Source organism: Perognathus longimembris, chromosome 19 (genome assembly GCF_023159225.1).
Source record: "Perognathus longimembris pacificus isolate PPM17 chromosome 19, ASM2315922v1, whole genome shotgun sequence".
In the NCBI taxonomy this organism is placed as follows: domain Eukaryota; kingdom Metazoa; phylum Chordata; class Mammalia; order Rodentia; family Heteromyidae; genus Perognathus; species Perognathus longimembris.
Genome location: NC_063179.1, coordinates 23,342,297 through 23,475,848, shown reverse-complemented (window position 1 = coordinate 23,475,848; position 133,552 = coordinate 23,342,297). Strand labels below are relative to the sequence as shown.

Below are 133,552 nucleotides of genomic sequence, written 5' to 3'. Positions count from 1 at the left end.
TACCTTTTGATACTTGTCTTTTTAATCCTTAGATTTATTCTTTAGAATTTCACCACCAAGAGAAACATCATGTTTTGTTGTTGGTTTTTCTCCCTCCTAATATTTATATTACCTACTGACTCCCTAACTATAAAAAGAGGCTAGGGGCTGGGAATATGACCGAGTGGTAGAGTGCTTGCCTTGTATGCATGAAGCCCTGGGTTCAATTCCTCAGCACCACATATATAGAAAGAGCTGGCAGTGGCACTGTGGCTCAAGGAGTAGAGTACTAACTAGCCTTGAGCAAAAAGAAGCCAAAGACAGTGCTTAGGCCTGAGTCCAAGCCCCAAGGCTGGCAAACAAACAAAAGAGGCCAAAACTCATCACAGTTTGCCACATATTCACTTTACCTGAAGGGACCTTAGGAGTCCTTGCAATTTGAAGTAGCAAATATGTGGCATTTATGCCAAATGTGTGGCTTCCTTTCTTAAGGCAGACATTGATAATTAGTATGATGTTCTTTCATGCTGAACTTCAGATTCTTTTCCATGAAAATGACCCAAGCAACCATTACTATAATATTCATTGGAGTTAGCATTTCAGGTGAAGCCTGTTTGTTGTCTTTCTTAGTTCAAGGCCTAAGTTTTTTTCAGGCCTGCCTGCCTTGCCTCTTTTTTTTTTTTTTTTTTTTTTTTTTTTTTGGCCAGTCCTGGGGCTTGGACTCAGGGCCTGAGCACTGTCCCTGGCTTCTTTTTGCTCAAGGCTAGCACTCTGCCACTTGAGCCACAGCGCCACTTCTGGCCATTTTCCGTTATGTGGTGCTGGAGAATTGAACCCAGGGCCTCATGTATACGAGGCAAGCACTCTTGCCGCTAGGCCATATTCCCCAGCCCCCCTGCCTTGCCTCTTAATCATACTACAATCTTTGCAGTCCTCAGATTCAGTTTAACAAACATCTTCAGGGAAGAATCCTGGGCAAACTGAGGGTCTTTTACTCCTTTACCACTTTTATTTATTTTATTTTCCCATAATTCTTTTAATATTCCATTTATTTCAGTCTCCACTTCTTAGGGAGGGGGCAAGGTATAGTAACATGCATTATTTTCTTTAGTACTTGTACAAAGAGGTTACAAGTTCATAAATCAGATTATGAGTACAGTGCTTCTTGATCAACCTCATCCCTCCATTATTCTCCCCATTTCCCCTCTCTTATCCCTAAAGTAACATGAATTGTTTTTGGTTGTTTTTTTTTTTTTTGGCCAGTCCCGGGCCTTGGACTCATGGCCTGAGCACTGTCCCTGGCTTCTTCCCGCTCAAGGCTAGCACTCTGCCACTTGAGCCACAGCGCCGCTTCTGGCCGTTTTCTGTATATGTGGTGCTGGGGAATCGAACCTAGGGCCTCGTGTATCCGAGGCAGGCACTCTTGCCACTAGGCTATATCCCCAGCCCTGTTTTTGGTTTTTAGTTTATGACATCAAGTATCGCAGCTTAAGGACAGGGAGCAAATTTGTGCTTCTTCAAAGACATATAAACATCAAAGATGTGTTCTTTCTATGCCTACAGCTTTTAATAAAGTAGGCTTTATAAATGAAGTGAGACTTGAAACTTGGTAGGAAAACTTTTTTATTTGGGGGAAGAATGGAACTTTTTTAGATAAGAATTACATTCTCAGTACTGAAAACAATGTGAAACTCCCCTCTGTAGATAAAAATGACCCCAGGGTTGGAGGTATGGCTCAAGTGGTAGAGTGCTGGCCAGCGAGCAAAGCTGTCAGAAACTGAGTTCAAGTCCCAAGTCTTATACAACCTCCAGGTTGTATGTTTGAATGACTATGACATAATAAAACACAGTGGACTGTTCCTTCCAAGGCATAATTTGTATATTAGTTTTGTTAAATGAATATGTTGAATAGGAGCTCTGTTTCTAAGGAAACCTCAGCTACAGCTGCAATGACTATGTAGCTTTATTCAGGGTAGGTTAGAACCAGGGCCTCATACCTGTAATTGTCATAACTCAGGAGGCAGAGAACTAGAAGATCAGGTTTTAAAGCCAGCCAGAGCAGAGAAGTCTGAGAGACTCCATCTCCAATTAACTAACAGAATATCAGATTGGTAGTAGCTCAGATAGTACAGCACTGTCCATACCAAGAAAGCTGAGCCAGAGTGCAAGGCTCTGAGTTCAATTCCCAGTACCAAAAATAAACTAATTAAAAAATGAACTAATTAAAAATAAATTTTTTAAAGGTTACCTGACTGCTACCCTTTATCACAACTACCTGTGACAATAGTCAGGAGAAAATAATCAGGGGGTAATGATCAAAGTTGCAGGATCTAGATAGGTGATTTTTGTTTGAGTTCTCAATACTAGAAACTCACTAGAATAAGCATTAAAAACAAAAGGAAGATTATAGGTCACAACTCTACATTTAGTACAGGTAACAACTGCTTGAAGATCAAGATACTAGAGTTTGTAGTAGAATGTAATATAGTAGTTGATACAGGATATACTGTAATTTTTTTTAATTTTTTCTTGTTGTGATACTAGGGTTTGGCACAGGTGCTCTACCATTTGAATCTAGACCTTTATACTTTGTTATTTTCAAATAGATTCTTGCATTTATGCTCAGGCTAATCCAGACAGCAATCCTCCTATTTATATTTCCTGCCTAACTGGGATGACAGTTGGGTACCACCATACTCAGCTTTTGGTTGAGATGGCCTCACAAGATTTTTTTTAGGATGCTTGTCTGGAATTGTGATCCTGTCCACTGCCTCCTGAGTAGCTAGATTTATGGGCATGAGCCACTGTCTTCAGACTTTGTTTATTCATTTTTTTAAAAGAAAAGCTCTTACTGTATTGCCCAGGCTAGAGCCCCAAACTCTTAAGATTGGGCTCCAATGACTCTTGTCTCAGCCTTCTGGGTCGGTGAGAGTACAGGCACACACGACCATGCTCAGCTCTGCAATACAAATTGAAGTCAGATTTTTAAGTAAAACTGAACAAATTTAAAATAATTTGGGGCAACTTTTTAAATAGACAATTTAAACTCTGAATTCTAACATCTCTTTTTTTTTTCTCAGGGACAGTTTGTTATTTGCTACTTTTTCTCTTTGTATGGGCTATCTTTTATACGAGGCAAGCACTCTACCACTAGGCCATATTCCCATCCCAAACTTGGTTGTTTGTTTGTTTGTTTGTTTGGCTACTATTTCTTTTTGCTAGTCCTGGGGCTTGAACTCAGGGCCTGAGCACTCTCCTTGACTTCTTTTTGCTCAAGGCTAGCACTCTACCACTTGAGCCACAACACCACTTCCAGCTTTTTCTACATATGTGGTGCTAAGGAATCTAACCCAGGGCTGCACGTATACTAGGTGAGCACTTTACCCCAGGCCACATTCCCAGCCCTGTTGTTGTTGGATTTTTTTTTATCTAGCCCAGTCACATTGTCCTAGAAAGAAAAAAGACTTCTGAAAGTAAAATTAGGAAAATGTAATGAAAATGAAGGGAGATGGTGAGATTACATTAAACACACCCCATTAATAGACGTAACTTTGAACCAAACTGATCCTATTAGAAATTGCAATCTTAGTTTTCGTGCATAAGGTTTGAAGCAGAGACAGTAACTCTTGAAGGTTTAATAGTAACTTTTTCATGTAAATGATTAGTTCATTATTAATAGCTCTAGAGGAATCCAAAAATAGCTGGGCTAAGGATGTACCTCAGCAGTAGAGTGTTTGTCTGGTAAAGAAATCTAACACTGAAGTTTTAGATGAAACACATAAAAATACTAATTTAAAGTGTGTTTCTTTTTTGAATTGTTATGCCTAGATTTCTGGTCCCCAAAGACCACCAAGGAGCCAATACCAATGCAAACGCACGAGAGTCTTTATTGCAAGCTTGAGCCTGGACTCCCAACTGTCACCGACGCAGTGGATCTGGATTGAGTCCCGACCCTCAGATAGGCAGGGTTTTTATTGTGATTACAACAGGGGCAGGGTATTTCCAACTTGGCAGATACTTGATTGGATGGCATTTAGCAAGCAAGTCTTGTCCTATTTCTATTGGCTATCTACCCTTTCAGTTATCTATTTTGGCTTTGATATCAGGAACTGGCCTCAATAGCAGGAATTGACAATAGGTGGTCATGTAGCACTGATGCAGGGGGTTAGTACAGGGGGTAGAGCAAGTCACAAATGAGTTAAGCAAGCCATTTACAGAAGCAGAATATTGCAGTCAGGCTGACCTAGTACCAACTTTATCTGAATAATTGCGACCATGTTTTCCCATTACCACCAAGCAAGCTTGAGCAGGCTAAAACAATCCAGTACTCAGTCATAAGTAAACCAACCTGACAGTTACCATGGCATTTCTACCACTATTATGGTTATTTATATAGTCTATGATTATGATCATTTTTTACTGTTCGTTACCATGGTTGCTACCTAGGTACAGAGGGGAACAAGTGCTCCCTATATTTTTAAATGTCAAACTACAAGAAACTAGTCTCATGGGTGGGGGTGCAGCCCTCTAGCATGGAGTCATCACCAGGGTTTAGAAGCTGTTACAATTTTAACACTAAAACTTATATTTAGTTACTCCAGTTACTCAGGTCAGCCCTAACAGAATGTAATTTTTTTGCCAGTTCTGAGGCTTGAACTCAGGGGCTGGGCACTGTCCTTGAGCTTCTTTCACTCAAGGCTAGCACTCTACCACTTGAGCCACAGTGCCACTTCTGGCTTTTTCTGTTTCTGTGGTACTGAGGAATCAATCCAGGGCTTCCTGCATGCAAGGCAAGTAACTCTACTGCTAAGCCACATTCTCGGCCCTAAATTTTTTTTGTCATTGTTGTTATAAAAGTGATAAACAGAGGGTTACAGTTACATAAGTCAAGTAGTGAATACAGTTTTAGTGTGCATTTCTAAAACCAGCATTAATTATTAAAAAGTAATATATGTTTTCAGTTTTTCGAATTTAAGGCTTTATTGGTTGTGGATGGAGTGAGGAAAATTAAGAGATTAAGACAAGGACACTTTCCTTCTAATAAGAGTTATGGTTATCTGATTTTATTTATTTTCCTCAGTTCTGAGTCTTTGAACTCTGGGTGTGGGCGCTGTCCCTGAGCTCTTCAGATTGAGGCTAGTGCTCTACCACTTGAGTCACAGCACCACTTCTGGTTTTCTGGTGGTTAATTGGAGATAAGAGTTTCACAGACATTCCTTCCTGGGCTGGCTTTGAGCCACAATCCTCAGATCTCAGCCTCCTGAGTAGCTAGGATTACAGGTGTGAGCCACCAGCACCCCACCACATTTTAAAATAATGCCAACAGTAATTTAAAAGCAGGGTAACAGTGGCTTGAGCTGTAATCTTGCTATTCAGGAGACAAAAATCTACAGGAATGGCCAGCCGTCAAGATCCAGGTCACTTTCCTTTCCTGGCAGCATTTTTCTTCCCTCTTTTTTTATTTTTTAGATTACTTATTTATTTTCTAAATGATATAGAGAGGGGTTACAGTTAAATGTTAAGCTACCGGTACATTTCTTGTACTGTTTGTTACCTCCTCCTTCATCCCCCTTCCCCCTCCCCGCTTTCCCTCTCCCCACCATGAGTTGTTCAGTTGGTTTACACCAAATGGTTTTGCAAGTATTGCTTTTGGAGTCCTTTGTCTTTTTATCTTTTGTCTCTCGATTTTGATATTCCCTTGCACTTCCCTAGTTCTAATACCAATATATTTCTAGTGCCATCAGCTGCTTGCAAACACGTTTTCTTCCTTCTGTCCCACAGCCAGGACTTCAGAATGCAAAATCCTGCAATTGGATCATCCGTGGGAGGTCACATGGAATACTGAATGGGATTATCTTAAGTGCATAAGATATGTACTTATAGGCTGTTTCTACTCTCAGCTGGCAGCCTAATGAAAATATTTGTGCTTTACAAAGAGCTTGGCAAAATATTTGCATGTTGAAATGAAGAGGTGAAAACATTCCATATGGGTTAAACTTATCTGGAGTAGTAGGTAAATATATTCAAAGTGAAATAAAAATGATTTGGAACACATGTGACCAAAGCCAATGAGTGTATTCAAAGCACCTTTGAAGGGCATCTAATCCTAACAACGTTCATATGTATGAATGTCCTCTAGATCCTTTGTTATCTTCTGTTAATAAATTATTCTTATAAACCCCTCCCCCAAAAATCTATAGGCTTTGGGTTCAATGGTAGCTACCAGCCTGGCATTCTCAGATTTCAGCCTTCCTAGTAGCTAGGATAAAAGACATGAGCCACCAGCACCTGGCTAGGGGTATTATTTTTAATGTTCTTTATTCCAAATATTTGATTTGTACTAATCTAGAATTTTTTAGAAACTAAAGTTGTTTCAGACTTAAGTCGTTCATCATGTTGATGTATCTTATTTTAATATCTGATCTCATTTTCATTGATAGGCAAAAAGGTAGCTCATGAGCACACTTTGCAGATTTAGCAGTGTAATATTTTCTTCTGAATGTAATTGAGGATGAAAATGATTTTTCTTATATTAAACTTGATTAGAAACTCAAAATGCTAATAACTCATATCTTGAGATTAGACATGAAAAGGTATCATAGAAGCCTTCCTTCATTTAAACAAGCAATTAGTATACAACTGTAATTAAACTTGGATTTTTATATCTAACTTCCCTTTTTTTATAGTCTAGTGAGATGCTCAAATTAACTAAACAATTAGCTGGACCACTTTGTCAAAGGCAGGTAAGATAGTACAGTACAAAATAAATGTTTTGACAGTCTAATTATAGTACAGTTTAATTATCATCCTATAGAGAAAACTACAAGTGATGTGAGTCATGTCATTTAATGTTACTTTAATTTTTAAAAGTTTGTATTGATATTGACATTGAACTTGAAACTGTATTTCCTGAAGCAAGTGCTCTACCATGGTACCCTTACCTTCAGCCTTTCATTTAATGCTGTTTTATCACTATTTCCTTTGATCTTCATTTTAGTAATTAAAACTTCTTCATTATTGCAATGACTTGTGTGGAGTCCGTTGAGTGTCGCGTTAAAACCAAATAATATCGATAGACTACCTGACAATTTATTACTTGTATCATTTTCTTTAGTATTTAGAAATGGCATCCTGAGGCTGGGGATATGGCCTAGTGGCAAGAGTGCTTGCCTTGTATACATGAGGCCCTGGGTTCGATTCCCCAGCACCACATATACAGAAAATGGCCAGAAGTGGCGCTGTGGCTCAAGTGGCAGAGTGAGCAAAAAGAAGCCAGGGACAGTGCTCAGGCCCCGAGTTCAAGGCCTAGGACTGGCCAAAAAAAAAAAATTAGAAATGGCATCCTATAGACTAGATTTAGTTTAACTTTCTTGTACATTTTTACATTCTAGTTTGCAGCGGTTTTTCTCTTCTGATTTTAGTTAATGTATATTAATCCAAAGTGAGTTTTACTATGTTCTCATAAATGCGTATACTGTACTTTGGTCATATTCATCTATATATCCTCCATTCTAGTCTCTCTTGTTCCTCCAAGTGATCCACCTCTTCCCATTATTATGTTTTTGTTATTCTAGATTTTGTGTATGAAAGAAAACATGCAATATTTGTCTGATTTATTTTGTTTAACATGATGACATCCAGTTTCATGATAATATTCCATTTTGTATATGTGCCACATGTTTTTAATCCATTTTATCCTATTGGATAAGGATGTTGTACATGTTTTCCTTTGGGAATTGTCTGTTCATTTGCCCTATATTTTATTCTTCAATTATTTGAGCTCTTTATATATTCTAGATATTAATCTCCCACCCCACAAGTAGCTTGCAAAGAAAGATTTCTCCCATTCTGCAGGCTGTCTCTTCATTTTGTTAGTTGTTTCCTTTGCTGTGCAAAAATTTTATTTTTAATTTAATGTAGTGCCATTTGTCAGGTCGTAATATTTTTCTGAGCTATCAATTCTAGTCAGTGAGAAATTGCCTGTACCTTACCGAGAAATGGTTTACCTGTTTTCCTCTAGTAGCTTCAAAGTGCAAGGTCATTAAGGTGTTTGATCCACTTTGAATTGATTTTGCACAGGGTGAGAGATAGGAGTCTAGTTTCAGTCTTCTGCATATGAACATAGTTTTCTCATTGGTTGACTAGGCTGTCTTAAACGGTATGTTTTTTGCCCCTGTGTGAATAATCCAATGACTGGGAGTGTGGGCATATTTCGGCTTTGTTCCCCTGGCCCATGTGTCTACTTTTGTGTCAGTAACAGGCTTTTTCTTTTACTGTAGTTCTGCATTACGAAGTCGGAGACGAGATGCCTTGCTCAGGGTTGCCTTGCCTGTTCGTTGGTCTTTTGAACTATCATGTGAATATTAGGATTTTTTTCTTCTTCGTGAATTCTTGAGTGCAATTTTGATGGCGTTTGTTTGCAATAAAGTTTTAAAAATCAGTTTTATTAGATCGTATGTAAATCCTAACAGAAATAAAATTCCTGTCTTTCCTGTGAATGAACTGATTTTGGTCTGCCTTTTTCAGCAGTAAACAAGAAAATGGAAAGATGGGCTAAGTAAGGCCTTACACCAGAGGAAGAAAAATGAATCAGTGTTAACGGTTCATATCCCTTTAGTATTACTAAAATTTGAGAAAAGTAAATATTCATTTATTTTCATGAATTAGTGAAGAAATATTTTACTGTAGGATTTTTTCTCTATGTTTTATTCTTTGTTATTTTTAGTGAGAGAGCTGAAGATAAGTTAAATGCTATTCTTGAATACTTTTAATGAAGATTTCTATTTTTTTAAGTAGATATAACCTAAATTCATGCTTTTATTTTTCTCAGCCAATATGACTTTCAAAAACTTAGTTTAATATTTAACAGTGCAAGCACTGTGCTGCCTACTTAGAAAAGAATATCCAAATGACACCATAATATCTAAGATGAAACAGGGACTTTGTAGAAAACTAGCTTTGGAAACCTACAAAATAAAAGCTACATGGGCATTCATAAGTAAGGAATTTTAACTATGTCTTTTGTCTTTTAAATGAATGTGCTAAAAGAATTGCAAAAGTTTCAGCTGAAGCCAAATTGGAAATTGATGAGGAAAGTTATGTAAAGTCATTTGAACCTCACTTGATGGATGTGGTATATACCTGGGCAACCAGAACTACATTTGCTCATATCTGCAAAATGACAGGTGTCTTTGAAGGTATGGTTAAATTTTTCATTCATATATTTTTCCAGATATAAGAAATGCACTTAGGGCTAGGATTATTCCTCATTGGTAGAGTGCTTGTTGCCTACCATATATAGAGTCTTAGAATCTCTCCCTTTTACCATCCACACAAAAAAGAAGGAAAAGAGAAATATACTAAAGATCAAAGTAATAACTTAGCCCAGCCAATCTCTGGGCTAGCACTCTACTACTTGAGCCACAGCTCCACTTCCTGCTTTTTGTGGTTCATTGGAGGTAAAAGAGTTTCATGGACTTTCCTGACGGCTGGTATCAAATCGCGATCCTCAAATCTCAGCTTCCTGAGTAACTAGAATTACAGATGTGAGCCACCCGTGCCTGGCTTCTTTGTATTATTAAAAAAGCATAGTCTGTATGCTTTAAGTTCTAAAATACAGTTCTAGCATCCAAAAACAGAAGTAACAAGTAGAGCCAGCACTTATTGAGCTTCAGTTGTTTTGTTGACACTCATTAAACACTTTACATACATTCTCATTTCATAATAATCCCTTCTAGATTATATAATTAACATTATACATGTTAATTAACATTAGTTAACATTATATTATGTCATCATATATTAACATAATTAACATGTGTCAATTAACATTAGCGGGGTGTGTGTGTGTCTGTGTGTGTCTGTGTGTGTCTGTGTGTGTCTGTGTCTGTCTGTGTCTGTGTCTATCTGTGTGTGTTGTCTAGGGACTGAGGAAGATTAGGAGTTCAAGTCCCACCTTGTAAAAGTCTAGGATTGTTCCAAGAACTCTTAGGCCAAGATTGAATGGGAAGCCTTTGCTATATGTTGCTAATTATAGATATTCCACCTTTTCAGATGGGGGAGGAGTGGGGGAAAAGAATATCTTAATCTCTAATCATACATCTAAAATTACTAACCTGCACCTAAAAGGTACAAAGTACCTCTTGTGTTTCCTATCTATACCAAGGTTGAGGGTGGCTAAGCGACAGTCATATCTGGAAAGTGTTGGCTGTGAAATCAATCAGTGTTTAAAGGTAATTAAAAGAGACAGCAAACCTCTTCTATTTTCATCTGTTGTGCTGATTTTCCAAATCTTGAAATAATTTAAAGGTCAGAATGAGTTCCCTGAGTAGCAGCGTGAGTTGATGGCTATCACATAAGCACTTCACTGTTTCACGCCTGCTGTGGATAGGACACAGTCACTGTGCTTGGAGAAAATCCTCTGAGCCTCTCAGTAGATCCTCTGCAGTAGCCTCAAGAGTTAAGAGTAGGAAGTAATGGGGATCCCTCTGTCTTCTACCTTAGGTATCACCAACCCAGATCAATCTTTGACTAGAGAAAAAATTGAGTTGTATGGTCCTCAAAACCTTCCCCCATGCAGAATTCTCTCTGGGCCTCCTCTTCTGCTTTCCTTAATGGCAATTCCAGATCTTCCCTGCTCACAAGCATTTTTCCCACTTCAGCTCTGCTTTTTGGCTGCTCCCTCTCCCGAAGAAAGTTAACACCAGTAAGCATGTCTTCTTACCCAGAAATTCATCCATATATATCTTCAACCCTGGAGAAAAGACTTATGCTCCCTGTTGCTCTGAATCCCAGGGTCTTCCTCTTCCTCATTCTTGTTGATTCATATCATTTTTGCTATGTGCAACATATAGTGTTTAAGAGCTATATTCCTACCTGCTTGATAGATGAAAGATCCCGGGCAAGTTTTGCTTGACTGTACCTGCTACTAGTGCTGGTGTGCCACACTTTGCACTTTGTATTTAATAAACATTAACTGCTGATGCCCACTTGGGCATGGGAGTTATTTCCCTCATCCCCACTCTCATCCCTTTTACAGCTAGGCTCTTGAAAAAGAGTAGTCAGTACCCACTCCCCATTTCAGTCTGCTTGAACCACACCTCCACTTCTTTTTGCTGCATCTCTCAGACTTGTCTTCCCAGGCTGGCTCTAAATAGCTATTCTCAGATCTCAGCCTCCTGAATAGCTAGTTATAGGTGTAAGCCACCAGGACTGGCTTTATAATATTTAATTTTAGGGCTGGGAATATGGCCTAGTGGTAAAGTGCTCGTCTTGTATAAATGAAGCCCTGGGTTCGATTCCTCAGCACCACATATATAGAAAAAGCCAGAAGTGGCGCTGTGGCTCAAGTCTCCGAGTGCTAGCCTTGAGCAAAAAGAAGCCAGGGACAGTGCTCAGGCCCTGAGTTCAAGCCCCAGGACTGGCAAAAAAAAAAAAGACTAAAGTAAGTGGACTGTAATGCATTAATACCTTAAAGTTAATACCTTTAAACATAAAATAATATATATTATTGCAATTGTAATTTGTGATCCGAATAATTTACTAGATATCTGGCATTTCTACCCTTCAAATTATAAAGCCAGTGGTTGCTTTATGACTTTTAAGACAGGATTTCAATCCAGCTTCTCCCTTTTGCTGTTTGGGTTGTCAAATACAATGTTGTAATTAGTTCCTACTTTTGAGATAAATTGTTAGCATTCCCAGCACAGATTGCTCAGCTCATCAGGGACTGTTTTCTTAACTTACCAGTTTACTTGAAAGCTCTGCGAGCCTCAAACTATTTAAAGGAGCCACTGAGACTAAACACATTATTGGTGTAAATAAATAAACTAAAATTTGGCCCAAATAAGTAACACACATTGTAGCGTCCTTTTTTAGGTACTATCAGACCTGAAAATTTACCCTTTCTGATACCTGCCTTTTGATGTTGGATGTATTAGTATCTCAAGATTCTGTTGTTTTTGTGGAATTGAAGTCTAAACTTGGGGCCTCATGCTTGCTATGCAGGCACTGTACCCCTTGAGTTAATCTACTAGCCCATTATCTAAAAATTTTGATGCAAAGGAATTCTTGAGTGAAACTACTCACTTTTTTAAGCCTAATTTCTATCTACAAAGGATAACTTTCTACTAGTTCTTTTTTTTTTTTTTTTTTTTTTTTTGCCAGTCCTGGGCCTTGGACTCAGGGCCTGAGCGCTGTCCCTGGCTTCTTTTTGCTCAAGGCTAGCATTCTGCCACTTGAGCCACAGCGCCACTTTTGGCCATTTTCTATATATGTGGTGCTTGGGAACCCAGAGCTTCATGTATAGGAGACAAGCACTCTTGCCACTAGGCCATATTCCCAGCCCTCTACTAGTTCTAAGAATATAAAATTGCAGTATTATTATAGATAGAAATTAAGTTTATTTGGGTATGGTGGTATGCAACTGCAATTCCAGGACTCTATAGAGTCTGAGGCAGAGGATTACAAGTAAGACAGATAAATCTACATAGTAAGATCTATCAGTAAAAGAAGAGTATGATATTAGCATTCATGTAAAAGTTCTGTGCAAAAATTTACAATTCAGACAAATTAAGTGTAGTCTTCAGAAAACACTTTATAAGGCTCTGCCCATTAACATTGTCTATTTAAAATAGATGTGCAAATCCATTCCCAGTTGGGCATTGCTGTGGGTATTCTGGTCTCAGCAGCTGGCAAAGACCCAGAGGTTGTCTAATTTTATCAAGTACACAGCATAAACATCTAAAAGAGCATACCAGCTGTTTAACTGAATGTGACTCATTTTCTAGAATAAGTGCTACTGGAATTCTGTGGATTCCCCAACCCCAACCCTTGTTTTATGTTTGTTATTCAAATTATGACAATAGTAGCAAAAAAGAGACTTGTCTCAAGATTTGCTTGTTATTTCTGTCTTAATTGGAAACTATTAAGAAGAAAAGACTATAGCTCAAACCAAGCTTTGGATATTGCTGTCAGAAAGTTCAGCAATTACCAACAGGTTACTCAGACTATAAAAATATAAACCTGGAATTACAGGCTTCTGAATAGAGGTATCTTAAAGCCTACCACTTAAGGAAACTAGTGTCCATCTCTCCTTAGGAGGAAGAAAGAAAAAAGACTCTCAAATGGGACTTAATTAAGCTGCTTCCATTTTGTACCTCCACCCTAAGGGAAATTCACGACTCTTTCCTCGTGTAGGTCCGAAAATTCCCTTAGCAGTATTTTCCTTCCAAAGAGTCCTGACTTCAATTATAGGTATCAATTTTTTTTTGTTAATTGTAATTAAGTATTATTTTCCTCAAATTTCTTCTCTAACATCCTGAGGAAGGGAATTTATTCACTCTGGATTGGTAGTCAAAAGGTGCAGCACTTTCAGAGAAACCTTTGCCCTTGTAAGTAGCTGGTTTTCTCCATATACATCTGCCTATGTACATGCTTCTCCCATCAGTGAAACTCATTATAGATGCAGAAATCCTTTTAACTTGAAGGACTTCAGGGATCTGCTTTGTTCTGCATCTAACCTATGTTGTAAACTCTGGTTCCTCTGGGTGCCAATGGTCATGTTTGAGAAAACTTGCTAATTGGAGTATTTTGTATCTGTGTGTACAGTGTTTTCTTGGGGCAAGGGTACTCAGAGTTTTCCCTGTGAAAGGCATTTCTTAGAGATTTATTCTTCCCCATGAAGACTTCTCTATTTCAGTTGACCTCAAGAAAGTAAACACCACCAATTTCTTAGACTTCGATTCATGCCTAGAATTTCACTGTGACTTTTGTCCCAGGCTATTAATCGTGTGTGAGTAGGGTCAGAAAAGCACAACATGACTTCATGGTTCAGAAAAGCACAGCATGGGCTTCTTTCTCCCTCCATGCTTCTTTCAGCATAGCGCTGGGACTGCCTGGGAGTGAAAGCCTAGAGGAGCACTGCTTTGAATGATGGCGTCCCCGGAACCTCTGAACATTGAAGATGTAACTGTGAACTTCACCCCCAAAGAGTGGGACCTGATGAACGCAGCACAGAGGAAGCTGTGGAAAGATGTGATGTCAGAGGTTTCCTGCCTGCTGGAGTCCATCGGCATTTCCATTCCACACGGCAAAGATGGCCGTCTTTACATACAACAAGTCAGCAGTAAGATCCACGTGACCCCGTCAGTGAAATCTCTTTATCTGCAAGACTCACTTGACAGGAATGACTCGACAGAAACAAAGAGTCACAGCTCTTCATTGACACAGTTTGCTAAAGGATGCAGAAGACATCTCCTCTGTTAGCCTACACGGGGCGAGAACCACCATGGAAATTCACATACTCCTGAGCACCTGGAACACAAAGAAATTGATCAACTAAATGGCAATGGCATTATGAAGAATTCCTTAGACATTAGACAATGCAGTAAGTCTCTCAAGGAAAACAGACAGTGTAACTGTGGTCTATGTTCTAAAGTCTTTGTTGAGAGCAATAAATGCTGTAAACACAATGTAACTCACATTGGCGGGAAATCACATGGTTGTAGTTTTTGTAGGACAGCCTTTGTTCCTTCAAAGTCCAGTTACCATACGACTGCACACGGTGGAGTCAATGCGTGTGAGGATAGTGACCTGGGGCATGTACTGGGTCAACCCAGTGAGCTCAGTTGTCAGGATGGAGGAGACACTAGACAGGAAGTTAAGTACAGCCACCTGTGTACTACCCCCTCCATTCAGCCAAGTCACTTCCGGCAGCAGGGGGACATGCCCACTGGAGGAGGGGCAGATGAAGGTCCCCTCTCTGTGTGAGAAGTGGTCACTCAGCCATCTCAACCTGGAAATCAGGAAGGAGCACATGCCAGAGAGAAAGCACAGGTGTGTCCTCCCAGTGGGGAAGCCTCCCAAAGACCAAGTGACCTTAAGACACATAACAGAACCCACACTGAAGAGAAAGGGCATGAATGTCACACCTGTGGGAAAGCTTTCAAATGGCCAAGTCACCTTAAGGTACATAGCACAGTGCACACTGGAGAGAAAACCTATGAATGTCGCACATGTGGGAAAGCCTTTACTCTGCAATCTTCTCGTGCCACACATGAGAGAATACACACTGGAGAGAAGCCCTATGAGTGTCACTTCTGTGGGAAAGCCTTCACTCAGCTATCTAACCGTGCCACACATGAGAGAATACACACTGGAGAGAAACCCTATGAATGCCACACCTGTGGGAAAACCTTCACTGTGCAATCTTCTCTTGCTGCACATGAGAGAATACACACTGGAGAGAAGCCCTATGAGTGTCGCTCCTATGGGAAAGCCTTCGCTGCGTCATCTCACCGTGCCACACATGAGAGATTACACACAGGAGAGAAATTCTATGAATGTCACATCTGTGGGAAAGCCTTCATGAAGTCTGTCATCTCACCGTGCCAGACATGAGAGAATACACACTAGAGAGAAGGCCAGTTAGTGTCAGTTCTGTGAGAAAGTTTTCGGTTTGGGCTCCAGCCTTTTTCACCTAAGAAATTACACATTGTGTGTCATCAGTGAGTGAAATCATTCTGTATCTCATTTAAACTTTGCCAGGATGAGAAATGAGAGCAACCACACAAATGCAACCTGTGTGTGAAGGTTTTGGTACACCCTGTAACCTTAGAAAGTAAGAGCAATCCTCCTGGAGGGAGAAGTCAAGAGTCTCATCTGTGTGAGAAAGTCTTCAGTCAATCAACTCATCTACGGACGATAACAACAGAGGATGTATACTAGACAGAAACCACCGACAGAAACCATCTTTGTGAGAGGCTTTAGGCCTGACTATCCGCGGGTAAGAAAGACTATGAACATTGCAGCTCCTGGAAAGCCTTCAGTCATCATGGAGGGTTGGCTCCCTCAAAGAACAAACAGAGGAGAGAAACTGTGAGTGTCGCCCGAGTGAAAGCTGTGAACTGATCTACTCCTCTTATACAGAATCAAATGATGCACACTGATGAGAATCCACAAGAACATTTTTCAAGTGAGAAATCCTTCTGTCTATAGTCAGCCCTTCAAAGTCATGTGGGAATACAAAACGGAAAGAATATAGCTGTGTGGGGTGTTATATCCTACTTTGATGTTATGCACATAGAAACTATGACTATGACTCAACCTTTAGTGTAAATGTAAATATGATGAACTAGAACCAGAAAAGCCACCTAGAGACCCAAACTCAGTTTGGCTAGTCAGTCCCTATGCACAAACACATTTTAAGATGTATGTGTGTAATCTGCTTGGATTCTAGGGAATGTAGGAGTCTGTAGTTACAATGTTAGTTTCAAATACCCTAAGGGCCTTAGCAGGAAGGAAACTCCTAATCCATCCTTAATGGAGAAATCTTTCCATCTATGATGTTTTTGTATTTGTGTTTTGTTTCTTTGTTGGTCTTCAAGCTTGAACTTGGTGTGAGGGCTGACAACTATTCTTTAGCTCTTTTTTCTCTAGGCTAGCACCCTACCACTTTGAGCCACAGCCCCAATTCGGCTTTCTAGGTTAACTGGAGAAGTTACCTGGTCCGGCTGGCTTTCCATTTTGATCCTTAGATAATCAGCCTCCTGAGTTGCTAGGATTACAGGCATGAGCCACCAGCAATGGGATATAATGTATTTGTAAGTAATAGGAGAGCAGGTCATTTGACATACCTCATTTGTTTTTAATTTTGTGAACAAATATTCATCTAAGCATCAGGTATGGCATGCAAAAATCCCTCTAGTGACAAGTTCTAAAAACTCTAAGTATTCCATCTAAATGAATGATGAACTTTTATAATTGATGGCTTTTGTATCTAACCGCCAAGTTTGTGGTATATGTAATGTTCCATATTGTATATGTTTAGTGTCGCGAGTGATGAAAATCTCTGAGTGAATAACCATGTATTTTTCAACAGTAAGATTCACTGAGGAAGCTTAATCTTAAAAAGAAAGTGGAGTCATTTCTGCTTTATTGGATGTCAAAGTATCTTTAAACAATATATAGATATGTATGAGTATATATGTACAGTAGTGAGATTGCATAAAATTAATAAGGAATCATCACATGTAGATTTGAATGACATGCAATCCAAACTAATGGTCCACCAGACAGAACCTAATTTGTAGATAGAATTAGGAATACAGATATCAAATAATTGAGAGACTAGTTTGAGAATATCTGACATTTATTTTGTTCTATTTTTTTATCATGAATTTTAAACCAGAGCATTGGATCTGAACTCCTTGATAGGTGGGAAGATATTCAGCCCATAATTTGGGCCATCCCTTCCTTCAATATTCTTTCTACTGAGATAATTTCCAACTTCTTCACGTTAGCAGAAATCCCCAAATGTGCTGAGAAACACAGCACAGGGTTTTCTCTCCTTCCCAAGTGTCTAGGACTGCCATGACTATGTCAAAAGTGAGTGCCTGGGGCTGGGGATATAGCCTAGTGGCAAGAGTGCCTGCCTCGGATACACGAGGCCCTAGGTTCGATTCCCCAGCACCACATATACAGAAAATGGCCAGAAGCGGCGCTGTGGCTCAAGTGGCAGAGTGCTAGCCTTGAGCGGGAAGAAGCCAGGGACAGTGCTCAGGCCCTGAGTCCAAGGCCCAGGACTGGCCAAAAAAAAAAAAGTGAGTGCCTGGGTATGCAGTCTAAGGCATTTGGGGCTCCTCGGTCCTCCTCAGTACATGGGTGTTACCGTTTCTATTGGTCAGGCCCTCAGAATACTCCTGATGTTTGTCCTTAAACATCTCCTTTGTGCAGAGTAATGGTGGGAGCTCCTCTAAGTCAAATAATCATGATAGCCCTATATTCAGGTTACAGATGAACAAGTAACAGAAGGTGCTTAGAAAGTATATTAAATAGCATTACAGTTTGCTGTAAGATGCATGTATATTTTTAAAATTAGAAATAAATGACAAAATGTCAAGATACTGAGCATTTTTTTAATTTATTTTCAGGATGGGGGTGGAGGACAACTGTCACAATATTATGGAGTGTACAGAGGTCTAATGGCAGATGCCCACACAGGATCACTGATGTCTATACAGCAGTATCACTCTATTGAAACTTTCAAAATGGGTGACGAGTCATGAGTAAACTTGAGAAGCATTTCTTTTGATGTCAGAGGAGTAATACTTGACAAGCCATAACTGATATAAGTGGCCTTGACTTTATTACATAAAAACTCATAAGCCCATATTTAAGGTTTATTTTTCACATATAGCATATGCTCCCAAATCACGTAATAACTACTCAGTTACTTCATTTTTTTCATCCATATGTTTATGTGTTCCATGAGCATGTATCTTGTCTTTCCAAAGAGATGAAGTGTTTTTGTTTGATACTGCCCTTTAAATTGTGCACGGACGATGCTGAACCAGATGAATATTTCATTATTATAGTCTACAAACCTCTAAGCATCACCTTTACACCTAAAAATGACAGTGATTACATAACTTAATTTTATAGCACCACTAAAAAGAAAAACTAAAGCTAACACTGCAGATATAAGTTCTGCTTACACAGAATTAGCCACTGCTATGAGAAGCTGTGCATGTTAGTGGAGGGTGTGGAAAGCACCCAAGAAAAGCACTGGAATGTATCTTCTATTTTCTCCACATAAGAATATGAATACATATACTGTACTTACTATACTCTCTCTTACTCAAAAGGAATATACAGTAGATGTTGAATTCAGATAAGAGAAAAGGTTCATATCAAAAAGTATGTAAGTGGCACATAGTGGGTGGAAAAGTAAAGATTACTTAAATACATGTTGATGGCAGCTCTAGAAAAAAATTTAAACTAAGAATTTTGTCTTTTTGGAAGTCAGATATATTCTTCTAGTTTCCTGTGTCATCCAGAAATTATATAATTAAATATGATTATTTTGACTGTTATATGTTTTAAAGGAAAAAATCACTTTTTAGCCTGGCTACAGAGAATTGATCAAAACAAATCTCTATTTTAAATCAGATAATTACAGCAGAGTTCTGTGTATTTTATGGTTAATTTCAATAAACTATGCTGATGAACTGAAAGAACCAATTTCAGAGATTTTCAAACGTCATTGAGCCAACATAACCATGATCACAGAAATATTTTCGAAGTCAAGCCATTTAGTTTAATTCCTTCACCTTAAAATACAAAATCATAAACTCTAAACTAGTTTGTAACAGCTTTCAATCTAGTATAATTTAATCAAGTACAAACAAAATCAATTCTTTATTCTGAATACATAAACACATTTTATTCAATATAGAACTAGCCACCATAAGTCTTCATCCACAGTAACTTATCAAACAGATTGGGCAATATGGATTTTTACTTCTATTAAAAAGGAAATAGCCAGGCAGTGATGGTTCACACCTGTAATCCTAGTGATGGTTCAAAGCCAGCTGCGGCAGGAAAGTCCGTGAGACTCATCTCCAATTTAACTCCCAGAAAACCAGGAGTGGCACTGTGGCTCAAGTGCTAGAACACTAGCCTTGTGCTGAGGAGCTCAGGAATAGCGGGTCCAGAGTTCAAGCCCCACAACCAAAAAAAAAAAAAAAGGTTCTTCAAAACAATACTGCTGCATTAATTCTGGGGAATGGTCTGTTAAACAATAAGCAACTTTAAATAATGAAGTACATTAGCCTTAACTACATTACTGTGGATTTCTATTAAAATGGCAAACTGAATTAGCCAGGTGCCAGTGGCTCACACATATAATCCTAGCTACTCAAGAGGCTGAGATTTAAAGATTGCAATTCAAAGCCAGCCTGGGCAAGGAAAGTCCATGAGACTCATCTCCAATAAAATATTCAGAAAAAAATTAGAAGTGTCACTGTAGTTCAAATGGTAGAACACTAGCCTTCAGCACAAAGAGGCTCAGGGGTAGCTCTCAGGCCCTGAGTTCAAGGCCCAGGACCAGCATTTGTCGCATAGGATACCCTTTCTCCTAGGAAGGTGATTAAACTCAGCCTGAACCCCAGTATCACAGTCCTCAGAGAATCCATAAGCATTCACCCACTCCAAATCGTATTCCTTCTCTTCCTCCTCTTCAACATCTAATCCATGTTCAACCTACCTTATAAATTACAAAGACAACCGAGTCCACCAGTAATCAACTGATATAAAGCATTTCTTAGCATTTGAGGGCTTATAGGAAGATTATATTACAAGGAACCAGGCTGATCATCAATTTCCACAACCAAACTTTCTTTTACCCAGGCCTCTCCATTCTTAAAAGTTAAGGGGAAAAAAAAAATCACAAAACAGCTGTTGCCATTGGTTCAAGACTATAATCCTAGTTTCTCAGAAAGCTGAGATCTGAGAGATCACAGTATAAAGCCAACCCTGGCAGAAAAGTACAAGAGGGGCTTGGAATATGGCCTAGTGGCAAGAGTGCTGGAAAGAGTGCTTGCCTCCTATACATGAAGCCCTAGGTTCAATTCCCCATATATACAAAATGGCCAGAAGTGGCGGTGTGGCTCAAGTGGCAGAATGCTAGCCTTGAGCAAAAAGAAGCCAGGGATGGTGCTCAGGCCCTGAGTCCAAGGCCCAGGACTGGAAAGAAAGAAAAGTACAAGAGACTCCATCTTCAAATTAAGCAGAAAAAAGCCAGACTGGAGGTGTGGTTTAAAGTGGTAAAACACCAGCCAAGCAGGCTAAAGGTAAATTCAAAAACTAAGATGGAAGAGATGGCTTTCAAATAGTGTGTTTATGTAACCTGCAACTAGTCTGCCAACGTTTAACCTTCCTGCAGACCAGGAAATCATTAATTTCTAGTCACCAGAACCAAGAGAGAAAGGAAAGTATCTTTAGATACAAGTTAAAGCTGATAACAACAGTAACAAGATAAGAGGACAAAACCCAAACAGCTGTCAAATTACTAGAGTTCATTAGGAAGCTTACAAGAGAGGTCACTCTTGTCCCTTTCAGATATACCAGGTGACATCACTACAGCTCACAAAACCATGGGGACTAGCACCGTTCCTCAATATCTCCCTTAAGAGCACTCTACTCAGCGGACAAAAGCAGAGAAGCATCCCAATTCTTCTTGCTGTTAAAATAATTCCCATCATGCAATCTTTAAGGTTGCCATTCTTGTACATTTAGACTATAATTATGGAAAGGACAGCTAAATATGCTTGGCAAATATAAAAACAAAATGGGATCCTTTTGCTTGTGCGTCACGCCCTTCATTAGAACAAACTGCTGAGCACAGAGTAACAGACCTCTCTAAGCCCCGCCAACTTCTGCAGAGCCATCATCTGCTAAGAAATTAATTAGTTCCTGACATGCTCATGCTGTACTTGTTCATCATCTCTCCTAGACTAAGCTTCCCACATTCTTTCCATAAATAATATTCAAGAGTCAATTCAGCCACTGATTCCTCCATGAAATCTTTCCGTAAAAAAACAGACTATAGAGCCAGGTGCCAGGGGCTCATGCCTATAATCCTAGCTACTCAGGAGGCTGAGATCTGAAGATCATAGTTCAAAGCCAGCCTGGGCAGGAAAGTCAGTGAGACTCTTATCTCCAATTAACCACCAAAAAGCTGGAAGTAGAGCTGTGGTTCAAGTGACCAAATGCTAGCCTTCCACACAAAGCTCAGGGGTAGTGCCTCAAGGAATCCCTGCCCCCCCCCAACACACACACACACACACACACACACACACACACACACACACACACACACAGAAGTTATTCCAAGGGGAAAAGCCCTTACATTCAAATTTATCAACTATAGACCAAGTTCCTTAGGTTAAAATCATTTCCTACTGAATCTGCTCTTTCCATTATATCAAAAGTTGGAGCAAGAGGAACAAGACTTTTTAAAAGCCTTGGGTGTACTTTGTTAGTTACATCGTTTTTAAAATAAAAATCAATATACAGAGAAACAAAAGGAAAATCATTGGTAAATTCCTTAAATGAGATCACATCTAATACCCTAACACTTTTCCCAGTCATCACACATTCAGTAGGTGCTCAGCACATTTTTATTTGATTTTTACCCCTCAATCCCTGAAGCATTTTCTCCACATAGCTGTTAGAAATTTGGACTTTATCTTCAAAGCCCAGGAACAGAAACATTAGGAGGTATAATCAACATCCTGTCATGATCACCCTTCTCTCAGAAATCCCAGGCTAAAATAAAGAGAACTTAGTGCACTGTCTCAACACATCTGGGAAGGCAAACATTTTCAATAATGTGTACAAAATGCCCCCAAATCCTTTATACCTTGTACTTAAGGGCAGCCAGATTGGTTGAGCAAATAATGTCCATAATGACATTATTATGTTTCGTTGTAAATTTTTTCAAGTCTAAGTTATAAAAGCATTTCCAAAGTAAATAATTTATACAACAATGACAAGGAGAAATGGTTTAAGTGTCACCTGAATCCACTGCCTGTATGAAGATCTTCAATTTTTAAAGAAGCATTTTATCCCTCAAAAAACCAAATCTTTTTTTTTTTTTTTTTTTTTTTTTGGCCAGTCCTGGGCCTTGGACTCAGGGCCTGAGCACTATCCCTGGCTTCTTCCCGCTCAAGGCTAGCACTCTGCCACTTGAGCCACAGCGCCGCTTCTGGCCGTTTTCTGTATATGTGGTGCTGGGGAATCGAACCTAGGGCCTCGTGTATCCAAGGCAGGCACTCTTGCCACTAGGCTATATCCCCAGCCCGTAAAAAAAAAAAACCAAATCTTATTCATTAGTTTCCAAAACGTTACTTCAGATGCAAAGCGCTACCATTGCAATAGATTACATACCAAATTAATGGTTAATATAACACAAACAAAAAAGAAGCTAACGTTTCCTATAATCTTGCTTTCCAGTGTATATAAGTTTATTATATATAAGAACAGTAATCTTATTAAAATTTACTTTTTTCCAAACCTCAGCCTCCAAAAAAAGTAACATCAAAAATTCCATGAAAGTTTTGCTATTTGCCTGCTCAATAGAGAACATCATAGAAACTCAAATCAATATTCAGGCACTAGGGTTCAGGAAGCTTCTATTAAACTTCAGTTGGTCCAGGCAAGGCTGGTGGCATGTTGGTATGAGAAATTTCTGTACTCTTTAAAGCAGTAGAGTTACTGATTTCCTTACCTGCACTCTGCTCTTCGACAACAGCAGAATCTTACTCTCTAAAAGCAAGTTGCTGAGTTCTGTACCCCCTCAGCTATTCATTATCTCACACCTGGATTAGCACTATATTCTCCCAACTAGTCTTTTACACTTCAGTATCTACAGCATGAGCTCATGCTCCTTAGAATACTACTCCAAACTCCCAAATCTGAATACTCTAAACATCCAGCCTTTGATCATGTGGCTCCATGAACCACCTGATATTATTTCATTCCAATTCTACACACTTAAGTCTTTTTTTGTGTATATGCTGTTACTGAGACTCAGGGACTTGACACTGTTCCTTAACTATGTTCCTGGGGGAGGCAGGGTTGTTTCTTGTCAGTAGTGGGGCTTGAACTCTGGGCCTGGGTACTGTCCCTGAGCTATTCAACTCAAGGCTAGTGGTCTACCACGTGAACCACAGTACCACTTCTGGTTTTCTGGTGGCAATTGGAGATAAGAGTCTCACAAACTTTGCTGCTCAGGCTGGCTTTGAACCATAATCCTCAGATCTCAGTCTCCAGAGTAGCTAGAATTACAGACATGAGCCACTGGCACCTGGCTCCTTAACATTTTTACTCAAGGATATGCCTCTAACATTTCAGCCAGCTCCATTTCTGGCTTTTGGTGGTTAACTGGAGTTACTGCCCAGACTAGCTTTGAAACACAATGCTCCGCTGTCAGCTTCCTGAGTAGGTAGGATTAAAGTCTATAGTTGAAATCTTACTTATCCTTGAACTATCCAATTACTCATTCTTTGATTTCATGTGGAAATTTATCTTAAATCACTATCCATCAGCCACTTCATCCCTAAACATATCCATCTTCATCATAAGCACCATAAGAACAGCACAGATGTCTTGGCAGCTCCGACAGTGATCACATCATAAGAACTGTAACACAAGCCTAGCAGAGAAATTGAGAAGAGTCATTAATCTGTGTGTATGTGTATGTGTGTGTGTTTTTATGACCTTTAGTTGTACAAAGGAGGTGCTAGGTAACAAAACAGTTTACTAATACATCTTGATTAGTGTCACCCTTTTCAAAAAAGAAATTCTTACATGGGAGAGAGGGAAAGTGGGAGGGGGGAGGGGGGAAAGACAGAAGACGTAACAAACAGTACAAGAAATCTATCCAATGCCTAATGTATGAAACAGTAACCTCTCTGTACATCACTTTGACAATAAATAAGAAAAAAAATTAAAAATTTTTTTTTAATTTTTATTTATTTATTTATTTATTTATTTATTTATTTTATTAATTGGACATAAATTTTTTTACAAGGTGTTGTGCAAAGAGGGTGCAGTTACATAGTAGGGCAGTGTGTACATTTCTTATGATATCTTACGACCTGTTTTTCTATCCCTTGTCTAGGTCAGGTTGACATATATGCAATATACAATGTATCAAGAACATATACAGTATTCACAGACTTGGTCTCTACTGTCTCTCTGTCTCCCTTTGTTAACAGTCATATATCAGGGAGATCATGCCCCTTTGTTTTCTGTGTTCTAGGCTTGTCTCACTCAACATTATTTGTTCCTAACCAAAGCCCTAGCCCTAACCCTAGCCCAATCCCTAACCCTAAACCTACAGTTGAGAGCCAGGACCTGGGGTTAGGGCTAGGCCTAGGGTTAGGGTGACCATTGGGGCTAGGGTTAGGGCCAGGGCTAGGGCTAGGATTAGGGTTAGGGATATGGTTAGGGTTAGGGCTAGGGCTAGGTTTAGGGTTAGGGTATGGTTAGAGTTTGGGTTTGGGTTGGGTTTAGGTTTAGGGTTCAGGTTAGGGTAAATGTTAGGGTTAGTGTTAGGGATTTGGATTAGGGTTATTTTTAGGGTTCAGGTTCAGGTTCTGGTTAGGTTTAGAGCTAGGGTTATGTTTAAGTCTAAGGCTAGGGTTAGCTCTAGGGCTAGTGTTTTGGTTCGGGTTCTCTTTAGGGCTAGGCCTAGGGTTAGGGTTAGTGCTAGGTTTAGGTCTAGGGTTTTGGTTATGTTTGGGGTTAGGGTTACAATTTGGGAAAGGGTTACGATTTGTCCTAAGCATTAGGGGTAGGTTTGGGCTAGGGCTATCTCTAGTGTTAGAGTTAGGGCTAATGTTAGGGTTCTGTTTATGTTTAAGCTTAAGGCTCGGGTTAGGGTTATGGTTATAGAGCTAGGGTTAGTTTTAGGATTCAGATTTGCGTTTAAGTTTGGTTGGGGCTTAAAGTTATGGCTAGGGCTTGGGTTAAGTTTACCGTTAGGTCTAGGGTTAGGGTTTGGCCTATCTTTGTGTTTAGGGCAAGCTTTAGTGTTAGGGCTCTACTTAGGGTTATGGGTTAATGTTAGTTGTTATGGGTAGGGCTGGAGTTTTCCTTGGGTTACGATTAGCCCTAGGTTTAGTGGTAGCGGTAGGGCTAGGGGCTATATTTAGGCCTAGATTTTGGGTTAGAGTTACCATTAATCCTAGAGTTATCGCTAGGGCTAGGGTAGGGGTTAGCACTATAGTTAAGGTTATGGCTAGTGTTTGGTTTCAGGTTATGTTCAGGGGCTAGTGTTAGGGCTTGGGTTTGGGTTACCCCTAGGGCCAGTGTTAGGGCTAGGCCTATGGCTAGGTTTATGGTTAGGGCTAGGTGTAGGGTTTGGGTTTGGGTTGGTTTGGGCTAATAATGTTTAGGATTCAGGTTCAGGGTATCGTAAATATTAGTTTTAGTGTTAGTGGTTTGTATTAGGGTTAATTTAGGGTTCATGTTCAGGTTGGGGTTTATGTTAGAGTTTAGGCTAAGGATAGGTTTAAAGCTAAGGTTAGGTTTAGCACTAATGCTAGGGCTCGGATTCGCCTGTCTCTTTAGGGCTAGTCCTAGGGTTAGTGTTAGGTTTAGAGCGAAGGCTGGTGTTAGGGTTAGGGTAGGGTTTGGTCTAGGATTAGGATTAGGTCTATGATTAGGGGTAGGGGTAGGGTTAGTGCTAGGCCTAGGTCTAGGATTAGGGTTAATGTTAGGGCTAGGGCTAGGTTTAAGCTTAGCGTTAGGGTTAGGGCTAGGGATATAAGGCTAGGTTTAGTATTATGGTTAGGCTTCGGGTTAGTGTTAGGAGTTAGGGTTAGGGGTTAGGGTTTTGGTTAAGGCTAAGGTTAGCGTTAGGGCTAGGGTTAGTTCTAGGGTTATGTTAATGATTATAGTTCGTGTTCGGGTTAGTTTAGTGTTTGGATTAGCTTTAGGGTTTGGGTTTAGGTTATTTTTCAGGTTTGTGTCATGCTTATGGTCAGGGTTCAGGTTGGAGTTACAGTTAGTGTTAGGGTTCATGTTTTGGTTAGGGTTAGGGATCAGGCTGAGGTAAGGTTTTGTGTTAGGTCTGGGGTTAGGCTTAGGGCTAGGGTTGGGGCTAGGGTTAGCCTGAGTGCAAGATCTAGGATTAGGGTAGAGTTAAGTCTAGAGTTTCATTAAGGTTCAGTTTGGGTTTAGAGTTCAGATTCTGATTAGGATTCGTTTAAGTTAGGGCAATGGCTTTGTTTAGGCTTTAGCTAGGATTATGCTAAGGCTAGCATTAGGTTTAGGGTGAGCTTTAGGGTTCAGGGTCAGGTTAGATTTCTTGTTTTTGTGATGGTTAGGGTCAGAGTTCAGGTAGGGGTCATGGTTAGGGTAATTTTCGGTTTCTGGGTAGGGATCAGTTTGTTGTGAGGTTTCGTGTTTGGTTCTAGTGTTAGGCTTAGGCCTAGGGTTAGGGCTAATGTTAACCTGAAGGCTAAATCTAGGGCAAGGGGTAGGGCTAGGGCTAGGGTAAGGTTAAGGTTCAGGTTGGGGTTAGGTTTCAGATTTAGGTTCATTTTAGGTTGGGGCATGGGCTTGGTATAGGCTTAGCCTAGGATTATGCTAGTGTTATTGTTAGGTTCATGGTTAACTGTAGGGTTTGGGTTCTGGTTAGGTTTCAGGTTTACGTTATGGTTAAGGTCTGGGTTCAGGTTGGGGTCACGGTTAGTGTTAGGGTTAGTTTTCTAGTTAGGGTTATGAATCAGGTGTGGTTAGGTTTCGTGTTAGGTCTAGGTTAGGTTAGGGCTAGGGTTGGGACTAGGGTTAGGCTGAGTGCTAGATCTATGGTTAATGTTAGGGGTGGGCTAGGGTTAGGTCAATGTTCAGGTTGGAGTTAGGCTTCAGGTTCTGGTTAGGGTTAGGTTTTGTTTTATGTTAGGGCAAGAGTTTGGGCTAGGCATAGGGTTATTGTTATGTTTAGGGTTAGGGCTAGAATTTTGCTAGGGCTAGGGTTAAGGTTAGGGCTAGGGTTAGGACTAGAGTTTTGGTTAGAGGTTGGGCTGGGGTTAGTGTTAGGTTTCGGTTCGTGTTAGGTTTAGGTTAGAGCTCGGGGTTAGGGTTAGTTTTAGAGTTAGTTCTTTAGGTAGGTTTAGGGCCAGGGCTCTAGTTATCTCTACGACTTGGACTTGTTTTAGTTTTATTCTTAGGGCTTGAGCTAGGGTTATTTTTAGTGTTTGTGCTAGGTTGGAACTAGGCTATGGTTAGGCTTAGGGCTAAGTCTAGGTCTAGGGCTAGGCCTTCATTAGGGTTAGGGCTAGGGCTATGTCTAGGGCTATGGTTAACGCTGGGGCTTTGGCTAGGTTTAGGTCTAGGGCTTTGGTTAGGGTTAGGGCTAGGGCTTTGGTTAGGGTTAAGTCTAGGGCTAGGCATAGGCTTATGCTTAAGACTTGGTTTAGGCTAGGATTAGTCTTAGGGCCAGGGTTAGGGCTAGCAATAGGGTTAGATTTAGGGTTAGTGTTAGATTTAGGTGAAGTGTTAGGGTTCGGGTTCACCTTCAGGTTAAGTTTTAAATTTGGGTTGGTATTAGGCTTAGGTTTACAGTTAGCTTTAGGCCCAGGGTTAGTGGTATATTTAGTGGTAGGGTTTCAGCTAGGTTAGGGTTAGTAATAGGGTTGTTTAATGTTAGGGGTTAGGATCAAGGTGAAGGCTAGGACTAGTTTCAGCCCTATAGATAGTTTTCATGTTAGTGTTATGCATTTGGCTAGAGTTACATTGAACGTTATGATTAGGTTAGGACTAGTTTAGAGCTTCGGGTTACGGATAGGCTTAGGGCTAGATCTAAGTTTACGCGTAGGGTTCAGGCTAGGGTTAGGGCTAGGGCTTGGGATAGTGATAGCATTTGGGCTATGATTTGGACTAGGGCTAGGGTTATGGTTAGGGCACGGGCTAGGGCTAGGGGTAAGGTTGTGTTATGCTTTGCACTAGTGTTAGAGCAAGGGCTAGAGATAGGGTTAGGGTTTGGTTTCTGCATAGGGTTTGCTATGATTTGGGTTAGGCTTAGGGCTTGGGTTAAGACTAACACTAGGGTTATGGTTTAGGGCTAGGATTTGGCTCATGGCTAGAGTTAGTGCTAGGATTAGGGCTAGGGCTCAGGTTAGGTTTTGGTTTAGTGTTAGTGTTCGTGTATCTGTTAGGATCAATTCTTGGTATGGTTATGATTAGGGTACGGTTTGGGTTGGGTTGTGGTTAGGGATTTTGTTAGGGTTAGGGTTAGTTTTAGGGTTATGGCTAGGGATAGGGCTGGGCTTAGGGTTAGGGTTAGGGCTCTCGTTAGGTTTATTTTTGGGGTTTGTCTGGTTGTGGGTTCAAGGTAGGTCTCAGTTTGGGTTTCAGTTTCGTTGTTCATTTTTCTTTAGGTTTATGCTTTTCTTTGGGTTTAGGGTTACAGGTTCGTTTCGGGTTTGGATTCGTGTCCGGCTTTATATTATACTTATTGTTAAGGGTCGGATTTGGGTGTGTTTAGTGTTCAGTTTTGGTTTCAGGTAACGGTTTGCGTTTGGGTAAGTGTTAGTGTTCAGATTAGGAGTATGGTAGTGGTTTCTGTTAGGGTTATGGTTAGTGCTAGGGTTAGCGCTAGGATTGGGGCTTGGGTTAGGGCTAGATTTGGGTTAGGGTTAGGGTTCAGGCTAGGGTTAGTACTAGGGCTTGGGTTAGGGATAGCATTAGGGCTAGGATTAGGACTAGGGCTAGGGCAAGGGCTAAGGCTAGGTTTAGAGCCAGGGATAGAGATAGGATTAGGATTAGGCTTCAGTATAGGGTTAGGGCTAGGACTAGGGTTAGGCTTAGGGCTAGAGTTAAGGCTAGAGCTAGGGTTATGTTTAGAGTTAGGGTTAGGCTCTGGGCTATGGTTAGTGCTAGGTTTTGGGTTAGGTCTAGGCTTCAGGTTAGGTTTGGGGTTGCATTAGTGTTAGATTTCAGGTTGTTTTTTGGCTTTGAGTTTTATTTGGGATTGGTGTTTCAGTTTTGTTTGGTTTAGTGTTCGGATTGGGTTTAGGATATATGTTAGGTTTAATGTTAGGGGTTTGGATTAGGTTTATGTTTAGTGTTCAGTTTCAGGTTCGGGTAAGTTTTTTGGTTCTGATTAGGGTTAGTGTTCGGGTTCAGGTTAGGCGTAGGCCTAGGTTTAGTGTTAGGGTTATGGTTAGGCTTAGGGCTATGGTTAGACCTATATTAAAGCTCGGGTTATGGATAGGCTTAAGCCTAGAATTATGGTTAAGGTTCGTCCTTGCGTTCGGGCTAGGGCTCAGGTTAGGTCTAGCATTAGGGTTAGTGTTTGGACTAGCACTAAGGTTAGGGTTAGGGCAGGGGTTCGGGTTAGGGCTAGGACTAGTGCTAGAATTATGGCTAGTGTTGGGCTTAGCGCTAGGGTTAGGGCTAGTGATAGAAATAGGTTTATAGTTTTGTTTCAGTCTAGGGTTAGGGCTAGGGTTAGGTCTTGGTTTAGGTTTAGGTCTAGTTTTTGGCTCAGGGGTACGGTTAGGGTTTCAGCTAAAGTTAGGCTGGGATCAATCTTATGTCTGGGGTTGTGCTTAGGGTTAGAGTTAGGGCTAGAGTTAGCGTTAGGCATAAGGTTAGCGTTAGGGTTCAGGTTCATGTTACGGTTCGGGTTGGAGTTAGGTTTCTGGTGGGATTAGCTTTAGCTTTCGTTTTAGTGTTATGGTTAGTGTTAGGGGTAGGGTTAGTTTTCTGGCTAAGGCAGTGTTATGGCTTGTGTTAGGTTTATTGCTAGGATTAGGATTAGGGTTATGGCTGGGTTTAGGGCTAGCTTTTGTGTTAGTGCATATGTTAGGGTTAGGGTTATTGTTATGGTTATGCTATGATTTGTTTCAGGGCTAGGTTTCTTGTTTGGGTTCTGGCTAGGGCTAGGACTGGGGTTTGGGTTAGGCTAGGGCCTGGGTTAGGCTTAGACATAGGTATAGGGGTAGGTTAGGGCTAGCCTTTGGGTTTTTGCATGGGTTAGGATTAGGGTTATGGCTAGAGTCATGCTAGGATAAGGTTTAGGGCTCGGTTTCTGGTGTAGGGCATGGTTTAGAGTTAGTGTTCTATCTAGGGTTAGGCTAGAATTAGGTGTAGGTTTGGGTTAGGCTTAAGGCTAGGGTTGGTTTGGGCTTATGGTTAGGTTTAGGTCTGTGGATAGGTTAGCTTTTCAATTCGGGTTGGGTAGGGTTATGATTAGGGTTCAGGTTCAGGTACATCTTAGCGTTAGGATTTGGATTATCATTAATGTTAGTTTAGGGTTCAGGTTAGGTTTAGGGCTAGCCTTAAGCTAATGGCGAGGCTTAGGGCTAGAATTTGGGTTAGGGCTAGGTTTAGTGTACGTGTTCTCATTATTGGCTAGTGTTAATGTTAGGGTTTAGGATCATGGTCAGGGTTAGGGCTCATGTAGCCCTAGGACTAAAGCTTGGGTAGGGTTAGACTTAGAAGTAGAGGTAGGGTTATCGTTAGGGTTTGGTCTAGGGCTAGGGTTTGAGTTAGGGCTAGGTTTAGGGTTCAGGTTAGTGTAATGGTTCAGGTTCGTACTGTGTTGGGGTAAATTTTGGATTAGGGTTTTGGTTCCGGTTAGGTTTAGGGATCGGGTTGGTGTTGAGCTTAGGGTTACTGTTTGGTTTGGGGTTAGGGTTAGGCTTTGGGTTAGGGTATATGTTATGGATAATGTTTGGGGGTTGGATTAGGGTTATTTTGTTTTGTTTTGGCCAGTCCTGGGCCTTGGACTCAGGGCTGAGCTCTATCCCTGGCTGCCTTTTGCTCAAGCCTAGCACTCTGCCACTTGAGCCACAGCGCCACATCTGGCCGTTTTCTGTATATGTGGTGCTGGGGAATCGAACCCAGGGCCTCATGTATACGAGGCAAGCTCTCTTGGCAGTAGGCCATATTCTCAGCCCCAGATTAGGGTTATTTTAGGGTTCATATTTGAATTTGGGTTTGCATTAGGGTTTGTGTTAGGGTTAAGTTCAGGTTAGGGATAGGGATAGGTGTTAGGGTTAGGTTTAGGGCTAAGGCTAGCGTTAGCGCCAAGACTACGGCATGTTAAGGTTAGGCTTAGGGCTGAGCTTGGGTTAGAGTTAGGGTTCATCCTAGTGTTAGGGCTAGATTTAGACTTAGGACTTGGGTCAGGGTGAGGTTTAATGTTAAGTTTAGGTCAAGGGCAAGGGTTAGTGTTAGGGTAGAGTTAACGTTAGGGTTTCCTTTTAGGGTTAGAGGTAGGGCTGGCGTTAGTTTTAGGCCTTGGGTTATGGCTCGGGTTAGGGTAGGCTTAGGTTTGGGGCTAGGGTTATGGTCAGGGCTGCGTTTAGGGCTAGGTGTAATGTTAGTTTCAGTCAGGTTCTGGTTAGTCTTAGGGCTAGAGCTAGGGTTATGGCTCGAGTTATGGCTAGGGCTAGGGTTAGCGCTAGGGTTAGGCCTAGGGCAAAGTTTATGCCTATGGTTAGGGCTAGTGTTAGGACATGTGTTAGGCTTAGGTCTAGGGTTAGGGCTATGATTAAGATTAGCCTCCCCTTGGGTTAGGGTTTAGGTTGGTTTTAGTGTTCAGGGTCAGTTTTGGGTTTGGTTTAAGGTAAGGTTCAGTTTGTTGTCAGGGTAAGGGATGGGTTTGGGTTTGGTTTATGGTTTGGGTTATGGTAAGTGTTAGGGCCATGGTTAGGGGGTTAGCATTATGTTTGGAGCTATGGTTCGGATTAGGTTTAGGGTTCGGGTTAGGGTTACTGTTTGGTTTGGTGTTTCGGTTTGCGTTCTAGTTTGGTTTTGGGAAAGGGTTAGTTTTAGGAGTTTGGTAGGGATATTTTCAAGTTCCTTTTATTTAGTGAGTTTCTTGGCAAATTCTTCCAAGACAGCATATCTGGAGATTTTTCTAATGTATTTTAACTATTTCATGGTATTCGCTAGTGTAGATTGACAAAATTTAACCATTGATGATGGATGGTCATTTTAGATTTTCTAGTACTTCCTCTCTATTTGTCAAGTTTTCATATACAAAAATGGAAACCTTTTTATCTTTATTATATTAATATATGAGAAATTCTACATGTGGATACTGATTGCCTTAAGTTTCTTTCTAAATTATGAAGTTTACATGTCTATTAAAGTTTTCTATGGGCTGAGAATGTGGCCTTGGCAGTGTGCTTGCCTAGCATGCATGAAGCCCTGGGTTTAATTACTCAGCACCACATATACAGAAAAAGCCAGTGGTAGCACTGTGGTTCAAGTGGTAGAGTTCTAGCAAAAAGAAGCTAGGGACATTGCTTAGGCCCTGATCTCAAGCCCCTGGACTGGCAAAAAAAAATGTGCAGAAGATACTGTGAAGGAAGAGTACAGTGATGTTTCACAGGCTAACAAATGCTAAAGATTTTGAGTGAAGTTCCAGAAGCTAGAGACAGTTCTTCTGCATAGCCTTCAGGTGGAAGGCACCCTGCCAGTACCTAAGTCTTCGATATCTCACCTCAAAAACAATGAACCATGTGGAGGGAGGTACAAGGAATTTTTGAAGAGTAGATTTGCTACTGGTGTCTATGACATGTCCTTCCCTCTCCCCATCAACTTTGTTAATGTGTTTTGTTGGTTTTGTTTTTGTTGCCAATCCTGGGACTTGAACTCAGGGCCTGAGCACTGTCCCTGGCTTCTTTTTTTTTTTTTTTGGCCAGTCCTGGGCCTTGGATTCAGGGCCTGAGCACTGTCCCTGGCTTCTTCCCGCTCAAGGCTAGCACTCTGCCACTTGAGCCACAGCGCCGCTTCTGGCCGTTTTCTGTATATGTGGTGCTGGGGAATCGAACCTAGGGCCTCGTGTATCCGTGGCAGGCACTCTTGCCACTAGGCTATATCCCCAGCCCCCTGGCTTCTTTTTGCTCAAGGATAGCACTCTGCCACTTGAGCCACAATGCCACTTCTGGCCTTTTCTATGTATGTGGTACTGAGGAATCGAACCCAGGGCTTCATATATACGAGACGAGCACTTTACCACTAGGCCATATTCTCAGCCTTCAACTTTGTTAATCTGTTGATGAGATGTTGCCTCTCTAACTGTATATATCCTATCTACATATCTTCCATAACTTTCTCCTCCTCCTCCAGTGAAAGGCTGTTTTCTGAATCATCACAATGATCTTCTTCATCAGATGATCCCATGGCTTCTGAATACTTGGAGTCCTCTTCCCCTTCATACACAGTATGCTCTGCATCATCATAATCTTCTTCTTTCACAGTAGTGGCTGTGTCTTCAGGAAATCCAAGAGGTGCTTCATATTACTCTGCTCCTAAGTATAAAGAATCATCTGACTCCTCATATCTCTGCCCATCCCTTAAGAATGTAATAATCACTGAAACTTCAGAGTCAGCTTTTCCAATGGGACACAACAGTGTGACGTTTGATGTGTGGCATTCCTTCATGTTCTCTGTGAAAAACTCAGAGGTCTTCAAACTTGACTGTTCTTGCTCACTAGAGAGCACTGTGATCATGGGTGTCCCAGGTTCTTTCCTCTTGGAGGAAATGGTATTTTCTGAATTCTTGTTCGCCTCGATAAATTGAGGTGTTATATGCATATGCTGTAAAAATTCTGGAAAAAAACCCCAAGGCTTGTGATTCATTTTGTTCCTCCAATGTAAGAAATTACAAGAAAAAAATAGTTGAGTTTCTACTCCTCAAATAATCTTCTTGGTAGATAGACAGATAGACAGACAGACATACAGACAGATATTCTTTCTGCCGATCCCGAGGCTTGAACTGAGGGCCTGGGTGCTATTCCTGAGCTTTTGTGCTCAAGGTTAGCACTCTACCACTCCAGCCACAGCTCCACCTCCACTTTTCTGATAGTTATTTGTCGGGAGCCGAGCTAGCAGCTAAATTCTTCCTGACCTCTGGCTGTGTTTTCAAGGACGTGCAAGGACATGGCTTAATGGAAAATCGGAAATGCTTTACTGTGTCTGTCATGAGTCCATTCTTATGTTAACCAACCTCATCCTGTCTTAGCTATCATCGGGTATTGCTAACTCCAAGCCTTTTTGTGTTCTGGAATTTTAAGCCTATGCTGTTTCCTGGTTTTCAAACTGCATATAAGCTGGAAGTTAAGAATAAACATGGCTGCAGTCTTGAGTTTCGATCTCGAGATGCAGACCTCCCGTACCCCATCTTTGCCTCTTGTCTTTTTCCTCTTGTCTTGTATTTTTCCTTTTCCTTAATCCTTGCCGCCCTCAGTCAGGATTCCCGTTCACTGCCGGCTGGCTCGGCAGGTGTGGCGACTGGAACAGGGACCTGAAGCCTGGGATGATGGCAGAGGACCCCCGATCTATTGGGAAGGAGAGCGGGAGAGAGAGAGTATTGTCGGGAGTAAGAAATTATGGGATAAAGTATAGGCTGCATGCTATACGTGCAGGCCCCTAAAGGCATGCTTAATGGCCGGGCAGTGAAAGTTGGCCAAAGTCACTTAGAACGTTTCTTTTACTTTATTGAGGAAGCATGCCCCCAGTTCCTGGAGGAAGGAACCAATAACTTAGAAACTAAAAGAGAGAGAGAGAGAGAGAGAGAGAGAGAGAGAGAGAGAGAGAGAGAGAGAGAGAGATTCGGGAACGCTATTATTCTTTGGTATCTGGTCCAAGATTGCTTAGATCTTAGACATGAACAGATTAAATTCGATCAGTCGATTGGAGAAACTGAACAGCGACCTGATGAGTGTTGCCCAGCCTCGGGAGCGTATGCTGCTGCCCGGGAAGAGCTGAGAAAATTAACAAGACCTGAACCCACTGGGCTAGATATTAAGGAAGACTCAGATGGCTCAGACACTGAGGAGAAATTATGCAATGAGCCTACTAAAGATAGATTGACTCATGTTGAGAATATATTGAAATCAGTATAGCTCTATTGTCACAGCTTCATCCAGAACAACAAACTCCTTTATAGGGAGATACTGGTGAGCCCCCATGGACAGTCCTGGCAGACTTACAGCTCTCCTAGGTGCAGGCTGCTAGCAGGGGCAAGGGACCTGAGGCTAGGGAAATGCTAACACCACCGAGGTAACTTCTCCTGACCCAGCGCTTTATTTCCATCCACCACGACAGATTTGAAACCCCAACCAGGGTGAGTGACCATTAGCCTGGAGCTTACATTTTCCACAAATCCACTAGGCTAGGTCGAGATCAGCAATTGTGGGTGTTTGGAGACAACTGATCTCTAGTTCAGCTCAGCTAGTTGCTCGTCAAGTCTAAATTGCTTCAGGAAAGCTGCTCAAGTTTGAGCCCAATCTTATATATTTGGAATATTTTGCAGGACTTACCTAACTTCTATGAGCGCTCAGGCAGATGAAGTTCTCTCTGTCTCTTTCTCTGCCTCCCTCTAAACTGCCTGCCTGTGACATAGGATGGGTATCGATATTTGTTTAACATCTGCTTTAAAAGACTCAAAGAAAGGTTTTCTATTCTTGTTATTGATGTTAAGTTTGGAGACTCAGTTAAATTCTGCTTATTTGGCTAAATTTTAAGCTTTCTCTAGTATTGAGCACATGGTAGACAATAGGATTGGTTGGGGTGGAAGCCTGCCCATCCCCCAGGTGACAAGCATGCCAAATTCCTGGAGGCTGGGCAGGGACTTGGAGTCCTGTGGCCTTGCATTTCAAAGGTGCCTTACAATTCAAATGCTGGAAGATGAAGGTGTCTTACTGTGAGCTCACTGTCTGTGTTCATGTCCTGTCTCCCATAAGCTCCCCTTGGGAGCTAAACTGGTTTCTCAAAATGTAGCTTCTTGGATGATCTGAAAATTTTGGTTTGCTGAAAAGGTTTTTTTTTTTGTTTACTATCTAAACACGTGGTTCTAGAATATAGGCAAAATAATATCACTTGCCACTGGAATTCCAGAAAAACGTACATGGCCAATTAAAAAACAATTCTAAGCGCGCCCCAAAACGTGTGCACATTGTCTTTATGTGTATGTATGTATGTCTATGTCTATGTGTTGGTAAAACTTAAAATAAAAATAAAAAACAGGTTTTAAACCCAAACTGATATGTTTGGGTGCAAACAAATATGTCTAAGAAAAACTCCAAAAGGTTTTAATATACAGCACGTGATGTAAGTACAATGATGTACAACCAGTGTGTTATTCTTTATGTCTATCTATGCTAAGAGTCAAGTGTACATCTAATCCTGACAATTCTTTGGTATAGACTAAGATTTTGCTTCTCCATTTTTTTTTTCTTTTTTCGCTGTGCTCTCATAAACTCTTTAAGATCAAGGGACTAGAGTCATTTTGAAATAACTGCACAGATGTGACTATTAACCTAAATTTTCTGGACCCAAAATTAACATTTTGCTTTATAGGATACAGGTTGACATGTGTGCTAGCGGAGTGGACCGTGGCAGTCTGTGGCTACAGAAAGCTGCCTCCACAATCGGCTCCCAAACTGGGAGTTGTTTGTGACTCAGAAACTGCCCTGGCTGCTACAGAGAGCAGACTTAGTTGGCCTTCAATCTGTGTGGATTTTGTGACTAGAAAGATGGTTAAAGGCCTAAGCTTTCTAAAATCTGTTTAAAAATGCCCTTAACCAGTCTGTGTAGAAATTTACAGGCAACAAGCAGGAAATGTGACAGCCTATCCAGGGAACTCTACTACAGCCTTATCCAGATGCAAGCCATCTCTCCTGCTGGCCTGCTAATTTGGAATGGAAGACACAGCCACTTGAGATCCACTGAAGCTGAGACTTTTATTGTTACTCATTTGTTTTCTCTTTCACGTGCCAGTAAGGTAAGGTTAAATAATATGATTTGATTTAATGGCACATGGATCCCATTCAGTCTGCTGTTCTTTAAGTGTTACAGCAAAACTCTGGCAACTATTTGTTGGTCAATTATTAACAACTTACAGGTAAACTCTACTCCTTTTGTTCTCCTGTTGCTTTAATTGGAAATAAAAGGGCTTTTATGTCCAAGACTCCTTGGACAGTTCAAAGCCAGGCCAGGCAGAGAAAAATAAAAATCCCTCTTGCTCATACTTGAGGTCTTTATTATTTTACTAGTCAGAAATTACAAATTAAAACTTCTCATTTGCATACTTTACATGATTTTCAAAAATTTCTGGGAGATATTAATTGGCTTCACCCTTATCTTAAATTATCCACAGCTGAATTAAAACCCTTATTTGATCTGTTAAAGGGGAACCCTGACCCTACATCTCCCAGAGACATGACAACTGAAGCAGCTGAAGCTTTAAACATAGTAAATTCTGCTATCTCTTCCCAACATATAAATTATATTGATTACTCAGCCCCTTGGGAAGCTTATATTTTAACTACACCTCATTCTCCAACAGCGGTCCTCTGGCAGAAGGGACCCCTTTTGTGGCTTTCCTTGCCTGCTACTCCTTCAAAAGTGTTAACTCCTTATTATGAATTGGTAGCCACCTTAGTCCATATGTGCCGTGTGGAATCTTGTAAGTATCTTGGACGAGATCCACAGGTTATTTATATCCCCTATATTTTACAACAGCAAGAGTGGCTTTATATTCTTTGTGATTCCTTGGTCATTGCTTGGGCCAATTTTGTGGGCACAATTTCACATCATTATCCCTCCAACAAGTTACTTCACTTTGCCTCTTCTTACCATTAAGTGAGGGCAATGCTATTACGAATGAGGCTACCCAAATTCTTCTCACTCAAATTGACTTAGCAAAGCAATCACATGCTGCCCACCATCAAAACAGTTGTGCCTTACGTCAGCAATTTCATATCACACGTGAGGCGGCTGGTCAAATTGTAAAAACTTGTCCCAACTGTGCTACCTTCCTGCCTGTGCCCTCCAATGGCATTAACCCCCGAGGCTTAGTGGCCAACCATGTTTGGCAAATGGATGTTACCCACATTCCCTCTTTTGGACAGCTCCACTTTGTCCATGTTACAATAGACATTTACTCTAATTTTATTATGGCTACTCCTCTTAGCAGGGAAGCCGGCAAACATTGTATCTCCCATGCCTTACGCTGCTTTGCTACTATGGGACTTCCTAAACAAATTAAAACTGATAATGGTCCGGGATATGTTGGACGAGCTTTTCAAACTTTTTGCAAATCTTACCAAATTGTTCACTCTACAGGAATTCCCTATAATCCTCATGGTCAAGGAATTGTCAAATGGGCCAACGATTTGTTAAAACACCAAATTTCTAAATTAAAAGGGGGGAGAAATATACCCCTTCTCTCCTGTTAATATACTTTCTCATACTTTATTTGTACTAATTTTTTTTAATTTGGACTGCAATGGCCACTCCGCAGCACAGCGGTTCTGGGAAAAGAGAGAGCAAAGAGCTTTTGCCCAAGTTAAGTGGAAAGATCCTTTAACAAGTGCTTGGCACAGGCCCGATCCGGTACTGACATGGGGTCGAGGACATGTCTGTGTTTTTTCACAGGATGAAAATGATGCCCGCTGGCTACCTGAGCGTTGTGTTCGGATTGTGGAAACTCATCAGAACGGTACAAGCGCTGACCCACTGGGCTTACGTGCCAGATCCACCGATTGTGCACCCTGCGACCTGGGAGGGAGCTGAGGTGTTCGTCCATGTCAGCATATGGTACAGCTCCAGACCCTTTTGTCCAACACGTTAAGATGGGAGATTTTGCAGCTTCTGGCATTGGAACCCCTTTATGCTTTACAACTGACCCCAACAGTTATATTCCAGGCTGTACTGTAATGCAACCCATAAATCATAGAATTTGGATTCCTGATAATAGTCAAGTATATAATAGACAAATGACTTAATTGCCTACTGGGTTTCCTGTACATGCCAATTCTACCTCGTCCTTCATGATACCTCGCTGCATCAACTCCTCTCAAATTGTAGAATCCACGGGAGAACTGCACCCCATAAAGTGTAGACATGATCATCCTTTTATAACCAATATTTCAGGAACTAATTCTCAGCTGATAGACTGGTCCGGAGCGAATCTCACCAACAAGTACAACCCAGGTCTGTGGTGGATGAATGGACACCCTCAAGGTCAGGTCTGGATGTTAGTGGCTTCCCTGAATAATATCTCCTGGCCCACTTCTACTTCTTTAAAAAATATTATGATGGGCTGGGGATATGGCCTAGTGGCAAGAGTGCTTGCCTCGTATACTTGAGGCCCTGGGTTCAATTCCCCAGCACCACATATACAGAAAATGGCTAGAAGTGGCGCTGTGGCTCAAGTGGTAGAGTGCTAGCCTTGAGCAAGAAGAAGCCAGGGACAGTGCTCAGGCCCTGAGTCCAAGCCCCAGGACTGGCAAAAAAAAAATATTATGAGTTGTGTAACACCCCCTTATGCTATTATGTATGGACCTTTTAATATTTCTATAGGAGCCATGTATTTCAATGTTACTTGCACTAACTATTCTTTTACAAATTGCTTGTATAGTGGTCTTACTGATTCTGTAATTATTATTAAGCAACCACCATTCGTTATGCTTCCTATAAACTTATCTGAAGCTTGGTATGAAGAAACAGGTATTCAAGTGTTAAAACATTTAAAAGAGCTTATGCACCCTAGACGATTTGTAGGGCTATTAATAGCAGGCATTGTAGCCTTTATTTCCTTAGCTGCCTCTGCTGCAGCGGCTACTGTGGCTTTAACATAAAATGTGCAGACAGCTCACTATGTTAATCAGCTTGCTCATAATACCACGCAAGCCCTGCACTTTCAAGGCAGGATTGATGATAAGGTAGAACAAAAATTAGAAGCATTTTATGAATCTGTGTTGTCACTGGGAGAACAAATTTGTGCCTTACAAACTTTGCAACGGGTGCGCTGTCATGCTGGGTTTGACTTTATTTGTGTGACCCTCCATAAGTATAATGGGTCAAGCTGTCCTTGGGAACAAGTTGTAGCACATCTAAATGGTATTTGGCACCATAATAACTTGTCCTTAGATCTCTTTCAACTCCATAGACAAATAGCCAGACTAGAACAAGCTCCGCCTTTGGACTCTGAAGTGGCAGAAACAGCAAAAGAACTGTTTGAACTTCAACAGTATGCCTCTTCCTTAACTAATGTTAAGGGGCTGCTAATGACATTGCTTGGCCCAGGGATACTTTTGCTGATGGCTTTCCTATGCCTTCCTTGCATTGTACACATATTGCAAAACTCTTTCATGAGTTTAGCCAGCCAGCTGCATAAGATCAAGCTCCAAGTGAATGAACTTTCCCCCGAGAGGAACCGCAGCCAGAGACGGGTATGAGGCGGTACCAGCTTGACTGACCTAAGACACGGGGCTTCAGCACTGCTCTGAAGTTCTTCCCTAAGACGGGTAAGGCAGGCTGGGGTACCCACCCCACCTAAGACAGGCGGGTTCGCTTCTTTTAATAAAAAGATGGGGGATCTGTCGGGAGCCGAGCTAGCAGCTAAATCTTCCTGACCTCTGGCTGTGTTTTCAAGGACGTGCAAGGACATGGCTTAATGGAAAATCGGAAATGCTTTACTGTGTCTGCCATGAGTCCATTCTTATGTTAACCAACCTCATCCTGTCTTTGCTACCATCAGATATTGCTCTGGAGTCCATTCTTATGTTAACCAACCTCATCCTGTCTTAGCTATCATCGGGTATTGCTAACTCCAAGCCTTTTTGTGTTCTGGAATTTTAAGCCTATGCTGTTTCCTGGTTTTCAAACTGCATATAAGCTGGAAGTTAAGAATAAACATGGCTGCAGTCTTGAGTTTCGATCTCGAGATGCAGACCTCCCGTACCCCATCTTTGCCTCTTGTCTTTTTTCTCTTGTCTTGTATCTTTCCTTTTCCTTAATCCTCGCTGCCTTCAGTCAGGATTCCCGTTCACTGCCGGCTGGCTCGGCAGGGTTATTAGAGATAAGCATCTCATGGATTCCACTGCCTAGGATGACTTCAGACCTCAATTCTCAGTTCTCAGCCTCCAGAGTAGCTAGGATGATGGGTGTGAGCCACTGGAGCCTCACTTTTCTACTCTTTCTTTAGAGAAGAGTCTCACCAAGTTGCCCCAGCTTGTTTCCAACTCCTGGGCTTAAGTGATCCTAATGCCTCAGCCTCTTGAATAGCTAGTGCTCCAGGCATGCAAACCTATATTTCACTGGAAGATACAAGCACTTACTGCATACCATCTAATTTATAGTAACAAGCCAACTATAATAGTTTACTTCTTCCCATAGAAAAACTGGATCATGTTAAATTATACAAGACTCCAGGCATTTACACACCTTGAGACCAAAGGAGGAAAGTCTTAGCAGAGGAACACTAAAGCACAATGCCTATGTGCATCTGGTCATATAAAATAATACTTAACAAAATGAACTCAAAGAAATGGAAACAAGAGGTTTTTCCTTTGTTGCTGTTTTTGTTTTCTTTTCATTGTGTCTTGATTATTTGTTTATCTGTCTTTGGGAGGGTAAAAGCAGGACGCAGAAATGGAGGGACAAAGGTGAACAAATGCAGCAGTGGTACTCACTAGATACTATGTTGAAAATGAACTATAGAGGGAGGAGGTAACAAGTTTGACAAGAAATGTACTTACTACCTTATGAATGTAACTATAATCCCTCCTACATCACAATAAAAAAATTGACAATAAAAATTTTTTAAAGAAAAAGAACTATATAACTGATGGGTGGGACTGGAGGGAAAAATAGGGAGAAAGGGAAGGAAGGGGTAACATTGTCCAAAAAGAAATGTACTCTTTACCTGACTCATATAATTGTAACCCCTCTGTAATCACCTTTATAATAACAATAAAAACTAAATACTTCAGAAAAAGAATAACTGGATCACACTATAGCCTCAAATAAAAGTTTCAGCCAGAAGCTGGTGGCTCATGCCTATAATCCTAGCTACTCAGGAGGCTAAGCTCTGAAGATGGCAGTTTGAAGCCAGCCAGGCAGGAAAGTCCTTGAGACTCATCTCCAATTAGCCACCAGAAAACTGGAAGAGGCCCTGTAGCTCACAGTAATAGAGTACTAGCTTTCACCAAAACTGCTCAGAGACAGTATCCAGACCCCAAGTTCAAGCCCTACAACTGACACAAAAAAAATTAAGCCTCTCATAGCATTCACAGGGTAACTAATTAAAAGAGAAAATCCAAATGTTATGGACAGTGTTTATGTTAAATGTTTATTCTTATTGTCAAGGTGATGTACAGAGGGGTTACAGTTTCATATGTAAAATAATGAGTACATTTCCTATCAAACTTGTTATCTCCTCCCTCATTTTTCTCCCACCATCCCTGCTCCCCAAATTCCAGTCCACCCTCCCTGGAGTTGTACACTTGGTTTACAGCAGACAAGAGACTCATATCTAAAATATATTTAGGACTCAAAAAATTAAATTCCCCCAACACCAATCCTCAAAGAAACAATTGTCCCCTTAATAAGTGGGCTAAAGACTTAAAGAGAGACTTCTCTGAAGAGGAAATAACAATGGCCAAGGGGCACATGAAGAAGTGTTCCACAAGGTATTTTGGTAGATGTAAGTGACCCACAACTCCGATTTCCTCGGGCCATTGCTAAGGAAATTTAATCCTGGGAGTTCTTAAAGAAAGTCAGGCGTAGTGGCACAATTCAAGGCCATTCTGGGCAAAAAGTTTGAAAGACCTCATTTCAACCAAAAAGCTGCATGCTGTGTGTGGTGGTGCATACCTGTCACCACAGCAATGTAGGAGGAATAAACAGGATGGCTGGTCCAGGCCAGCCTATGCACAAATTCAAGACTCTCTGAAAAAGCAAATAAAAGGCAGGTACAGTGGCTCACGCCTGGAATCCTAGTTACTTGGAAGGTAAAGATCAGGAGGATCTCAGTTTAAGTCTAGCTCAGACAAAAGGTTCACAAGATCCCATATCAATCAATAATCCCAGGTACATGGGAAGTACTGAGAGGAGAAACACCATCCAAGTCACCCTGAATATAAATTTAGGTCTTTAGTTATTGAAACAAAGAGAAACTAAATCGAAATAGACCAGGAGCATAACTCAATGGTACTAAGCAGCAGCCCTGAGTTCAAACCCCAGTACCACCAAAAAATGAAAATTAAAAAATAATAGTAATTCCTAATGAGTAAACAGGTTGCAGAGTAACTGTTCTCTCATTTTCTCCTAGTTATTGTTACTGTAGTAAGACTTTTATCTCTTTTTTTAAGAAGATATAATTATTATTTTTGAGATAAAGTCAGGGTACCCTGGAACCCAGTACCATAGACCAAGTTGGCCTCATTCTCATGATCCTTCTGCCTCTTCTTCTCGAGAAATACAACTACATGTATGCCTTACCCTGTCCATAAAAGAAGCTATCTTTTTTTTTTTTTTGTCACTCATGGGGCTTGAACTCAACACTGTCTTTAATTCTTTTTGCTCAAGGCCAGTGCTCTACTACTTTGAACTACAGAACCACTTCATTTTCTGGTGATTAATTGGAGTTAAGTCTCATGGCCTTTCTGCCTGGGCTGGATTCAAACCAGGATCCTTAGATCTCAGCCTTCTGAATAGCTAGGATTCCAGGTATGAGGCACTGGCACTCCGTCTATCAATTTTTAGCACATATTATTTTACAGAACAATGGGCTTAATTTTCATGATAGCATGTATATAATGTGTTTTGATCATATTCACTCATCCCACTAGTCTCTTTTGCTCGCCAACTATTTTCCCACTCTTCTCTTTCCTCTTTTGAATAGTACCCTCTACTTTCATGCTTTGTTTTATTTTTCTGTAGCAGTGTTTGCACTCAGTGTCATGTACCTGCTAGGCAGTGCTCTACCACTTGAGTCACAACTCTAGCCCTTTTTTTGGTTTTTCTTGGATCTAATCTAGTGTTTTCTTATGAGGCTGGCCTCAGATCACTATCATCTTGTTACACTTCTCTGTAGCTGGGCCCACCAGTGCATTCCACCACACTTGGCTTGTTGGTTGAGATGGGTCTCACTGACTTTCTTCCCGAGGCTGGCACTGAACTGCCATCCTTCCACTCTTTGCCTCCCTAGTAGTTGGGATTACTAGTATTTGGGAGGCAAAACTCCTGGTTTCTACTTTGTTTTAAAGTCTAGATTCCACATAGGAGAAAACATGCATTTGTCTTTCTGCGTCTGCCTTAATTTGCTTATGGTGATGATGTCTACTTCCATTCATTTCCTGAAAAGATACAATTTATTTTCATGGCTAAATGATACTCTATTTTGTGTAGGTATGTATATGTGTGTGTCTATGTATATATATGTGTGTGTGTGTATATATATATATATACGTATATATGTACAGTGTACTTTTTCTACCTTCCTTGTTTTTTTGTTTTGTTTTGTTTTGTTTTGGTGCAGGTACTTGGCTTGAACTCATTCTCTCCTGTTCTCAAATTGGCATGGTTGTTCAAGGCTGATGTTCTACCATGCCACACAACTTCCACTTCTGGCTTCTTGCCGGTTAATCAGAGATAAGCGTTACATGGATTTTCAGCCTGGGCTGGCTTTCAATCTCATTCCTTACATCTCAGCCTCCTAAGTAACTAGAGTTACAGGAGTGAGCACTGGAGCTCAGCACTGCATATTTGCTCCGTTCATCTGCCGTTATCAACACCACGTAGGCTGATCCTATGTCTTATGAACTGTGCTAAAATAAACATGGGTAGGCAGGTATCCCTATTGTGATGATTTTGATTCCTTTGGGTCAGAAGTTATTTTTTAATCTAATTATTAGTATTTGTGTATATTTCAGAGTAGCTAGTAGACAGGATTTTTAAATGAAGTAGTAAGTATGCCAATGATCCCTATGCAATCATTAGTCCTTATATACATATATTACACTATCATACTGAAACTCATAAATTTGTATAATTATTATATATCCACTAAGAATGATATATATAACCCAGGCACTGGTGGCTCATGCCTATATTCCTAGCTACTCGAGGCTGAGATCTGAGGTTCATGATTCCCAAGCCAGCCTGGGCAGAAAAGTCCTGGTGAGACTCTTCTCCCCATTTAACCACCAGAAAACCAGAAGTGGAGCTGTGACTCAAAGTGGTAGAGCACCAGCCTTGAGCAAAAAACCTCAGGGACAGCATCAAGGTCCTGAGTTCAAGCCCCACAACCGACAACAATAATAATGATGATGATGATGATTATTATTATTATTATATATGAAATATGTAATCCTTCCCCCCAAAATAGCATCAATTCCATTGAAACAATTAAGCTTCAGAAAACTGAAGTTCTCCTGGCATTCTTAGCACAGTGAAAATGAAGTTTCTAATCTGCTATTTAGGTATATACTTTTTAATTCCTCTATTTTCCTACTGGCTATCCTGTGTGAAAGACACTCTGTGGTCTTGGAATTATTACCGCATATGAGGTAAATGGAAAAGGCAAGCCGCAGAGCTGCCCCTAGTAACAGTATTCCCTTTCCAGTCGTGAAATTCAGGCTAGCCCTGCCAAAACCATGAGTGCCTTACAGTAATACAAAAACAATGGAAAATTTTTGTAGAGTCTGAAGGACAAATCACCATCTTCTTGCAGGGAGCAAAAACAGCTGTCGGGATGTAACTTAAAGAAACTACAAAACTTAACTGATAAGGACATCTGGGTCTGGCTGTCAGGATGTAACATAAAGAAACTATAAAACTTAACTGATAAGAACACTTGATGCTTTTACAACCTTGCCTGTTAAGCCTAACATCTTGGCTAGCTTTAATTAACAACCTTGTGAACTTACCCAGTCCCTGTCCTGAGAAAGAGCATCCCACGGTTCTGTAACCTAGCAACCTAATGACCCAGGCTACATGAGTTACCCTTTGCTGATTACTATATAAGCTGCCCTGTGAAAATAAAGTTTGAGACCTTGATCAGAATCCTGTCTTGGTCTCCCTCCTTGTGTCAGGTTTGTCTCTCATTCAGGTCAATTCCCCCTCAGGCTCCTGTTGACAAAACTCCTCGGGCCCGGGCATCTTCTAAACCAACAAGATATATTGTTCCTTGCTTTTTAAAATCGGTACATTCCCCCTAGCTCATATTTCAGTGAAAATTATCTCTGGGAGAAAATAAAAACAGTCATTTTTATGAGAAAAATCTGATAAATAAAACATTTTCTTTTTAATCATAAACTCTTTGTATCATAAAGTCTGGCTCTTCTCTCCTAACCCCTAAGTATAAGACTTCAATTTACCAAGTTTTAAGTCCCAGGAAGGGAGCTGACTCTGGAAATGTATTAAATAACACCTGAGGAAATGCTGGCAGCTCATCTCTCCCTTCTTCTGAACCAAAATTAAGAGCTTCCGACTTTTCTTCAAGGGATCTGTAACTCTGTCCAGAGTCTCATACTCTTCCTCAGAAATCACCCACCGAGAGATTAATGTGTCTAACACAGAATCAGGATCTTGTTGGAGGATCACCAGCAACTTTTTCCATTGTCCTTCTATGAACGCTGAGGGAATTGTCTACATGGCCTCTGTTTCCACTTCCTCCAGTCCAGGAAGTGGGTTATAAAGTGGTTCAGATAGATAAACAAAGAGTTATTAATGAAGTAACAATAATCTTATTCTGGAAAGATAAACTATGTCAATGTCCTCCACAAAAACAAGCATGGGGCTGGGGAGTGGAGGTGGGGAAATGACAACTGTCCTCCTGAGCACAGGGCCTGAGTACTCAGTCCCAGACCTCCGGTGGATTACTTCCTACTATGTGGGTGTGGTACTGAGGAAAGCTCCAGGGCTTCTAAGTTTCACCCCTAGCCCCACCTATTCTTTTGATGGCCAGACTGCTTCATCCATACTCAGCCTAGGGTTAGTTAACTCTCAGCAGCGGCTCTTGAACTTCAGGCTAGAGTGCGCATTCCCTGCTCTGAGCACTATGATGGGATAAAAAGAACTGAAGAACAATCTGAGCAGATGCAGCATTAAGTAAGGGAGTGAGCTACACAGATAAAAAATAATGAAAGATGATACTGGCTGGGCTGGGGTTGTGGCTCCAGCGGAAGTGCACCTGCCTAGCAAGAGTCAGACCTGAATCCAAGCCCTAATGTTGAAAGAAAGAAAAGAAACCTCAATAGAGCAATTCCACTTTAGGAAATTATCTTAAAGAAAAAGCAGATGAATCCCAAACATGCATATACTAAAACTCTGCATTACAACTTTATTTGTAAAGATAGAAAAGATACCCTAAATTTCCATGCAGGAGAATTTGTGGAATATTACATGAACGGTGAAATACCAAAGAACTACTAAAAAGGATGAAACAAATCTCTTCAAAGTGACAAATAATGACACCCATATTGTTACAGAAAAACAGTAAGCTGATTTTTAAAAGTGTAACAGGCATATAGCATACATAAGTGCAAATGTATAATTAGAAAAATATTTCAAATTTTTAACAAGGTTATCTCTGAAGACACAATTACAAAAGAAGGGGCTGGGAATATGGCCTAGTGGCAAGAGTGCTTGCCTCATATACATGAAGCCCTGGGTTTGATTCCCCAGCACCACATATATAGAAAACGGCCAGAAGTGGCGCTGTGGCTCAAGTGGCAGAGTGCTAGCCTTGAGCAAGAAGCCAGGGACAGTGCTCAGGCCCTGAGTCCAAGGCCCAGGACTGGCAAAAAGAAAAAAAAAAAAAAAAAAAGGAATGGACCCATAATATAGAAAAATTGTAGCAATATTGAGGGAAAATTGTAAGTTTCCAAAAAGATGTTGTCAATGACATCCTTTTAAACACACACACACACACACACACACACACACACACACACACACCCCAATATAAAAGCATAGTAGTGGGTGGTGAAACTGTAGCCTCAGCAACTGAAGAGGCTGTGCATGAAGATTGATTGCATAAGCCCAGGAGTTGCAAACCAGTCTAGACAACAAAGCAGGCCGTCTTGGGAGAAACAACAATAACAACAACAACAAAAAAAAAAAACCTGAGGGGGAAAAATGAATGAATCAATGTGGAATTCAGACTAATGGTTATCTGAGGTAGAGTGAAGGTAGGGAAGAAGAAGGGATGGAATTAGCAGAAGGAAAGACTATAAAGGTAGATGTAAGATATGCTCAGGGAATGGATTTATAAGTGCATATTATTAAAGGTAGTTAACATATAAAGAAAGCTTGCCAGGTGCTGGTAGCTCACACCTGTAACCCTAACTACTCAGGAGGTTGAGGTATGAGGATCACATTTTGAAGCCAGCTCAGGCAGGAAAGTCTGTGAGACTCATCTCCAACTAACTCTAGAAAACCGGAAGTGGTGCTGTGGGTCAAAATAACACAGTGCTAGCCTTGAGCAAGGGGCTGGGAATATGGCCAAGTGATAGAGTGCTTGCTTAGCATGCATGAAGCCTTGGGTTTGATTCCTCAGTACCACACATACAGAAAAAGCCAGAAGTGGCACTGTGGCTCAAGTGATAGAGTGCTAGCCTTGAGCAAAAAGAAGCCAGGGACAGTGTGCTCAGGCCCTGAGTTCAAGCCTCATGACTGGCAAAAAATAATAATAAGTAAAAAGGGGACTATAACAGATTTGCTTCTAGATACTCCAACAAAGAAGGCTGTTCTGCCAAAATTTCCATTTATTTTTGTGGTACTGGGGAATTACACCCAGGGCCTCACGCACTCATACACTAACAGAAAGCAAGGAGTACCACAGAGGTACTCCTTTAGCCCTACTTTTTACTTGTAGCCCAGGAAGATCCTTTCTGTACATCTGATCAGGAGAATCTTTACAAATGTTTTTATTTATTTATTTTTAAAAATTTTATTATCAAAAGCCATATACAACAGACCAACTGCTAATATCATATTAAATGGAGAGAAACTTAAATCATTCCCCCTAAACTCAGGAACAAGACAAGGATGCCCACTCTCCCCACTTCTTTCCAACATAGTGCTGGAATCCCTAGCCATAGCAATAAGGCAAGAGGAGGACATCAAAGGGATCCACATCGGCAAGAAAGAAATCAAGTTATCCCAATTCGCAGACGACATGATCTTATATCTGAAGGACCCAAAAAACTCAGTACCCAAACTCCTACACCTAATAAACCAATTTGGCAAAGTAGCAGGATACAAAATCAATCCACAAAACTCAGCAGCTTTTCTGTACACCAGCAATATACAAACAGAAAAGGAAATTATGGAGACAATTCCATTTACAGTAGCCAAAAAAAGAATAAAGTACCTAGGGATCAACTTAACCAAGGACGTGACGGACCTATTTAATGAAAACTATAAAAATCTAATAAGGGAAATCAAAGAAGACACAAGGAGATGGAAAGACCTCCCATGTTCATGGGTAGGCAGAATCAATATAGTGAAAATGGCCATATTGCCCAAATTGTTAAACAAATTCAATGTAATACCTATCAAAATCCCAGCCACATTCTTCACTGAAATAGAGAAACCAATCCATAAATTCATATGGAACAGCAAAAAACCTAGAATAGCCAAAGTAATTCTAGGCAAAAAAAAGCAGTGCAGGCGGTATCACAATACCAGACTTCAAGCTCTACTACAAGGCCATCATAACAAAAACAGCATGGTATTGGTATAAAAACAGATCGGAAGACCAATGGATTAGAATTGAAGACCCAGAAATAAAACCGCACTCTTACAGCCAACTGATATTCGACCAAGGAGCTAAAGACATACAATGGAATAAACATAGCCTCTTCAACTACTGGTGCTGGGAGAACTGGCAGCCTTATGCAGAAAACTCAAAGTAGACCCAAGCCGATCACCATGCACCAAGATCAACTCAAAATGGATCAAGGACCTCAATATCAGACCTGAATCCTTGAAACTACGGAAGGACAGAGTAGGAAAGACACAAGAACTTATAGGCACAGGAAGGAACTTCCTGAATAGAGTCCCAGGGGCACAACAAATAGGGGAAAGACTCGACAAATGGGACTACTACAAATTAAAGTTTCTGCACAGCTAAGGACATAGCCACCAAAACAGAAAGACAGCCAATGATATGGGAAAGGATATTTACCAGCACAGCAACAGACAAAGGCCTGATATCTGTCATCTACAGAGAACTCAAAAAACTAAGCCCCTCCAAGCCCAATAAACCAATTAGGAAATGGGCAAAAGAGCTAAAGAGAGACTTCACAAGAGAAGATATAAAGATGGCAAAGAAACACATGAGGAAATGCTCAACATCCCTGGTAGTAAAGGAAATGCAGATAAAAACCCTGAGATACCACCTCACCCCAGTTAGAATGGCCCATACTCTGAACTCAGGAAACAACAAATGCTGGAGGGGGTGCGGGGAAAGAGGAACCCTTCTCCATTGTTGGTGGGAGTGCAAATTAGTACAACCACTTTGGAGAACAGTATGGAGGTTTCTCAAAAAGCTCAATATAGACCTACCCTATGACCCAGCCATACCACTCCTAGGCATCTATCCTAAACAGCAAAACCCAAGATATCAAAAAGACATTTGTACCTCCATGTTTATCGCGGCACAATTCACAATAACCAAAATATGGAAACAACCCAGATGCCCCTCCACAGACGAATGGATCCTAAAAATATGGTACTTATACACAATGGAATACTACATAGCGATTAGAAATGGTGAAATATTGTTATTCGCTGGGAAATGGTCAGAACTCGAACAAATAATGTTGAGCGAGACAAGCCTAGAACACAGAAAACAAAGGGGCATGATCTCCCTGATATATGACTGTTAACAAAGGGAGACGGAGAGACAGTAGAGACCAAGTCTGGGAAACCAAAAACTGCTTGTCAAATAGTATTCCCCACAGGATTGGGGCAGCGACCCAACAGTATGTAACTAAAACCAAACAATTACTCAACATACAAAGGTCAAAAATTGACCTCTCAGGAGAATACAATAGCTCAAAAGCTAGGTATGTACGTTCATATAAGACTACTGTCGACATATTGTCTAATATCGACATTACATTTAAAGCCCTAGGCGAACTTTCTTGGGAGTGGCCACGTGGCTACTGTATATGTTCGCGATACATTGTATATTGTATATTGTATATATGTCTACCTGACCTAGAGAAGAGATAGAAAAACAGGACCTAAGATATCACAAGAAATGTATACACTGCCCTACTATGTAACTGTACCCTTTTTGCACAACACCTTGTCAAAAAATTTGTGTTCAATTAATAAACAAATTAAAAAAATTTATTATCAACCTGATGTACAGAGAGGTTACAGTTTCATATGTTAGGCATTGGATACATTTCTTGTACTGTTTGTTACCTCATCCCTCATCCCCTCCTCCCCCCTCCCCTTTTCCCTTTCCCCCCTTAAGCTGTTCAGTTCATTTACACCAAACAGTTTTGCAAGTATTGCTTTTGTAGTTGTTTGTCTTTTTTTACCCTGTGTACAAATGTTTTTAAATTGTGGTAAAAATGCTAACCATTTGAGGAGGCTGAGATCTGAGGAACGTGGTTAGAAGCTAGTTAGAGCAAAATAAGTCTGTGTGACTCTATCATCAATTACTCAGCGAAAGAGCTGACCAGAGGTGTGCCTCAAGTGTTAGCTGTGAGATCCACAGCTTGAGGCCAGAGCTTGAAGTCACTCACATTCACACACACACACAGAATACTTACCATCAGATCCACTCACTCTCAACAGATTTTAAGTGTGCAATACAATTCTGTTGACTACAGGTATTGTAATGGAGTCACGCCCCCAAAACCCCAAAGGAGGGGATTTCTGGTTCCTTCAGGAGTCCACCACTCAGTCTCCAGCAAAAAGATGATAAAAGGATAGATTTATTGGGGAAGTAAAAAGCGAACCTGTGTGGCCTTTCAGGCCTGGTTATAAAGGCAAACATCACATAGTCAAACCTGACACACGCAGGTGGCCAATGGGGTTACAACAGTTACAGAGATGCTAGGTCACACACAGGTGGCCAATGGAGTTAAAGTCTGTCTCACAGTATCTGTTTGAACCAACCTATCATTATAGTTAGAATTGGCGCATGGGGGCTGGGGATATAGCCTAGTGGCAAGAGTGCCTGCCTCGGATACACGAGGCCCTAGGTTCGATTCCCCAGCACCACATATACAGAAAACGGCCAGAAGCGGCGCTGTGGCTCAAGTGGCAGAGTGCTAGCCTTGAGCGGGAAGAAGCCAGGGACAGTGCTCAGGCCCTGAGTCCAAGGCCCAGGACTGGCCAAAAAAAAAAAAAAAGAATTGGCGCATGGATTTGGTGGGGTTCACCTGATGCAGTGGATACACCTACTCATGGGAGGGCACAGGTTTAACCTTGAACGTTCCTTGAACCTTCCACGCCTCAGGTGGTCAAGCAGTTTACACGATCTCATCATAGAGTAGGGGAACTTCCCTGGGTTCTGAGCAGACAGGGCACACTCCCAACCTTGAGGCTCAGGGGCAGGGGAGAGCTTAGTGAAGATGGAGGCAGCCTCTACTCTCTTTAACTTAGATGGAGTCAATCTGACACCCCTCAACAGCCAGTGATGGCACTGGCCAGATGTGACCTCCATATTACAGGTATGATATTGTACTCTGGATATATACAACTTACTCAGTTTCGTAAGTGAAACTTTCTACTTTGGAACTAAATATATATTGTTTTAAGTAACCAAGTTTGTAGCAACTCGCCAAAGCAGATAGTAGAAAAATACAACAGTTAATCCAGTTGATTTACAGATTGGTCCAATCATTTAAATGTTCACTCGCTGTTTACTCTTCCTTCCTTCCTCCGCCGTTTCTCAATGTTCCCATACCTGTTTGTAAACCTGTCCCTAGAGAAGACCCTATTACGTGTCAGGCACTAATCAATTGTTAGTCCGGGAAAACTGAACCTCTGCTACCCATCACTTTACTAAAAGTTAGCTTGTGACTTTAGAAAGCAAGCAGATTATATAATTGGGACTATTTCCTCCTACTTTTAAATGTGTGGGGTTTTGAATGTGTGTGTTGGGAGTTTGGGTGTTTCCCCCCACACCCGCACGCAGATAAAAGCAATAGCATTAATCAAGATCTAAGAATTATCCATTTCAGCCTGCCCAGCCCTGCTGAATGGAGTTTGACAGCACTGGGGGGGGGGGGGGGAATGGGGGCGGGGGAGAGGAGGGGAACGACACGACGCAGATCCCCAAGTTCCACAGGACAGGACGAAGTCCCAGGTCAAGCGTCTGCCTCCCGGAGCCTAACATCAGCGGCGAGAACCCGACACGGCGAGGACCGCCAGCAGCTCCGCCCCGGAGGGAGGACGAACCTGGCCTGGAGTGGGATCCCAGTCCTAACCTGTAACTAGACCAATGCCCGGAGCGCCGAATCCACGGTGGGACACCCACCAGCCCTGACGGCGCAACACTGCCATAACCGGAAACAATAACTGAACCGTACCTACAGCCCCGGATCCCGCTGAACAGCGGCCGAGCCCAGAGAGGCAGAGAGGCACGCCCACCCCTCGGCCTATTAGCTGACAGCCCCGCCCCGGCCCGATTCTGAGACCTGATTGGCGAGGCCAGTCTCAGCCACCACCTCTTGGCCCCACCCACACTGGGGACGACGGACGTTTAAAGAGGTTGCACCGCGCCCACAGGAAGTAGTTCTCTGGACGGAAGCGCCTGCGCGGGATATAGCGGAAGTGCTTTCTCTTCCGGCCTCTTTGGTCTCGGCGGCAGTGGCGAGATGGTGAGTGTTTGGCCGGGGTCTTTCCTAATCCCTTTCCATCCTCTTTCCCTGGGCTTCGCAGCCCGCTCTCCGCGGGTGGCTAGCAGAGTTATGGATGAGGGGAACGAATGGGCTGGGAAAGGACGTGCAGCGTCTTGTAGGGGCCAAGAGAATGGCTCCTGATGGAGCCCTCAACCCAGGAGCTGGAACCGTTTTAGGACCCTTGCTATGGTTCTCCCCTCGGAGAGCTGTGAGGAGAAGAGGCCTGGTGTCGTTTCGCTCTAACAACGCATGGTGGTGCTTGGCATCACCCTCGGAACTTTGAGATAGGCACAGTTTTTGGTCTTCAGCCTTAGGTCGGTTTTGAGAGCCGGCGCCGGTGGCTCACGCCTGTAATACTAACTGCTAAGGAGGCTGGGGTCTGAGAGTCGCTGTTGGAAGCCAGCCGGGGCAGGAAAGGCCTTAAGACACTGTTACCTGCAGCTAAGCACCAAACAGCGGGAAGCGGAGTCACGGCTCAAGCGGTGGGGTCTACAAAGCTCAGAGTCTACATCCAGGCCCTGAGTTCAAGTCCCAAGACCAACACACACACACACACACACACACACAAACCCGTCGGTTTCAGAACAGTATGACTTGCGAAGAGGAGCTTTCGCTAATGTCAGTTACTAGTAGTGATTTCTGTTTGTCTTCAGACGAAGGGAACGTCATCCTTTGGAAAGCGTCGCAATAAGACTCACACGTTGTGCCGCCGCTGCGGTTCTAAGGCCTACCACCTTCAGAAGTCGACGTGTGGCAAATGTGGCTACCCTGCAAAACGCAAGAGAAAGTGTAAGTAATGCCTAGTTTATGCTTGCATTGCATCCAAATAAGGCGATTGGTTTGAACTTTTATTGGGGGAGAAATGAGAATTTTTTGTGCATTCGTATGCACACAGCTTCCTAAAGGGTACTTTCAAGAAAGTGGATGTAACAAGGTGTGTGGGGGGGGTGGGGCAGAGGAATTATTTGGAATCTTGTGTTTCAGATAACTGGAGTGCCAAGGCTAAGAGACGAAATACTACCGGAACTGGTCGGATGAGGCACCTAAAAATTGTCTACCGCAGGTTCAGGTATGATTTTTGTGCTTCAGTATAACTGGTTCTAAGGGCTTGGATAAGATCCTCACATTCACTTGGTAAGTAGTAAATGTGAGGGCCAGCTTAAATATCTACATTATTGTTTGGAAGCGGCTCCTCAGAATGTTTGTATTTGTTAGGGAAACTTAATATGTCATTAGGATTTATACCGACATTATTTGTCAAGTCTCCTTTATACATATGTTCCCTGGAGCCCAGAAATCTGCTTCCTTTCAAAACAGAAGAGTTCCTGGTTGGTACTTGGATTTGTATACAGAAAAATAGCTTCAGAGTTTTGTTCAGGTAAAGATTTACCTGAGAGCCTACCTTTTTAATGGCAGCCTTGGGGCTTGGGCACTGTCCCTGAGCCTCTTTGAGTTGAAGGCTCTACCACTTCGGCTGTGGCACCAGGCACCACTTCCAGTGTTTTTTGAGTAGTTCATTGGAGATAAGCATTTCAGGGACTTTATTGCTTGCCTGTCTTTGAACTGTGATCCTCAAATCTCAACCACCTGAGTAGCTAGGAGTATAGGTGCTTGCCACCAGCCAAGAATCTTTAACAATGCCTTCTAAGAAAGTTTAATCAAGGGTCTCTTAGATAAAAAGTGATACAGGCTTATCTCACCTGTTTTAGTTAGAATACTCTTATTTCAGCAGTTCTCAAATTGCATTTTAAGATGGAAAGTCATTTGTTATAAGGGTGTTGATGGATACATCTTTCCTATGCTTCTTTTAGAACACCACTGTAAAATTTCTCTCTTAGATGGCTTGAGTATTTAGTTAAAATGAATAGTTGGGCATTTGGCAGCTTTCTTCATAGCATAAGGAGCTCATGATAAACAGGAAAGTTAAGTCTCAATGGCCAATAAAGTGAAATTATTAGGCTCTAACTTAAAAATGGTATGCTTATCAGTGATGTCCCAAAAAAATGTCTGAACATATGAATTCGCTATTGATTTCAGCATCTGACTGAGATAAGCTCGTGAAAAATTGTCAAATAGAAATTAAAAGGCATGTATTGGTACTGCTAAAGTAACTTTTTTAAAATCTTAACATGACACAGGCATGGATTCCGTGAAGGAACAACACCTAAACCCAAGAGAGCAGCTGTTGCAGCATCCAGTTCGTCTTGAGATTTTCAAAGATTAGCCATGCAATAAATGTTTTGGTTTAAAAAAAAAAACACCATCTGTGTCCTATGGTTTGTTTGGTGGGTCCATGGTCTTGAATTCAGCGGGGTGCTGTCCCTGTGTTTTTGTGCTCAAGACTAGCATAAGAGTCACAGACTCCTGCCTGGGCTGGCTTTGAACCATGATCCTCAGATCTCAGCCTCCTGCTTACCTAAGGAATTTAACAGTCTGTACAAGTGAATTACTTTGGTTTGGTGAATGGTACAGTGAGCTTGGAGCTGACTGTCGATCATACATAAGGTCTAAAGTGACAGACTGAAGGGCATAGGTTGGGTGAATTAACTATAAAAAGGTAATTTTATCCTAGTTAGTATGAGTAATGTGATTTGCCCCTAGAATTACATGCTGTGTAGGAAGTGACTAAGTAAAACTTAAAGCAACTTGGCCAGCATGTAAGTGGGACTACAAAGTCTTTGTGATCAAACGGTTAGTAAGGGAATTCCAAATGTAATCCCTAGGACCTATATGCTTTTTTAAAACAGGCATCTGATCACATGGGGTTTGATGTTCTTGATAGTGGTGTGGGGTTTTTTTTGTTTGTTTTTTGCCCTGGGGCTTGAGCTCAGGGCCTGAGCACTGTCCCTGGCTTCTTTTTGCTCAAGGCTAGCACTCTGCAAACTTGAGCCACAGGGCCACTTCTGGCTTTTTCTACATATGTGGTGCTGAGGAATCAAACCTAGGGCTTCATGTGTATGAGGCAAGCACTCTTGCCACTAGGTCATATTCCCAGCCCCTAAGTTACAGCCTGTGTTTTGTCTTGGGTTTTTTTTGGTACTGGAGATGGAACCCAGGACGTTGCACTTGCTAGGGAAGTGCTTTTCCACTGAGCTACATCCCAGCCTCTAAGTTACAGCTTCTTAACGTTAACTTGCAGAAATCTCTATTGATGAGAATATAGGGCTTTATCCCAGTATGAGACCATGCTTTCCTTAAGGTATCACTACTTAAGAAGGCGTTATTGCTATCTGCCTGGGTTCACTTGGCAACATGAGCTAATAAAAGAACTTGTGAGCAATAGGTCTATAAATCATACTTTAACATTGGCTGCAGTCTTGGAGGGAAAACTTGAGTAATAGATTTGAACTTGGCTCTTATGTACAAATCCCTGCTAGGTAGTTATGAGTTCACATTTCCTGGGCATTAAGGCACATAAAAGATGGCTGCCATGGAGGAGTACCTGAGTTGTGACCCTAAGAACATAGTACTTAATATTTAATTGCAATCTTTCCCTGTCTCACATGTCGTTTATCATGTGTAAAATATATGGTTTATGTATCCCCCACCCAACCTTCCTGTGGCAGAATCAAACATTAAATCAGTATTAAATTCCTAGAAGATAGAATGAGAATGTTGCTCATCAATTTTTTAGATAACTTTCCCAGTTTTAGGTGGTAGTACTCAAGCTGTGGATCTCATATCCAGAATCTTGCGTGTTCTACATTGTTTTATGTTTGGGCAATATGACAACTTTTAAACATCTTGATTCACTGTAATCTAGTGTCTCTGTGTTTGTCTTTAGGAGCACTTGGTCCGTGAAGTTATTGTTCAGGTATCCATAATATTTTAAATGTTCAGCTTTTGGTGCTGGAATTTGAACTTGGCCTTAGTACATGTTAAGCATGCTGCACTGCCACCCAGCTATACCCCCATTACCTTTCTACTTTTTTTTTTTTTTTTTTTTTTTTGGCCAGTCCTGGGCCTTGGACTCAGGGCCTGAGCACTGTCCCTGGCTTCTTCCCGCTCAAGGCTAGCACTCCGCCACTTGAGCCACAGCACCGCTTCTGGCCGTTTTCTGTATATGTGGTGCTGGGGAATCGAACCTAGGGCCTCGAGTATCCGAGGCAGGCACTCTTGCCACTAGGCTATATCCCCAGCCCACCTTTCTACTTTTAATTATCATATTTAAAATAGCAGACAAGCTTGAGAAGGCGACCTCAAAGTCTGTCTCAGTCTCCTGACTAGCTGGGACTTAGGCATGTATTATCTGTTTTGCCTTGAAATGCCTTTCCAACTCACACACTTGATTGAAAGTCGCTTAATATGGTCCCAACCTTCAAATACAGCAGGATACCTTTTCTGATAGGAAGGTTGACATGTCACATAGTAACAGTGATCACTGCACTGCAATTAGTTGGAATACAGTGTCAGCTATGGTCATTTGGTTACCTTTATTGAGCTCCTGCTAAGATCGGGGCATAAAAAACCTAGTTGAAAAGTGCAGTATCTATCTTTAGGGACTTAGCAATTGAGACTGGTCAGCAATTAAAACAATGCCAGGATGTATTGAACGCACATGTTGCTATGACAGCATTCAGCTTGCAAACTTCAAGATTTTTTTTCTGCCTTAGCACATAGAGCCAACCAAACCATGGACCATGAGCTCTATGTGTGTGTGTGTGTGTGTGTGTGTTGTTTGGTTTTCCTTCTTCTTTACTTTGCTCCTGTTAGGTATTAGGTCATAGCAAAGATGAGATAATTAACACATTCCATATATATTGGGTGGACATCTAGGACTAGAAATCTACATTTAGAAGTAACGATCATACACTTCTTTAGGGGAGCTGATCTTAAAAATTTAGAATGGGCCATGGATGACATAATGAATGGTAAGATTTGGTTGGTATTTAAATAATGGTGAGGAAAGTAAATGATTCAGTTCATAGACGAACTTCAGAATCCAAACTAATCCCCAAAAGGAAAGATAATTTAGAGAGGCTTTTAAAATTTGGGTTGCTATCCATCACAGATGAAGAGAAAGAGTAAATATATAAATATATATATATATATATCACAATATGTGGAATGCACCTATGAACCATGTTAACCAGGCCATATTAAAACTTATGGGTGAGAAAAAAAAATGGTGAGAGCAACACCACACTCTGCACTCTTGCATCCCAGGAACCAAGAATGAAATCAATGAACAAAATTTCTTTATACAGTAACTAAAAGGGCTGGGAATATAGCCTAGTGGCAAGAGTGCTTGCCTCCTATACGTGCATGAAGCCCCTGGGTTCAATTCCCCAGCACCACATATGTAGAAAACGGCCAGAAGTGGCGCTGTGGCTCAAGTGGTAGAGTGCTAGCCTTGAGCAAAAAGAAGCCAGGGATAGTGCTCAGGCCCCGAGTTCAAGCCCCAGGACTGGCCAAAAAAAAAAAAGGAATTAAAAAAAGGGTACTATATGCATATATACATATATATGAGTGTGTGTGTGTGTATATATATATAGTGTGTGTGTGATGGGGTTTGAACTCAGGGCCTGGATACTGTCCCTGTTCTCTTTTACTCAAGTCTAGCAATCCACCACTTTGAACCACACCACGTTGAGCCACAGGCTTTTTCTGCCTTTCCTGCCTTTGAACATCTGTCCTCAGATCTCAGCCCCCTGAGTAGCTAGGATTACAGACCCAAGATTTTTTTGTTTGTTTGTTTTAGTGAGTTCTGGGGCTTGAACTCAGGTTCTGGGCACTGTCCCTGAGTTTTTGTGTTCAAGGCTAATGCTCTTATCACTTGAGCCATAGCTCCACTTCTCTAAGATTTTTTAGAATATAATTTTATTGTTATGAAGGTGTTATACAGGCAGGGTGTCTGTTTCCTGAGTCAGGTAATGAGCACATTGGCTTTTGGACAATGATGCCCCTTCCTTTACTTTCCCCCAGTTTCTTCTTCCCATCCCTGCCCACATAAAGAATTTTTTAAAAGGCACCTAAGTTACAAAATGGTAACCCCTCTGTATAACACTAATAATAATAAAATATTTTTAAAGGTACATTGGAAGATGGGCATTAGTGGCTCATGCCTGTAATCCTAGCTACTAAGGAAGCTGAGATCTAAGGACTGCTATTCAAAGCCAGCCCTGGGAAGGAAACTCCATGAGCCTCTTAATTCCAAATTAACTGCCCATAAGCTGGAAATGGAGCTGTGGCTTCAGTGGTAGAGCACTAGCTTTATGCTCAAAAGCTCAAGACATTGCCCAGGCCCTGAGTTCAGGTCTGAGGACCCATCTGCATGCATGAAATAACACAATGACATCCTTTGTACAATTAATGTCTCCTAATAAGAGAGAGAATCTGTCATGACAAGTTGAAAACAAGTTTTATTTCAATAAGTAAAATGTCAGTCCTTTGAAATAGCCATGACTTGAAGTTGACTAACTCATTTCTTTCCTTGGAGCCTGCTTTGAGCTACCTGCTGGCAGTGAGAGGGGCATGATCCTGATTGCAGCTTTCTCCCAGTTTACGTACTTTGGGGCTCCAAAGAATAAGGAGAGTTGGGGCTGGGAATATGGCCTAGTGGCAAGAGTGCTTGCCTCGTATACATGAAGCCCTGGGTTCAATTCCCCAGCACCACATATATAGGAAATGGCCAGAAGTGGTGCTGTAGCTCAAATGGCAGAGTGCTAGCCTTGAGCAAAAAGAAGCCAAGGACAGTGCTCAGGCCCTGAGTCCAAGGCCTACGACTGGCAAAAAAAATAAAAAATAAAAATAACGCGAGTTGGGCGCTGGTGCCTCACAGCTTTAATCCTAGCTACTCAGGAGGCAGAGATCTGAGGATCACAGTTCAAAGCCAGCCCAAGCAGGAAAGTCCATGAGACTCTTATCTCCAATTAATCGTCAGAAACACTGAAAGTGGTGCTATGGCTCACGTGCTAGAGCACTAGCCTTGAGCAGAAGAACTCAGGGACAGTGACCAATCAAAAAGAAAAAAAGAATAATGAGGTAGTAAAGAATAAGAAGATGGAGTAGTTCTTCCTTAGCAAGGTGACTTCATGATTGCTGGACTCAAAAGATTAAACTGTTTAATCTTTTCCTCTCCTGGTACTTCTAAGATATTGAGGTCCCCTGATGGGTTAGATCACCTGAACTTCCCCCCAAGTTTTGTGGATCCATCTCAATCCAAAATAGTCTTTTAGGAAGTGGAGGTTTGGCTCAAGTGATACTGTAACACCTTGAGTGAAAAGGCTAAGTGTGAGCCTGAGGCCCTGAGTGAGCTCATGTCCCAGTGCCACCATAAAATAGTCTTTATAAGTCCTTCCGAGCCCCATAATGCCTAGATTCTATATCCTGAGTTTCTCTTTACTTCTGGGGCCATATTGGCAGGACTGAAATTATTCCCTGCTGGTTCTCCCATGTGGCCTACATTTTTGGCCAGAACAAACTCACAAGTATAGGGAGATCTCATGGCAGTGACTCTCCTGGATCCTCACCAAAACAGTTGCAGAAAACACATTACAAAGCTCTCTGGATGCCTCCCTTGGTTCCAACTTCCTTTAGTGAAGTTGGACTGCTCACGTAAAATTTCCTCATGGACATTTCTTCATTGGCCTCTACCCTGGAATTCTACACTGGATCTAACCAGATCTTAACCTTAATCTGGATCTGGTTGAGGATTCTAAAAGCTGTGTCAAAGCCCTTAGATATATTTCATTTGCATGTATGTGTACACGTAACTATTTTTTCAGTGCCCTGAAGCAGAAAGACTCCTGTTGTGATGGAACCTAACAACTCCAGACTGGATGAGGAGAAGAGAGGGAGAATGCTTCCATGTATAGCCTACAAAATAAAGAATACTGAGGGGAAAGGTAGTGGGGGAGAGGTTAGTGAGAATGTTGAAAGGGGTGACACTTATCAAGATGCATTGTATTCATAAAGTTCTTTGCTTAATGGCAACTCTTGTGTACAAATACTTAAAAATAATAGCATTTTTTTAATTTTAAAAGGATGTTACACTTACACAGGTCTGCAAGCAATGCAAATATAAAATGTAGTTGTTTTATTAAGAGTAAAATATTTGGGCTGGGGATATAGCCTAGTGGCAAGAGTGCCTGCCTCATATACACGAGGCCCTAGGTTCGATTCCCCAGCACCACATATACAGAAAACGGCCAGAAGCGGCGCTGTGGCTCAAGTGGCAGAGTGCTAGCCTTGAGCGGGAAGAAGCCAGGGACAGTTCTCAGGCCCTGAGTCCAAGGCCCAGGACTGGCCAAAAAAAAAAAAAAAGAATAAAATATTTCAATTCTAGAATGTCATTAGGTGAATAAAATTGTTATTTAGGGGAAAGTTCTTATTTGAGATTTGAGCTCAAGACATGGTTCACACTTGCTAGGCAGGTGTTCTACCATTTGAGCCATGCCCCCCCCCCCTCGGCTAGTTTTTTGTTGTTTGTTAAAAGCCACTAGAAAGGAAAATGGTATAGGAGAAAGGTTCCGTTTCTACAAGTTAGGGCAGAGAGCAGAGGTAGGGAAGGAAGAAGCCTGATAGGAAATGGCATTCAGTGAACAAGTGAAAGGCAAAGCAGTACATGTTCTGCTGCTACCTGTGAGTAGAGAAGGCATAGTCAGAGCAGCATCCCTCAGTGGAGATGCAGCTCCCCAAGGGGGGAGAGAGAGGAAACAGGGAGCCTCAGAAGTACTGTGCTATTAGAGATGGCTCTAGAGAGAGGGCCCTCTGGGAACACACCACTGTGAGACAGCACAGTGTGACATAGTGCTTTTAGAATTGCCAGACACTTGCATTGGTAAAATATAAATCTATTTGGAGAGAACACTGCCACATGCAAAGCTTGTTTGTTCAAGGTATCTATTTTCTTTCTCTGATAATAAGAATCTGGCAACAGAGAGTGTTGCAATGCAACCCTTTAATTATTAAAGGTACTTTTTTTTTCTTGGCCAGTCCTGCGGCTTGGACTCAAGGCCTGAGCACTGTCCCTGGCTTCTTTTTGCTCAAGACTAGCACTCTGACCTTGAACCACAGCTCCACTTCTGGCCATTTTCTATACATGTGGTGCTGAGGAATGGAACCCAGGGCTTCATGTATACAAGGCAAGCACTCTTGCTACTAGGCCATATTCCCAGCCCCAGGACTATTAAAGGTACTTTTGTACACGAAATATGACTTTTGTGCAAAATATGCTTTCATTAAATAGGATCCATACTCATCTGCAGCCTGGAAGTAGAACCATGATAAACTACACAGTTCATAAAATACACAAATCTAGGATGCCACTCACAAAAATATTTTAGCATTAGGTTAACTCATTTGAAATAATAATTCATCTAAGATAATAGCAAAGTTAGGCACAGTATTCAATGAGAGAAAATACTTTTTGCATTCTCAAGAGGAAATATCTAACATAAACAGCTTGAGGGAAAGGTTTATTTTAATTCACAGTTCCAGAAGTTTCTGTCCACAATCCCTGGTTTCATAGTTTTTAGACTCATGGTAAGAAAGAACAACACCTGTGAATACTTTGTACTGCTTTATGATAGTGTCTGTGCTTTGTCAGAACTGTTTTTTCTGTTTTCAATGATGCTATTTGAGAATGTTTTCTTTCTAGATGATAATCGGGAAGCTAACAATGATGATGTCAGGTTACATAAAGGAAAGAAAGAAAGGAAAAGAAAGAAAGAGAGAAAAAAAGAATATCATGATGACAGGAACATGTGGTGGAGTTTACTCACACACTGGATAGGAAACTGAGAGCGGGAAATGGAGAGACTTAGCACTGGGGAACATGCCTTCAGTGACCTACTTCCTCCACTTAGGCCCCAACTCCTAATAGTCCAGAATCTACCCCAAATAGTGCCAGGAACCAACTGTTCAATACATCAATCTTTTATTGTAGAACACTTCATATCCAAACCATTAACATCTACATTAAATGTATTCCACAGGTGAAGGCTCACTCTTCCCTTTCTTTCCTTCCTTCCTTCCTTCCTTCGTTCCTTCCTTCCTTCCTTCCTTCCTTCCTTCCTTCCTTCCTTCCTATCTTTCTCTCTCCCTGCCTCTCTCCTTCACTTCATTTTGTTGTGGTTATACAAGGAAATAAAGTCAAGGCAGGCACTCTACTACTTGAGCCACACCTCCAACTAGATCAGTTTTTAAATTTTTGAAAAAAATGTATGATCTTCAAAGGGATGATGCTCACGTGGCAGAGTGCTCTTCTAGCTACTACCAAAAAAAAAAAAAAAAGGAGAGGCAGAGAGAAGGGAGGAGGGGAGGGGAGGGGAGGGGAGGGGAGGAGAGGGGTGTCATTCTTGGGGAGGTATTTGTCAATAGCATTCTTCTGTGAACGCCCATGGGTGTTGTGCCGAACACTTCTGGTCAATTCTTGTTCCTTATCAGTGCACAGCAGAAGCCTGATGCTGGAGAAGCCACATCCATGGTAGGAAGCTGGCCCTCTAGGAATGCAAGGACTTCTGAAGTTTGACAAGAATCATTTCCCTAAGAGTTTAGAATTTGCTATGTTTGGGATGTTTCTGTCCCTCTGTTATTTTTAGTATATTTTTGGCTTCTATATATAATAGAATACTTGAGAATACTTGCGTCTGAGTAATTTACATAGAACGTATATTTCTTCTCTTGGTAGTTCTGGAAGCTGGCAAATCCAAAATCATGGAGGTGTCATGGTGGAGATCTTTTCACCATGGCCTCAGGTGGTACAAGATGGAAGGGCAAAAAGGAAGTGAACTCTAAAAAACAAACAACAACAAAAAAAGCATTAGCTGGGGACCTCATGCCTGAGATTCTAGCTACTGAGGAGGCTGAGAACTGAGGATCGAAGTTCAAATCCAGGCCATGCAGGAAAGACCATGAGACTCTCATTTCCACAAACCACGAAACCAGCCAGAAGTAGAGCTGTGGATCAAGTGGTAGAGTGCCAGACTTGAGTGAAAAAGTACCCAGACCCTTGAGTTCAAGCAAGTAGTTATCAACCACACTCCAGGAAACAATCCCTCCTTAGACACTGAATATTGCCGGATGCTTTGATCTTGGACTTCCTAGTCTCCAGAACTGTGAACTATAGAATTTTGTTGTTTATATCCCACCCCATTTATGGTGTTTTTTTAATTACTTTTTTTTTGCCAGTCCTGGGTCTTGAACTCAGGGCCTGAGCACTGTCCCTGGCTTCTTTTTGCTCAAGGCTAGCACTCTGCCACTTGAGCCACAGTGCCATTTCTGGCCGTTTTCTGTATATGTGGTGCTGAGGAATCAAACCTAGGGCTTCATGTGTATGAGGCAAGCACTCTTGCCACTAGGCCATATTCCCAGCCCTTATAGTGTTTTCTTAATAGCAACTTTAATGGTCTGACAGAATGATTCCCTGGATAGAATGATTTTAAATTATGTGTAGGTTTATGAGTTAATGTACACTATATTTGCTCTTTCAGCGGAAAAAAAAGGGTCTAGAAATGATACTACCCCAAATAATTTAACATCTAATCTTTCTTTTTGTTGGTCATGGGATTCAAACTCAGGAATTGGGTGTTGCCCTTGAGCTTTTTTGCTCAAGGCTGGTGCTCTACCACTTTGAGCCACAGTGCCACTTCGAGTTTTTTGGTGTTTTATTGGAGATAAGAGTCTCATGAACTTTCCTACCAAGGCTGGCTTTGAATCACAATCCTCAGATCTCTCCTCCCAAGTAGCTAGGATTACAGACATGAGCCACTGGCATCTAACCTTATCTTGGTTTCTAATACCAATCTACACTAAAAGTAATAGAGACTTCTTGGAGAAATTACTAATTCTAATACTAGGGCAGGAAATATACATCTTGAAGAGGCAGAAAGTAAACAACAAAAGCTATCTATATTGTGTATAGAGGATGTCAAGAGATATAGAAACCATGGAAAGGGCACCCATCCAGTAACCAAAGCTGGAATAGTTTTAGTATAAAATATCTTTGACTCCACACACACTGCTATAAAGTGACTGCTAGAATAAATACAAAGGAGACACGAGACAAAGTCTCTAATAAATAATCTAAATGATTTATATAGATCTTCACCTGTATAGAGGGCCGCTATGTAGTCCAGGCCTGTGTGTGTGTGCGCGCGTGCATGCACGTGCATGTGCGTGCATGCATACCTGTACTGGGTTTGAGGTCAGGACCTGGCAGTTCTTCTTTTATGTTTTCACTCAAGTTTGGTGTTCTGCATATGAACCTCTTCTAGCTTTTTGGTGGTTAATTGGCAGTGTCTCATGACTTTACTGCCCCAGCAGGCTTCAGATTGTGACTCTTAGATCGCTGTCTCTTGAGTAGCTGGGATTATAGATATGAACCACTGGTGCCACTGCTCCCTAGTGTTGAGTAGGTACACAGCTTAGAAACTCTGAAGAAAAGAGTGTATATTTGTGGATTCTTTATGTATGAATTATAATTGTTGAAATCCTTACAATGACTGTAAACAGGAAAATAGAGTAATCTACAGTGGAACTACCTGACAAACATCACCTCAGTCAGGCAACCAAGGTGTGTCATGATATGCTGAAAAGTAGATGGTGAGAAAAAGTAGTGATGAAAATAGAACATTTTCTCTCTTAAACCCACACCAGCCTTGCCATAAGAAAAAAAAAACACATATAGAATGTTCAACAGAGGGTCATTCTAAAAAGTAGCTGACAAAAATACCACAACAGGGCTGGGAATATGGCCTAGTGGCAAGAGTACTTTCCACGTATACAGGAAGCCCTAGGTTTGATTCCTCAGCACCGCATATATAGAAAAGGCCAGAAGTGGCGCTGTGGCTCAAGTTGGCAGAGTGCTAGCTTTGAGCAAAAAGAAGCCAGGGACAGTGCTCAGGCCCTGAGTTCAAGCCCCAGGACTGGCAAAAAAAAAAACCAAAAAACAAAAAACCCACAACACTGTCAAGAACATCAAAACCCATGTGCTCACATGCCTGTTCACTGCTAAGAAGGTAGTCTTTGCTTCCTGGGAGATTATTCCAGCAATCCACTTACTCTACCTTTTCACTTAAAGGTTGAACAAGTTTGCAGATAATATTGCTTTGAAGAACACCAAATTTCAAGTCTGGGGAGTCAAATAATTAGCTAAGGCATCCACATGTTTTTCAGTTCTTTGTATTACCAGAGTGTAATTGAGTAATTCTATTAACAACTCAAAACTGGACAGTTAAATGACTGGTTATTCTCTCTGGTCATCTTAACTCAAAGGATCAATTTAATTATCAGCATATGCTCCGAGCATAATATTATTTCTCTTAACTGACAAGATAGGGCTGCAAAGAGATTTCTATTTGTTTTGCAATCAAGTAAAGGCTGTACAAGTTGCCATCTTCTTAATAACAGTACAGAGCCCAACCAGGACTAACCAGCCACCCACCCCAAAATGGAGAAGGGTGAAATGAACAGTGTGCTACAAGGATAATTCCATCATTCTCTGTAACCCATAGTTCTTCCTAAATAGATGAAGGTTTACTTCCCTCCAATTTTGCTTGTTCTTTCCCACAGCCTAGAATTCCCTCCTCAAGTTCTCTCACCACCACCCCCCCAGCTAATTTTCTTTGAGGAGAAACATCATCTCTTAATATTCCCTCCTTTAAATTATTAATGTTCAAGTCTTGGCAAACCTCTATAGATAATAGTTATATATCTTCTTTTCATGAGACAGTCTATATATAAATACATTATGTATATTTATATTATAGCATCTATCAGATTGCTTTGCTACTAGTCACTGCTACTGTGTTCGTTTTATAAATGCTCAGGGCTTAGCAAACTGTCTAACACACTTTTTTTTTTCTAAAATCAATATCAAATATTAGCCACAATGTAACTGCAGTGAAGCTAAGGGATTAGGCTGAATAATTAGACATGTAGGCAGTACACACTTTTTTTTTCTCAGTTCTGGCCCTCACATTTAGAGATGGATATTGAGGACATATAACATTGATCTTGAGTCCAGTGACATATCTGAAAAGACCCAGAGAAGGCTCAACTCCCTTAGAAGCCATAAAGGACTGGAAAGGAAGCAGCTATCCACGACCCAGATCCTCCATGACACTGGACATAATACACCACAGTGTTGGCTCATCTGGGTATGTCCTCAGCAGCACTCATTCATTAGTATTAATATAAGTGGAAGTATTCAACCTTGCATACAATTCTGTTTCATCTACTCTTAGAGTGGATTCACTTATCACTCTTTCCCACTTATAATACACTTTTCCTTAGTAGTAAGGCACAGAGTTGTGATAGAGCAGAACTATGTGTAAACCAAGGTCTATCTTTGCCTCCATCTTGAGAGAATGCTGAGTTATGTGAATGTTATTTACGTTGCTTGGGGAGGAGAAATATTAGAAAACTGTCACTGTAGACCTTTTTGTTCTCCAAGGTAGGGACCGTGACTTTTTATGTTTTTGAAAAATAAAATTTTTGAGTGTCTGGAAGGTAACAAAAATTTGAAGGTACAATGGGCAGATTTGGAGATGGATGGATGGCAAAATGAAAGAGGGTAGAAGAAATATCGATGAAAACATCAAAACTGATGAAAAAAGCTGACATAAAAGAAGCTTATTATTTATTGTTTTAGAAATAAAACGGACACAGGCTTTTATGAAAGAAAGAAAGAAAGGAAGGAAGGAAGGCAGGAAGGAAGGAAGGAAGGAAGGAAGAAAACAAGCAAGCAAGCAAGAAAGGAAGGAAGGAAGGAAGGAAGGGAAAAAAAAGGTTGGCTCTGGTAGCTTACACCTGTAATCCAAGCTACTCAGGAGTCCTTGAGACACTTATCTTCAATTAACCACCAGAAAACCAGAAGTGGCAATGTGGCTCAAAGTGGTAGAATGTTATCCTTAAAGAAAAATGCTCAGGGACAGTACCAAGGCCCTGAGTTCAATCCCCTCGACCAACAACCGCCCCCCCCCCCCAAAAAAAAAACTCCACCTCAAAACACTTGAGCAGTTTGAACTGCTTAAATGGAGTCTGGTAAGACAGATAAGGTGACCTCTAAGTTCCCACCCAACTTTCTGATCTAGGACTCTAGGCTTTTTATTTTCCCCCAAATGCTTTCAATTTTATTATCTAAAAATATATCTGACAATACAAAACCCAAACAAGCTGATATTTCTGTCCCCCTCCTCCAATGGCATTACATTTTTAATTCTTCAGTTTCACAAAGAGACTGCAAGTGAATATACAAAATCCACCTTCAGTTTGCACCTTTGTAAGAGTTTTAATGTATTAACTGGCACAGAGGTGTGCTTTTTTTTTCTTTAGGTTAAAAGAAATAGTACAAACTTCCTAACACAAATCCTAGACATGATGCACATTTGAAGGAATTTAAGATGCATTGCAGGGATTGGGGACGTCAAAAGTTAACTCTCCCCCTCCTCTAATGGAACCTGGAGAACAATTTCTGCTTGGTAGTGACCCAAGCAGCCCAAGCTGCAGAAACTCATAAGGCAAGGAGGTGGATGTGAGGAAGCTTGTTGATTCTTTTGCCTGCTGCACAAATAGATCACTAATCAAAGATTCCTTATTTTTTTTTAATCCTTCTAAGTAAGTAGTCTGTAATGCAGTAGAACTTGATCATGGAAGGTTGACTGTACCTAGGATACATATATATATTCTAGAATATATATGTATATATATGTGTGTGTATTTTTTTTCTAAGTACAAGACTGGGCCTTCTCTTTCCTGTGCAATACTTTCTTTGGAACTAAATAGTGCATAAAATATGTTCGTTTGGTTTCATAAATGAAGAGGAGACAACTAGAAGAGTTGATTTTCATTGGGAGTAAAACAATTGCATTTTCAGTCTTTTTTAAATATACTATTTCATGGAAGAGAGCGAATTTTTGCCTGACATTAGCCCAAGTGAGAGGAGGTGAGTAACAAACTACTTTTCTTGAAAATTCTACTAAAAAAAAAAAAAAAAGCAAAATGTACTTTCCCTAGATATCATAGGGAACGTTATGACTGCATTTATATAGACAGGGCCTAGGTATAGTGTAGCTACAATAATATCGGTCACTCGATCTTCTGGAGGTAACGGTAACGGTTGTTTTCAAAACTGCGAGAAAGTGTCTCACTTGCAAATCTCAAAGTACTGATTTCATCCGGATGCCCACACTTGCACACCCGCATCTCCAGCCGGCTACCAGCAACAGCGATGCTCTCGGACCAGCTTCCAGGGCGGTGACGCTGACAGGCGAGAGCCGCCCGGACGCCCGCCCGGCAGCCACCGTGGGGCTCAGGCGGGTGGGGAAAACTCCCAGGGCTCTGACAATTCTCCCGAACAGACGAGATCAAGGTCAGGAAACGGTAGGGCGGTGTCCCCCGCCACAGTGCGGCTCACCGGGCGCTGGTTCCGGGGCAACCCACCCGCACCGACCCGCGCCCTCCCCGGCCTTCTCACCAGGGGCGCGGCCGCACGCCCCCCGCCCCCGCTCCCCGCCTGACTCCCCAGTAGGAACTAGGGAGGCCTCGGGGGGGGGGGGCGGAGACCCCAGCCCGAGGAGGAAGTGGCCCAGGATGGCCTCCCCCTCCACCCCGCAGCCCTGGAGAGAGGGACTCCCCCCCCTCCCACGTGCAGGTGGGCGGGCGCTCAGACCCAAAGGATGGGGGTGAGGGTACCAGCGCCCCTCCCGCAACCCTCCCGGCGCCCCGCTTCCCGCCCCACCGCCGCTCCTCCCGCAACCATCGGCGTCGTCCCACCGCTGCCCCTCCCCACGGCCCCTCCCGCACACCCTCCGGGCGCCCCACAGCCCGCCCCTCCCGCAACCTTCCCAGCGCTCCCCCCCCCTCCGCCGCCCCTCCCTCAGGCCCTCCCCGAGCTCTCCCCGCCGCCCCCATCCGCACACCCTCCGAGCAGCCCGCCGCTGCTCCTCCCGCAGCCCGCCCCTCCCGCCGCCCCGCAGCGGCCTCCCCCTCTACCCCCGCACACCCTGCTGGCGTCCCGCAGACCCTCTCGGAGCCCCGTCGCCGCCCCTCCCGCAGATCCTCCCGGCGTCCCGCAAGCCACCCCGCCAGGGGGAGCGTCTGCACCCGGCGGCCGGCTGCGGGGCCGGCGCGGGCGGCGCTGGGCGGCGGCAGGCCGCGGCTCTCCCGCGTCCCCACCCCCGCCCCGCCCGCCCGCCCCCGGCCGGCCCTGCCCGCCCCCTCCGCCCCCTCCCGCGGCGCCATGCGCAGACTCAGTTCCTGGAGGAAGATGGCGACAGCCGAGAAGCAGAAGCACGACGGGCGGGTGAAGATCGGCCACTACATCCTGGGCGACACGCTGGGCGTCGGCACCTTCGGGAAAGTGAAGGGTGAGGACCCTCGGGGCGAGGCGAGGCCGCAGCCCGGGAGCGGAGCGCCTTCCTCCCCTAGCCCCAGCTCCTCCTCCCCGGGCGCCCCGCGTCCCCGGCCTCGGGGTTGGGCACCCCGCGTCCCGGCTCCCGAGGGTGCGGAGCCCGAGGTCGCCGCGGGGCTGCGGCGCGGCCGGGCCCCGTGTGCGTGGGGGAGCGGTCGCCATGGCGACGGAGGGGCCGCGGCGCGGCGCCGAGTGCAGGGGGCGGAGTCGGCCCCAGGTGCGAACTTTCCCAGGTGCGGGCGTTGGGCGCGGCGCGGCCCGCCGGGGCGGGGGGGTGCCGGCGAGCCCTGGGGGAGCCGCCCGCCGCTCCCCGGCGGGTGCTCCTGTGGCTCGGGGCCAGCCCATCGTTTCCCCGACGGTCCCTGGCGCGTCTGCCGCGAACTCACCTGTCCCTGCGGGTCCCTGGGCATGCGGGGGTCTCCCCCCCCCCCCCCACCTGGCACCTCGGGAAAAGATCCGGATCCCGCCGGGGTCGGTACTGGGTTTACAAACCAGCCCTGAGGAATTTTGACGTGTCGGTGGACCAAACCTGTTAGGTAGGGCAGATGTTTCCAGATGCCTCCAGATGCCATCTCTTGATCTATGAATACAGTTTCTACTTATTTTTACAGGGTATTTAGGAAGCAATCCCATGCACATTGTTTTTGGCAAAGAAAAGTGCGGAATCTCAGATTCTTATGTAATAACATAAGTATTTTGAAATAATAGACTTGCTCTTTTCATTATCTTGTTACTTCTCAGTCCTAAAAAGTTTCACTTGCAATCTTTGTGATGCATACCTGTTTTTCAGCTTCAAAATATTTCACTTTGTTATTAGAGGTATTAGAGAAAGGCTTTTGGAAGTGGTACCAAAAATATTTCATGCATAGCGCTATCAAAATATGATTTGCTTTCTATGATTTGCAGATAGTAAATATTTGACATAAAAGGATAAACTCATGAAAATCTATGCATTGGATTAATTCAGGATTGCTCTCTCAGAGCTAAATAAAGCCTTTCTAATTTTATCTCAAAATAGAGAGAACCCTTCTTTCTCTTGCCCTTTCCCTGAGTCATAAAACTGGAAAATTGCTGTATAGCCTACAAGGTAGCAAATAAATGTATAAACCTTTTAAAGAAAATCTACGAGGCCAATAATGTAGGGAAGAAGTGATTGCCAGGGGACTGTAACACAGCTGTTGGTAGGTTGGGTTTGTGTTAGTCCAGTAAGATGTTTTTGTGCCCCTTCATTTTTTCTTTCTTATTTTTTTTTTTGGCCAGTCCTGCGGATTTATTTTTTTAAATAATTATTTATTGTCAAAGTGATGTACAGAGGGGTTACAGTTTCATACATAAGGCAGTAAGTACACTTCTTGTACAATTTGTTACCTCCTCCCTCATCCCCCCGCCCTTTCCCTTTTCCCCCATCATGGGGCTTTAACTCAGGGCTTGGGCACTGTTTCTCAGCTCCTTTCTCTCAAGGCTAGCACTTTACCACTTGAGCCACAGTGCCAAATCCAGCCTTTTCTGTTTATGTGGTGCTGAGAAGTGGAACACAGGGCTTCATTCATGCTAGGCAAATACTCTACCACTAAGCCACATTCCCAGCCTCTCATTTTTTTTTTTTAACGTGTAATTTTATTTACTTATTTATTTTTGAAACAGTCTTGCTGTTTTGCCTCGGCTGGCTGCTGCCTTGCAACTTGCAATTTTCCTGGCCTTGGCCTCCCAAGTATTTAATTTTAGCTATGATGTTTCTTGTTAGCAGTTATAAACTGCTTTTGAGTTTGTAAGAAATGCTTTTCAGAGCTCCTAAAATCGTGAAGAAGCAGTTTTGATGCCCTCAACCCTTCTGAGAATTCTGCTTGGATTATGACTTTCATTTCATTTTCCTGATAAGGACCTGAGTGGTCTTAAGTCTCTCTCTCTCTCTCTCTCTCTCTCTCTCTCTCTCTCTATTTGAGAAGTGGTTTTTGGCAGGGCAGATTGGAAAGGAAGAAGAAAGCCTTCATTTTATGGATTTGGTCTGTGATGCTGTGGTGACATGAATCTCTCCAGTGACTCTGCTTTTCCTTAACCTTCACTTCTCTACCCACACATTCCTCTCTTGAAATACTTTATTCGGTCAAAGTCAACAAACTCCCCAAATGGAGATAGCCCATTAGTTAGAGGATCAGAGACTTTATGTTTATAACTACATCTGTTCATAAATGTATTAGTTGATGTTGGTCAAAATTTTCAACCAGTTCATTAATTTTATTCTTCATACAGAGCTTCTTCATGGAGCTCAGGCTTACTCTGAACTCATGGTCCTCCTGTGGCTTAGCAGGAGAGTGCTTGCCTTGCATGCATGAAGCCCTAGGTTTGATTCCTCAGTACCACTTAAACAGAAAAAGCTGGAAGTGGCACTGTGGCTCAAGTAGTACTATGCTAGCCTTGAGCAAAAAAAAGCCAGTGTCAGTGCTCAGGCCCTGAGTCCAACCTCCAGGACTGGTCAAAAATAAAATAAAATAAAGAATATCCTCCTTTGGTCTCACTGTGTGAATGTCTAGAGTCATGCATGATTTAACGTGTCCCGATTGTACTTTTTGTCTTTTACCACCCGTTGTGTTTACTTGTAGATTTATAGGCACATTCTAGTTTACCACAAATGAGGGAAACCATGCACCCTGTAGTTCTTTGGGTCTGGCTTACTTTGCTTAATATAATTTTTTTTCCATTTCCTTACAAAAGGGGCAGTATCATTCTGATGGAAGCATAGAAATCAACTGTGTATGTTATACCACATTTTCTTGATTGATTTGTCTGCTGAGGGTTATCTGGGTTGATTTGATATCTTGCCTGTGGTAAACAATGCTACAATGAACGTGGTTGTGGCTGGTGGCCTTGTTTGTGTTCTGTTGGATAAATGCTGGGTTCATAGGGAAACTCTATGTTTAGCCTTTTGAGGAACCTCCGTGCTGCTTTCCAGAGTGATTGAAGAAGTCTACATTCCCACCAGCAATGTAATAGAGTTCCCTTTTGGCCACATCTCCACCAGCACCTGTTATGGTTAGTTTTCTTGGTAGTGGCCATTTTTATTTGAGGTTATTCTGAGAAATCTCTTTTGAATCTCTAGCTCATTTATTAATTGAGTTGCTGTTTCTTTGAGAGTTTATTGGGTAGGGGTTGTTTGAGCTGTAAGTATATTTTAGATCTGAGGCCCTTATCTGATGCACAGCTAATAAAAATCTTCTCCCATTCAGTAGTTATCTTGTTATGTCCTTTGCCATGCAGTTTGATGCAGGCCTATTTATCCAGTCTCTTTTTGATTTGTTGTGATTCTGGACCTTTACTTAAGAGGTTTGGACCTATGCCTGAGAGCCCTAATATTTCTCCTACTCCTTCCTGTAGTATTATTTTCCTGGTATCTGGCCTGACATTGAGGTCTTTGATCCATTTGGAATTGATTCTGGTGCAGAATGATACAGAGGATCTAATTCAGTTTCCTTTTTTATTTTATTTTTTTCCCCTTTATTGTCAAAGTGAAGTACAGAGGAGTTACAGTTTCATATATAAGGCAGTGAGTACATTTCTTATTCAAGAAGCCAGGGACAGTTCTCTAGCTTCATTTTTCTGAATGTGGATAGCCAATTCTGCCAGGACCTTTTGTGGAAGAGGCTGTCTTTCTTTCATCCTGTATTCTTGGCTCCCTTATCAAATATTAGGTGTCTAGAGGTCTATAGATCAATTCTTACATAATAAAAATAGGTAAACAGGTAGTAAGACAGTAAATTTAGGATAGTGGTTACCTTTGAGGAAGAGATAAAGTTGCTGGAGTCCAGGAGGAGTCCTTCAGGGCTTCTCGTATCCAGATTGCTTTCTAAGCTAGTGGTGGTATAGGGGTTTTGGTATGCCTCAAATGTTCATTAACAAAAAAAGCTAGCGTTCTCAAATTTTCATCTTTATAAGCTCACCTCCTACCCCTATCACTCTTAATAGGGAAAATAATTTTAGAATGGGAAGGAAATGCTTAGGTAACTAGAATATATTTAATAGATATGTATTGTGTCATCTCTATTGAAACTTTACTTTTCAATGTATGATCTTGTTTTACTTTAGGATTACATATCTAGGTAGAAGATTACTTGTTAGAATGTTCTATAATTAGACAAGGTTCCTGTTGGACAGCAGTAACATGGTTGTTAGCTAATCTTTAGTTAATTAACCTTCTCTGTCAGGCAGACATTGAGTGCCAGTAACCTTTGCCATGGGTGAGAACCAAGTCTTCTATGGCCTAAATACCTATTTACCACAATTTTGCATTGTAAAATAGTAGCCAGCTGGAGAGTTAAGTTTTACCTTTAAAAAAAGGGAGTACATCCTTTAGGAGTACATATATATTCCTGACATGGTCTCTTTACTACACTTACCGATTGACTATGAAGTAGCAGTCAGTTTGACTGCAACAAAATTTACTCAATGCAAAATCTTTAGCCCAGTTTGGAGAATACAGTTATGCTTCTGGTTATGTGCCAAAATGTTTCTCCTTTTCAGTACATAGTGCTGGTTGGGTGGGGTGGTTATGTTAGCACACTTGTAGTCAGAAGGTCTGGCCCAACTTGATCACAGTAACTTACTTTAACAAATTAGATATGTTTAGAGCTGCAGTATTTTTTTTGAAAATCTGTTAAGTAGGATAGTATTTGCTCCATAGGTTTATTGGGTGGCTGTAATATAGGCGTTTCTTAAGTTGTGTGATACTTTGTTGTTGTTGTTGTTGTTATCATTGTTGTTGTTGTTGTTATTATTATTATTGTGCTGGTCCTGGGGCTTGAACTCAGGGCCTGGATACTGTCCTTGGGCTTTTTGTGCTTAAGGTTAGCATTCTACCACTTGAGCCTCAGCTCCACTTCTGGCTTTTTCTGATAGTGGAGTTAAGAGTCTTTTGTAGTTGTGTGATTTTTTTTTTTTTTTCCCAGAACCCGGGGACTGAACCCGGGGCCTTGCGCTCACCAGGGGGGTGCTCTTCCACTGAGCCACATCCCCAGCCCCTTGGAGTTAAGAGTCTTACGGACTGCTTGAGCTGAGTGAGCTGATGATCCTCAGATCTCAGCTTCCTGAATAGTTAGGATTGTAGAGTGAGCTGTTGGTGACTGGTATATGATGCTATATTTAAAATAAATATTATGGTTTTGAAAATTTAGTATTGAAAGTATGTTGGTAATTGGGCTCAAGGCTCCTAAGTTAGAATAATGGAACAGGATATAACGCGATGGCCTTAAAGTACTAAGACTTTTAAAGAGAACAGAAGTGGGTAAATAATTATTCCTATTCCCAAAGAGAAAATATTTTAGATTCCTTATATTTGAGATATTCTTAAGCCTTTTAGAGGAAGACATATCAAAATAATATGTGGTTCTTTTTCACCATCTTCCTGTGCCACCATGATAGAGCATAGTAATGCCCTGACTGTCACTCTCAAGAAATCTAGAATGCTGAAACATATCGAGTTCTTATGTGGTACTCCAAAAATCATCTGAGTTCTGTGAAGATGAAGCTTTATTACATTAGTGAGGTTTGCATTGCTGAAATAGAGCCACAAAAATTATGAGAACTTATAAGCAGGTTAAGTAAGGATGGACGGATTGACTCCAGACTTGATCTGCAATTCAAAAATAGAAAAATAACAGAATACCTCACTTGAATCTTATCAATCGGATTTTGTTATATGGGCCACCTCTGCTTTTCATAGTCCATCGTCAAATCTGTTAAAAGTGTTTTCTGAGTATGCAGACTTTTTAGAATACATCTAAATATACTAATTTATTAACATTGTTTTGTCTACAGTTGGCAAGCATGAATTGACTGGACATAAAGTTGCTGTGAAGATACTCAATCGGCAGAAGATTCGAAGCCTTGATGTGGTAGGAAAAATCCGCAGAGAAATTCAGAACCTCAAGCTTTTCAGGCATCCTCATATAATTAAATTGTAAGCTCAATTTACTTTAAATTCAATCCAGTAATGTTGTTATCCATTTTGTCAACCTACTTAAGTTGACAAGTGAGAGGAGTGACATTTCTTCCTGTTTCCTCAGGGCTTTGAAAAATTTCCTCCTGTTTATGTATTTCTCTAACCCCATTCATTGTCAGTTAAGCCTTTCCTTATGCTTTAACTTTGTTCATATTACTGCTATTTTTCTTGTTCTTTCCTGTTTTTAGACAGATGCCCATCTGATAATGTTCAGTTGCTTCTGTGATGTAGAATGAATAACTGATATGCTAGTAATAATTTTCCCTGGCTTGTACTGAAGCCCAGGCTTCAATCCCCATGGGAGGGTATAAGCACAAAAAGTCCCTACTTCCAAATTTCTATATGCTGTTAAGTTCTATATGCTAGAGACAGTGCACTAGAAATGATCCCCTCTCCTCATTGTGCTTTCTTCCTACAGCTTATGTAGGAAGTACAGATGACAATATATCAGGATGTAATGTCTCAAAGGACAGTAATTTTACTGTCAGTTGCCAGTTGTAGGATGTACAGATTACTTACTTATTGCTCATCTTGCTTATTATGAGGTAGGTTGTAATTTAAAGCTGCTTAGACTTTTTTGTTGAACTGGGTGACTGAAAGTTTGTTTCACTCTTGCTCATTTATTACAGTAGTTTTAAATACTGTCTGTAGGATGATGACTCATAAGTGTACATATCTTACTTTGAAGTTTCTTTCATGAACTCTAATCCTCTACGTCCACTGCTTGCTTTTTATCTCCATGGGGATGTCCACGAGGCATTTCAAACTGTACATAGTCAAATCTCAACACCAGTTACCTAGGACAAAAATTCAGAAACAGTTCTTTTTATTTTTGGCTAGTCGTGAGGCTTGAACTCTGGGCCTGGGCACTGTCCCCAAGCTCTTCAGCTCAAGGCTAGCACTCTGCCAGTTGAGCCACAGTGCCACTTCTGGTTTTCTGGTGGTTAATTGCAGGTAAGAGTCTCACAGGCTTTCCTGCCCAGGCTGGCTTCAAACCACGATCCTCAGCTCTCAGCCACTTGAGTAGCTAGGATTACAGGAGTGAGCCACTGGCACCTAGCTCAGAAACCATTCTTCTCTGTTTTTCTCAGTGCCTACCATCCGTCTCATCTCAGCCTTCAGAATGTATCTCTGCTTTGTTTTTCACTTCTTTATCTCCACCAGACTGATCTGAGTCACCCTTATCCCTCTTGTGGACTATGGCAATAGACTTGGCTTCCATCTTCACCATTCTGTCAATTCACATTGCTGCCATGTAATCCTTTTAATAGTCACATGACCACTGCAGGACCTTTTCACTTTGAATTGAGGGAAAGCCAAAGCATCTTTGGCTTCGAATGTTCTGGTCCTTTTGTCTTAAGTTACAACTTTGCTTCTGCATTGTTTCTCTCCCAGCTTCCTTTGCTCTTACCTTCATTCCTCAATATGCCAGGCAAGCTGCCATCTGCAGCCCTGGCTCTTGCCAGTCTCTCTGCCTGGTTTACTTTTTCCCAGATAAATGCATAGCTTGCTTCCTGACTTCTAGAAGGCTCTGCTCAAGTGTGACATTGTTAGAGGCTTTCCTCAAGTACTCTGTGCAGAAGAATTTGCTGTACTGCTCTGAGGGACTTTCCGCTCATGTATTTACTGCTTTTTGGCTTGAGGAACATCGACAGTATGAGAGTAGAAAATTTGTTTTGTTTCCTGTAGTTTCCCTAACTCCTAGCACAGTACCTGGTATATTATAGGTGCCTGGGAAATATTTATGGAATGAATTAATATTCATGTTTTAATATTAGTAGGTAATGTTTTCTCTCACCAGGTACCAGGTCATCAGTACACCATCTGATATTTTCATGGTGATGGAATATGTCTCAGGAGGAGAGCTATTTGATTATATCTGTAAAAATGGAAGGGTAAGCAGTTCTGATTTAAACCTGTACATATTTTGTAAGTTCCCTTATCCCTGATTAGTATCAAAATGTCAGACAGTGATTTTAAGAGGTCTACTTAATAACTATTTGTTTAGGATCATAGGTAGAGCTAGAAAGAACTTACAAGGTTATCTCTTTAGCTCAGTTATACAGATGTGGATATTGAGCCTCATAATTTATATATTTTCTCAAGGTCACCTGACTTACTAATTGGATTTAGACCCCAGAACTTATAATTCTCAGATGTATGCTTTTGGGGCATATAAATGGCTTTTAATATGTTTCTTGTATATACTTATCCCTTATAAAATATATTATTAAATATTTAAGGATCTAGGCCTTGCTGGTCAATCCTAGCTACATTTAAATTGCATTCATTTTTTGGTTTCAGAAATCTGATGTACCTGGAATAGTAAGAACAGGCTCCATGAAGGAGGTAGGAATTAGACTTAAGGAATTTAGAACTGGAAGGAACTTTAGAAGACACGTTAAACAATAAGTTAATGGACACAAAAATTGAATACTTAACCCTGTTCATTCATATATTCTTATTTTTTTTAATACTGATCCTGGGGCTTGAACTCAGGGCCTAGGTGCTATGCCTGAACTTTTTTGCTCAAGGTTTTTTGGTGGTTAATTAGCGATAAGTGTCTCATGGACTTTCTTCTCTGGGCTGGCTTTGATCTGCGATCTTAGGTCTCAGCCTCCTGAGTACCTAGAATCATAGGCATGAGCCAGTGCTACGTGGTTGTCCATACTTTTTATTTTTCTTTTTTGCTGGTCCTGAGGCTTGAACTCTGAACTTAGGTGCTGTCCCTGAGCTCCTTTTTTGCTTAAGGCTAGCGCTTTACCACTTGAGCCACGGGCCCAAGTTTTTTGTGATTAATTGGAGATGATTGTCTCATGGACTTTCCTTCTTGGGCTGGCTTTGGACTGTGTGATTCTCAGATTTCAGCCTCCTGAGTAGCTAGAATTCCAGGCCTGAGCCTCCAGTGCCTAGCCTATACTCTTTCTTATATTCAGATTAGCTGATATACTGCCCCCCCCCTTTCCCTCTCTCCCTCCTTCCCTCTTTCCCTCCTTCTTTCCTTTCTTCCCTTTCCCTCTCTACTTCCCTTTGCTCTTCTTTTCCTTTTGGTGCCAGTATTGGGGCTTGAACCCAGGACCTCTTGCTTTTGCTTGGTTTTTTCAGTCATGGCTGGTAGTCTACCATTTGAGCTATGGCTCCAGTTCTGCTTTTTTGTTTACTAATTGAAGATAAAGTCTTTCAGATTTTTCTGCCTGGGGTGGTTTCAGTTGTAATTCTCAGATCTCATTCAGGCCTGAGCTACCAGTACCAGTTTCTATAAAACCCCTATCTGAAATAGTTGTGTCTAGTACTGAGAAAACAGATTTAACACTCTTAAGGTTTATTTCTTCATTTTACACAGCATAGCTGTTTAATCAGAAGCAACTCATTAACCAAGTTAATTTTAATTGTTTTGTTTTCTTGCATCATTCATTTCCATTGCAGGTATTCACCTTGTCAGCCTTTTTAACTCCTATCCCATCCTCTACAAAAAATCCTAACTAGAAGAGTATAAAGGCAAAACTTGAATAAGTACCATTTATCTTTTGTCTTTGTTGATTTCTTACTAGAGGAGTATAAACAGGCAAAACTTGAATTAATACCATTTCTTTTTTTCTTCGTCAGTTTTTTTTTGTTTCTTGGCCATATTTTCTACATGGTAGAAATTTCTTCAATTTTACCTTTAACTTTTAGGCATTGAAATTTAGCTGTTATATCTTATATTTAAGTGGCATTGTTATTTTCTGAAAATTTAAGTAGTCTTTTTTTTTAATATCCTTATCTGATAAAAGTTAGTTGTTATTACTGTTTTTTTTTTTTCTTTTGCTAGTCCTGGGGCTTGGACTCAGGGCCTGAGCACTGTCCCTGGCTTCCTTTTTGCTCAAGGCTAGCACCCTGCCACTTGAGCCACAGCGCCACTTCTGGCCGTTTTCTAGATATGTGGTGCTGGAGAATCGAACCCAGGGCTTCATGTATACAAGGCAAACACTCTTGCCACTAGGCCATATTCTCAGCCCAACTGTTTTTGTTTTTTAAGTTGTCTTTTGGTCCCTTGCACTATTATTTCTGGGCTTTCTGGGCTTTTGACTCGCCATCCTTTCTCATTTATTTTTCTCTGTTCTTTACTTTTCCTCAGATAACTGGCAATTCTTGGCTATTCACTTACATTTAAGAGTGAAGTACTAAACGCCAAGCTCATATTGATGGAGCGTATTCATTGGTGGTTCTTCCCATAGATTGAATTGTTGGAGATGTGCTAATATGAATAAGAAGAAATATTCCTTAGACCTGATACTTATTGCAGAAGAAACCTTCCAGTTTTCTTCAGGGTGGTAGGTTAGCTGTCAGATCTGCAGGAGCTGGGTTGGAAGAGGGCTGCAAGTCTCGATAGTTCGGATGTTGTTTTTTATTTAGCCCTCATTTTCCTCACAAAGCCTCATGTCTGCTTAGGTATCCTTGAGATCAGATATGGTTCAACCTCACTAGGATTGTAGGTCTTTCCTCCCCATAATGGCTGACTTTCAAAGCTTCCTTCAACCAGTTTTGTCTCCGTAGCCTGCTCTTCACTTCTGCCTTCAGAAGTTTCTGAAATTCAATTTTGAAGCCTTTCCAGGATTCTACTGTAGATGAGTTTAATTCTGTTTTCTACCTCCATAGACTTGGTTTTCCTCTTTCTCCTGTGGCTCAGTCTTTGTGTTCTGTCCAGCTTGTAGTTGCTCTGGATTGCTGTCTTCTGTTCTTTTTGTCTTTACCTGCTTCTTTATTGCTTTGTCATTTGAATGGTATTTCAGGAAGGAGAGCAAAACATGTGGTCTGTGATATGTACCTGGAAATGTGCTTTGCCTTTCCTAGTCTTCCATTACAGATATCTTCTTTTCATCTTTTATGCTGAATTTTTTTTTTTTTTGCCAGTCCTGGGCCTTGAACTCAGGGCCTGAGCACTGTCCCTGGCTTCCTTTTGCTCAAGGCTAGCACTCTGCCACTTGAGCCACAGCGCCACTTCTGGCCGTTTTCTGTATATGTGGTGCTGGGGAATTGAACCCAGGGCCTCATGTATACGAGGCAAGTTCTCTTGCCACTAGACCATATTCCCAGCCCTTATGCTGAATTTTTATAAATAAAATGCTTTTGTTTTTTGTAGCCTACATAGTTATTAGTTACTTTACCTTCTGTATTTTTGCCTCATCGACTAAAAATTCTCTTGCTCTTTCACATATTATTAGATACTCTTTCTCTCCCCGCCCAAACTTTCAGTTGAAGAGATAAAGGGGTTACATTGCCGAATAATAGTTTTTGTTTTTTTTTCCTAGAGGAAGGATATCTTTTAATACTTAAATTAGTAGTTATATTGCTTTCAAAGGAAATTAATATTTTGTCTTTTCCTCCAGGATTTAAGATGTAGTATTCTGGTTTTAGAATATTAGTTTGTGACTTGTTAGAGAAATTGCATATGCGAACTGTTTGCTTAGAGGGTTAATAGCTTCTTTATTAAATATGAAAAGTAATTGGTTATCACTTGTGTAGAGAAACTTCATTAAATAAAGTAAGGAAAGATGTTTTTGAAGAATGTGTTTTTTTTTTTTTTTTTTTTTTTTTTGCCAGTCCTGGGCCTTGGACTCAGGGCCTGAGCACTGTCCCTGGCTTCTTCCCGCTCAAGGCTAGCACTCTGCCACCTGAGCCACAACGCCCCTTCTGGCCGTTTTCCATATATGTGGCGCTGGGGAATCAAACCGAGAGCTTCATGTGTAGGAGGCAAGCACTCTTGCCACTAGGCCATATTCTCAGCCCTGAAGAATGTTTTTTTTTTTTTTTTTTGCCAGTCCTGGGGCTTGGACTCAGGGCCTGAGCACTGTCCCTGGCTTCTTTTTTGCTCAAGGCTAGCACTCTGCCACTTGAGCCACAGCGCCACTTCTGGCCATTTTCTGTGTATGTGGTGCTGGGGAATCGAACCCAGGGCTTCAAGTATACGAGGCAAGCGCTCTTGCCACTAGGCCATATCCCCAGCCCCCTGAAGAATGTGGTTTTTTTTTTTTTTTTTTGTTTGTTTTTTGCCAGTCCTGGGCCTTGGACTCAGGGCCCGAGCACCGTCCCTGGCTTCTTCCCGCTCAAGGCTAGCACTCTGCCACTTGAGCCACAGCGCCGCTTCTGGCCGTTTTCTGTATATGTGGTGCTGGGGAATCGAACCTAGGGCCTCGTGTATCCGAGGCAGGCACTCTTGCCACTAGGCTATATCCCCAGCCCCTGAAGAATGTTTTTGAAAAGGTAGTTGCAGTGTATTTTTTTCAGTACATTAAAAATAGTTTTGTATTTTATAGGATCAATTAAAGTTTTTCATTTGTTAAAACATGTTCATATTAGAATATATAGTTGCTTAGTAATTCATTAATCATTCATAAGTGTTTCTTCCTCATGAATGATCTAAAATATCCATTTCAACATGAACAAAATCCCTTTCCAACAGCACCTTCTGTACTCTTATTCTTCTTTCTTTTTCTTGGAAGTACTGTTTCCTTCAAAGTACTGTTGTATTTGTTTATTGCTTTGTTTTTCTTCACTTGATTAGGGCCTTTGTTTTTACTCATTACTGTGTCATGTCTACAACTGTAGTGCATTGAGTGCATTCTATAAGTATTTGTTAAAAGAATGAAGGAGTAAGCATTTATAATTTGTAGGAGAAAACATTCCTAGTTTCAAGTAGAAATTGAAACTACTCTAAGCAGCTCATGAAATGGCTATAGTGGAAGGCAAGCTGGGAAATGTAGTCTTATGCAAATAACAGGAGTAGAAAGCCAAGTTGGTGTCTGTTTATTTTCTCCCCATTTCAAAAGTGTATCCAGAACAGTGTTCACTGGGAAGGTTTCATGCATTTTAAATATTTATAGGACTGAAGATATAGCTAGGAGGGTGCCTTTTAAAAGACAACATTTAAGATATTTTTCCACTTTCTTTTTAGCTGGACGAAAAAGAAAGTCGAAGGCTGTTTCAGCAAATCCTTTCTGGTGTGGATTACTGTCACAGGCATATGGTGGTTCACAGAGATTTGAAACCTGAAAATGTCCTGCTTGATGCACACATGAATGCAAAGATAGCTGATTTTGGTAAGGATATATTTATAGTTTCATATGTCATTAGGTTTAATGACTATAAGTAATATTCTTCAGATAGCTTTTATGTAACAGAAACATTGTACCCCATTTTGCCAATGAGCATAAAAACAAAAAAGAGGAAAGCTAAAGTATTTTCTTTTTTACACCCCGTGTCTTTAAAATTGACTTTTATGATGGGTGTTGAGACACATACCTGTAGTCTCAGCATTGATGAGTTTTGAGGTAAGAAGCCTCACTTAAACAACAAAACAAAATTGAAGTTGGCATCATTGGAAAGATAATTTGAAAAGATAGCATTCTTTAAAAGAGAAAGTAGCACTATGTTTCCATTATATTCTTCAGGCAATATATGGAGAAAAAAAGAAAATGAATGAGTTAGCATTATTAAAAAGTTGAAAACCAGAAGGTAAACCATAAACATGAAAATTGAGGGAAAGAGGAATCTCATTAACAAAGAACTTCTGAAGGGCTGGGAATATTGCCTAGTGGTAGAGTGCTCGCCTCATATACATGAAGCCCTGGTTTCGATTCTTCAGCACCACATATATAGAAAAAGCCACAAGTGGTGCTATGGCTCAAGTGCTAGAGTGCTAGCCTTGAGCAAAAAGAAGCTAGGGACAGTGCTCAGGCCCTGAGTTCAAGCCCCAGGACTAGCATGGGAAAGAAAAAAGAACTTCTGAAATATAAAGAAAAAATAACTACCTCCCCCCAAAGAAAATATAATTTTTTTATAATTTATTATTTTTAAAGAAATATTTTAACGTCAGGTGTGGTGGCACATGCCCTTTGGGAGGCAGAGGAAGGAAGACCTTGGGTTAAAGCCTAGTCTGGGTTACATAGTACCACTTTGCCCCCAAATTAACCCATTTTATTATTAAAACTAAACTTTTTTTTCCTTTCATTTCCTCTGAAAATTGACATTATTAATCTTAAATGAAAAATGAAACTCTGACGCATTGTTCTTTTGGGTGTCTTTGACTCAAATCAGAGAACATTGTAAATGTTTTCCTCAGTGTGAAAGAGACTCATTGAAGAGTTCCATCCAAACCTGAGCTGTTGTTTTTGTTGTTGTCATTGTGTTGTTTTGAAACTGGCTAAATTATTCAACTTCCTTACTCATCAGCTGCCATGATTATCGTTTTTCTTCTTTTTTTTTGCCAGCACTGGAGCTTGAACTCAAGGCCTAGGGACTGTCCCTGAGCTTCTTAAAAAAATTTTTTTTTCTCATTTATTGTCAAAGTGATGTACAGAGAGGTTACAGTTTCATATGTTAGGCCTTAGATACATTTCTTGTACTGTTTGTTACCTCCTCCCTTATGCCCCCTCCCTCCTCTTCCTTTCCCTCTCCCTCCATGAGTTGTTCAGTTGGTTTACACCAAATTGTTTTGCAAGTATTGCTTTTGGAGTTGTTTGTCTTTTTATCCTTTGTTTCTTGATTTTGATATTCCCTTTCATTTTTTCTAGTTCTAATACCAGTATATATAGTTTCCAATGTACTCAGATCAGATACAGTGATAGTGTGGGTACAACCACAGGAAGGGGATACAAGAGGATCATCAACAATAGAAGCTACAGTTTCACATGGCATGTTGAAAGTAATTACAACAGTGATATAACACTTGCAGCACAATTTGTCATAGCTAAAATTTGGAACCAACCCAGATGCCCCTCAGTAGACAAATGAATCAGGAAAATGTGGTACACATTTGTGGTACACAATGGAATTTTATGCCTCTATCAGAAAGAATGACATCGCCCCATTCGTAAGGAAATGGAAGGACTTGGAAAAAATTATACTAAGTGAAGTGAGCCAGACCCAAAGAAACATGGACTCTATGGTCTCCCTCACAGGGAATAATTAGCACAGGTTTAGGCTAGTCACAGCAGAGGATCACAAGAGCCTAATAGTTGTGCCCTTATGAATGCATAAGATGGTGCTAAATGAAATGAACTCCATGTTATGGAAACAAGTGTTATATCACTGTTGTAATTACCTGAGTTTCTTTTGCTCATGGCTAGCGCTCTACCTCTTGAGCCACAGCGCAACTTCTGGCTTTTTCTGTTTATGTGGTGCTGAGGAATCAAATCCAGGGCTTCATGCATGCTAGGCAAGCACTCTATCACTAAGCTACATTCCCAGCCCTGCCATGATTATCTTAATAACACATTTTTGAGGGGCAAAGGTTTCTTTTCAGAGGAAAATTGTAAGGAAACTTTCAGATTCAATGTTACAATTTTGTTTTTATGTTTTAAGAATCAGAAACTTTGGGCTGGGGATATGGCCTAGTGGCAAGAGAGCTTGCCTCGTATACATGAGGCCCTGGGTTCAATTCCCCAGCACCACATATACAGAAAATGGCCAGAAGTGGCGCTGTGGTTCAAGTGGCAGAGTGCTAGCTTTGAGCAAAAGGAAGCCAGGGACAGTGCTCAGGCCATGAGTCCAAGGCCCAGGACTAGCCAAAAAAAAAAAAAAAAAAAAAAAAAAGAATCAGAAACGTTGAATTTTAAATGTTCTATTCATGTTTCAGAGTTTTTCCCCTAGGAATCTCTGCATTAATAAAACCTAAACATGCCAAGTTTATTCTAGTATCAAAATAGCCAGTAACTTAACATGTACTCATTAAACTTTTATCTATACTAATTTTGAATATTGAAATAGATTGAACATTTTAGGGAATATTGAACAGGATATTTGGAAATAAAGGCTAAGATACTGTTAATGCGAGGAACAATATGATTGATCTATCTCTTGAATACATATTATTTAGTGGGGTTCTGTTGGTATTTTCCTCGGATATCTTGAATAGCTGTGTTTGTGCACTTTCAGGTCTTTCAAACATGATGTCAGATGGCGAATTTTTAAGAACAAGTTGTGGCTCACCTAATTATGCTGCTCCAGAAGTAATTTCAGGAAGGTAGTGTTCTACATCTTCCTGCCCTTAATACATTTGCAATTGTGTAATCTTCTGCATTGTTCAGTCTATAGTGTCTTACTTAATTCTAGGAAAGAAAAGATGCAAGTCTTTTTTATCTCTGTGTTTTCTGTCTTAGGAATAAAACATTTTCAGTGGATAAAGTTTAGGTTTATAGAGCAGAGTGTTAGTTTACAAGTCAACATTATGCTAACGGAGAGGAGAATGCTTAATTTTTCTCCTGAAAGAAATAAAAAGTTTAAATCTAGCAGATTTTAGACAGGTAAAATGCTGAAAATGTGATAAACAGCAATGTGTGTCGTTAGAAATGGTTTACAATTAGATGAAAAATGAAAATGATGTGTGGCTGCGCAATGTCACTTCAGATTTTTCAAATAGATCACATCTTATAGTTGCTTTAAGTTTTCTTGTAAAGTGTATCTTGAGAAGCTGCAGTGCACTAGCGTATTGCTAACCATATCAAGTCTGATGTTATGTGTGAGGTGCATGCTACAATCCCAAGCACTTGGGAAGAAGCAGAGTTTGCGGCCAGTGCGAACCACTTAAGTAAGATTCAAAGAGCAAACAAATAGAAGTAAGGCTTTTATTTCTTGCTGAATTTTTATTCTTTATGTCTTCTCCAGACTTTAAGATTATAAGAATTTTGACCTTCGGTTTTTTGACCTCCAGCATTGAGAACATGAGAACAGGTTTCTAGTATAACTTCCTTGGAGAGTGAGTGTAGTAACGGGGTTTTAGGCAGCAACTCTACCTGGAGTCACTGTTTCTACCCTAGTAGAAATTTTAAAAAAATGATTGGTATCATAAAAAGGTGATGTACAGAGGGGTTAGAATTGTATATATAAGTCAGGTAGAGTACATTCCTTTTAGGATAATGTTACCTTGCTCTCTCCCTGTTTTTTCCTACCCCGAGCAGAAATTTTTAAATAGTTTGAATAGAATTTTAACTTTTTAAGTGTTTTTCCTTCCTTCCTTCCTTCTTCCTGCCTTCCTTCCTTCCTTCCTTCCTTCCTTCCTTCCTTCCTTCCTTCCTTCCTTCCTTCCTTCCTTCCTTCCTTCCTTCCCTCCCTCCCTCCCTCCCTCCCTCCCTCCCTCCCTTCCTCCCTCTCCCTCCCTCCCTCCCTTTTTTTGGCCAGTCCTGGGCCTTGGACTCAGGTCCCAAGCACTGTCCCTGGCTTCTTTTTGCTCAAGGACAGCACTCTACTACTTGAACCACAGTGCCACTTCTGGCCATTTTCTATATGTGTGGTGCTGGGGAATTGAACCCAGGTCTTCATGTATATGAGGCAAGCACTCTTGCCACTAGGCCATATTCCCAGCCCAGGGTTTTTCTTTATTACGGTGAAACTACTGAGATTAAAAACAGAATCTTGTTTGTTAGCTTTTATAATGAGCTATTATTTAATCTGTCTGATAAGCTTTTATTTATATTTCTTTATTTTAGTTAGCTTGTTTTCTTGTACTGTTGGGATTGAATCCAAGGTGTTGGCAAGCAGAGACTCTACCCCTGAGCTACATCTTTAGCCCTATAAATTAACTTTCAGAAACTTTTCTTCCAAACCACATTTCTTTGTGTTGTGTTTCTTTAGATATGTCACATGCTAATTAACTTGATGTGAAAGTATTTTCATAAGCTTATTTGCTTAGATTGTTCAATGAAATAATTTTTCTGTAAAGGCATAGTTGTGCATAAGGCTGGAGTACTTAGACTTACCAAGTTCCATCATACTTTTATGTTAAGTTCATCAGAATTCTTTTTTTTTTGCCAGTCCTGGGGCTTGGACTCAGGGCCTGAGCACTGTCCCTGGCTTCTTTTTGCTCAAGGCTAGTACTCTGCCACTTGAGCCACAGCGCCACTTCTGGCCATTTTCTGTATATGTGGTGCTGGGGAATTGAACCCAGGGCTTCATATATACGAGGCAAGCACTCTTGCCACCATATCCCCAGCCCCAGAATTCTTTTAAAAGTCATTTCATTTTTGTTGTCTATTTTAATTCTTTTGAGAATTAAATATGTCCCCAAATAATGTGTTACGATTATCTAGATATTCAGTGGGCTGTTGTAAAATTTGATTTTCCAGTTTGGTTTGTCTTTCTTTTTTTTTGGCTAGTCATGGGGCTTGAACTTCAGGCCTAAGCACTGTCCCTGGCTTCTTTTTGCTCAAGGCTAGCACTCTACCACTTGAGCCACAGCGCCACTTCCAGCTTATTCTATATATGTGGTGCTGAGGAATTGAATCCAGGGCTTCATGTATGGGAGGCAAGCACTGTACCTCTAGGGCATATTCCCAGCCTTCTTCTTCTTCTTTTTTTTTTAATTGGTTGTGGGGCTTGAACTCAGGGTCTAGGTACTGTCCCTTCGCTTTTTCTCTCTGCTTCTGGTTTTCTGATGGTTAATTGGTGATAGGAGTCTCCAGGACTTTCCTGCCCTAGCTGGTTTTGAACGGTGACCCTCAGATCTTAGCCTCCTAGGATTACAGTCATGAGCCACCAGTGCCCGTCTGGATATCATTCTGAGTGAACTTTTATCTTCAAAGGAATATTTATTGATCAGTTCAATAATTTATTTTAATAATTTAAGGGATTTTTTTCCCTCGTCCTGAAGTCAGATGTTGGACGATTTAGTTTCTGAGGTTTGTTACGAAAGTTGTTCACAGTCTATTACACGTGAGAGTTTAAAATATTCTGTGAGCTCCTTAGCCCAGCTTCCTTCCATAGTCTTAGGTAGGGGAAAATGGGCTCAGTTTATCACAGGGGAAAGTGGGCTCAGAGTTTATCACTAAAGAATTTAATCTCTTAACTGAAAAAGCTGTGTGTTTTTAAATTCAGTATTGATCAGTTTGTCAAGATTTGATCCTATTGGCAGGAACTATTTAAGGGCCATAGGCATATAATACAGACAGAATTTTAGCTGTGCCCTGTAACTTTAAAAACTTCTTTACATTTGTTTTCAAAGATAATACTACAGGATTAAGATATTTATATGTAATAGCAATAATTATAGAAATCTTCTTTTGGTTAACTTTGTCATTATTAATCATTATTTAATAACGTTGGTATTTCCTGTTACAGACTGTATGCAGGCCCTGAGGTAGACATATGGAGCAGTGGGGTTATTCTCTATGCTTTATTATGTGGAACCCTTCCATTTGATGATGATCATGTGCCAACTCTTTTTAAAAAGATATGCGATGGGATTTTTTATACTCCTCAGTACTTAAACCCTTCTGTGATTAGCCTTTTGAAGCATATGCTGCAGGTGGATCCCATGAAGCGGGCCACGATAAAAGATATCAGGTAATCCGAATTATTGCATAGCTTTTACGAATGAGAAAATTTTAGTCCAAGATGGAGGGATTTTCCTGGGGGTATACTTGAATCTCATGAACTTAGGTTCGTTGTGTGTTACAGGGCTCCACCTAATCATTTGAGTAAGGGAATAAGTCAGAAATGATTCACATCTGCTTCTCCAATTTAAGGGAGCCATTTCTCATGAAGACTTAAAAATATATGCTGCAAACTTTGTCTTTCTACTGTTTATTTTCTTCCTCCCCGCACTTACGTGCTCCTTGAGAAATTCTTCTGATTTCTGGACCACACTTCTCAGAAAAGAATAAGGAAGAAAAGAACCAGAGGGATATGGGATCTTAATATAAATAAGATCTAGGAGAAGGGAGGATTTATGTGTGACTTGAAGCCTGTTCTTCCATTTACCTCATGTTAAAAGTCTAGCTAATAAAGAGATTATGAATGACGGGATGAATGATTTCACCACCAGAGGAAAATGACACATCATCTTGTAAAGAAATGTATTTGCTCTTTATTTACATATTTAAAAATATATGGAAGTCAAGGTGTGGTGGTATGCATCTGTAATTACTTAGGACTGAGGTAGGAGGATCATGAGAGTATTGTGGATTGCATTGGAACACTTTGTCTACAAAACAAAATAAAACCCAAAGCACCAAAAAGAGAAAGCAATAACAAATACTTTATTTCTGTCACTTAGAAGATAGCCATGATAACCATTGTTCTTTGGGGCTATTTTCTTCTTGTTATTTTTTAAGTTCTAGTATGTTTTGAACATAGCTAATGTCAAACATACTCTTTTATGTGTAGAGTTAAAGTAGAATTAGGAACTAAATTCTGAGCATGGCTTTTGAGTCACACAGAACAGAGTGCAATCTGACTCCACTTCTTACTGTCTTCATGACGTTGGGCAACATCCTGATCTGCTAGAACTTCAGTCCTTAATTTAGAGCAGAGGGATGTGGTTGCCTTTGTAGAATTGTTTTGAGGATGAGGAGAGACGATATATATAAACTGCTAAGCATAAAACTGAACCCAGGGGCTGGGACTATGGCCTAGTGTCAAGAGTGCTTGCCTAGGTTCTGTTCCCCAGCACCACATACGTAGAAAATGACCAGAAGTGGTGCTGTGGCTCAAGTGGCCGAGTGCTATCCTTGAGCAAAAAGAAGCCAGGGACAACGCTCATGTCCTGAGTTCAAGGCCCAGGACTGGCAAAAAAACAACAACAAAAAACTTAACACATGGTAATGATTTAATGAATATTGCCTGATACTTTATTATTATTAAGTTGGTTTTGCTTGCTAAAAGGTATTAAAATGAAGACACATAGTGTATTTTCTGAGCTGGAGATAAGTTGTGCTGTCATTTGTTGTAATGCTTGAAGTATAGACATTTCTTTTCCTATTGCTACATTCTTAAATTCAGAGGAAGGCTGAAACACTTCTAATTGTAAGCTAGAAGAGCAATCTCATTTTAAAAAAGATGGTAAAGTGATGGAACAGTGATACTCATTTGACAGTAGGTTGGGTGTGACCCTAACTACTTGGGGGGGAGGGGAGTAGGGAAGGGTAAGTGGTAGAAAATGAGGGTGTTTAAAAGCAAATGTAATCATTACCTTACTTATGTAACTGAAACCCACCTGCTTGTCACCTTTTCAATAAAGATAAAAAATCAAAAGATGCAATAACATAGTATAAATATAAATGAATCATATCCTGAATTTGCCAAAGCTTTTACTTTCAGTCTTGAATCTACTCAGAATTCATCTCCAAACCATACAATTTTTCCTCCCCCTCAGGGAACACGAATGGTTTAAACAGGACCTTCCCAAATATCTCTTTCCTGAAGATCCATCATATAGTTCAACCATGATTGATGATGAAGCCTTAAAAGAAGTATGTGAAAAATTTGAGTGCTCTGAAGAGGAGGTTCTCAGCTGCCTTTATAATAGAAATCACCAGGACCCTTTGGCTGTCGCCTATCACCTAATTATAGATAACAGGAGAATTATGAATGAAGCCAAAGATTTCTACTTGGCAACAAGCCCACCTGATTCTTTTCTTGATGATCACCATTTAACTCGACCCCATCCAGAAAGAGTACCATTCCTGGTTGCTGAAACGCCAAGGGCACGCCATACTCTTGATGAGTTAAACCCACAGAAATCTAAACATCAAGGTGTAAGGAAAGCAAAATGGCACTTAGGAATTAGAAGTCAAAGTCGACCAAATGATATCATGGCAGAAGTATGTAGAGCAATTAAGCAGTTGGATTATGAATGGAAGGTAGGAAAAGAACAGACATTCTGGTTATTCACACATTTTGCAAACCTGTACTCTATAGAATGTTTTACCAAGTAACTAATTGGGCCTTGTTTTTCCTCGTCACATGCTAGGTTGTAAATCCATATTATTTGCGAGTTCGAAGGAAGAATCCTGTGACAAGCACCTACTCTAAAATGAGTCTACAGTTATATCAAGTGGATAGTAGAACTTATTTGTTGGATTTCCGTAGTATTGACGGTATGTACATCATACAAAACAGTGAACATGATAGCTCAGACCTTTGGTGCATACCATTATTCTCAGTTCTATTAAATAATTTCAAAATTAATCATAGGGTTATGGCTTTTATTCATTGAGATATGATATATTCTTTGTGGAAGATTATATTGAATGATTATTTTTTTCTTCATTTGTGGCAATACTGGCACTTGAACTCATTGCCTGGGTGCTGTCCCTGAGTTTTTTTGCTCAAGGCCAGTGCTATATCACTTGAGACAGCTTCACTTCTGGCTTTTTTAAATTAATTGGAGATCAGAGTCTCACAGGCTTTTCTGCTAGAGCTGGCTTTAAGCCATGATCATTAGGTCTCAGCCTCCTGAGTTTTTTTTGCTCAAGGCCAGTGCTGTATCACTTGAGACAGCTTCACTTCTGGCTTTTGTAATTAATTGGAGATCAGAGTCTCACAGGCTTTTCTGCTAGAACTGGCTTTAAGCCATGATCATTAGGTCTCAGCCTCCTGAGTAGCTAGGATTACAGATGTGAACTACTAGTGCTTATCTTTGTTTTCCTTTTTACAACTCAGAGATAGTGCCTTATGCTGTTTTCTAATAAGAAAAAAAAAGAGCTGTGAAATACTGGCCAACCTGATTGTCTGGCTATCTTTATATCCAGTATATGTCTACTAATAGAATCATAGTTTTGGGTATGAAATAGGTTTTATTTTCCCATTGTATTTAGGCTAAATTTGCAATCTTAGATTTATTACCACACTGGTTTGCCTGCTGAATGACTATTCACTACATTTATATTTGATTTTGTTTCTAAAAGTGATGCCCTTTTATGATGTCTTCTATGAAATACAGTTAGAGAGTAGAACAAGTGTGAAAAACACAGAATTAAAGTTAGACTTGAGTTCCATGCTTACTTTACCTTGCTATTTTTAATTAAAAAAATAAAGCATGAGATGATTTCCAAGATACCTTCCATATTCCAAGTGAGTTGATTTTGTGACTTCAAAGGGTATATATTGTAAGAATGCTATTTATTAAGCCTTATGCTCTTAAACTTAGATTGCAAGACTGATGAATAGCTAAGCTCTGTATTAAACCTTTTTTTTTTTGTCCTGTCCTGGAACTTGAACTCGGGGCCTGAGCACTGTCCCTGGCTTTTTTTTTTTTTTTTGTGCAAGGCTAGCACTCTGCCAACTTGAGCCACAGCACCACTTCTGGCCTTTGTATATATGTGGTGCTGAGGAATTGAACCTAGGGCCTCATGTATACGAGGCAAGCACTCTTGCCACTAAGCCATATTCCTAGCTGTACTAAACCTTTGACTGTCCATTTCAATAGTACATAATGTGAAGCCGGGCACTGCTGGCTCATACCTTTTATCCTAGCTACTCAGGAGGCTGAGTTCTGAGGATATTGGTTCAAAGTGAGACTGGGCAGAAAAGTCCTTGAGAGTCTCATTTCCAATTAACCACCAGCAAATTGTGGTGTGGCTCGAAGTGGTACAGTACTAGCCTTGAGTGATAAAGCTAGGGGACCCTCAGTGCCCTGAATTCAAGCCCCATGACCAACAACAATGACAAAACAAGAGTACATACTGTTTATAAAAAAGGTAAATAGCTTACTATAGGCTTGTGATCACAATGAGAAGGTATTTATAATTCATGTGTTCTGGATAGCCTATCAGTAGTCCACTAAAAAGTAAATTCAGTGTTGTTAAAAGATTATAAATTCTAACAAATTGAAATTTATTTTTGCCCAGATGAAATTACAGAAGCCAAATCAGGGACTGCTACTCCACAGAGATCAGGATCAATTAGCAACTACCGATCTTGCCAAAGGAATGACTCAGATGCTGAGGCTCAAGGAAAACCCTCAGAAGTTTCTCTTACCTCATCTGTGACCTCACTTGACTCTTCTCCTGTTGACTTAGCTCCAAGACCTGGAAGTCACACAATAGAATTTTTTGAAATGTGTGCAAATCTCATTAAAATCCTTGCACAGTAAAACTAAAATGTTGCTTATTTGTTTGATAGCAATAAGCATGCATAATAAACAATAGCCAAATGCTTCCATTTATAATCAAGTTTTATACACACATATATAATTATAACTAAGGATTGGCCTTTTGAAATGCAATTTGCACAAAGATTGGAACATGACTGGAAGTTACAGGCTGATGTGCTGAAATGAATTAAGATAATTTTGTTGTTTATTGTTCAGGAGTCATATAGAAAATATATAATGAATTATAGATCTCTCAGGCTCACTTAATTTTTGGCTCTTTTATATTTGGTGTACACAGGGCTATTTAGATTATTAATTTACCATACAGGCCTTCATGTGTTATTACATGTTGATATGTTCTATATTTGCTTTATAAATTTATTCAATAAATACTTGTCTAGACTCTGTAGACTTTCACAGGTCATTTTTTTTTTTTTATTCCTTAAATAGTATTTCACAGTAGTAGTTATGGCTTGGATGATTTCTTCCATATCTCCCTTAAAATTCTACATTATATGGTAGGTTGTAGCAGATAGTAGAATCAATTTAAATTTTTTCTTTAGCTTTAGTAAGTCTCATGCACACAGATACTCTAGGCACTAAGTTTAATCTTAAGATTTGTTTCCCTATGCCCTGTATATAAAATGTCCTTTTTAAGAGCTGAGTTGCATACACTGTAAATAAATTGTGTTGTATTTGCCAAATTCACAAATTCTTCTTGCTCATCATGTCAAGTAAGTGTTGAATGTATACAGAAATTTCTAATCATTGAATCCTGTGTCTGACAAATTGGCTCAGTGCATATAAGAAACGTCTTTTAGATTTTTATCTCTTGGGTATAATTTTTTGTTTTATTTTTATTTAAAGATAGCATTTCCACCCCTCATTTTTTAATGAATATTTTTAGAAAAGTGTTCAAAGATTGTAGAGTGATCAGATATATATCTATTACTAGATTCTGCAGTTAACATTTTTAAATACTTTCTTTATACGTTTATGTGTAAAGTAAAGCTAGTTATTCATATATTTGTGTCTGTCTCTTCTGAACCATTTAGATGTTGTGCACATATCACCTCTAGGAAAACATCTCCTAAAAATAATATTCTAAAAATCACCTGAATTTACTATAAAATTTTTATTTCCCTAATATCATTTATCCCTCAAATTTCTATTTTTACTGATTATTTCTAACTAGAATAGAAGTAAAGCTTGCACATTACATTTAGTTTTATTATTTTACATTAACATTGTAGTTATGTAAAATGAGGAACAAATCAATTCTGCTTGGTCAAAGTAGGGACATGTTTTAATTATTTTTCTTTAATTATAGGAACTGTCTGAAGATGCTTCAATCTAAAGATCTCTGATTTGGCTGGGAATATGGCCTAGTGGCAAGAGTGCTTGCCTTGTATACATGAAGCCCAGGGTTCGATTCCCCAGCACCACATATATAGAAAATGGCCAGAAGTGGTGCAGTGCCTCAAGTGGCAGAGTGCTAGCCTTGAGCACAAAAAAGCCAGGGACAATGCTCAGGCCCTGAGTCCAAGGCCCAGGACTGGCAAAAAATTAAAAAAAAAAAAAATCTCTGATTTTATATCCACTTCTCAACTCATACACATAATAGGTGAAAATGATAGACGTAAAGTAACCTCAGATAAAACTAATAACATGTATGTAGATAAAAAATATATCACCCATATTTGCCTTATGCTATTTTAACTTTTAAGGAACTTTTAAGGAATTGGTGCTAGAGATGTGGCTTGGTGGGAAGAGTGTTTGCCTAGTGTGTGTAGGGCCCTAAGTTTGATCTCTAGCACCATACAACAAAAAACCTTTGCATATGTTAACCATTTTCCTATTGCAGTGTAGCTATCTTCTTTTCCACTGTTTGAGGATGTTGTAATAGAGTGAGCACTTAGGTAAGCAGATGATAATATACTCAAGCATCACCATAGCTTCCATAAAGGGTTACTCTAGCTTTATGGTGACTCCAGTACCTCTAGACTTATGCACTGAATTCAGAACAAAAATCTTGATTCATTTTATCCAAGGCTTGCTCTATTCAGCTTTGAATTTGAAAATTGTACAAATAATGGAAGTTCCATCTAAATATTAGTTCAAAGCTTATCTTGTCTGTGGTCCTCTGCGTAACTGTAGCATTTTATCTCTGATGCTAAGAGCAGAAGACTGCATTTTTAGAGTTATAGATTTGTATATAGAACTAGTAATATCTCTATAAACTTGTGGGGAGGGAGGGACAAAAGGAGGAACCAGTTAATTAGGACCTTCAAAAATTGTTAATTTTGTAAACTTTGTTTCTTTTATAAGTTATTTTGATTTCTTTTAGTTACTGAGTTTTGTTTTGAAGGTATTTAAATATTGCACTTGTACAAATAGTATAAATGTGAACTATTACATCAAAATCTTTTCTAAGCTACTAGGGTATTTGAAGTTATGTCTATTAAGGTTGCAATGGAATTTTCACAGATTATTGTAGCTTGCAAATTCTTACTAATACTGAAGATGAACGGAGTCAATGCAAATGATTTTTAATCTTTTTTTATTATCTTTTCAGCAATTTATATTTTTTTGGAATTTTATGCAACTGTATTTTTACTTTGTCTTGACAACTGAAAGATGTATAAGGTTTTTTGCCAGAACAGTACTGTATACATAGTTTTAAATGTAACAGATTTTACTGATGTGTAAAAAATTTGCCATTAAAATTGATTTCTCACAGAGAGGAACTTTTCTATCAAGTTGGGGCATATGTGAGCTTAATATATCTAATTTAAAGTAATTTCACTGAAATAAACACCATTGCTCTTACTTTGATTATATTTTTTTTCTTAAGATTTTTTTCAGGGTTTGGGAGTTTTAGATAATTTTATATAAAAATCCTATCTTCTCACTTGCCCCGGCATCTTTGGTCTTGCAGTAACATGGAGTGAGTGTGTGGTGGCCTTGTGGCTGAATGTGGAGAAATGCATCTGTGTCCCGGGTGGTACTGTTGCGAGGAAAGAAGAATGTGTGTTGTCAAAATCCATTTAAAAAAAAAATCACCTCCTTTCATTCACTTCTGACAAAATGATATATCACATACAACATAACCAAGTTTTTGGTAGAATAGAACATTATCTCTTGTTCATGTATGCTTTTACTGGGTACAATTGAAATTGGGGAAGATGGCAGAAGAAAAACCAGTCCTTTTTAATTCAGAACAATGTCTTGCTCAAACTAGGAAAACTAAGTGGGCAGGCAATCGGCTCTTCAGAGCCATTGTGTGCACCTTTCTTAACAGTGTACTTACATGTAAAATATAGTACTTGGACAAAGTTTAGTAGTAATTTTTGTATCAAGTTAGTTTTCATTTTATGTGGAAAGCAACTACCTAAACAAAATAGTAGAATAGTAAAAGTAAAACTGTAAAAGCCACAGATGCTACCATTTTTAATAAGTAGTATTAAATTTGGTCAGCATCTCAGTGCTATTAGAATTCTACTATACTAAGCCTTGCATGTAGCTTTTGCTAGACTGTTGGCATTCTAAATATTTAAAATAATAGTGCTGAAGACTTAAAAGCAAAGTTCTTTTAGGGAACTTAACTGCTGTAGGTATTTATGTAAATTTGTATGAAATTGTCTTGTTTGAAAAGTATTAAGCTGTTATTACTGCAAGTGAACGAAATTTTGCAAATGCTAATATTAACATTAATTTTAAAGGATTTTTTAATTCAAAGTTATTTGTATTGTCTATAAATAACATAGGGAATGTATGAAATTTATCAAAAGATGAGGCTTAGCAGTAGTGTGCTTGCCTACAATGCATGAAACCCTGTGTTTGATTCCTCAGCACCACATAAACAGAAAAGGCCCGAAATGGCACTGTGGCTCAAGTGGTAGAGTGCTATCCTTGAGCAAAAAGAAGCTCAGGCACAGTGCCGAGGCCCTGAGTTCAAGTCCCAGGACTGGCAAAAAAGAAAAGAAAAGATTAATGTCATCTTCCACAGACCAAAGTAAGAAGTATTTGAGAAAGTGTAAAAACTAGGAAGACGTCTACCAGAGAAGAAGGGATAAAGGTTAGGTTACTTAACAGATTTAGGAAAGACCCCTAGAAAAGGGGTATAGCCTCAACCACTACTCTGTTAACTAATGTCTCAGAGGCTGCTGGGAACCACACACTACAAATATGACCATATGACATCCATGCATCTTGTTAGGGAAATATGTATACTTTTACAGACGCAGAACCGACAAGTTCACCAATCATACATATTTGGCTTATGAATTTTCATTGCTTGGGGTTTACAGTAAATGTGGCTGTGTGAACACAGATGAAGAAGTGACCTGCCATTTGCCACAGTGACCTACTTTAGTCACTTCATGTATCTAGTCATCTGTATTTCTTCTGAGAACTATCTGCTTCACTTGTCCATTAATTGCTATTTGTTTTTTTTTTAACTCTTTATTCATGATATCAATCCTTTATTGAATGGCTGGTGAATATTTTCTTCCATTCTGTGGATTGTCTCTTGGTTTTGGTAATTGTTTCTTTTGCTGTGTGGGAATTTTTTTTTTTAAATGTGTTCTGTCACCAGATGCATGTGCAGGTTAGTGACGTTTCCTTTTAGAAGTAGGGGCTCTTCATTTATGGTCCTTGACTTCTATCTCAGAATGAGAATTTTTGGACAAGTCACAGTTGGAAGAAAACAACAGAGCTTTATGAGTAGGCAAGTGAGCAAGCAAACAGGAAAGTAGGCATGCAGACAAGCAGGCAATAAAGAGAAGGCATGCTCTAACTGTGGGAGCCCTCAGAAGCAGAGGGCTGTCTGATACCACGGGTATTTGTAATAAAGGCAGTGTTTCTGACTTAATGGTATGCATTGATAGGTTATTTATTTTTGCTATCAATTTTTGGTGTTACACTAAATTCCTGGCTCTTGTCTACCATTCTGATTACGTTTTAGGTCAACCCTTTCTTTCATTATGTTCGGGGAGCATTTTTCTCAAGAAGGGATACATCCTGCCAAACAAATTTTAATTCTTGGGGTGAGAAATATATCAGGAAGGAATGTTTCCTGTTGTCTCTCTTTGAAACACATATAGTGTGCTTTTATTGTTTTTAGCTACCTTTTTTCTGAGTTGTCTTCACCAGGCCTCATTTTCCCTAATTTCATGCCTCATAACTGTAAGGTTTGTGGAAAGGAGACACCATGAGTTGGGCAGACAGGTTTATTTGGGGTGACCAAACTACCATCCCACAGGACATGGAGGCTTATGGGGGTGCCAACTCCACCAGGGACTAAGGTTCTTCAAGGAGAGCTTAGGGAGGAGGGGTGGCCACAGTAGAAGAGTAAATGACCTCAGAGCCTGGGGAGCCTCCTGCTGCCCCCAGGTGCACCTGGGTGGGGACTTCTAGGGAAGGGGTTATTGTGTCCACAGAGGGAAAACAAAGACAAGGGACCATATTTCCCAGGTAATATTTTTTTTGGGGGGTGGCAGTTTGGTTGTCTACTGGTGGTGGTTACCATGGGAGTCTAATGGCAGTTTAAATAAATATCCCGTTTTAGTGCTGAGGATGATAAAGTCTAGTCTCCGAAAGAGAGAAAAAAGGTCTTCTTTTGTACAGTATAGCTGTATTGACAAATGAATAGTTTTTCAATTTCTGAAACGCATACCACGGTTAACAGTTGACAGTTTAGTAATTTTCAAGAGATAACCAACTGCCACTCTCATGCTCTAATTCCCTCTTGTGGGTCCCACTTATTTTCCCCACTTTGTTTTCTTTATTAGTATATACCAAGTATATAAAGGGGTTTCATATATATGCATATACTGTGCTTTGATCAAATTCACCCCTCCCCCTCAATTACTCATATTCCCTCTCCCCCCCCCCCCTTTTTCTTTTGGAACAATACAATGGGTTTTGTTATTCTGTTTTCATTTGTGCCAGCTTTGGTATTGATTCCCAGGAAAAGTCTATAGGTCAGCCATGATGCGCTCTGGTTAACCCTCAAATCTTTTCTCAATCCACATTTTCCTCTGTCCTCTGCACTTGGCTGGCTTTGGCAGTTAAGTTGTAAAGCCCTTTGGGGAAGGAACATATCTTACCCTTTACCCGTCAAAGTAATTTTCCCCGAACTTACTTAACTCGGGGTCTGTCGGACCTTTAGACTTGTTAGGATAGCTGGTCATTTTTCCCATTCCTTCCCTTAAGACCCCCAACATTCCCAGATACTTCTAGGGAGCGCGCTGTCCAGGGCTGTACTACAAATCCCAGAAGGCAATGCGGTATTGTGGGCACCGCGGCGGCTGCTGGGATATGCGATCCTGGAGAAGACACCGTTGCACCGAAGTCTTCTTCGTTTTTCCTCTTTCCGCCTCTCTGGACCACCGGGGACGCTCTACAGTTGTTCTTGCCTATTTCTTAGAAGATCTTGGCGCCATGGCCATGGTACAGAAGCATGCAACGAAGTAGGCGGGACTCGGAATCCACAACTTCCTCTTCTGGTGGCAAAGGTCAAGCGGAATGTAAACACTGGACCACGGAGCGGTGTCAGGTAACCCGGGCTTGTGGGTGCGCCGAGGGTGGAGGAGGAAGTCGAGCGGGGTGAGTGCCTAGGACGGGCTGGGACGGAGCTTCAGGGAAGTCTGGCCGAGCGGGAGCGCTGAGGCTGGTGTCGGGGGGCCCGCGAGCACGGGGGTCGAGCCGCCCCTGGCGTGGAGGCGGGCCCCGCGGCCTCGACCTTTCCAGGACTGGTGATCTCGCCGCAGCTCCTTCCTCCCGGGCTTTGGGGGCGTCTGGAGGGCCGCTGGAGGGGGTGGCGTCTGGAGGGCCGCTGGAGGGGGTGGCGTCTGGAGGGCCGCAGCAGGGGGGTGGTGTCTGGAGGGCCGCAGGGCGCGGGGGCGGGGGGGGGGGAGGTGTATGAAGGGCCTCACCGGCCCCGGCCTGCACTGCCTTTGTGAATTCGTCCTCATGGACCTTCTTGTTCTTGTCTGGCAGTGATGGGAAGGTAGCAGATTTCTCTCCCCGCCCACCCCCCCCCCCGCCCTCCTTTCCTTCTTCCCTCCCTCCCTACCTCCCTCCGTCCCACCCTTCTCCTCCCTTTCTCCTCTTCCTTCCTCCCCCCCTCACCCTCCCCTCTCTCTCTTCCTCCCTCCCTCTCTCCCCCCGCCCCCCCCCCCGCCCCGTGGCATTTGTTTTGGGTAAATCCTTTCTTGAACTCTTTAGGTCCGAATGCATTTTTTTTTTTTTAACCCGGAAGGTTGCGGCCACTGTGGATTTTCTCATTGAGATCCAAGTTCTTGGACTTGGTCTAGTACGCAAGACACTTTACTCAGCCACAGTTATGCACACGACAGCCATGGTGGGGTAGAATGTCGAGACCGTAATGTTATCAAGCTCTTATTAGAGTAGGGATGACTGAACCAGGATTTAGGATTTAGAATACGACGTCATGTGGGAAAAAATGTTATGCCATTTGTTAAATGTAATTCTGTATAAAATAAAGTCCAGTCTGGTTTTTGACTGAGATTAACATAGAACCTGAGCGATTGTAATTTACTTACATAGTACTTACCTGATAAAAAATATTGGTGCCTTGTGCATCTAGCTATAGGTTTAGGAAAGCCTCTTCTATAAGAAGTTTAAATTATTTGTTGAGATAAACTTAGAGGAACAATAAACGAATCTTTTTTCATGGGGAGATGGGAATACTACAGGTCAGTTGGCCTTGACCTAATATTGACCTGGGATTTCTGACCTCATGCTTCTAATGCTTTTTCCTCCTGAGTACCTGGAATACCGCCATGCACCATCAAGCCTGACAGAGTCATTACTCGGCTATTTAATATACCCTTTGTGTGCATGTGGATTGCTGAGGTTCAAACCCAAGGTCTTGCACATACTAGGCAAGTACTGTACCAGTGAGCACCATTTCCAGCCATGTTTTTCATGCAGTTTGAACAGATGATTATTGTCCTGAAATCCATAACTCCTTGTTTTATCCCGGTCTCTCAACTTTCCTAAACATTTCAAGTAATATTAACTCCATTGTGTCTGCAAGGACTATTTTTGACTCTCTTGCCTAGACCACAGTTGTCAGTTTCTTGTGATATGAGACCTCTGTGCCCTTATACTTTCATTCTGTCCTGATCTGTTACAGCCTCCAGTTTCAAGAGATGTGAGCGAGAATGATATAAGCATGAAGCAACAGGCCTTGCAGGTTTTTTCATACATAAGAACGGGCACCTGGGGCCTTAGCTTATACCTTTCTTCAACAGTTACAACTGGAAAATGGGGGAGAATAGTGGGAGTCTGAATGACCTACTAAATAAGAACAATACATTTGCTCACCATTTTTCCTATCCTAGACACCTTATCTCCTGTTACTAATAATCAACAGAATCAGTTAATAATTATTGATTACATTTTTCATCATTTTGAGCCAGAGTTTTACTCTATAACCCAATTTAGCCTGGGACTTGCTGTGTAGATCACCTGTGGCCTCAACTTCTGGATCAGCTTCCTATAGACATACTTCACCATACCTAGACGTTGACAATTTTTTTCTTGTGAATGCATCAGATTTCTTTTAGCATTAGTAGAGTTTTGCACTGATATCACACATTGCTAATAAAGAAACAGCTTCATTTGGGAAAATGTAATTACAATTCTCTTTACCTATAGAGACAGTCATAAATATAAAACTACTTGTTAATCTTTTTTTTTTTTTTATCCATCGTGGAGCTTGAATTCTGGGCCTGGGTGCTGTTTCTGAGCTCTTCAGTTCAAGGCTAGTGCTTTATCACTTTGAGCCACAGGGACACTTCTGGTTTTCTGGTGGTTAATTGGAGATAAGAGTCTCATGGACTTTCCTGTTTTATTATGGAAAATAAGATATATGAAATGAGATAGCAAAGAACAATGAATCCTATATATTAATCATCTATCTTCAGTTAGCCATTCAAAACAATCTTATTTCATATCTTTCCCCTGCATTCCCCACCCCTGTTGATTTTTTTTTTTTTTTTTTTGCCAGTCGTGGGCCTTGGACTCAGGGCCTGAGCACTGTCCCTGGCTTCTTCTCGCTCAAGGCTAGCACTCTGCCGCTTGAGCCACAGCGCCGCTTCTGGCGGTTTTCTGTATATGTGGTGCTGGGGAATCGAACCTAGGGCCTCGTGTATCCGAGGCAGGCACTCTTGCCACTAGGCCATATCCCCAGCCCCCCCTGTTGATTTTTTGAAATGATTCCTCGCTATAGAATTTCATGTGAAATTTTTTTTGCTAGTCCTGGGGCTTGAACTCGGGGCCTGAGCACTGTACCTTTTTTTTTGCTCAAGGCTTGCACTCTACCACTTGAGCCACAGTGCTACTTCTGGCTTTTTTCTGTATATGTGGTGCTGAGGAATCTAGCCCAGGGCTTCATGTATATGAGGCAAGCACTCTACCACTAGGCCATATTCTCAGCCCCATGTGAAATATTTTTATAAGCTGAAGATTTTATAAGTAATGACGTGGTTTTAAAAGATATGCTTTCTTTCTTTTTTTTTATAAACACACTTAGGCCACACCTTCATTTCCACCTTTTGCTGGTTAATTAGAAACAGGAGTCTCAAATTTGTCTGCCTGAGCTGACTTTGAACCCCATCCCCAGATTGAGATCTGCTTGTGTGTAGCTAAGATTATAGAGCTTTGGCTCTGGTCCCATATTTCTTATAAACTGGCAGAAGTCTAATCTGATTCAGAATTAGTCTTTGCAAGAATGCTCCAAGGTTGGCATACAATTTTCATTAGAGAGCACAATGATATGACATCCAGTCATCTTTCTTTGAGACTTTTAGCAGTTCTTGATTATTGCCTAGGCTCGCTCATTAAAAATGGTGACAGTTTCACCTTTTTATCTTTTATTTACCTGTTCATTGGCCAAGTTTGAATATAAAAGGTGTTTTATGTGTGTGATTTTTTTTTCCTCCCCAGAATGGCTTCGTTTGGGTGGAAAAGGAAGATTGGTGAGAAGGTATCAAAGGCTACATCCCAGCAGTTTGAAGCTGAGGCTGCTGATGAGAAGGAGGGGGTTGAGAATGATGAAGGGAACTGGCTTCATGCCACTAAACGTAGAAAAGAAATTCTCCAGGAAGACTGTGCTGAGAAAAGTAAACAGCTGAAGGAGGAAGGAGCCAATTTGGCAGAAAGTAAAAGGTATGTTTTTAGAATATTCTTGTCTACATTATCTGCATCGCTGTCAGTAATGGGATGGAGGTTTGAATTCAGTGAATTCATGTATTAAAAAGCTGGTAGAAGTGCTAAAATAATAGAAAGTAATAAGCTAAAAAATAGATTTAACTTTGCCACTTACCATAACTACTTTTTTCTTCTCTTTTTTTTTACTGGCATTCATCAGTAGTACAAAGGGATTTTATTGTGATAATTCTGTAGATACTTACAGTGTACACTGAACATGTTCTCTCCATTACGTTCTTCTTCCTCCCTGCTCCCCTTTTCAGTATCTATCTTCTTTCTTCAATCAAAGAAGTGGTTCACACTATTCTTAAACTCTTAATCCTTCTATTTCAGTTTTACTAGCACAGCGAGTACAGTTGTATATCACTCCACCTGGCTGCCATTGAATTCTTACTTTAGTAAATATAACATGGTTCATAGGGATTTTCCAATAGCTTCCTTTGTTCTTAGCCCTTCCCTAGCTATGTTCTTAAGATTCTCCTATATGTAACTGTTTCTTTTTCCTTTATATTTCTCACTTTTAAATTTCTTTTCCTCTTCCTCTGGTTAGATATCTTATTGGGAATGAAAATTCATTCTCTTGAAACTCAGTTGGGGAAGACTCAAATTTTTTAGTAGAGTTTGTCTATAAAATGGAATTACTATATAGATGCAAATAAAAGTAGATCATTATCTCACACCGTATAAAGACGATGGACTGACTAAAAAGCAAAATTTTAAAAAAGTTGGGCCTTGGAGAGAAATCCAGATGTGCTGGGTGCTGGAGGCTCATGCCTGTAATCCTAGCCAGTCTGGTAAGGAAAGCCCATGAGACTTTTATTAGCAGTTAAGGGGGCGGGGGTGGGGGGTAAGGGTGGGGGTGGGGAAAGAGAAGGGGGAGAGACCTACAAGTGAATCTGTGGCTTAAGTGTTAGACCGCTAGCCTTACCTAGGTACTTGTGAGGCACAGATTGGGAGATATATGATGTTTGCCTGGGAAAAAGGCTTAAGAGACCCCCATCTCATAAGGTAGATAGGGTGTCACATGCTGATCATCCCAGCTATGTGGGAAGCATAAAACAAGGTGCCTAGGCATAAATGTGAGACTATTTGAGAAAAAACTAAACCAAAAAGGGCTTTTGGAGTGTGGCTCAAGTGGTTGAGTATTACAAGGCCCTGAGTTCAAGTCCCAGTACTACCATAGAAAAATCTAAATATAAAAGGTCAAATTCTATAGTTAACAGACAATAATATAGATAATTTTTATAATCTTTTGGAGGACTTTTAATTTCGAAAATTTGGGGGGGGGCTATTTTATAACATAGGTTTTCATGAGCTAACTGCTGTTGACTGCATTCTATCTATAAAATACAGATTTAAAAAATTCAAACTAGAATATGCTATTCCGAGAATATATTTTATCTTATACCCTAACTATGTAAGAGTTTTGGGTTCAGAATTTTTCAACTCCCTTCATTCTCTCTTGCCAAGAAAATATAGCACTTGAGAATAACTGCTCTCTTCTGTGTCTCATTCCTTTTCCCACCTCCTATACTTTTCCATTCCTCCATCTTCCAATTTGTTTTATATAACAAGGTTTTATGAAAACTAAATCCCCTACTTAGGGGGTACAGCCCAGTGAAGCTTTGGGTCTTGGTAGCTAGATCTTTGTTCTTTTTTTTTTTTTTTTGCCAGTCCTGGGCCTTGGACTCAGGGTCTGAGCACCATCCCTGGCTTCTTCCCGCTCAAGGCTAGCACTCTGCCACCTGAGCCACAGTGCCCCTTCTGGCCGTTTTCCATATACGTGGTGCTGGGGAATCGAACTGAGAGCTTCATGTATAGGAGGCAAGCACTTTTGCCACTAGGCCATATTCCCAGCCCTAGATCTTTGTTCTTGAGTCTAGCTCCATTTATTAGTTTTGTAATATTAGTCAAGTCACTCATTCTGCATATCTTTCCTTTTCTGCATGATGTATTTACTTGACAATCTTGTGCTGATGAAATGAACCTTCTATATGTAATGTACTTGAAAGCTAGATATAAATACTAATTTATATAATTATAGTATTTTTATTGTCATAATTGCTATTATAATTTCATTTGTTCTGTATCCTTAGCTGGTCAAATATTTTTTAGACTTCAAGTATTATTTCCTAATGAGGTTCTCATGAGGTTGAAATCCAATGATGGATACAAAAATTAAATGTCAACTTCTACTTGGAACCATGAAAACTAGTCCTAAACATGTAGAAAAATGGGACAAAAGGGATGAAAGAAGTGTTTTCAGAAATTGGATAATGGTCATCATAGAACTCAGATTTTTGAGAGAAGGAACACAAAAGAGATGATTTTTGTGAGCTGAAGGTAGAAATTTCCAGGCTGTAAACAGGTAGAAACCACACAGACTTTATTGGTTTTGCTTAGTTGGGTAGACCAGATTTCAGAGAGGCTAAGCAAGCTAGAAGTTGTAGAATAGAGTGTTAGAGAAGAAAGTTCTTTAAAGAAAAAGCTATCCATCTTTGTGAGATCCCCTTGAAGCTTGATGAACAGTAGGCCATGCACCTGTGGATGAAATGTCCTAAGTCCAGGCAACATAACTTTGTTGTAAGCCAAACAATTCCCAAGTCAAACACTGCAGAGGGAAATTCAGGTTTCAGCCCTTTAATCTGTAATGTCTTTAGTGGTTACCAGTCACAATCACTGGAGCTACTAGAGGAGTTATGCCTTAGTAGAATGATCATAGTATCTCTCGAATGAAGGCTACTCTAGGCCTGCCCTAAGCAAAATTTACAGTCATGTTTTGATCCAGGCATAGTGGTACATTCCTGTAATCCCAGCACTTGGCAGGTAGAAGCCATCCAAGCATACAGAGAAAGACCTTGTTTCAAAAAAAAAAAAAAAAATCCCACCAAATTACTAAGTAGGCCAAGAAGTTGGAAGCTGTAGGCTATCAACAGGACAAAAATCAGTCAGGAGACGTAGACTCAAAATAGAATAGGTAATGGAGTAGTGGACAAAGAAGTTTAAATACTTGTATAGCTTTGTTTAAATATTTAAAGGGAAACATGAACCTAATGAGTGAAGTGGATACTACAGAAAAAAAACCAAAACAGTGGAATAGCTCAATATTATCTGGAATGAGTCAGGTTAGCAGCTATGCTAGTGGGTCTTCAAAAATCCAGATGCTGAGACTGAATTAAACATGCAAAAGTTTTTATTTACAGGACCTTCTAAATGAGAAAATAGAATGAAACTAGGAATTTGGGGAAAGCTAGATGTCAAGGGAACCAGTAATTAACAGAGCCTTCTGATCAGTCTTCACAAAGTGGAGAAGCAGGCCATATGCTTAGGAATCTCAGAAGGTATTCTTTGCCAGTGTTAACATTTGTCACCCCCGAGAGAGGATCTTGCTGTACTTGCAGTAACTGTAGGCTTTTAGCCACATGGTACAAGTAACAGTGAGTGAGTGTAGTGAGAGTGGAGTATCAGGGGCAGAGCTCCTGGTGGGACTAGGAGTTCTATTGGCATTGGAGGGCCAGTTGGCCATCTATAAGAAGCTGCTCTTGTCATCCATGACCATGACCTGCTCACTTATCTGCTTTAACCCATCACTCTTTCACACAGTCTCCACAGCCCTCTCCAGTGTGCATCCAGCAAGAGCCGGAGCATTTTAGCAGTTGCAGCCCTGAGGAAACGATCAAATCGTGTGTGTGTGTGTGTGTGTGTGTGTGTGTATGTGTGTATGTGTGTGTGTGTGTCATTCATGTCTCTATATGATTATATATATATATATGATTTGATGCATATATCATGACTTTTGCTTTAATGCTGAGATTTTTAAAAATTGTAAATGATTGCAAGGATTAAGTTCATGGAAAGTGGACTAGCTTTGAGATTGGTAACAATTCTTAGAGTGACAGAAAAAGATGCTCTGAATAAAATGTTAAAGAAGAGAGAAGTTGATAAAGAGGAGGCACAGTTTCTTTTTCTGTTTTAAATGTTTTTTTTTTTTTTCCCAGATAGGGTTTCTCTGTGTAACCCAGGCTGCTTTCTAACTCAGTATGTAGTCCATTATGTAGCCTCACTGACCTTGAACTCACCATACAGCCCAGGCTTACCTTGAATTTAGGATCCTTCTACCTCTACCTCCCTGGTACTGAGATTACAGGTTTGTACTACTGTACCCAGTCTCTCATTTTTTTTTAAATTTAAATTTTAATGTTTTTAAACTCTCAGTATTTTCTCATTTAGTTTTAGTCAGCACTTGAGAGTTAGATAACTCTAATTTGGCATGATCCAGGTGTATCAGTATTATCCCTCTGCCAAAAAAGGTCAGCTCTGCTGCACCAGAATCTTCTTTAGCCTTGCTTACAGTAACACATGACTCAGATTTATTTTGCCATTTAAGTCCAGCTGCTTTTAAGTCCTACAGTTTTATCATATACTTCCCATCTGAACCTTAAGTAATTTGGTGCTTTTTAAAGACAAATATAGTTAATCTAGTGGTTGAGAGTATGAATTTTAAATTTAGTGTACCTGAATTCAAGTACTACTTTATCATTTCTGTCTGTATAAACCTTGAGTTATTAGCTTCTCTGTCACTTTTAGTTTGTAAAATGGTGATATATTTCTTATAGAATGTTAGAAGATTTAAGAGCAAGCCCATGTAAAAGTACAGTAGTCCTCCTGGCAAGCACTAAGTAAATATACTGTCGATTTTAGGATTTTATATGTTATTGGAATATTTCATGCAATATTGTTTTGGTGGTTATTTTGTTTAAATATATGTTTCTAACATTATAACTAGGTAGAATATACCTATTCAAGAGTGATAGTATAGGTCCCAATATTCTGAAATCCATGTGTAGCTTTAACCACTAGGTGGTGATACTTGATTGCCTACATAAATGCTCTACTTTTCTGTATTAGAATCTGTGTGTACCACAAGTATACCGAGAATTGACCTGTTAAAGTTCTGGAGGGCTGGGGTCACACACAAAGAGTGTGAGTGATTTAGGGCCTTGTGGAGCAGACTTTGGTGGAGGAACAAGGTACCAGTAAAAGCCTGCAGGCAAATTGGTTTTCCTTATTTTCCAATAATGGACTGTTTCCAATTTATAGTGGCTTCATAAATCTCTCAGAAGACGTTTCACAAAATGAGCAATTGTATGTGTTTGTTTGTGGAGCTGTTGCTAGTTTAACTTTGTCTTGTATTTATTCTCCTTATTCCTCTTTTCTCTTCATTCTTGATTCCCTGGGATCCTACCAGTAACAGATAGTCAGCAGGCTTTGTCCTCAGATTCTATTTCCTATATAATCCAAAATATAAATAATCTTTAATTTCTTAATTTTTTTTCCTTTCCAGCCCACCTTCAGTTAACTTTACCTTTTTTCACATATTCACCTCTGTTACTGTTAATTATCTTAATCTGTGGTAATCTGTTATGTAAATTTCTTTAATGGTCTTGTAACTGGTCTCCCTGTGCACATTTTTATATTCTTAGGATCCATTCCCTTCCTCTGGGCTTCATTAATCTTCTAAAGTACAAATGAATTAATTTCCCTGTTGTATAAAAACTTGAACTTTCCCACACCACCTACATTAAATCTACACCTATAATTATGACCTATTAGATTTTCTGTGCTCAGAGTTTTGATTTACTTCTCTGACCTCTCACTTCCCTTCCTCCTTATTGTAGCCTCATTGATTTTGTTTCCTTTCTTTAAAGAATGGAATGTTTGATCTTTCCTTGGTCTCTTCTGTTGTTGAGAATGGACATTCTCCAGACTGTAGACAACCACCTTTTGTTTTGCAAGTCTCAGCTCAGGTTCCTTTCTAGAGAGATCTTTCCTGACTCTGCATTCTGATTAGCTACTTGGTCATTGCCTATCAAATCTTTCCATTTATTTTTTTTTAAATCCTAGCACTTATATTTGAACTATATGTCTTTCTTGCCCTCTACTCTTCTTACATATACATACTTTAGAAAGGAAAGTCTAGAAATATAATAAGGATCTATTATATCTTGTTGAATGTAGCATTCTAAGTACCTAGAATGCTGCCTGGCCCGCAGAAAGTACCATGTAAATATTTGTTAAAACAATAAGTTGTTAACTATATAGCTCATTAAATTTGAAACTATAGACAAGTCTAATTTGGAACAAAATAGCTAAGCACACTGGCATTTCTGACTGGCAAATGAGCTTGCTATCTAATTTTCATTTTCTTGGTCACCAGCTGTTCTTTGCCTCATTGTAGGATATTATCACACTTGCCCTTGTATAACCCCTGGCATTCACCTTGCTTCCTTCCTTGTATTAGTTCAGTTGGGTACTGTAAGGTTGTCTTTAAACTGGCTGAAACAGACTTTGGTCATTTATTAACTACAGTGACTTTAGACCAAGTGTTTATCTTTCAATGCTTCCTATCCAGCAGCTGCAGTAGGGCTGCTGTGTCTTTTTAGTCTGTTCCAAACTGAAGTTGAATTAAGAGATATGCTACCGGAGTTATGAGAGACCATTATTACATGCCAAGTTTCCTGTGATCCTATGGAAGAACAAAGGGGTACCACAGGGAAGTAAACCAGAGAGAAGAATGAAAGAAGAGATCAGAGAGGCAAAACTGCTACCAATAGAAAGCTGCTCATTTATTTCGTTACATCTTCGTATTTTTGTGCTCAACCAAGCACATTCTATTCAGTTGTACTTCTGCTAACAGCTTTGGTTAAAATAAAAGCAGTGGAGCCAGGTGCTATTGGCTCATGGCTGTAATCCTTGCTACTCAGGAGGCTGAGATCTGAGGATCATGGTTCAAAGCCAGCCTGGGCAAGAAAAGCATGTGAGACTCTTTATCTCCAATTAACCACCAGAAAACTGAAACTCGTGTTGTGGCTCAGGGTGGTAGAGTGCTAGTCATGAGCAAAAAAGCTCAGGAACAGTGCCCAAGCCCTGAGTTCAAGCCCCATGACCAAAAAAAAAAAAAAAAAAAAAGTGTCTGGGAAACAAATAAAAGAAATTATCCAAGAGAAGATAATACATAATAAGACTATGAAAGAAGTGATCAGTGGTTCACAACCTAGACACTTGGTGTAAGTGTTGAAGTTCATGAAAATAGGAGCTGTCTTCATAAGCATTGAAAACAGGGTGGTGGTAGTTCATTTTATTTTAAACAGAAGAAATGTTTCAACATTGGCATGAAGTATATTAAAGTAAGCTTGAGATATCCTGATTGAGCTATCCAGTGGTCTTAGGTGTAGATGTTGGTTGACTAAATGGCTCTGAAGCTTAAAAGAGAGACTGATTGGGAAAAATAGCAATGACTAGGTGGTAGTGGAAGTTATTTCCATACTGGTTTTGTTCATTTCAGCCATTCTTAAGTTTACCATGTATGAATGTGTTAATATACTTTTTTCTCCTATAGACAAAAGAAACCTAAAACTGATGAATCATTACAAAAATTACCTGGCTACCTTAAACAGTCATCTCTGTCAGCTAGGTTTTTGTAGCAGGACCCAGGGTTACAGATGGGTTGTAAATTTCTAGAAAAAGTGCTTTATAATACTTATAAAGTGAATGACAACGTATTATGATGTTTGAGTGAATGGGGTTGGGGAAGAAATTTTGACTGATTTCTCAGCCTAGAAAGTTAAAAAAAAAACTTTGGACAAAAATTTCTTAACATCTCGGATCTGGGAATGGCTTAGTGGTAGAGTGCTTGCCTAGCATGCATGAAGCCCTGGATTCGATTCCTTGGTATCACATAAATGGAAAAAGCCAGAGTGGCACTGTGGCTGAAGTGGTACAGTGTTAGCTTTGAGCAAAAGAAGCTCAGGGACAGTGCCCAGCCCCCGAATTCAAGTCCCAAGACTGTCAAAAAATTAAAAAAAATTCTAACATCTCTTTTATTTATATTTTTTCCTTTTTATTTCTTTTGCTGTCATTCCCTTTCATTCTTTTACTTTTAATTATCTATGTTTTTTAAACATTATCAGTTCTTAAGTAGATTTACTTAAATTTTTTATTGTTATTATAAAGGTGATATATACAGAGGGGTTACAGTTACATTAGTCAGGTACAGAGTACATTTCTTTTTGGACAGTATTACCCTAGATATATTTTGGTGAGCAATTATTACCTAGTTCCTGATTTTTTTAACTTAATTTTTTTTTTTTTTTTTTTGCTGGTCCTGGGGCTTGAACTTTTAGGGCCTGGGAACTGTCCCGAGTTTTTTGCTAAAGGCTAACACTCTACTACTTGAGCCACAGCTCTACTTTCAGCTTCTTTGGTGATTAATTGGAGATAAGAATCTCACTGACTTTCCTGCCAGTCTGGCTTTGAATTGCAGTCCTAGATCTCAGCCACCTGAGAAGCTAGGATTACAGGTGTGAGCCACTGGTGCTTGGCTAGTTCCTGATTTTAAAATGTGGTCATATACTCTCAAAGACTTATTGAAAGTGTGATATTAATGTAACTTTAACAACTACAGATATCGGGAAGCAATTCAGAAGTGGGATGAAGCACTACAGTTAACTCCAAATGATGCTACCCTCTATGAGATGAAATCACAGGTAATTATAAAGAATTTTATTTTCTATGAAATTGTGCTTTGGTTGGTGAGCATTGATGTGCCAGAATAATATTTTCTCTTTCAAATATAATTTATTTAACTTTAAACATACATCATATTATTTGTAGGTGTCTTATGCATGAACTTAGAAATTTATTTGCTTAGTAATGAGTTTAGTTTTTACTTTAATTGTATGGATGATTGTTTTTTAAAAAGTTACTAATGATCTCTTAAATAAATGAAAAGTTTCTAATTTGCTTGTCAGTTATCATACATGTAGCAGTATCTTACTTTTCCTCAATATGAGTATGGGTTGAGTGCTTTCAAAAGAGCCTAGGCCCTCAGCAAGAGATTAGAACCAAGGCAATTTATTAATAGTTTAAAAATAACATTTGAAGCTGGGCACTGGTGACTCATGCCTGTAATCCTAGCTACTCAGAAAGCTGAGATCTCAGCATTGCAGTTCCAGCTGTGGAGTCAGCCTGGGCAGGAAAGTCCATGAGACTCTTATCTCTAATGAACCACCAGGAAACCGGAAGTGATGCTGTGGCTCAAAGTGGTAGAGCACTAGCCTTGAGCAAAAAGAGCTCAGGGACAGTGTCCTGGCCTTAAGTTCAAGCCCTAAGGTTCCCCCCTCCCCCCATTTTTTTTCTATTTAAAATATTTATTTCTAATATTTTGTGGGAAAAGACTATAAAGAAAGCTTTGGAATATCTGAGTTAGGTTTTCTAAGAGACTGAAAATCTCATACAAAGTTAGGTGTGGTGTACATAACTATAATCCCTGAATTTGGAAGGTTGTGACACAAGCATTAGCCATTGTGAGTTTGAGACCACCCTAGATTACAAAGTGTTCCTGGTAAGTGTTGACTACAAAGCAAGACTCTGTCTCAAAAAACAATAAATAAAGCAGCAATCTTAAAAAGTAGCATTAAATATTCTTTGGCCAGGCACTAGTGGCTCATACATGTAATCCTAGTTTCTCAGGAGGTTGAGATCTGAGGCCTTATGGTTCAAAACCAGTTCAGGCAGAAAAGTCTGTGAGACTCTTATTTCCAGTTTTGTTTTGTTTTTCTGCCAGCCCTGGGGCTTGAACTCAGAGCCTAAGCACTGTCCCTGGCTTCTTTTTGCTCAAGGCTACCACTCTGCCACTTGAGCCACAGTGCCACTTCTGGCCTTTTCTATATATGTGGTGCTAAGGAATCGAACCCAGGGCTTCATGTATGCGAGGCAAGCACCGTACCAATAGGCCATATTCCCTTACTTTGGGAAGGAATTATTGTAATTCAGGTAGGATCTGTACTATTAACAAATGTTTTTTAGATGATGATTCCAAACTTGAGACACATGCTTTATCAGACGCAAAATACATTTAGTTCACCGAATCATGTGATAAGACCTTCATTTGGATGCCAATTAACTACTAAAAAGCTGGAAATGGTACTGTGGCTCAAAGTGGTAGAGTACTAACCTTCAGCATAAAAAGCTCAAGGACATTGTGCAGAGAGTAGAGGCCTCAGGAGTGGTACACACAGACATACACAGAAAAAGTGAAAATATTTGTTATATATTCTCTTTTGTTAGTAATTTGCTAGTTTTAAGTATATTACTAACAGATTGTGTTTATTCTTCCTTTTGGCATACAGGTCCTAATGTCTCTTCATGAAATGTTTCCAGCAGTGCATGCAGCAGAAATGGCTGTCCAGCAAAACCCACATTCATGGGAGTCTTGGCAAACTTTGGGTCGTGCTCAGCTTGGGTTAGGAGAGATAGTACTGGTAAGGAAATTACAGTGCTGAAATTTTAAGTTTATTTCCTTGTTCTTTTGATTACACACACACAAAAAGCCATTATCAAATCTCTGCAAAAACAAGCAGAAAATTAACCCTTAAATGGATTTATACAATAAGGAATTAATACATGAACACAGATCAAAGCCATAAACATTTCTTATGATTTATTAACACAAATTGTGTTAGAGTCAGTATAATTTTGGTAGGGTCAAATATATTTTAGTTATTTGGCATCATGAAAATTAAAACAAACTTTAAAACAATATTTGGTAAATCACACTTAAGTAGACAGCAAGTGAGTTTTAGCTTTGTTCTTTGGAGCATTAAAAGTGGCAAGTTGTAAGGTGGTAATGTCAATTAACATTATTATGGAGACAAACCACTTATAGGTTTCATAGAAGAAATGGAAGAGTAATGGTAATATGCTTAGCCTAGTGAGTGAAAAGTGAGGAAGGGTAGATTTGAAAATGAAACCTTAATCATTATTCATGGAGCTGTATCCAGCTTTGACATTTTAATTGGCATTTAGTTTCTATTTATTTTCTTATGTTTTGGTCCATACATAGGTACAGTAAGAATTGTTAGATATGTGAATTCATCGTGTTAAATTTGCTGTATGTGATATCTCTCAATATGTCTGGGTTCTGTTGGTAGCAAAGGCAAAATAGATAAGAATTGGCTGTGAGAATTGTCTCATTTTTATTTAGGCGAGACTATACATACCTGACAGTTAACATAATTCAACGTTTACTTCTTGTTCATTGAATTATGACTGTTTACTTTTACAGTTAAAACAGATTTTTAAGTTTCTTTTTAAAATACTTTTTATTATCTTTAAGTAGATGTACACAGGAGATTCAGTTCAGCATGTTTATGAATACAGTGCATGTTGATCAGGGTCACCCCTTCCATGATTCCCGTATCTTTTCCTACTCCACCCACATCCTCATTTTTCTTATTTTATTTTTCAGTATACATACTGAACATTATGTCTGTTAAATTTGCTGGTGAATGTTAAGTTTAAATGCTTTAGTGATGGTTTTAATTTATAACTTAGGTTTTTCTGTTGTGGACCCTCAAAGGTCCCTTAGTTACATTGAGGACCAAGATTCCAACATACAAACTTTTGTGGGACAAGCTACATCTAAACCATAGTGCTAGTCCTTCTGGTTCCCGCTTGTAAAAGTGGACATGTTGAACACAGTGAGTTCAAGCTGGTCCTTCCCCAGGGAGAATGTGGAGCTAGGACATTTATTCTTCCACTTATTCTGCTAAGCTGAAGGGGAGGACATATAGTGGACCCTCCCCCCCCCCCCCCACCAAATAGGTAGATTATGCAACACCTGACAGTTCTCCAAATCAGGCAAGACAGAAATCAGTTCTTTGGTAGCCCCTGTAGAAATTGGGACAGTCATCTTAAGAATCATTTTTTTTTTTCAACTGTCCTTTTGGGGAAGCTGGGATCTATAGTTTCTTCCAAATGGCTTGGTGCTGTTCCAGGAGTAAGATTCTGTGTGAGTGCTCTGACTCTTCCTACGAGGGAGCGTGAGTCTGCTTTCTTATTTGTCTTTCAGTTGTTTTTTGGATTTCTTAAGAATGGGTGTTTGTCTGCAACTGTTGCTGAGTTATTCAGCAACTGTTGCTGTGCTTATTTAGTGCCGGTGGGCCCAGGGCTGCTTTCATCCTTTAATGATGTAATTCCTGTGTCATCTGGTCTTGTGACATTCTTTTTTTTTTTTTTTTTTTTTTTGCCAGTCCTGGGCCTTGGACTCAGGGCCTGAGCACTGTCCCTGGCTTCTTCCCGCTCAAGGCTAGCACTCTGCCGCTTGAGCCACAGCACCGCTTCTGGCGGTTTTCTGTATATGTGGTGCTGGGGAATCGAACCTAGGGCCTCGTGTATCCGAGGCAGGCACTCTTGCCACTAGGCCATATCCCCAGCCCGTGACATTCTTTGATATTGTTGAGGAATGCAACCTTTTGGATTTACTTTAAATACCTGTCTTTAAAACTTACTAAAATAAGTACATGAGTTCAGTAATTAAGACTATATTATTCTGGCATAAATGTATAGATACACATCAATGAGAGAAGATCAGGAAGCTAGTAAAACCTTTACTTTTATAGTTCATTGGAACAGGCTACTAAGACAAGCCAATGAGTTGAAGAGTAGGCTTGAACAAATACCACTCAGTCAGCTGGATATTATGTTTAGGTCTTTGATTGACTTGTTATTTTTAGATATATGTAAAATACATGTATAGTTTCATTCCCCTTCTATATTTGTGTGTTTGCGTGTGTGTGCGTGCATGTGTGTGCATGTGCACATGTGCACTTGGGCCAGCTCTGAAGCTTGAACTCAGGGCTTGGATCTGTCCCTGAGCTTTTGTGTTCAATGATAGCACTCTACCACTTGAGCCACAGCTCCACTTCCAGCCTTTTTTTTTTTTTTGCCAGTCCTGGGTCCTGGGGCTTGAACTCAGGGCCTGAGCACTGTCCCTGGCTTCATTTTGCTCAAGGCTAACACTCTACCACTTGAGCCACAGCACCACTTCTGGCCTAGTCTGTATATGTGGTGCTGAGGAATTGAACCCAGGGCTTCATGTATACGAGGCAAGCACTCTACCACTAGGCCATATTCCCAACCTCACTTCCAGCTTTTTATTAGTAGTTGGAGATAAGAGCCTCATGGACTTGCCTGCTTGCCCAAGCTGGTTTCAAACCTTGCCTGCTAAGTAGGATTACAGGTGTGAGTCACTGAGCCTGGCTTAAATATAGCCTGTTTTTTTTGTTGTTGTTGTTGTTTGTTTTTAACTTAAAAAACAGTATACCACATTCTCAAAGGTATTTATTTATTTATTTATTTATTTTTGCTAGTCCTGGGCCTTAAACTCAGGGCCTGAGCACTGTCTCTGCCTTCTTTTTTGCTCAAGGCTAGCACTCTGCCACTTGAGCCACAGCGCCACTTCTGGACATTTTCTATATAAGTGGTGCTGGGGAATCGAACCCAGGGCTTCATATATACGAGGCGAGCACTCTTGCCATTAGGCCATATTCCCAGCCCTCTCAAAGGTTTTTAAACTGGCATTCCTGCCCCAGTTTAAAAGCTAAGTTTAGGGTTGGGGTGTTGTTCAGTGTCAAAGTGTCCTGGGTTCCATGCCTGGTACCAAAAAAGAAAAGACAGAGATACAGTTAAGAGAAAAGCTCAGGTTAGTATTTATTAAAAATTAGTATTATACTTTGTTCAACTATGTCATCGCTTTATAATGATTTGTAAAGGACCTAGAGCTGATAAGGTATCTGTGAAATTGTAAAATCTTTTTGTGTGTGTGAGGATCTTTTGAGTAGAGTACATGTTCTCAGAGAAACCCCACAGTTGACTTAGGCCAGTGTTTCTCAAACAGAAAGGGCATGTTGCCACCAGAGGATATTTGTCTGTATTGGAGACAGACATTTTGGGTTAACACATAGAGCACACGTGTCAGTAGAGCTGAGGTTGATGTGGCTCCAGATTCAAGTGGAGTCCTCTTGACTAAGAAGTATAACTAGAGTAAGACTGTGGTCTCTGAGGCCATCCTGCCTCAGTTTGCGTCCACCCAAGCCCCTTCCCTGTCCATGCCTTTGATAACTAATCTCTATTCATCTGTAAATTAAGATACAGACTTCTTAGAGTAATTGTGAAGTGAGTTATTACATGTAGATTTTTGCAAATAGTGACTAGAACATAGTAACCCTCAATAAATGTAGCATTGTTAAGATCTAAACTCTTGACTTCACTAGTATGTCTTCCTAGTACCGTGCTGTTAGGTCTTAGTCCAGGAAATCCTCAGGTTCATGTGTTTGCTAATGGGCAGAACCTGAACAATACATTCCCTTGGTTGCAGACTTCAATATTAGTACCTTTGTCTTAATGGCTTTTAGTCCATCAACATGTCATCTGTCACTTTCTCTCATACGTCTATACCTTTGCTTTTTTCCTTCCCCAGAGCTGAGGACCAACTCAGGGCAGCCAGGCAAGGCTAAGTCCCCAACCCCTTCTATACATTTTTTAAAAAACAATTATTCAGTCATAACAGAAGCCTTCTATCCTTTATGTTCTACTATATCAAAGTAATACATTAGCATGTCTATATGTTGACATGTCTACATACCCACACATATACGATATTAAGCATGCTGGTTTTTAGAAACAAAACAAATGGAAATTTCTGACATGGTTTTTGTTTTCCTAGGCAATTAGAAGTTTTCAAATAGCCCTTCACATCTATCCAATGAACCCTGAAATATGGCAAGAAGACCTTTCTTGGGCAAGAACCCTCCAGGAGCAGCAGAAGGTAGCACAAAGGGTTAAAAAGAGCGAAGAAGCGCCGTCTGGAGCGATACCTTTCTCCCCTAAGTCTATCCCTGACTATGACTTTGAGAGTGATGAGATTGTGGCTGTGTGTGCCGCTATTGCTGAGAAACAGAAGACAGCAGCGGCAAATAAAACCATGGTGATTGTGTCCGCTTCCGGGACAGTGGAGACTGTAACAGAGAAGGAAGAGGGTGCTCCACCGCCAGACAACTCTGTGTTTATCAAAGCCCGATGAAGTGGATGCACCCTAAATTATTTGAGTCTGTCTGATTACTGCTTCACATTTAGACAGAGACACACACGTACTCTGAGACAGGGATGAGACTGCTGTCCATAAAATACATTTGCTTCTCATGAGGTATATAAAAATGCAGTGGTAGAAGCATTGTGTAGTGTTGGACTGTGCTTTTTAAGTTATGACTTCTACTTGAGGCTAAACTCCTGAGAAAAATGTGTTTGGGTTGATAAACTTCGTTTAATTTGGATATTAGTGGTTACACTTAAAGGTATGAGTTGGAAAGTATATTCTTGGATAGTGAATAACTTGATAACTAATGTTATTAAAGTATTGACCCATTAACATGTTTTATAGTGAAGAGAATGTATGATTTCTTCTAGAAAAATGTTGCCATTACTATTTACTCTTCCATCTTTCTTGCTTCCATCTTTATTGAATTAAGGCTTCACAAAACTTGAATAATTTTACCCTTCCTTATGATTCAAAGTTATCATTTTGTTCTATATAGAATCTTAGAAAGGTTGCCTGAAAATGCATGCAAATGTGTACATCTTATTTCCTTGATATTTCTTTCTATTCTGATTTGTGCTTCTGGATTTTGTTTGTTTTCTGTGCTAGTAGCTGAGGCTTGAAGTAAAGATGTGGATGCTGGCTTCTAGTGTTTTCTTGCCCAAGGCTGACACTCTACTACTTGAGGCACAGCTCCACTTCTAGTTCTTTGGTGGTTCATTAGAGATAAGAATCTCATGGACTTTTTACCCAAGCTGGCTTTGAACCATTATCCTCAGATCTCAGATCTCAGTATCCTGAGTTGCTAGGATTACAGGAGTGAGCCATTTGCTCTTGGCTTCTCTTGACATTACTTGTAACAGTAGTAGTCATCTCCTTTAGTATTTGTTCAATGTGTGAAATATTGATAAATGTTAAATGAATTTTTTATTGTCATGGCAATGTAGTTCTCACCACTAATAGTCTTTTTTTTTTTTTCCTTGCCAGCTTTGGGGCTTGAACTCAGGGCCTGGGCACTTTCTCTAAGCTACTTTTACTCAAGGCTAGTGCTCTACCACAGTGCCACTTCTGGCTTTTTCTGTTTTTGTGGTACTGAGGAATCAAACCCAGGGCTTCATGCATGCTATGTAAGCACTCTACCACTAAGCTACATTCCCAGCCCATAGTAGTAACTTTTTAAATGATGGCAGTTACAGTCATGCCAACAAATTGTACTACATTATCCCATTCACAATCACTGTTTATTTTCCTTATTTTTAGAAGCATAGAAAACCCTGAAAACACTTGTTTGCTTGTAACTTTCCAGCTGGTGATTTAAAGTTACTTTTCTAGATTATTTTTTGTTGATCTAGTCAGTGAAATGAAAAAATAATTACAACTTAAGTAACTAAATAACATTCTTCTAAAAATAAAAAGTAGGGGTATCATAATGCCAATGATTGAATAACTTAAACAAAAATACAGAGAAACTGGAATGTTATTTGTAATCTAATCCCATGAGTATGAGAAGGATATGTTGAAAAAAGTAGTTTATGGCCAGGCCTGGTTGTGTTCCAACACTTGTGAGACTGAGGCAAGAGGATTGTAAGTTTGAGGTCAACCTGGGCTAAGCAAGACTCTGTCTCGAAAATAAATATTAAAAATAAATTAAAAATGAAATTATAAACAGAACATAAAAAATAGTTTATTAAAAGGCTACAATCATATTCGTAAATTTCATTGCTAATATGGATTGTTACTTTCACACTATACTTTGTAGTACAATCATTTAGAACTTTTAGGTCTTACTATTTCTGCCACTCAGGATGGAATCATTGGTCTAAATTACTTTTTATCTGTTAGAGATAAAAGATAGCTACTGTATGTTAAGGAATCTTACCTAACACTGTTAGAGCCTGTAAGTCATGCCCTACATTTTTGTGGGGATGATTTAAAAAATTGTTTTAGTGGAATGCCTATCTCTTTCTTTACAGAGTTGATGTTCAGCCCTTGCCTTAAAAAGTATTATATTTTTCCCATAGGTTAAACCATTAGAAAGAGCCTGGGTTAGAATGGTCAGCTTTAGAATGATCACATAATTATTTTATTAAATAATAAATATTCTCAAAAGGCAGTCAGGTATCTTGAGAAGTGAGTACTTAACGTTTGGTATGTTGTTTTATGTAATGAGTGTTTATTTGTTGTGAAATTTGTGACTAAATAGTTTGCATTTTGAGATTTTTCCAGTTGCTTTGAGATGTTAGCTTTCCAAAAATTGGATTCATTTATGTACTTTCTGATATATAATTCTATTATAAGAAAATGCAATATTTGTTTAGCTATTCCTATTAGTCAACATCTAGGTTGCCTTGGAGTTTTCTGTATTATGAATAAAGCTGCTATGTACAAATATATTCTGTGTGTAGACATATGTTTTCATTTCTCATAGGTAAAAGCACAGGGATAGAATTGCACAGTCGTGTGCTAAATTTATGTGAAACTTGAAAGTGTCAAACTGTTTTCCAAAATGTCTACATCCTTTTTTATTTAACAGCAAGTTTAAAATGAAGCTTGAATTGCTCCACATCTTTATGCTTGGTATTATCAGTTTTTAAATTTTTATCCAATTAAATAGCTGTCTAATGGCATCTGTTTATGATTTTACTTTCTCCTGATGATGTTGAGCTGCTTTTCAGAAACTTTTTTCACATTTTTGTAACTTTTCAGAAGTGTATATGTTATGCTTTGCCTGTTTTTATTTGGGTTTTTATACTGAGTTTTAAGAAAATATATAATGAATATTTCTCCTCTAATCTAGCTTTCCACTTTGTTTTCTTTGTGGTGCCTTTTATTTATTGTGTTGGTGCTGGGTTTGAACTCAAGGCTTTCTGCTTACTCTACCATTTTAGCTCCACCACAACCTTCTTTATGACACCTTTTAACGAACAGTTTGACATTCGATAAATGCCTATTTATAAGTTTTTTCTTTGTGATAATATTTCTGGTAAGTTAATAAATTTATCTTTACCCCTAAATCACAACGATTTTCTGTGTGTTCTGCTAGACATGGGACAGTTTTAGCTCTTGTGATTGGCTCTGTAATCCATTTTAATTTTTATGTATGGTATAAAGGTTGAGGTTCTTTTTAATTTCTTTTCCTTTCTTTTCTTTTTTGTCAGTCGTGGGGCTTGAAGTCTGGGCCTGGGCTTTGTCCCTGAGCTCTTCAGCTCAAGGCTAGTGCTCTACCACTTGAACCACAGCGCATTTCTGGTTTTCTCTTGGCTAATTGGAGATAAGAGTCTCATGGACTTTTCCTGCCCGTGCTGGCTTTGAACTGCAGTCCTCAGATCTCAGCCTCCTGAGTAGCTACGATTACAGGTGTGAGCCATGGGTTCCAGCTCTTTTTTTCTTCTTTTCAAGGCAGAGCTCTTAGAATGTATTTTTGTTCACCTGAAAAATAAAACTTAAAAAAAAAGTAGGACTTTTTGACTACAGATATATCCTGAATGGCTGAATTATAAATAATGTCTCTGATCCTGTTCACAGCTGGGGTTGGTATGAATGTCCCAATGCCAATGAAGGCTGTAGAATCAGGAGACCTGCTAGAGTCCCACTGGGCTCTGATTCATCCCAAAGTGGATTGAAACAGTCCAGAAGAGCCAGGGCCGGGTAGGAGATGGGGCACTGGAATCCCAGATACTCTCCTATGAATCCAGAGGATTCTTGGGATAAGAGATCAGTTTACAAATTATTAAAATATAGGACTAAAAATTCACACAGTAATAGATATAAAGTATAGGCTATGACTGAAGTTACAAAGTGGAATTTCATGTTTCTTCTCCGAGGATCTTACCAAAAAGTTTAAAAAGGCCTGTGGGCTTTTTAAAGACTGAAGACCCCATGAGCTGCTGAGAAATCTCCAAGCCTACAGACGTCAGAGGGTTGCCAGGCTGGGATGGCTCAGTTGCTATTTTCTTTCTTTTTTAATGTGTAGCAGTTCAAGCACTATTCATTGAAAAAACTAACCTTTTTCCTTGAATGCCTTGGTAGATTTTTGTCTACCAGCTTCTCTCCCCGGTTGTCTAGCTATTCTGTGTTTTTTCCATACCAATAGAATTGGCATGAAAGCCCATAGCCATTTTGATTAGAACTGTATTGAGTCTGTACATCAGTTTAAGATGTACTGCAATCTTGTTTTGTTTTTAATTTTTTATTATTATTATAAAAGTGTTGTACAGAAGGGTTATACTTATATGTCAGGAAAAGAGTGCATTTTCCTTTGGACAATGACACTCCTTCCAGTTTTTCCCTCCTATCCCCACCCACAAATAGTATAGTTCATTTTCAACATAGTATCTAGCAAGTACCACTGCTGCATTTGTTCACCCTGTGTTCACCCATTTCTGTTCCTCCCCTTACACTTAAAAGACATGTAAATGAACAAACAGAACAAAAAGAGAACACAAAAACAGCGAAAAAGAAAACATCTTGTGTTTTCATTTCCTGAAGTTCATTTTGATAAATATTATTTTGTATGATCAGAATCACCTGGGCATTTTACCTTTTGCTCTCCTAAAGAGTATCCTCTTTTGGGGGCTGGGAATATGGCCTAGTGGCAAGAGTGCTTGCCTCCTATACATGAAGCCCTAGGTCTGATTCCTCAGCTCCACATACATAGAAAAGGCCAGAAGTGGTGCTGTGACTCAAGTTGGCAGAGTGCTAGCCTTGGGCAAAAAGAAGCCAGGGACATTGCTCAGGCCCTGAGTTCAAGCCCCAGGACTGACAAAAAAAAAAAGTATCCTCTTTTGGTCTCACTGTGTGTGAATGCCTACAGATCTGTATTTTTTTTTTTTTTTGGCCAGTCCTGGGCCTTGGACTCAGGGCCTGAGCACCGTTCCTGGCTTCTTCCCGCTCAAGGCTAGCACTCTGCCACCTGAGCCACAGTGCCCCTTCTGGCCGTTTTCCATATATGTGCTGCTGGGGAATCGAAACGAGAGCTCCATGTGTAGGAGGCAAGCACTCTTGCCACTAGGCCATATTCCCAGCCCTACAGATCTGTATTATTTCTTATGTCCTGGTATTTTAGATCTAGCATCCATATATGAGAGAAAACATGCACTATTTGTCTCTCTGAGTTTGGCTTACCTCACTTAAGATTTGTTCTAAGTCCATCCATTTTCCTGCAAATGATATATTAGCCTTTCTATTTGCTGTGTAAAATTCCATTGTGTATAGGAAGCACTACAATCTTAATCTATGTCTTTGAATCCATTATCACAACATAACTCTTACTATTTTAGATCTAATTTGTTTTTATTTATTTTTGTACTGGTACTGAGACTTGAACTCAGGGCCTGTTCTTGTCTTGATTTTTTTCCTTCATGGTTGGAGCTCTGCCCTAGTGCCATGGTTCCAGTTCTAGCTTTTTTTTTTTTTTTTTTTTTGGCCAGTCCTGGGCCTTGGATTCAGGGCCTGAGCACTGTCCCTGGCTTCTTCCCGCTCAAGGCTAGCACTCTGCCACTTGAGCCACAGCGCCGCTTCTGGCCGTTTTCTGTATATGTGGTGCTGGGGAATCGAACCTAGGGCCTCGTGTATCCAAGGCAGGCACTTTTGCCACTAGGCTATATCCCCAGCCCCAGTTCTAGCTTTTTGTTTGTGTTGGTTGTGGGGCTTGAACTCAGGGCTTGGGTGCTGTTTCTGGGCTCTTTTGCTCAAGGCTAACACTCTACCACTTTGAGCCACAGTTCCACTAACAGTTACTTGGAGAAAAGAGTCTCATGGGCTTTCCTGCTCAGACTGGCTTTGAACTGGAATCCTCAGGGGATCTCAGCCTCCTGTGTAGCTAGGATTACAAATATGAGCCAGCACTGCTCAGCAGTTAGGTTTTAGTGTTTATTTGGAGGTAAGAGTCATGGATTTGTCTGCCTGGCTGGCTTTGAACTGCAATTCTCAGATTTCAGGCTTCTGACTAGCTAGCATTACAGGCATGAGTCACCACTGCTTAACTCAGTGTCTTGCACTTGCTGGTCAGGTACTCTGCCATGTTCAGTTTTCATAATGGTTGTATAACTTTTACACTCTTACCAAGAGTATATGAAATTTATAAATTCACTAGTCTTTTCAGACTAACAATTTTGCATGTATGTTTGGTTTATAAGGGTATATCTCATAAAGGCATATCTTACAAACTGGTATTCATTTTTAAAAAACTGACATTACTAATATTTCTTGTTCTAGGTATAGGTAGCTCACCTACATTCATTGCCCAAATATGTTTACTACTCCTTTCTCTATTGCCAGAATAGTTAATTTAAAATTTGGTTTTAGTTTATACTCATTGTTTAATGACTGTAATTACGACACATAAATTATGCTTACTTAGTTTGTCTTTCCTGAACTCTGTTTTTTATCATCAGTAATTTTCATTCTTCCCCTCTTTCTTTCTCCTTTCTTTTGTTCCCCGGCCCCCATTCCTTCCTCCCTCTTTTCCTCTCTTCTTCCTGTTCCCATTTTGATTCTTATGCTCTGTAACCCTGGCTGGCCTTGAACTCATGGTCATCTTGTCTTAGTCTCCCAAGTGCCTGAATTTCAAGCATGTGTCACCATATCTGTTGAATTGTTTTTTTTTGTTGTTGTTGTTGTTCCCCCCCCCCACACCATGTATATGTAACTAATATCTCCACAACTAAAACAATCTCAGTAATGCCAAGTATAAAATAATCTGCTGTTTTTTAATTTTTTGTAATAGAACAGAATTAGGGCTAGGAATATGGCCTAGTGGCAAGAGTGCTTGCCTCATATACATGAGGCCCTGGGTTCGATTCCCCAGCACCACATATACAGAAAACGGCCAGAAGGGGCGCTGTGGCTCAAGTGGCAGAGTGCTAGCCTTGAGCAAAAGGAAGCCAGGGACAGTGCTCAGGCCCTGAGTCCAAGGCCCAGGGCTGGCCAAAAAAAAAAAAAAAAAAAAAAAACCCAACAAAATGTAATAGAACAGAATTAGTCCTGGCCTAGGATCTTGGCCTGTTATAGAGCTATTATTGCCTTTGAGCTCCATTTCATTACTAGATTTTTTTTTTTTTTTTTTGCTTCTTCTTTGCATCAAATCCTGTTTCAGCCCTTCTCAAGAAATAACTATGTAGCTGTTCAGAGCTTCGGGTGTGTGGAGCTGCTAAGGGCCGAGGGCTGGCCTCCCTTCCATGGTGTAATGATTGAGTGGTAAGGATGTCAGTGTTGGCCTAAGAGCTGGAGGCTTAGCTATCTTATCTCTTCCTTTCTCTGAGGTGCTTCCAGTAGTCACTAAAAAGCCCCAACTGCGGCCCAGGGCATTTCCGTATTGTTCTATTGTCAAACACTTGTCAGTCTTTTATCTAGTTCCATTTCTCTTGTACCTGGAAGGCAATCATGGGGTTGTAAGTTCAGAATCAGGTTCAGTGTTAGATGCAGTGGGAGGAGGGCAAGATATAGGGAGAGTGACTGAAGAGGATAAACAACTTTGTTCTGAAACTAATTCAAGTAATTTAGGAAAAACGTATGATATGGATATTTTTTTGCATTAACATTTTGTATAATATGTAACACTTTTGTAAAATATGTAACACTTTGTATAATATGGATATTTCTGCATTAACATTTGAGGCCAAAAAGCATAGCTGATAGCAAATATTGCTTTGCCTAGCCAATATTGCTGTGCCTGGATTTTGTGTTTGTAGCCTATAGAGAAATCTGTGGAGAGAGATGCCTGTCATTGGGAAAAGACTACTGATGCCTTTGTCCTCTGGTCAAAGGTCTACTTCATGAATACTAGCATTCTCACTACCTTTTCTAACATATCCTATTGGGACCAAGTAGTATTTAACAACAGTCAGACATCAGAATTTTCTTGCATAGAATGTTTAAGCCACAGTAAGTGGTTCTAGAGGTGTCCTGCTGCAGGAAATTAGAACAACAAAAACAAGAATACTTGCATAGCTGTTCAGTCTTAAACAATAATGATAAAATTGATGACTAGAGAAGGATGAAATTATTATTTTGGGGCTGTTCTTTTTAACTTTAATATAGACTTGGATATAAAATGGGCTGAATTACATTCTCAACCCCTCATTATTACTATCTTTGGGAGTAAAACCTAAAAAATGTATCTAAGTGAGATTGTAAGGGTGAAGTTCTCTACAATATACATGGGTGTCTTTCTATGGAGAGAGAGAAATGCGAGCAGTGCATCCATACACAGACCCAGAAAAGGTCACATTGAGAAGATAGCCAAAACAAGGAGACAAGTCTCAAGAGAAACCAAGACCATCTTGATCTTGGAGTTCTGGCCTATAGGACAATGAAAATGTACATTTATGTTGTTTAAGCTACCCAATTGGTGGTAATTTATAGTGGCAGCCTTATGATAAGTGCAACTACACAATTCAAATAAAAATTAATGGAGGACTTGAACAGATACTTCCCTAAAGAAAATAATGAACTAGCCTATGAGCATATGCATAGACCCTCAATATCATTAGTCATCAGGGAAATGCAAATCAAAACCATAGTGAGATACTATTTATCACCGATAGGATGGCTATAATAAGAAAAACAAAATAACTTGATGAGAGTAATTGAGGGAAAAGTGGAAGGGGGCAAAATGATTGAAGGGGTGACTAGTCAAGATGAATTATACAAATAAATGGACATTAAATTGTATCCCCTTTGTACAACTATTTGAAAGCAACAAATAAATAGTTAAAAACTTTAAAAGGGGGTCTGGGAATGTGGCTTAGTGGTAGAGTGTTTCCCTAGCATGCACGGAACTCTGGGTTTGATTTCTCAGTACCATATAAGCAGAAAAAGCCAAAAGGGGTACTGTGGCGCAAGTGGAAGTACTAGCCTTGAGCAAAAGAAGCTCAAGGGCAGTGCACAGGCCCTGAGTTCAAGCCCCAAGACTTCTAATCAATCAATAAAAATACAAAGTATTGACGAAGATATAGAAAAAAACTTGCTTTGCTGGTGGGAATGTAAAATGGTAGTTATGTAGAAACAGCCTGACACTGCCTCAAAACTGACCTTATAGTTACCATATATCCTAGCAATTAAACTCGCAGAAAACATTTTCACACACAAACATATTCACAAAAATGTTCATAAAAGCATTACTCGAAATTGCCAGAAAATGGAAGCAACCCCATGCCCATCAGTTAATACGTGGATAAACAAAATGTAGTGGATCAGTGACATAGGATATTTTTCAGCCATAAAAAAATGGAACATGGTCCTGATTCACACTGCAACATAAATGAACCTTGGAAACATTATTCTAAGTGAAAGAAGCCAGACGCAAAAACCTACATACATTATTTCGTTTGTATAAAATGTCTAGACTAGATCAGATAAAGCCAATAGAGACACAGTGGTTGCCAGGACCCGGGGAAGGGAATGGGAAATTAGCTGCAAATAGGCAGATGGTTTCTTTTTTGAGTTTACAAAATGTTCTGGAATTAGATAGCAGAGATTGTTCACAATTTTGTGAGAATACTAACATATTTTGAAGGATACTTAAAAAATTTTTTTTGGTTATTCATGGGGCTTGAACTCAGGGCCTGGGTGCTCTCTCTTTTGCTTAAGGCTAGTGTTCTACCACTTTGATCCACAGTGCCACTTCTGGTTTTCTGGTGGTCAATTGGAGATAAGAATCTCACGGGGACTTCTCATTCTGGGCTGGCTTTGAATCTCAGCTCTCAGGACTCAACCTCCTGAGTGAACCACTGGTGCCAAGTGGGTGTGTACTTTAAAGCAGCGATGGAATCTGTCCAGCCTGTGAGCTGTACAAGGCCCACAGGTAGAGAGCTGGGACAGGACAGGACAGGATCGCCTGCTTCTTGTGAGTACGACTGGTCTGCCTGCACTGTATTTGTATGCTTTGTATGGCCCAAGAATGATGTTACAAATATCCAAACAGCCTTTGGCAGAAAAAAGGATCCATATACTTGTAAGGATAAATTTTGTAACAGGAATATTTTGGTAAAAGAAAAATTATTAAGCTAAATTAGTGTCCTGGATAGGGAATATGAAATATAGATAAGTGCAATTTTTGGGGGGTGTTCATAGTGCTCATTCCTCATGAGGCTTCCATTTTTCTCCCCCAAGCATGTGGGGATGGTTATATGTATATTCATTTACATGTAAGTCTAGGAGTTGTCTGAGTTGCTTATGTTCCTGGAGGCAAAACAGAATCCTTATTCACAACTCAGTTACTCTCTGAAAATACTGTTATTTTAGAAGTCACTAAAAATGGTGAAAAAAATATTCCAGAAGTTCAAGCTTCACGTTCCTTTCCAGAGCCCTTCCTTAGCAAAGAATCATGGCGCCAGAAGATCTATGAAGAGGACAATCCTGCTTGTCTGCTATCATCCCAAAATAGCTAGCTAGGCATGATGGGTCACACCTGTAACCAGCCCTTGGGAGGTAGAGGCAAGAGAACCATGAACTTGTCTAGCCAGACCTGTCACAATCATAGCATGACCGTGGCTCAGAACTCATGTACGTATATGTATGTATGTACATATATATGTGTATAAATATATAAATAAATACATACATATGTCTTTTGAAAGGTCTTTAAAACCTGCAAATAATAAATCACAGCCTCCCTCCTAGGAATTCTTGCTAGTTGAAGTATGTCTTAATACTGGCAGGTTCAGCGTCCTCCAGGAGCTTTTTGTTCAATTATTAATGATATACTTGTACACTCTCAACACGTGGAAGGCTGAGGCAGGAGAATCTCAAGTTTGATTTCAGCCATAACATGTTTGAAGGTAGCCTGGGGTATGTAGTGAAACTCCTACTTAAAAAAAAAAAGTGTTTTCATAAGCTTTGTAGATAACTCATTCAGGCTGTCCCTGAAATGGTTATTTCTAAATAACATTCTCCAGTAAGTAGATCCAATGTTTTCTACTGTTCCTGCAATTCTCTTTAATAATAATTCAAAATTATTTCAAAATAAAAATAAAAAACAATTTAAGATGATATGGACGATGACTTCAGACACACAAAAGCCATACAAGTTTTTCAAAACTGAGGACAGAGAACTTAGATTGAACGCATTTATTTACTGTCACCTCCAAAACAATTTCAATTGTAACAACTGCTTCTTAACATCATGTCACTATCAGGCTCAGAACTCTGTCACAACCAACCAATTCACAAAAACACTTTCAGGAACAAAACATGCTTAATATTCTTTGATAACAGCTCTTCAAATATCTGTGCAGCATACAGGGTGTCATCCCAAACTGTACAAGTGCTGAACCTTATACACATCAACTCTTCAGACACATACATGTTGTGAATTTAACCATGCCCAACATTCTCCCACAACTCGAAGGTATTTGTGGGGCAACTTGTCTTCCTCTTACATTTTAAAGGTTGTTCTAGGTCATTCCTCAAGCACATAAGACTATGCACACTGTTAGGGGGAGAAAAACCTGCCTAGACATTTTGGTGTCTGTATTATACACTTCAGTTATGGGGAAACTACTAAATTTTTGAGAACAAATTACATTACATTTTTAAAAGTACCAATCAGCAGAGACAAACATTGAAAATATTTACCAGGGCATTAAGTTCTGAAATCACAATTCTCTGGATAAATAAAGGTAATGACACTAAAATCTTTGTTTAAAAAACTATTCTCTATAGCTTGGAAATAATTATATTTTAGACTGCAATTTTCACATATTAAACAATCTTTTATTTTTTCAATAATACCAAACTCTTAGAAACATCTATTTTATAGATGTTCATTTAATCAAATCTTCCACAAATTCCTTGGTTGTTTATGGAAAAAGAGAGAAAAAGAAAATAACACCGGAGACTGCAGCTGGTTACACTGACAAGAGAGGGGTTACCATCATTTAATTATACCTTGTATTAACAATCAACCTTCTCACAGAGAAGAAAATAAATACCTTAAACCATATTTACAATGATAAAAATTCACATTTCATGCTTTAGTGAGACACTTCAAATCAGCCACCGTTTACTGGCATAGAGCCCTCTGATGTGTGCCCATGAGAAGTTCTTGGTGTTAAGAAAAATAGCATCACGTCCCCCATCCTCCCAGCCGGTGGATAACCGGGTTCAGCCATCCAGTGGTGACTGCCACCCCCAAGTGACCACGGTTGGGGTGTGTGTGTGTGGGGGGGGGGGGGGGAGGACCCATGCTTCTAGCCTCTGGACTCCTGTCAATCATTTGGCAGCTTGGGCCTGGGCCTTCTCCAGTGTGTGCGCAGCAGGCCCGGCGGCCCTTCCCAGCATGGCTGAGCACTTCCACGACGTGTCTATTGCACAGGACTTATTTGATTTGATTAGTTCCAGGATCAGTGCTGCATGGATCCCCCCCGGATCCTCCCCCCCCCCCCCGCCCCCTTTGGTAACTATATACATTTTTCAGCCGCGTTCAGTGGGAAGGTGGGCAGGGTGACCTGCAGGGCGCTGCCTTTGGGGGCAGGCCCCACGGGCCTGGGCGCCCCCAGCTCGTCCACCAGCAGGACGCTGTCGGAGTCGGGGCCCTGCGAGGAGTCGGAGGTGTCGGACATCCGCAAGGTCCTCAGCGAGCTGCTGTGGGCGCGGGGCAGGCTGCCGGCCGGCGCGCCCGGGAGCAGCGTCCGGCCGCCCGGGGCGCTGTCGCTCAGCTCGGGCAGGCACAGGAGCGTCTGCGACGTGCTGCTGAGCTCCTGCAGCTCGCGCGCCAGGAAGGAGCGCGAGGCGTGCGACAGGCCCGACGACGTCCTCCGGGCCTCGGAGCAGGGCGGGCCCGAGGGCTCCCCGCGCGAGCCGCCCAGGCGGCAGAAGAGGCACTTGATCTTCTCCATGGCCTTGCTGAGCACCGTCTTCCGCAGCAGGATGTAAATCCAGGGGTCCAGGATGGGGTTCACCGAGGCGATGCGGATGGCCTGTAGGTCTGGGTTCTTGCTGATGTCGCGCACCACCGCGGGCTGATACAACTGATTGATGAACACTCGCACCTGCAGGAACCACACGCCCGAGTGAGCACGAACACGACTGGGGAACACTAAGGAACGTTTGGGCAACATTCACTACTGTTTTGGGTACGGGACAAGAAAAATAACCCTTTATATATACACATGTCCATATACGCGTATACACACATACGTATATATACATTCACATATATGTATAGAGATACTGAGATTATCTTATTATAGGAGAATATGCTGTAAACTTTTGTTGTTGT

At 40.6% G+C, this 133,552-nt stretch overlaps 5 protein-coding genes, 1 long non-coding RNA gene and 1 other non-coding gene across 10 annotated transcripts in view; 4 read left to right on the top strand and 3 right to left on the bottom strand.

Moving 5' to 3' along the window:
- Positions 1-2,008: 2,008 nt before the first annotated feature.
- On the bottom strand, positions 2,009-23,962 carry LOC125367538. The gene is made up of 3 exons (XR_007214105.1): positions 23,952-23,962; positions 23,538-23,545; positions 2,009-2,234 (listed from the first exon to the last, which is right to left on the bottom strand). It is a non-coding gene; the product is annotated as an uncharacterized LOC125367538 (long non-coding RNA).
- A 9,386-nt stretch (positions 23,963-33,348) lies between these two features.
- On the bottom strand, positions 33,349-46,884 carry Card6 (caspase recruitment domain family member 6). The gene is given in 2 exon segments (XM_048368227.1): positions 33,349-33,899; positions 46,461-46,884. Coding segments are annotated over 2 exon segments (594 nt in total). The 5' UTR covers positions 46,537-46,884; the 3' UTR covers positions 33,349-33,381.
- A 7,017-nt stretch (positions 46,885-53,901) lies between these two features.
- On the top strand, positions 53,902-56,215 carry Rpl37 (ribosomal protein L37). The gene is made up of 4 exons (XM_048368124.1): positions 53,902-53,936; positions 54,611-54,746; positions 54,942-55,026; positions 56,096-56,215. Exons 1-4 carry the CDS (start codon positions 53,934-53,936, stop codon positions 56,163-56,165), a joined length of 294 nt encoding a protein of 97 aa, XP_048224081.1. The 5' UTR covers positions 53,902-53,933; the 3' UTR covers positions 56,166-56,215.
- On the top strand, positions 55,936-56,013 carry LOC125367885. Its single transcript, XR_007214183.1, has one exon. It is a non-coding gene; the product is annotated as a small nucleolar RNA SNORD72 (small nucleolar RNA).
- Positions 56,216-71,140: 14,925 nt separating the features above from the next.
- Positions 71,141-95,861, top strand: Prkaa1 (protein kinase AMP-activated catalytic subunit alpha 1). Of its 3 annotated transcripts, XM_048368115.1 has the most exons (10): positions 71,141-71,269; positions 77,122-77,263; positions 79,107-79,200; positions 79,610-79,654; positions 84,240-84,384; positions 87,221-87,308; positions 90,398-90,622; positions 92,433-92,919; positions 93,030-93,156; positions 94,909-95,861. In XM_048368115.1, exons 1-10 carry the CDS (start codon positions 71,143-71,145, stop codon positions 95,151-95,153), a joined length of 1,725 nt encoding a protein of 574 aa, XP_048224072.1. In that variant the 5' UTR covers positions 71,141-71,142; the 3' UTR covers positions 95,154-95,861. The 3 variants fall into 3 exon arrangements, with proteins under 3 accessions (XP_048224072.1, XP_048224070.1, XP_048224071.1); XM_048368113.1 differs by lacking the exon at positions 79,610-79,654; XM_048368114.1 differs by lacking the exons at positions 71,141-71,269; positions 79,107-79,200; positions 79,610-79,654 and having other exon boundaries at positions 77,165-77,263.
- A 5,642-nt stretch (positions 95,862-101,503) lies between these two features.
- On the top strand, positions 101,504-120,679 carry Ttc33 (tetratricopeptide repeat domain 33). Of its 2 annotated transcripts, none has more exons than XM_048368116.1 (5): positions 101,504-101,762; positions 105,132-105,353; positions 113,860-113,941; positions 115,586-115,717; positions 119,962-120,679. In XM_048368116.1, exons 1-5 carry the CDS (start codon positions 101,617-101,619, stop codon positions 120,316-120,318), a joined length of 939 nt encoding a protein of 312 aa, XP_048224073.1. In that variant the 5' UTR covers positions 101,504-101,616; the 3' UTR covers positions 120,319-120,679. The 2 variants fall into 2 exon arrangements, with proteins under 2 accessions (XP_048224073.1, XP_048224074.1); XM_048368117.1 differs by having other exon boundaries at positions 101,588-101,712.
- Positions 120,680-131,385: 10,706 nt separating this feature from the next.
- Ptger4 (prostaglandin E receptor 4) overlaps positions 131,386-133,552 on the bottom strand; it is a 13,843-nt gene continuing 11,676 nt past the window's right edge. Inside the window, exon 3 of the mRNA XM_048368310.1 lies at positions 131,386-133,322. Coding sequence (XP_048224267.1) covers positions 132,732-133,322 — 591 coding nt within the window. The 3' untranslated portion in view covers positions 131,386-132,731. The remainder of the gene's footprint in view (positions 133,323-133,552) is intronic.

Bases quoted from the DNA above. Each gene is read 5' to 3' on its own strand.
- Rpl37 (XM_048368124.1), top strand. The intron at 54,747-54,941 runs GTAAGTAATGCC...CTTGTGTTTCAG, and splicing joins TGCAAAACGCAAGAGAAAGT to ATAACTGGAGTGCCAAGGCT. The intron at 55,027-56,095 runs GTATGATTTTTG...AACATGACACAG, and splicing joins ATTGTCTACCGCAGGTTCAG to GCATGGATTCCGTGAAGGAA.
- Prkaa1 (XM_048368115.1), top strand. From the start codon at position 71,143: ATGCGCAGACTCAGTTCCTGGAGGAAGATGGCGACAGCCGAGAAGCAG. The intron at 79,201-79,609 runs GTAAGCAGTTCT...TTTTGGTTTCAG, and splicing joins ATATCTGTAAAAATGGAAGG to AAATCTGATGTACCTGGAAT. The intron at 87,309-90,397 runs GTAGTGTTCTAC...TTCCTGTTACAG, and splicing joins CCAGAAGTAATTTCAGGAAG to ACTGTATGCAGGCCCTGAGG.
- Ttc33 (XM_048368116.1), top strand. From the start codon at position 101,617: ATGCAACGAAGTAGGCGGGACTCGGAATCCACAACTTCCTCTTCTGGT. The intron at 101,763-105,131 runs GTGAGTGCCTAG...TTTCCTCCCCAG, and splicing joins GGAGGAGGAAGTCGAGCGGG to AATGGCTTCGTTTGGGTGGA. The intron at 113,942-115,585 runs GTAATTATAAAG...TTTGGCATACAG, and splicing joins TCTATGAGATGAAATCACAG to GTCCTAATGTCTCTTCATGA.